The 115,603-nt window shown below is 35.1% G+C and overlaps 9 protein-coding genes and 1 long non-coding RNA gene across 11 annotated transcripts; 3 read left to right on the forward strand and 7 right to left on the reverse strand.

Annotated features, from left to right (window-relative positions):
• Nucleotides 1-5,366: 5,366 nt before the first annotated feature.
• LOC136814241 (PIH1 domain-containing protein 1-like) lies at nt 5,367-9,098 on the forward strand. The gene is made up of 5 exons (XM_067070757.1): nt 5,367-5,767; nt 6,074-6,334; nt 7,560-7,726; nt 7,873-8,016; nt 8,640-9,098. The coding sequence occupies exons 1-5, from the start codon at nt 5,425-5,427 to the stop codon at nt 8,676-8,678; spliced, it is 954 nt and encodes a 317-aa protein (XP_066926858.1). The 5' UTR covers nt 5,367-5,424; the 3' UTR covers nt 8,679-9,098.
• A 695-nt stretch (nt 9,099-9,793) lies between these two features.
• On the forward strand, nt 9,794-69,819 carry LOC136814243 (ATP-binding cassette sub-family C member 4-like). Of its 2 annotated transcripts, XM_067070759.1 has the most exons (32): nt 9,794-9,975; nt 10,667-10,771; nt 48,489-48,659; nt 49,128-49,238; nt 49,558-49,678; nt 50,537-50,746; nt 50,985-51,074; nt 51,515-51,678; nt 52,359-52,484; nt 53,000-53,252; nt 53,695-53,793; nt 53,986-54,033; nt 54,343-54,384; nt 55,261-55,452; nt 55,967-56,061; nt 56,208-56,294; nt 56,585-56,681; nt 57,163-57,283; nt 57,938-58,077; nt 58,489-58,653; nt 61,348-61,385; nt 61,885-62,126; nt 62,560-62,639; nt 63,416-63,566; nt 63,932-64,168; nt 64,869-64,969; nt 65,745-65,936; nt 66,279-66,434; nt 66,938-67,027; nt 67,633-67,805; nt 68,427-68,532; nt 68,877-69,819. In XM_067070759.1, the coding sequence occupies exons 3-32, from the start codon at nt 48,580-48,582 to the stop codon at nt 69,153-69,155; spliced, it is 4,086 nt and encodes a 1,361-aa protein (XP_066926860.1). In that variant the 5' UTR covers nt 9,794-9,975; nt 10,667-10,771; nt 48,489-48,579; the 3' UTR covers nt 69,156-69,819. The 2 variants fall into 2 exon arrangements, with proteins under 2 accessions (XP_066926860.1, XP_066926861.1); XM_067070760.1 differs by lacking the exons at nt 9,794-9,975; nt 10,667-10,771 and adding an exon at nt 45,831-45,943.
• On the reverse strand, nt 10,803-15,658 carry LOC136814244 (uncharacterized). The gene is made up of 6 exons (XM_067070761.1): nt 14,995-15,658; nt 14,289-14,508; nt 13,551-13,698; nt 12,053-12,105; nt 11,452-11,624; nt 10,803-10,953 (listed from the first exon to the last, which is right to left on the reverse strand). Exons 1-6 carry the CDS (start codon nt 15,605-15,607, stop codon nt 10,868-10,870), a joined length of 1,293 nt encoding a protein of 430 aa, XP_066926862.1. The 5' UTR covers nt 15,608-15,658; the 3' UTR covers nt 10,803-10,867.
• Nucleotides 15,785-24,928, reverse strand: LOC136814245 (PGA biosynthesis protein CapA-like). The gene is made up of 8 exons (XM_067070762.1): nt 24,734-24,928; nt 23,930-24,036; nt 23,350-23,554; nt 22,478-22,671; nt 21,677-21,841; nt 20,544-20,768; nt 17,491-17,603; nt 15,785-16,482 (listed from the first exon to the last, which is right to left on the reverse strand). Exons 1-8 carry the CDS (start codon nt 24,771-24,773, stop codon nt 16,302-16,304), a joined length of 1,230 nt encoding a protein of 409 aa, XP_066926863.1. The 5' UTR covers nt 24,774-24,928; the 3' UTR covers nt 15,785-16,301.
• Nucleotides 27,479-33,621, reverse strand: LOC136814242 (zinc metalloproteinase nas-4-like). Its single transcript, XM_067070758.1, has 6 exons — nt 33,462-33,621; nt 30,123-30,440; nt 29,608-29,716; nt 29,185-29,360; nt 28,489-28,559; nt 27,479-28,292 (listed from the first exon to the last, which is right to left on the reverse strand). The coding sequence occupies exons 1-6, from the start codon at nt 33,535-33,537 to the stop codon at nt 27,993-27,995; spliced, it is 1,050 nt and encodes a 349-aa protein (XP_066926859.1). The 5' UTR covers nt 33,538-33,621; the 3' UTR covers nt 27,479-27,992.
• Nucleotides 69,820-79,867: 10,048 nt separating the features above from the next.
• LOC136814183 (uncharacterized) lies at nt 79,868-80,968 on the reverse strand. Its single transcript, XR_010847605.1, has 3 exons — nt 80,780-80,968; nt 80,570-80,653; nt 79,868-80,003 (listed from the first exon to the last, which is right to left on the reverse strand). It is a non-coding gene; the product is annotated as an uncharacterized lncRNA (long non-coding RNA).
• An 812-nt stretch (nt 80,969-81,780) lies between these two features.
• On the reverse strand, nt 81,781-86,578 carry LOC136814246 (fez family zinc finger protein erm-like). The gene is made up of 2 exons (XM_067070763.1): nt 86,228-86,578; nt 81,781-83,862 (listed from the first exon to the last, which is right to left on the reverse strand). Exons 1-2 carry the CDS (start codon nt 86,340-86,342, stop codon nt 82,970-82,972), a joined length of 1,008 nt encoding a protein of 335 aa, XP_066926864.1. The 5' UTR covers nt 86,343-86,578; the 3' UTR covers nt 81,781-82,969.
• A 3,656-nt stretch (nt 86,579-90,234) lies between these two features.
• Nucleotides 90,235-91,895, reverse strand: LOC136814184 (uncharacterized). The gene is made up of 2 exons (XM_067070693.1): nt 91,044-91,895; nt 90,235-90,563 (listed from the first exon to the last, which is right to left on the reverse strand). The coding sequence occupies exons 1-2, from the start codon at nt 91,869-91,871 to the stop codon at nt 90,276-90,278; spliced, it is 1,116 nt and encodes a 371-aa protein (XP_066926794.1). The 5' UTR covers nt 91,872-91,895; the 3' UTR covers nt 90,235-90,275.
• A 250-nt stretch (nt 91,896-92,145) lies between these two features.
• On the reverse strand, nt 92,146-103,300 carry LOC136814247 (DNA topoisomerase 3-beta-1-like). The gene is made up of 9 exons (XM_067070764.1): nt 103,149-103,300; nt 102,896-103,011; nt 101,866-102,051; nt 101,341-101,550; nt 100,491-100,826; nt 99,961-100,023; nt 98,541-98,740; nt 96,963-97,068; nt 92,146-92,833 (listed from the first exon to the last, which is right to left on the reverse strand). Exons 2-9 carry the CDS (start codon nt 102,974-102,976, stop codon nt 92,579-92,581), a joined length of 1,437 nt encoding a protein of 478 aa, XP_066926865.1. The 5' UTR covers nt 102,977-103,011; nt 103,149-103,300; the 3' UTR covers nt 92,146-92,578.
• Nucleotides 103,301-103,996: 696 nt separating this feature from the next.
• LOC136814162 (uncharacterized) lies at nt 103,997-111,225 on the forward strand. Its single transcript, XM_067070676.1, has 6 exons — nt 103,997-104,588; nt 108,362-108,667; nt 108,764-109,195; nt 109,382-109,687; nt 109,848-110,030; nt 110,256-111,225. Exons 1-6 carry the CDS (start codon nt 104,138-104,140, stop codon nt 111,170-111,172), a joined length of 2,595 nt encoding a protein of 864 aa, XP_066926777.1. The 5' UTR covers nt 103,997-104,137; the 3' UTR covers nt 111,173-111,225.
• Nucleotides 111,226-115,603: the final 4,378 nt, after the last annotated feature.

The raw sequence follows: 115,603 nt of genomic DNA on the forward strand, positions 1-115,603 counted from the left end.
ATCCTAACTTAAAATTTGAGCTATCACTTTTTAAAACTTGACCAACTAGTTCTCTACTTATGACCTTTTAACTCAAAATTCACTTTTCGGAAAGTGTAAAAAACGTAAAAAGTTATAAATTAATGCATCATTAGAAAATCTCTTATAAAATGACTTATTACGAGTTTTAGGACATTAATAATTATTAAAAAACCTTTGAAGTAGTTTGTTTAAAAACACGACTAGTTTTTATCAAAATTGGCACTTTCAAGGAATTTCTCAAAACTGTATATCAAAAAACGGCTAAATACCTAATTGATACCCCTTTTTACCTGTTTTTTACACTTTCCGAAAAGTGAATTTTGAGTTTAAAAGCTCCTAACTAGGGAACTTGTGCGTCAAATTTAAAAAGTAATGGCTCGGATTTTAAGTTAGGATATCTACTTTCTAAATAATAAAACTCCAAGCACTTTGGGACATTTGTTCGGCCTCAAGACGCCGAGAAACGTCCGAACTTTTTCGTGGGTCACCCGGTAGATTTTGAGAGCAATTAGCTGGCTTGGCCACAAGTGTCACATTGATATTTTTGTATATTTCTGAAGTCTTTATGGTCATCTTTAACTTTCAATTAAAATTGCCATGTGACACTTAAGGCCACGCCCTAAAATGGTGGTTAAACATAGCTTTCGCTCAATTTTTGTATTTGCCAATGAGCTTTAAAGCCATGGCCCTAAGTTCACCACTGAAAACAAAACCATTTTTAGGTAGTGTTTTGGCCATATTACCCAATCCTAAAATCAAACCCATGTGTCTAATACCATTTTTCACAATTTCCTTGGAAAATCTTTTTAAGTCATCAAGACTTGCCAATTTTTCCCTTAGCAACGCATGTTTTTCCCTAGCAACCAGGCATCCAGCTTTATCAAAATTTTCCAAATGTTTCCTAGTGGTTTCCAGACCATGGTAAAGTCTTAGATTGCATATCAAAGTCTTGGACACAATTTTCACTGAATTTTAGGGCAAATTAGGGTCGCAGAGACAGAAATAGCACCCCAACAGGTAACGAGGAAGCAACTTTGGCTGATTCTTGTTGCAAAACCCTAAATCAAATCAAATTGATTCTAATGTTTTAACATTATTGCAGAGGAAATACTAAGAAGAAAATTAAGTGGGGGTACTTAGCATAGAAGTTGAAGTTTCTTTTTAACAGGTGAAAATGAGCTTTGGCAAGAAATTTCACCACTAAGAAAGCTAAGTCTCTTGTTTTTCTTTGTTTCAAATGCTAAAAATATTTGCAATGATCTTTGAAGGGAAGTCTCTTCTTGCATACCTTCATACATTTGTACTGTTTTATCATTATGGATACTACACAGACCTAGAAAAGAACTTTGAAGAAAGTTATGCTGCCTTACAGATGAACTCTAACTACAGTACTTTACAGAGGATCGTACAGAATTTCAGTGCAACATTGATTTTTTAGAACCATTTATGCTAGATTCCACCCAATTTCATTAGTTGAATTTTGACTTTTTGATATTAGTTTTGATCAAAATATTGAAATAATTTGACTTGAAATGATCATGCTTGATGAAACTCAATTAAAGTGGTTCTAAAAACTCAGTGTTGCACTGAAATTCTGCATCCTCTCCTCCTCTTAGAGTTCATCTGTAAGGCAGCATAACTTTCTTCAAAGTTCTTTTCTAGGTCTGTGTAGTATCCATAATGATAAAACAGTACAAAGGTATGAAGGTATGCAAGAAGAGACTTCCCTTCAAAGATCAATTGCAAATAATTTTTAGCATTTGAAAACAAAGAAAAACAAGAGACTTAGCTTTTCCTTAGTGGTGAAATTTCTCGTCAAAAGCCTCATTTAACCTGTTAAAAGAACCTTCAACTTCTATGCTAAGTACCCCCACTTAATTTTCTCTTAGTATTTCCTCTGCAATAATGTTAAAAACATTAGTTGATTTGATTTAGGGTTTTGCAACAAGCATCAGCCAAAGTTGCTTCCTCGTTACCTGTTGGGGTCTGCTATTTCTGTCTCTGCGACCCTAATTTGCCCTAAAATTCAGTGAAAATTGTGTCCAAGACTTTGATATTGCAATATAAGACATTTACCATGGTCAGGAACCACTTAGGAAACAGTTTGGAAAATTTTGATAAAGCTGGATGCGTGGTTGCTAGGGAAAAACAATGCGTTGCTAAGGAAAAAATTGGCTAAGTCTTGATGACTTAAAAAGATTTTCCAAGATAAATTGTGCAAAAATGGTATTAGAACACATGGGTTTGATTTTAGGATTGGGTAATATGGCCAAAACACTAACTAAAAATGGTTTGTTTCAGTGGTGGAACTTAGGGCCAGGGCTTTAAAAGCTCATTGAAAATACTAAAAATTGAGCGAAAAGCTATGTTTAACCGCCATTTTGGGTGGCCTTAAGTGTCACATGACAATTTTAATTGAAATTAAAGATGACCCTAAGACTTCAGAAATATACAAAAATATCAATGTGACACTTGTGGCCAAGCCAGCTAATTGCTCTCAAAATCTATTCAAAATTAGAAATGTTGTGATTTCAGGCAATGATTTCTAGCCATAGGGTCAAAAAAAATTTTTTTGGGCAAATTGGCCCAAATTTTGAAGGCCCATATCTTGGGAACGAAAAAAGATTTTTCAAAAACATTTTCACAGGATGTTATTTTCATGTATTTGAGCAAAATATCCAAAAATTGGCAAAATCTGAGGATATCACTTCCTCGACCTGTCTGATTCTTACAGAAAATGGCTCTTAATGCGTGTGTCAGTGTTCAATCGAAAAAAACTTTTATTACCAATGTCTAAACTTTTCTAATGAATTAGTAAACTTTTTTAAGATCTGTTCACAAGACAAATAAATTGTGTTCGCGTTGTTCGACCAACTGATAATTTTTTTTTAATTTTCCTATTATTTTGAGACAGTAAGTGGCAAAATTGTCAGAATTTTATCCGATGCCATCTTTTGCTTCACCCGCCATCTTTATTCAATTGCACGTTTCATTTTTTATGGAAGAATTCAATTTCAAAATATAACTGGGATAATATCCAACCCTTTCTTATAGGTTTGCAGGAACCTATTATTATCTCCCAAGTCATAAAAACAGAGATACTCAATAAAAATAATGAAAATAAGAAAATAAACTGAATAAAAAAAGAGGGGCTGTATAGTGAAATCCAAGGACTGCATTGATGGACTGTCTACGTATAGACACAGAAAACAGCAGGCTGTTCATTAATTTTCTATTTCTGATAGTGATAGGTTTGATTTCTGCCTGACTCATAGTTTGAAAATCTTTCCAAATTTTTTTTCCGCCAACTGACTGACCGACTCACCCCTAAACATTATGGAGTGTTCAAATTTTCAGACAACTCTGTAAGGGGGAGGGTTAAAGAAAACCTCAATTAATAGGGGTTTGGCTTTGGGGGTTAGGTTATAATAGGGGGGGTTTCAAACTTTTTAACCAAATAGATTTATTATTTAAAATTTTATCCCAGGGTTCACGACCTTGGTTTTTAAGGGGGGTCTGAGAATGAAATTAGTTATATGGGGGTTTGGCCTTTGGGGGATTTGATTATATAGGGGGGTTTTGAACCACTCAGGAAATTATGCTCATTTTTTTGCCTAAAAACGACTCAAACAATAGTTATTTGTGATTGTGGCCCTAGTCAAATAGTTCTAGAATAAACCTGGAAAACCAAGATGATTGAAAAATTATAAAGTTTGAAGATGAAAATTCACACAGAAAAATAAAACCTTAATAAGCAAAGAAATTGCCTTTTAAACAGATTTTTCCATGCAAAAATAGAAAAAACGTTTAGATATTTGAGTTCCTCAAACATTGTAGATTTTTTTAGTAAACTTGGCAAAAGAAAAAAAAATATTCAAAACCTTTAAATCAACCAAATTCAACAAAAAGGCAAAATTATGAAATTTTAATATTCTGTACATTTATCAGGAGCTTGAGTGATGAATTAATCAAATGAAAACATTGCATTGCATTTCATATAGTGCACGCACACCTAGACACATAACTTGCATTGAAATTTAAATCTTTCTATGAAATTTCCAATAACTTTCAATGGTTTCAAGATATTGGGGGCCTACCAGACTATAGTTTGGCCATTCTTTAACCAGGACCTTGAAAACCATGAAAACCTTGAAGCCATAGAATTTCTTGGCTGAACCTGGCTGATCTGGAAAGTGCTCAAAATCGCTTGCTTGGACACAAATTCTGAAAGAAATTGTTCAATTGTACATCTAGTATATGCACAAACTGTGTCCATTCTTTATTGTAGCTAGTCAACATAATTTAGTAACGAAGTAATAATTTCTAATCATACTGAATTTTTTTTTATAGTACTTATTACAGACAATGATACTGCGACAGTGTTTCAGCAAAGTAATTAAGTTACCATTGACAAATTTTGCCAAACCAAAAACAACAACTTTGTTGAGCCATCGTTTCATTTCTAATTTATCCCGGTTTGAAACGGGCCAGCATTTGTCAAAAATTGTTTCATTGTCCATTCAATCAAAGAAGAAAATTGAATGTCCAACTACAAAGTATTACAAAGATGTATCCATAATTGAGAAATTACCATTATTGAATTTCAATTTGCCCTGTATCATCCATAGTGGATTTGCTGTTGAAAAAGTGGAATGTCCTTCAGCCACTCAAAACGAAGCTGTACAATGCAAAAATGGTATATTGAAGATTCGTCGTAAGAAAATGAACAAGCATAAACTGAAAAAGAGAAGAAAACGTGATCGAGCTCAAATTCGAAAAGTGTTGATCGGTAGAGAAAGGAATAAACGAAAAGTTAGAGCTTACCGTAAAAATAAACTTATACAAAAGATTGAAGCCATCAAGGAAACACATCCTGGATCAGACTATGCTGAACGACCTTATGTTATCCATAGATTACAAAAGTGGTGATGATACTTTTTAAAATGGAATTTTATCTTAAATAAATAGATTTCGCATGAAAAAATCCGAATTTTTTATTATTGAAATGATTACATATTTTGTATTATATTCTTTGCTATTCATGTTAAAATCATCTCGATTTAGAAACATTTTGCTTTTTAATTCTCTCGTAAAAAGTCATAGTTGACTCGGGTTGACTTTCCCTTTATAGTGTACAATTTTAAACTGAGACATCGTTAATACAAATCTATTTTTGATACCAGTGACAGTGACACTCTGCAGATCCCTCGTTTTCTCTCTCCTACCATCTTAACACATCATAACAGAAGCAAGTGTTTGATTTTGTCAAAACTGATTCTAAAAGCTGCTCGAGCTGTAAAACAAATGACATGATTGAAATTATTACTCTATTTCAATTTTTTTAGCCATGAAACTTAATACACAAATACAAAGGGATATAACTAGCTGAAATAATACAATAACATGGCAGATTCTGAAGTATTATCTGGTGGTTTTGACGAAGGCTCCAAACTCTTCAAATCACTTCTGGTGGATACAAAAAGTGATCTTGATAAAGCATATGAGAGTTATCAGAAAGGACCTGAAGCAAATTTAGTTGCACCAAAACCTGGATGGTGTATCAAGACTTGGAAAACAGATGGAGAGAAGGTTTTCATGAACGTTTGTACCTCAGATATGGTGCTGAAACCCAAAGATTTGAGTGAAGATGAGGTCAGAAAGATAGTGGAATCTGAAGACCCAACAAAGTTTCGTATTCCAATGGGAATCGGTGAAGCACATAAAGAACATGAAAATTCTGGCAAAGGTTTGAGATTTGTTGTTGAAAGTCACTCATGATTTATATTTGATTTAGAACAATAGAAGGTTATTTTTTATCCTAAAAAAGAATTAATTCGATTTTAGAGAATTCATTCATTTTAAAAATTACCCAGCACTCATCAACATTAAAACCAGTTACTTCAGCTAATTACTTCTTCAACAAAAAAACTCTGAATCCAAACAGCTTGTAGATGACACTCATTCGTTTTAAGGAAGGCAATTAAATGTTTGACCTATAAATTACGACTCAGCTAGACTCAATTTAAGATGCGATCATTTTACTTCCTTGTAGAAGTCGATGTATACGACATTGTCATCCATCCTGAATTTTTCACCAAGTGCCAACAACAGTCTTTCTTCAAAGAATTCTTTATCATGCTCATCTTTGATGGACTGGAAGCAAAATACGAGTTGAACTTGAATCGGGAATACAAAATCTTGAAGAACAGGAAAGCCATGGGTACTTTACAAATGCAGACTGTCCGTAGTAAAAGTAAACCGGTTATCATGGAAATGGACCCAGTCATGGCTGAACTTGAACAAGAACAGTTAGGTATGTTTTGATGTTTTATGAACCATAAATTTCTGACGTGATGTACATTTTAGAGTTAGAAACGATCTATAAAGGAAAGAGGTCGAATCGTATTTATTTTACTTATAATATAAAGTGCTTTCAAACGTTCATTCTATTTGAAGTCAATTTTGCTAGGGAGTCTGCTCCTAAGGCCGGGGGTAACTGGAAATAATGATCTAAAGAGGAAAGAACCCAATTTTTGAAGTCATTTTAAACGAAAACGTTTGATATAAACAACGGTTAGAGCGTATAATTCTAAGTAAAAGTATACTGCAATAAGTCCCTTACTCCAAATACTGTACAAAATAATACAAGGGTACTTGGAAGTTTGAAATAATGCCAGTTCGCTTAAGGGTTGAAATGACAATATTTAGGTTAATTAGGGTTATTTAAAATATTCGATGAAAGAACGGGAAAATCTCGTCGATGGGCTAATCTAGGCTATAGAGAACTGTGTGGTGCATGGGGAATGGTCAGGAGACCAGTACAGTAGATTAACGTTTAGACGATATTACATTGGGGTAATTACTAAGCATAAATACTAGAAGAAAACTTTTGAAGAAAACTATAAAAAGTAGTGTCTTTTACATGAAAATGTATATGATTTGGCATGGCTTATAAGTAGGTCCTAGGTCCCCCCCTAAGAATTTAGGTGCCCCCTAGGATTTAGGTGGCCCCTATTGGAAAAATATTCTAGGTGGCCCCTAAAAGTTCAAAAATCGAAAAAAGCTAAAAATTGAAATCGTAGATATACTTTTAGAAAAACTTTCTTTTTTGTCAAGTGTAATTAAATACAACAGTTTTAAAAATAGCTACTTAAAGGCAAACAAAAGAAAATTCAGGTTAGGGTTAGGGTTAGGTTAGTTCATTATGTAAAAAATTAGGTCCCCCCTAGCTCAGTAGGTGGCCCCTGGCCAAAGACTATTTGTAGGTACCAGTTGCCCTGAGACCTTTTAACCCCCCACCTGCGAGCAGGGGGGTGAAGCCATGTTTGGTTTAAGCTTTTGTTTTTTTAATCGATATTAATCAGCTGAGAATCGTAAATTTCATTTAAGAATTTAGACACAGCTAGCCACCAAACAATAATATACCATGTCGAGGATTCTCCGGTATTGAATTATGTATGTTTGACCATTCAATGTAGATTCTCGAGATGACATTATAGTCAAAATTTTAACTTCTTTTCATTTGTTTTTTCCCAAAGATGAACAACGACAGAAGCAACAGATAATGAGTGAAGTGTCATCCACCAAATACACATCAACTCATCGAACACAACAAAAATATGTTGAACCAAAATTCACCATGATCAAAGAGCCTGATGAGGGTACACCAGAATTCCTGGTTTTTGAAATTTCACTTCCGAAACAGGTAATTCTTTCTCGATCCTAGTCTTTTTGTGATATGCAAATAGAGGTTTAATAAAAAAACTGGAAAAGGTGGCCACGTTGCATAACGGTTATATACGTAAGCAATTTTAAGTTCCTTGGTATCATAATAACATTTTAAAACTTTAGAATTCCTCAAAGAACGTTATACTAGACGTTGGTGAAGACTGTTTGATTCTCCACGCATCTGATGGTAACTACAAGATGGATTTGGACCTTCCATACAATGTGAACAACGATGAGACTGGTGCTCAATTCAACAAGAAAACCAAGGTATCTTAAAATTTTCTCATTCTATGTTTAAAATGAAAACCACAGAAATTACCATTCTGAGCTTTCGAATCTGGTCTTATACATATTGGCTATATGATAAACAATATTGGTTACATCCAACCAATATGGGAATTTCGATCTGGATTTTTCTGTTATCATTTGTATATTCTTTCCTAAAAGAAACACTTCTTGGAAGGATGTTTTGTTGAAAGCTGAGGTATAAAACATGCATCGAAGATGTTCCTATCAAAAGTTATGAAGGTTGAACGTTTTTTGATGACGTCATTTTAAGGGCTAAGTCGCGATATATGGTGTGTCTGAAACTGCCGTCCTTTTTCACGTCATTCTGAAAAGGACTGTCGTGCGTTTGAAAAAAGTGTTGACATACATTAAATATTTTCAGTTCATTACATTACACCCACCACTACCACTCTAAGCTACCCAAAAGGCCTAGAACGAAATTATAATAAATAATGGTTAAATTTCGTATTTGCTATTTTGTAAAATAATGAAATATGGAAAATGTCAAAGAAAGCCTTTGAACTTTTTAAGCCTGTTAAACAGTTTGAGTTTGACTTAACAAAACTCTATTTTATTCCGCTTTTGTATTTATTTGTTACTAGGTACTGACTGTCACACTACCAGTGTTGGTTAATTCTTGAAGACTTCAACGACTGGTTGATGTTATATCATTGTTGGTTGTTTTGGTGGATGAACAGAATCATCGCAATTCTTCAATCGAAGCAACGATTACGTTCCTCAAAGATTTTTCATGGTGGTTTTACTGTTTTGGAATTCGATTGATATATAATCTTCTTTCATGTCGGATAAAAAAGAGGGTATTTTTGAAAGTGACTCTATGAACATGGATTTTTCAACGCTCATTCGTTGATCTATTGTTTATTGTTGATTGATAACTTCCAGTGCTGGAAAGGAAAGTACAAGTGTTTTGTGGATATTAGGTAGTATAACCTATACGTTATTCTCGATTGTCAAATTTAAATATTTTCGTAACTGACTAAATCTCATACTGGTGTAACAAGACAACAACTGGCTTAAAATTACGCACTATCATAATTTTAAACGTTTTCTGTTTTTCTTATTGTTTTACTCGTTCCAAACTCCTTACTTTTTGAGGCAGAGCAATGACAATCCTAGTTTTTTCAAATCCTCATTTAGATTAACAAATATAAGAGTACTGATTGTTTGGTGCAGGTAAAGGTGTCATAGATAATCAATTTACATTTCAAATACTTAGACCTGGTTCCCTCTGACAACTAAATACAATTATTCCAATAAGAAACCTATTTTTATGGTCAAAACAACTTAGTTTTGCTTTCAAGGTAGCTGAGATATGATTTGGTTGTCATTTCAACACGAAGTTTTGTCTCGCTTTTCTTGTAATCTAGCTTGAGTATCCAGGCAATGAGAATTTTCTTCTGTACCGCCTAGTCTATCTAGACCTCAGGGTCCCATTCTTAGCTGCGCATAAAAAATAAGTTGACAAAATATTAAAGTTATTAGGCGGTAGTAACCCCCGGGGTACTAGGGTTGAGGGATGCTGAGTATGCACGTGTCGTAACTCCGAACCGTTACCCTTAGAGAGAATTTTCACAAAAATTTCTTCCATTTTCAAAAAAAATTCTCCAATTCTTTCAAAAGATTTTCTTACTTTCCCTCGGTAGTAGTATGTCTCTGGGTGCATCAAAAGATTTTATGTTTTGGTTTGTTTTTGATTCTTTTTGAGAAGACTTCTCAACAAAATCTTTCTTTTTTTAGAGTGAGAATATGAAAAATAATTTCTTAGAACTATTTGTCAACATTATATGTTGACATGGTAAGATGTTTTGGTATTCCAAGGCTCACGAACATACTAATCTTCGACTGAGGTTGGCCATGAAACCATTCAATCTTCCCGGCTTTTCGCAATAGTTTGTTATCGGGATCCATTCTCACAAGGTGAGTATAAATGTCCAACCCCTCTGCTAAAAGTGCCCCTTAACACTGAACCTTTGCGACTTATCTAATTTTAAAGTAATTTTTTTCACCACAAATATATTATGCAATATTGTCATAGTCGAGTTTTTAAAATGTGAATAAATATAATATTCTTATCTTTTACGTAATAATTGAAAATAAAATACAAGTTATCGATCCCAAAATAATTTGCAGGGGGGGGGGAAAATGGCCTGTAACTTTTGAATGCGAATCAGGGATTTGAAGAAGAAAGAAATCAACTTCATGGGGGGGTGATTATCCGCCGGACTTTCGAACTTTGGACCCTTACCGGGACTAAAAAGGAGAAAACAAAGGAAAATTTTGGGAACTTTACGACCCTTAGCGGGACTAATTTGACCAATTTTGACCAAATTTCGATCTTTCAGGGGGTAAAAAGTTGAAATTTTCCTATTTTTCCGACCCTTAGCGGGACTTTGGAAGTCCAAAAAAGGTAACCTTAAGGGCGGCACATACCGTACCCTCCATTTGCCTAAGTACCCCCCCCCCGGTTATCGATAAATAAAGAACTAACTTACAATTGCTACACGGTATTTCATGTTTTGGTGCAATCTTTTGGCAATGCAGTGTATTGTAGTTAAGAAATTTTTTTTAATTACACAATTGTTTTGAAATATTTTCTTGTCTTTTCAAGGGTGCTGGCTGTTCAACCATGGTGGATCAATTTTATCATTTCGTAAACATCATTCAAAGATGGAGCAACAATTAAAGAAAGAAACACCGAGACATACGTACACAGGTACATGAATTTTATGAATAGTTTTTCCAGATCGTTTTTAATTTTTACAGCTACAGCTATTAACAACTACTGTATGCGAAGGAACGTGTCCAGTCATTATTTTTCTTCATACGAAAGGTCATCAATAAATCCACTGAACGAGTCCCTGTTCGGATCTTCGTTAAAAATCATCTCAAAATCATCTGAAAATGAAAATAGAACTTATTTATTCCGAGATCATGCTCAATGGGCACTCTGTCAACATTTGGAATTAGATTTCTATCGAATTCAGGATCGTATCGAATACACGTTTTTTTTTATAAGGAACCTTAACTTTGCTCTGAGCCTGGAGTTCCTTATTTTTACAGAGAATTTCAGTCTCAAAGTTCCCTATCGAGTTCCTTACTACATAGGAAATTTTGAACTTTTTGCCCCTTGAAAGATCAAAATTTGGTCAAATTAGTCCCAATAAGGTACATTATTTTCAAATCCACTTATTCTCAGCCTGAGCAGTTCCTTAACAATTCCTTATTTTTGAACCATTTTCAGCCTCGAGTTCCTTATAAACGTGTTCCTTATAAAAAAAAAACGTGTAGTGGGAAGCCTCCTCTATCCGAAATCATCGTTCTCTAGAAACTTTGATAATTGCTCAAAAAATTAATAATCACTAACGTACAGAATCTTTGTAAACAAAACTTTACCTCCAACATTATTTGTGTAAAAGTTTGTTGTAAAACTTCGTGAACCTTGAATGCCTTCAATCGTTTGAACCTGACCATTATTAAGATAACATTTTATTTGATAGCTTTCCCATTGAAAAGGATCAAAATCAACTTCTGCAGTTCCAGACTTTTCAAACTGTTTAGTGCTCGTACTGAAATAAATGAAAATTTTTCGTTTCAATTATGTGGGCCTTATAAAAAACTTGTTTGACCTGAGGTTGTGGTGCTATTCAAACATGATAAGGGAGGTCGGGATTTAATTCCCGTGGTGCCGTGATTCACTTGACAAGTGGATATTCCTTCACCGGGTTAACACAGGCCATTTGAGTTACGAAAACTAATATCAAGTAGGACATGAGCGTGTGATGAAGTATGTCTGACATTGTATATGGAATATAATTTTTGCTGTTGTGAATTTTTTGAGGGTCAACGGTGTCCTAACCTGGATCAGGTAAATATTCTAGGATGGATCGTATTACCAATACGATCAATATCGGCAGGACTACATCAATCCTAACATTTTCAGTTTCCTGACACTAATTCTGACAAGATAAAAATAAAGCTGTTGTAAGCTACTTACATAACAAAAAACTTCAAGGAGTGTCCACCACCTAACTTGTCCTTCACCATTATCTTAGGAATAAAAATGGGAAAAAAAAAGTCAGTCTGTGATCCCAGCCGGAGGCGACCCGAAAGTTCCTTTTGCGATTGCTATCAACCCAAAGGTGAGGAGAGCGCCACTCTCTCCCGATACAAAATATTTGTCTTTTTTGAGTCTGCTAAATCACGTGCCTCACGTGCCCTAGTGCCTTAACTTTTTTACGCACCTTAACTTTTTTACGTGCCTCTAGTCCCCTAGTGCCGCAAGTGCCCTAACTTTTTCTCGTGCCCTAATTTTTTCACGTGTCCAATTTTTTTCGCGTGCTCTAAATTTTTCACATTTACTATTTTTTCAAGAAAAAATCCAAAATCCAAAATCACGTGAAAATTGGCAAAAATCACAAAAAATCACAGAAAAATCAAAAAAGTCTCGTGCAACTTTTCGGGAATGGTTTACCCCTTTTTCACGTGCCCTTAAATTTTCACGTGGCCTATTGTTTTTCCCGTGGCGTAAACAGGAGTTTAAAGTTTGTTCACGAAATTTTTCAAAAATATTCATTCAGTCAAAAGATGTTTATAGCCTGTTTTATTCTCTTTTTAGGGGTCAAGTAGAGGCAAACTTTGGATATCTTTTCATTGAATGAATATTTATGAAAATATGAAAATTTCTTTCACAGTGATGATGCTCTAAGATTGGAGTTTCATTCCTGTAAAAATGAAAATTAAAACTCAATTCTAAAAGAAGTTCATTTTTTTCTCCTTCATTTTCGTCTTCATTTTTGAAATTTTTCAAAACTATTTTTACTTCAAAATATTCCACTCATTAATATCTTTCCAACGTTATAAAATTTATTATGATTGAAGCAATCCTTAAAAGGTTATAGACAAAACAAAAAAGAGTGCACAATTGTTGTATTTTCGATAAACTTCCGAAAAACGTTTGATCAGCAACAATTAGTGCAATATTTTTAATCGATAATTGGTTTTTGGCTAATTTAGGGGTATCAGAAGTTTACTCGCTCTCGGGGTATACTTGTACACTTGTAGAGACGAATTTGTTATGTTTTTTCAATTCCCTTTTTTACGGTAGGGAAAAATCTTTGACATGTTAACATTAACATAACATTAACAACAAATAAAGCTTCGATCCCGAAATACCGATAAGAAAGACCTCTTATCGCTAAAAAAATTTAGGGGACGTGAAAATTTTAGGGGACGTGAAAATTTTAAGGCACTAGGGCACGTGAGGCACGTGATTTAGCAGACTCGTCCTTTTCCCCGCGCAAATAAATCTTCAATAATTTCCTCGAGACCAAAAGAACTGAGAATTGGATGAAATTTGATACGATGTTCCTTTTTGCCTTTTAGAATTTTTTTTTTTGACCTGGGAGACTGGTTTTGAATTCGGAAAATGAACAAGATTAGCTAAATCAATCAACGGATGAAATGATATATTGAGTAATGAAGATTCCGCCTACCTTAAAGCCTATATTTCCTGTATCTATAATTTTCCAATATTTGCTTGAATTCGCTTCATAATACGCTTCTGATTCTGATGCATTGATTCTGAACAATAATGAGAGTTTCAATTCTGTTTTGTTGTAGCAGTTTGTATGTGGTGAAAACCTACAAAAAAAAAGATTTTAAAATGTATATCAAGAAGGATTTTTGCAATTTAAGTAAGGTTTTCATCTGACTTTCAACGGGTTTTGGGTCTGGGGATAGCTCTGCACCAGAGTGTATCTCATGTTTATCGCTTTGAAGTACACTCTGTTCGGATTGTCTGTTTGACAAAAAAATTCCCATGCGGAGACCTCTGCGATGAAGTATGATTTATAAATAGCGACACTTTTCTTATCGTCTCCCGTCGTCATCATCTCAAAGTTTCATTTTTGCACTTGGTAGGTGTTTCTAGCATTTTAATTTTTGTTCTCGCAAATATAAACGCTCGTGAATCGCTGTGGTAAAAAAAAATAAAGAAATTTACTTTTGCGAAAAGGACCGAAATTTTCTAACCTCTTATAACCCCATAGAAACATCTGATACTGAACGAAATGTCTAAAGTTTTCTCGGTAGCACGTCGTGGCTTTATCAATAGAGACAAAGTTTGTAGACTTTACTATACTTTTAAGTATCTAAAAACAAGCTAAAATGACTTACAATGTGTAAAATATTTTCACACGAATAAATTTTGTTCGACACTAGATGGTACCTACTCTGTTAAACAGATATTGTAGTTTCCCAAATTCAATTTCTGGTCAATGATCATTTTCAAATTTTGATTCGATCTTTGAATAAACATCACATTGTTGCCACGGTCTGGATCATTGACAAATTCATAACTGGAATCCATAAAAGCAAAAATGTTTGGGTTGTTCACTTCATTTGCAAGTGGTCTCGTTGCAGAGTCAAAGCTGTATCTGAATACGTAGGTGTCTAGAAAAGAGTGTGAGTAGAGTAAGACTTGCAATTAGACTAGTCGCATTTGGTGGCCTAATATCAAGCCAGGTCAAAGTTGAGGGGTTTGGAATTGCTCTAAAGGCTTTAGATATAATCTGGCCCGACAACTAGTAAATTTCGAGCTTCTTGACTTTTTTTCTGCTTTTCTACAGAATTGATGTTGAAGATTTTCAATTTACAGGGAATAAAGCTCAAAAAATAGCAATCTCAGCTACAGTTGCCAAGTTCTATGATGGTGATAGTATATAATAACCCTTTTGGCAATTTTAATCAGGAATATCTTTTATTTATAGGATACTTATACTTATGCTATATATTATAGGAAGTACATTACTTTGAAACATAAAAAAATGGAGAGTACAAATTTCTAAGGATCTTCCAGGAAACAATACAGAGAAGTACTTATTTTTTGTTTTTCCGGAAAAAAGTTTTATTTGAAATTTACTTAGAATAGATTCTTACCTTGGTTGAAGTTTGAGTTAGTTGGTGTTGCCATTGATGTTTGTAACGCTGTTATCAAAGAAGGAGTTGGGATGATTTGTTGGCTCATTGTTTCGGAAGTTGTCTGGTGATTCATTGCTGAAGTAATCGATGCAATAGCTTGATTCAATACAGAGGTTGTTGGAGTCATCTGCAAATTTAAGTCAGTAGTTGTGGGAACAGTTTGTTGATAGCCGTTGGTAGATGTTGGAGTTATCTGATTATTTACCAGTGAAGAAATAGGAGGTTCTTGTTTATTTTCTGCACTGACTACAGTTTCTTCTTTACGAGGATCAATAATTTCCACATACCGCAATGGTGTATCGGTAACAGTACCTGACGGTTGGACAACTAAATGTGGTAAGGAATCTGTTGATTCTGCAACATTGTCCACACAGAGGCATTTTTTCTTATAATTTACAGCATGGAGATTGGTAATTTGGCATCTCAAAACGCACTGAGTTGGTGAAATCATCTCAAAGGTTTTCACTACGTTTTGCTCACTCACTGCAAAGATTTTCGTCTTGTAAAACCTTTCTGTTTGGATCAGTCCAATAAGAACCAAAATTAACAAAAATTTAAAACTATTATACATGGTTACGATGTAAAATCAATCTTCTCTCGTTAAGAATTATTCATTCGCCCTTCTAACTATCGTTGTCCTTAAAATTTAAGTAGATTTACGTTGTTAGTAGACAGTTTTGTGAATCTCAGCTTAAAAGAAAAAAAATGGGATGAACAGACGTCAATAAAATGTAACATTTATCCCGACTCTATTTTTATGATTCATTTTATTTTCCAATCATTTTCCAATTAAATATTTTGAATATCGTACCGGGATTATAAAAAGATTTGTAACACCTGAAAATCATAACATTATTTAGCATCAATACATTCTTATTAAAATTATATTTTAATCTAAATTCTCTTACGTGAACATTCACCTGCTAAACAATTTTTTCTCTCTTCTTTTCCCAGTTTGTACCAGTAATGCGCAATCAGAAATCAAGAGTCACTCTTTGGAAATAAATTGATTCAAATTATTTGACTGCTATACTCGTAAATTCGCTTAGACTGAATTTCCCGAGTCTTAAAAATCTCCACCCTCTACATGTTTTTATATAAGCATTACTTTATTTATCGGAGTTTTAAATTTTAATAAAACTGTCGTTAACTCTAGGCTCACGATTATTAGACTTAGAATAGCACTGAGTTTCTCTATAATAAAATAAAAGTTTTCTGTGAATGCTATTCTTGTTATTTGGACAAAATTACCATGAAAAGTTACATCAAGTCGATTCCAACTCTTTGTATATAGGTGACCCTGGTCTTGGAAAGTAACAGTTATTATCTGAAGGACCACAAACTTCTTGCCAATCATTTTCCTTCAATGCTTTTGGATATAAACAAAATGTTTTCCGGTCTACGTGTACACGAACTGGAAGGTAAAACGCTGTCTTGATTTCCGTTCTAAAGTGAAAGAAAACATAATAAGTATTGCCAATAAAATGTACCTAACCTGTGGATTAAACCAAAGTTTTTCAAAAGATTGTTAATTCATCGGAAGAATTGTCAGTCTTGATAGATTTTCTGTTCTCTACTTCAAGGATACAGCGGATTCAATTTGAGAAATGATTTATTTGTCCAGCGATAAATAAATACATGAATACTAGCCGTATGCGCAGCGTTGCACGCTGCCTTTCCCAACCCAGTGAATTACTATACATCTAAAAACTCTAACGGAAGAAAGATAGCTGCCAAATGATGATGCAATTCTCATTTTATGAAAGAATGCCTGAAAATTAAGTTCTTTGTTGATAACATTTTGGCAACTCATCTTTTTTGTCCTTGTGACTTTGAAAGACTTTCAATGTAACAAAAAGTTCTAAAGAGCATCTGAATAAGGATTCTTCAAAATGAAAAAGAAAACTCAATGTATGAAAAGAAGGTTGATTTTATTAACCCGTCCAGTTCCGAACTTCCTGTATAGAATATCAGACTTTGACATGCCAAAATTAGTCTAGTGGTAGAAAATCTGCTTTACTCTCGGGTACCTAATAGCCCCCCCCCCCCCCCCCTTATTAATTTTTCGAAAATTTTCCACCCAGGACATTCTTATTCCAATCCCCCCGCTTATTGATTTTTGGGAAAATGTTTTTGAAAGTTCCCTCTTTTGTCCTAATTCTGCTGTATTAGCCTCCTTTTCAAAAGCTTTCCACCCAGGACATTTTTATTCCAACCCCCCCCCCGGCTTATTAAGTTTTGAGATTTTTTCCAACCCCCCCCCCACTTATTCCAAACCCCCCGGCTATTAGGTACCCGAGAGTAGGTGAGAAAAGTTGATGGTTCAACGCCATGAAGAGGAGGCTTTGATGTAGAACTCTGTTAGATTTTCGAAAACTTTACACAAAAGTTGTAAACACACGAATTAGCGTATTAATATATAGATTTAAGACAAATCTAGTGATTTTAACTTACTTTGTAAATATAACTTTAAAAAGTTCAGTGAATCCTGCTGGACCACGTGATAACTTGGACTGTTTGATGGCTCGTGCGTGTATTGCTGCTTTGTTTGCTTTACCAGACAGACCCTGTAGTGGGAAAAAATGTTATATAGGTAGTTTATACCGTTCATTCATATGTTTCCTAGAACCACTTGAAAAATGAAAAAAGTTATGGCCTTTTTACGGCTATTAATTGGTGACGTTTGATTTCACGACCTAAAATCTTCGACGCATTTTGAGTCTTGAAAGTATGGAAAATTCTAAATTTATAAGGGAGAGAGCTTTAAGATAAAAGAGTTCAAAGCTTATAATTATTTGATTGTACTTTGCTCATAATCTGGTTCTGGGATGATAAGGAGCCTAATTATATGGTTGATTACATTTAGCTCAGATTTGTAAAGGACGAGCGGGGCGATAAATCCGTAATAGCCCCGCTTTTTTGTAATCGCCCTGATGTAAACAAAAATTTCTATTGGTTGAAAGGAAAGTATCGTACGATATTTTGATTGGTTAACAAAATATCGTACGAAATTTTTAAGCCAATCAAAATAAGAGTGTCAGTCGAATATTTTTTTATAGTTTCGAATGTTTTTATGTTTCGTTTTAAGATCAAGATTAAGTTTCGAAAAGAATAGCGATTGAGCGTTCTTCAATTCTTTTTTGACCATATAATTAACGCGGAATAACATGGTATTCTCGGGTGATTTTGGATTAATAACCCCAAAACTACGTTCGGGCTATTTTGAAATGTTTTCAATGAACCTCGGGGTTATTAATCCCAAATCACCCTCTAAACCATGTTATTACTAGTACTTATAGCCCTGCAATACAACTGTCAATCATTTTTAAGAAAACTGATTGGATGATTAATGTCACGTGGCCGGTCAATATTTCTCCATAGTGACCAATTATGAAATTGACATCATTAACATGTCAATCTATATTATAATACGCTTAAATCGGAACTCTCCCATTCTCGCATGAGGCTTTTTCGCTAGCGATTTTTAAATACACGGCAATTTTTTTCGCGCCTTTTTGATTGTATATTCAATTCTATTCGCCAAGTGCACTTCCATTCAAGAGAGCACATTTCTCCTTGATGGAGAAACACAACTGACTGTGCAATAGCACTATCAGCATAATTTATAGTTTTTAAAAAAAAAGTTTATGTCGGTTATGAAATAATTTTGATTCACATGGGAATACGTCGAAGATAAAATTTGAGTTTTCAAAAAGACATCATATTTATGATTACCCTTGAGATTAATAAAGCTCCGATGACATTTCCCTTCTATTTGATACTCTGATAAAAACATTTCAATTTAATGGACTTGACAATATGAGAAAAGTTGATGACTTATTCCCAATTCAATTATGAAATTTTTTAATCAATGTTTGCTATTTTTTGTTCTATTGAGATAGCAAAATGAAAACGCTTTTACTTACGCATTGAGTTTAATTGTTAAATAATTGTTGACTCTGTTAAAGGGACATTACAGTAGTAAAATGTAAACATTGCGCGAACCACGTGTCATTAAAAAGAACAATTAAAATCACGTGTCCAAAACAAACTTGTAAAACAATTGAACAATCAAAATTAGCCATATTTGGTTTGATTTTTTATTTTGACATGTGACATTTGTTTTGATTTTGTATCCGCTGCATACAGTTTGTTTACAAATTTCGCAAGTACTGTTATGTCCCTTTAAGAGGTATTGAAAAAAGGCACTTTTTATTCCACCGTAAAGCACTGTGGTCTTTGGAGTGATCGGTGTTGCCAAGTACCTCTAATACTGAATTTGAATTTCTATTTGTTTTTTATCTTCATCCTTGCGTGAGGAAAATAATAGTCTTTCCTCTCCCAAAACCCAAAAAAAAGCACGTTTAAAGTATGACCGATTTCTCGCGAGAAATTTTTAACTCAATTTTCACCAATATTTGCATGAGCATTATTTTTAGCGAGTCAAGAACATTATTGTTTGAATGTTTTCAACAAAAGAAATTATGACAAATTTATACAATTTAATAAGGAGAAGAAAAATCAAAATTCAACTAAAAATATTTTCACCATATTTTTTAATGTGCATTAATTTTAGTGTCCCCTTAAAAATTTTAAACATCAATTTTTACGAAAAAGGCCTAAATTTAAGAACATTTCTTCTTGCAAAATAAGTACATTTGTATACAAATCCCTACAAGTTTCTGAAAAATAGAAAAGCGAGCGAAGCGAGCGTATTAAAAGGAGTAAGAAGTCGTCTCGGACGACGCCGGGACGGCTAGTTACTTTTATTACTTTATTTTTGCAGGGCTATAAATGGATTATTAACCTCAGAAGCCTGTCTCTCTTGCAAAATATCGAAAAATCCATAAATAGTACCAAATTTCAGCCATTTATGACCATTTCGAGGTATGAAAGTTAATTCTACCGTGCTGTAATCAGTTTATTGCTTCAAATCTCATTTTCTCAATTTCTTGCCTTGAAAGCAAGAACATTACCTTCGTCAAATTTTTGTCGGGTGATTTCAAAGCGTTGTTTTCAATATTGCGGTTCAAAACACGCGTTCCCTCCAAACTGGCTGGTAATATAATTGTCAAAATATTTTGTTTTATTTCCTGCCTGCTAGTGACTAAGGCCCATTACTGATAACTATTCAACCTTTACTGAACTGTAGGCTCCTCTGTTTGTGAAAAGTGTACATTCTTTTAAATTCCTATATCGAATACTCTGAAATTAATGAAAGTATTATTTTGGTTTAATTTCCTCTACATCGTCTGCCTTTATTTTTTTTAGAAATATATTAACATGACTACTATGCGTTTGGCATCCTCTCAAAACAGTCTGTGGCTACTCACTGTTTTTGAATAATGCATGTGTCAATATAGTTAGTTATATTAATTTTAAATGTGTTTTTCAACTACAGCTTCATCCAAGATTGCCACGGCGACCTTTCGCTCACGCCTAATAACGGCTTTACATATATTTGCGATTTGTCGTCACATGCCGTCTGTAAAAAACATGATACTTACCCCCATAAAAGTGTAGTGTGGATGAAACACAAAATTTCCAAGACTGTAATGCACCAAGGTATCATTTATCCATTCGTGACCTTGCATTACGTGTGGATGGCTTCCAATGATTAAACCAACTCCCATCTTCTTAAGTTCTACCGCCATTTCTCTTTGTTCTTCGTTCGGTATAGCCATATACTCTTTACCCCAATGTAGAAAGGCAACAATGTGATCCACTTTAGGCTGAGGGGAGAAGAGCAACGAGATAATTTGTTTAAGTGTTACCCGCAACCATACTGTTGAAAAGTGGGAAGGTATTATCCATAGCAGTTCGGGAAATTGCATAGGTCCGCAACGTTGCGTAATTTCGCATATTTTGCGTTGTCATATTCCGCAGCACTGTGAAATTCCTCAGTTTTATCGCTGCATAATTTCGCAGCCATGGCGTATGGACCAAAACCGGCATCGGAGGGGTCCCAAAATAATGTGCATTTTGAAGAACAACCCAAAAGGAAACTTTTCACCCTAGCATTTTAATTTCCTACCTAGCGATTATTCACAATCATTCTTGGAAGAAATGCTACTTTGTTCAAATATGCCAGATTTTGCCTAATTTTGCTTCTATTTTCCATTGCAAAAAAAACGCAAAATTGTGGAATTTTGCAACGTTGCGGATCAATGCAATTTCCCGAACTGATAGATCGGTTATGAAGCCCAAAGGAATGGGAAGCTTTTAAGATTCATCAAACATAAAAAAAGTGAGAGCTTGATCGTGTTCTTTCTTAAGGATGAAAAGAGGTTATTTGTTAAACCTTTTCGGTGATTAGAAGGTTAGTTTAAAAGTTTATTTTTTAGAAGCATGATTTGGTCAAGCAGATCTTTATTAATACAGTTCAAACAAACGATCTCAACATCCTTAAAAACGTTGATTCTGGTCACTGGCCTGGGAAAACTTACCAAAGGGTGGCAATTTAGTTTGGCGGATGGCGGGAAAATTTAAATTTGGCATGAACTTAATTCCACCAAATTTTTTTCACGCCAAAATTGTTTTTGTGCTAGATCTAAGGTTTTCAATCTAATACAGTTCAAGGATTTTCTTTATCTGAAATTCCCTACCTTTTTTATGAAACCACTGTAGATTTGCTTATTACCTCTAGTTTATTAATATGTTCGATATCTGCACGAACAGTATAATTATCCAGTAGAGCTGCCCCAAAGCTGACACCTTCACGGTACTTCTTGCATTCACCATTGGTATCGCCACAGTACGCAAGAAACGCTATCCGAATCCCTTTCATGTCTTTGATTAGTGGCACCTGTTTAGTTAAAAGAAAAGGGGCAGGGCTCTATAATGAGGTTTCTTTAAGTGGATTTTCTCAGAAATGATTTATTTTTTGCGGGACTTATTTTCGGGAGCACACAAAATCAATATTTTGCAGGGATAAAATTTCGCAAATCAGCCTGTTTTTGACTTAAATTCTCCTATTATCTTAGCCCTCTTAGGCAAAAATGATGTTTCTGAATTTTACACAAGGATTATATTTCGCGAATTTGTCGAATCTGAAGAAATAAAATATAATACTCGCGTAAATTAATCTTCTTAAAGTACTAAGCATAATTGACAGGAAAAGAATGGTATATTGTGGAAACTTTCTTCAAACCTTTTCTACAGAAAATACTCCTCTGAATATAACTAATGAATAGTATATTTTCTGTACCCTGAGCAGCACGCTCTCCTTGTGAAAATGTCTTGAAGTTCTTCATTCTAGTTGTGAATGTAATTCATTTGGCAACGGCCCATGAAGATGTCATGGCTACCAATAGTTGTCGCCCTACTTTGATTTCTATATATTACCAGTTTACCTCTATTTATTTGACGGAAAATCAAGACAAAAATACCAAAAAATGCTAGAAATTTCCAACATGTTTCAGCCAGAGCCATTTTCAAGTACCTGTCTCTGGTATGGAGGTTCGGTTCCATTGGTCAAACCAATAACTTCGATCCCATTCCTCTGCAAAATCTCTTTTGTATTGAATGCTGCTTGACCACCATAATCTGTGATATGGTTGTTTGAGATTGTTGCTCCTTTAACACCAGCAGTTGTCAACGCGTTGATAGCTTCTTCCCATACCATGTTATGGATACCTTATTAAAATGTTATTGTAACTGTCATATTTTATTGTTAAGGCTAAAAGGTGCGATCACAGCGTGCGCACCTTTTAGCTTTAATCCTTTTTGCTTGGAAAAAGATTACGTCATAAAAATGTATCGCACGCTCAACACATTTCAACTTTTTTCAACCGTTACGTCAGAACGCGCCAATGGAATTGTTTCATTTTTCTTTTGACCAATAGTGTGGAAGCTTTGCTTGAAAAAGTGTGATTGCAGCGCGCGCAAGTGGAGACCGGCCTTTAAAGCCCTGTCATTAAATTCTATTGAGTTTTTTTATTTGTATACAGCTGGTGGATTTTTAAAAACTTGAAGGCATTTTCTACAAGTTATAATAACAGAGAGATCCTGAGGGATTTAGAGGTTGTTAGACCGCAGTGATTAGAACAGAAGAACCCTGGAGGTGGATTCGTTTCTTAAATCAATGATCGAAAATACTAATTTAATTTGGATGGATGGCGGGAAAATTTTAATTTGGTGGGAATCCGTCAAATTCTCAACCTGCCAGAATTTCTTCCCGTAAGGAATTTGTTTTGATGCTAGATCTAAGGTTACCAATCTAAAACAGTTCGAGGGCATCGGAAGTGCGGTTTTCTACTTTCTAAGTAGAAAGGACCAGGTACTGTGTCAGTGTTAAACAGAATTGGTAATTACCTTTGTTAGGGAATGCAGGATGTTCTGCCATTTCACGGTTAACGAATGGTGCTTCGACATTAACCAAATTATAATCAACACTTTGAAAATATTTTGTCAGATTCGATATCAATTCACTGTATGCACATGATGATGAATTGCCTTTTCTGATTGGTTTATCCATACTGATGTCTCCCGCAAATATGATTGACACTTCTTCGGCAGCCTGATGAGCAATTTGTTGAAATACATTTTTTAAAAACAAGTGACTACCCCTATGTCAGGCTCGCATTATACTTAGCATTCTATTGTTCTTAATCCATTAACTACCACGGTCCTTTTTTCTAAGTTTTCTATATATTTCTATATAGCCCATGCCCAATATACTTGAGGCATATTAGCACTTAAAGGGTTAAACAATAGAGTCATTTTTAAGGTACCAAAAACTGAGCCAGTATATGCTCATAAAAGCCATGCTTATAAAAAAGATGGGGTTTGATAACTTTTTTCGAAAGGAAAGTCCCTCCTAATTGCTGAATACATATACGACGTAAACGACGCTTTTTGAACGTTCATGACATTTGTGGTGACTGACTCTTACCTGATTCCCAACAACCGCTGTTCCATTTGTTTGATTTGTTCTGTTTTCTGTTTGCAATGTCACGTTGGTCGCTGGAAAGCTTGACAATGAACTGATCCAACAGACACCTAGCAAGATATTTTCAATCAAATGTAAACTCTTGAAAAATTATGTTTACAAGACTTTCAAACCCATAAAATCCTTGAAAATTGATGCAAAATGACCCTTGAAGCCTTGAAATGGGTCCTAAAATATGGGTGGCCACCATGATTGACAAATTTCGAGACATCGCCACTGAGTTAGTCCGGTAATAATATTTTTAGTACAGTTGAGTCTCCATAACTCGAACTTCTATAACTCGAACTTCTATAATTCAAATGTCTCCTTGACTCGAACAAGGTTGCTGGTCTCTTCAGTAAACAATGCCTTATAAATCGTTCACCATAACTTGAAATCTCCTTAAATAGAGCAAATTTATGTTCCCCGTGTGTTTTGGGACAAGCTGGAGTTTTTACAAGCTCTTATTTGATTTGGTTGGTCGTTAAGATGTTATAAAAGAATCTTATTACTTTTTCTAAAGAACGCGTCATCTCTATCACTTTAAATGACCAATTAGTGAAGTATCTTGTAAAAACTCCAGCTCATCCCTGTGTTTTCGAGTTATTGAGACTCCAACCACTATATATAAAAATTCAGCCTATTCCTCTTATATAGTGGTTTTGTGAAGATTAAATTTCTAATTTTGTGAATTTTCTCTTAACTTTTTCAGAACATTGTGTCTTCGAATCAAATGAAATTACGACCTGCTATAACGACCATTCTTACCTATAAACAGATAGAAGAGCACTATCTCATTTTTAGCCATGATGCATTTTTTGGTTTAGCTTTTCTTTGATGCAATATTCGGTGAATATTTTGATTAAGTCAGATTCCAATGAAAAAAACAATATAGTTGATGTACATAAACTAATTTTGCAAACCAGTACAGTATAGCTCGTCTAGAACTTTTCCAAATATTATGCTCAATTTTTTAAACAGAAAAAAAGTTTTCGGTTGATTATGTTTGCAAATTGAAAACAAAAAGAAAATGCATTATATATTCACAGTTTCATTGTGTGTATTGTATTTGTAATATCTGCGCCAATTTGTAACAGTTGCCTAGATTTGTATTACTTTTTGCGCCAATTTATAACACCTGCGCCAGTTTGTAATTTTCGAGCTGCGCAGAGATGTAATACTTCCCTGTGCAATTTTGTGATTTGGAATTTATTTTTTCTTCGCAGTCGCATTTCTAAAAAAAGACTAAGAAAAATTTTCTGATTAAGATGATACTAATGATAATGTAAAGCTTATGAGGATGGTTGTGATGAATGTGATAGAAGGGTTGATGGTTCTGGTAAAATAAAATTGGAGATGATGCTAATGCTTAAGATGAGCACATTTATTTCTAATAAGCATCAACTTTAAGAAACTTATCAATAACTTGATTTAACCCCTTAAGTGCCAATGTCGTATATATCAGACATTGGCTATGTAGGAGGGCGAAGCCCTCCTGTAATGCCTGGTTTGAGTTAAAAATCGTCATTTTTGGTCTGACTCGTAGTAATTGGATTGGGTTTCATGGTCAAGCATGCAAAAAAAAATCAAAAGTGAGTCTTTTCAGCGAGATTTTAAGCTAAAAATGCAAAAAAATGCAAAAATTTGACAAAAATCCACTTTTTTAAGACCTTATCGGAGTTTGCTACTTTTCTGAAAAAGTGATGCATTGTGGGATTGTTTCGAGTGTATTACAAAAGAAATCTCTTAGGAATTCCTCGAGGGAATTATATTGTAATACACTCGAAACGATCCCACGATGCATCGCTTTTTTAGAAAAATCAAAAACTCCGATAAGGTCTATTGAAGTTTTACAACTGGGTACCCGCACAGCGGGCATGACTGCTTTAATTTCCCTTAATGACCGTGGCACTTATAGGGTTAAGGAAAAATTTGCTTTTGGCGATTGCTTCTTTCAAAGCAATTAAGAAATTATGCGTAGGAGGAGTTAATCTATTATTTTTCTTATAACCACCAACTTTATAAGAAACCTATAAGCACCAAATTTATAAACTAAAAACTTAAAACTTAACCAGAGCAACGAAACTGAAATTTATAAAAGAAGCAGCCTTACAAGATGGATCTAAAACAATTAAACATATCCACAATTTACACCAAAGTTCATAAGAAAGTTTGTAATGAACTCGCCTTTATTCTATTATTTCACCGGTGTTTTAAGGAAGAAGATTAATCTTCACTAGCCGGTGAGAAGGATCACCTTAATTTCCCTTTATCTCCGCGAAATGTAGATCGGACCAATGAAGTATAAGCCCGAAGGGCTAGAAGTCAATCTCCTTGGTAGGATTTGGAGCGGCTCGCCTGGTTTTTACACAAATGACAGATTGAAACTAAAATTTACCGCTAAATTTCGAAAAAAATATTAATCGTAAACAAAGGAATTGCTAGATTCAATCTGTTGTCAAAAATGCAGCGCATTTTTTAAGGCTTCACTTTTTCTTGCCTGAGAAAAGGTTAGAGATTGAACTCTAGCCCTTCGGGCTTTAAACTCATTGGATCGGACCTTGCGGCCCTAGCAAAGTAAGCGAACTGTATTCTGATTTGAAAATTCAAACGGCTTGAAGAATGTTTCCAACTTTGAAGAAGACCACATATTTATAAAGTCTGAAGGGCTAGATAGAGTACTTTGGCTGAAAAGTATGTCGTGGTGTGGTTGGAATTCTAATTAGGTCACGTGACATTACAATCAGAAGGTTCGCGGATTTTCAAAAACAATATTTTTGCGATATTCACTTTTTTTTTCTTACAAAAGCTTGAAACACGCCATCTAGCCCTTCGGGTACCTCATCTGTGGGTAAACTAGACACATAAAATATCAAAAATTAGATTGTGAATACACTCTTCTCAAGATGCATAAATTTATTGTTGTCCTCGTTTTCAAACAGATTTCATTGCTATAAAATTACATATTCACAATGATAATTGTGTTGTTTACACCTCATGAGACATTTTGAATTTCAAGTACTTTTGCTTTAGAGTTGATGTTTGCCTTTTGGGAATTTAACTTGGTTTAAATGTATATTTTCATAGCAATGGAATCTGTTTGAAAACGAGGACAACAATAAATTTATGCATCTCGAGAAGAGTGTATTAGTCTACAGCTTGAACGTCCAGGAGGCTAACTTCTAGTAAGCATACAGACAACTAGTTTTCAATTTCTTTTTCATCCATAGTAATACACGAAATTAATCAAGAAAATAATTCTAAAAACCAAGTTAACGGGTACAAAAAAATATATGTGCAACTTTTCATTCATTAAAATTTTTACACCGAAGTTTGCGCCCTCAAACAAAATTTAAAATCTTAGGGTCTGATCGGTTTGATGTTTATTCAACATATAAATAATTTAACTGAAATATTTTCCACACGTCTTGTGGGTTCAGAAAAAAGTGATGCTGAAATTAGATACGAGAATCATCGTACTTCAAGTAATTCAACTAATTTTATTTATGTTTTGAAAATCTTTTCATCAAGAGCGACTCGGAAATTAACTTTATTTTTTAACAAATTAAAGAACTTGCCTGTGACCCATCCAAATATTTGAGTCTTAACAAATTAAAGACTTGGTAAGGTAGCGTATAGCTTATCGGCGATCCAAAAAGTATCTGCAATATGATTGGTTAAAAAGAGTACAATATATCTTGTATTTTACATGTACAAAATATAAATTGACGAATAGATGTTGTTGCATTGTGGTGGTAGCAGCAATCTAACGTCACTTTGCTACAAAAGTGCCCTGCGCTTTTTGGGTCACCGATAAACTAGTTGTGAGTACAATATGGAAATATTTCACTCGTTCCGGATATTCCTTATATTTCCTTAAATATTACACGGAAAAATCTCGGAACTCGCAAAATATTTTTCATATTGTACTCACAACTGTCCGATAAATATTACTTACTTAATATAAATTATTTTCGGACGCACTGTATTTCCCAAAAAAAAATAAAAAAATAACCAATTAAAACAATCAATAATAGCCACGTCTCATTTTCCGATCATAAAATCGGTCCCTGAATTTATTCAAAACATTTTCCAATCTTTTTTCCTTTTCCTTGTGTTCGTCTTTCACGCCAGAATAATCTTTAAACAAACCATTATAATTTGGTGTGTCAAGATATGCATGACATTGGTAAAATCGATTGATTCCTCTAACATCACCAACGCTGAATTTGATTCGTTGACCGAATTTTAACGATTCGTCACCTTTGGCTATCAAAGTATCTTTGCCGTTCATTGTAAACGCATCGTTTCGATAATGCATCAGACTCTAAAAAATTATAACAATATTGATATGTCTGTTAATTCAGATATTGAGATATGAGATGATGGTGTCTAATTTGATTTTATCGGACACACTGTATCCGGCTTATAGCATTATGACACACGTGCTGTTAAGCGTTTAACAACATGCAACTTTCAAATTGCATTATTTTTGATTTTATGAATAGATAGAACAAAATTACCGCAAAGTTGTAACCAACGTTTTCGTCTGAAACTTCAAATCCTGAATATTTGTTGAAATTCGACCATTCATCTAATAATTCAAAAATTATTGGAATAAACAGAATGTAATGATAACCCGGGGGGGGGGGGGTACTTAGGCAATTGGAGGGTACGGTGTGTGCCGCCCTTAAGGGTACCTTCTTTGGACTTCCTAAGTCCCATTAAGGGTCGGAAAAAAAGGAAAATTTCAACTTTTTATCCCCTGAAAGCTCGAAATTTGGTCAAATTTGGTCAAATTTGTCTCGCTAAGGGTCGGAAAATTTTCCTTTGTTTTCTCCTTTTTAGTCCCGGTAAGGGTCCAAAGTTCGAAAGTCGGGTGGCACCCCCCCCGTCAGCTTGCAAGTGACTTTTGACCCCACCCCCCCCCCCAGACAGCGAGTTTTACCCCCGGACAAGCATCAGCTGACCCCCGGACACCCGAAATTACCCCCAGACAGAGCAAAATTACCCCCTGGACAAGGCAAAATTTGACGAATGTTTACTACCCCCCGGACAATATATCCTCCACCCGGGGTGTACGACCATTTTCTGGAAGAGCCCATTATGAGGATTTTACTTTATATAAAAATTTGTCCGCTTTATCTGGGACAATTTGTACACGAAAAGCTCAACTATAATCTATAATCAAGAATGCAAGAATTGATAAAAAAATAAACCTTTTTCGATATTTTCCCAATTGACTTTCAAGTATTCATCACGATCAGGTCTAGAATGTTCATGTATAAAACCCAGGGCATGCATTGTCTCGTGGATGATTGTCCCCAGCACCATACAATCTTTACCAATGTGAATCTCTTGTTTACCACCAACTTTCCCTATATTTGATGAACAACTGAAAGAAAATTATAAAACGTGACTGAGGACCAATTTTTGGTCTTATCGTGCTTTTTGAACATACACTGATAGTTTCCAAATATTATCTTTTTTAAAGGGTTATTTTCCATATAAAAAACTATAATCTTTCAAATAGAATAAAGGGAAACCAAAAAATCTCTCAGGTCAACATTAAATGATAATTTTCTGACTCGAAACAATGACCAAGAAGATTTTTCTCTCTTGACAACAATATTTGAACTTACACATTTTCTTTTGACGTATAGTAAACATAGTCTGGTTCATTTGTCCTCAACTTAAACCTGATGCATGTCCTTGTTTCAAATTCATGAATTCCTTCCTTCAACAGCGGCACTAAACGGTAAAAACATATTCGTTAAAGTAAAGTAATTGGACGGCTTGTTTTGGAGTCAAGGAGAAATTGTTTTTGGACTTTTACCCTTTCTTGACTTTCTTTCTTCTTTATTTGCTTGAATTTCTCAAAAATATTTTGTTCGATAATTATCCCACTCGCGATTATCTTTCCAGCGGGAAAAAGAAACTTCGTCTCGAATCTACAGAGCGTCCCATAGAAAACTGCTCTTCAAATACAATAATTCCATACAATAAGATCAAATGGGAAACAAAGTATATTTGAAAGAGGACTTTAGCCTAAGAACTTAATGGTCAATGCTACGGTAGGAATCAAGGCAACCAGTACGTAAAGATACATCTATATGACGTCCAAGAAATGTGCAGTAACAACCAAGAGTCAACTTACCATTTACAAAATTAGCGTCGATTTCATAAACCAGAGTTTGATTGGGCCACTTAACATCACCAGTGACAACTGATTTCTTTGAGATTCCCAAGACAGCTTCTCTCAAACGGTTGTCCATAACCATATCCCCTTCAAATAACTGATCATTTTCAGGAATCTTGTTCAGCGCTTTATTCATATCCTCGTCGTTGATTGGTTGGTTGACTTGTTGATAATCATTGCTTTGTTTTTTATATTCTACCAGATCGTTGTACAGTCGGTTTAATCTTTCATCTCGTTGGTCTTGGTAATTCAACCTTTCGTCTGACTGTCTATTACCTACAAAATGAGAAAAAATTCAGTATGTCAAACATAGCAGGATGTTATGATTTTTGAGGGACTTCTCAAAGGCTTTTGGTTTCTACAAAAATATATTTAGTAGAACTAGGACTCGGGAAAACTTCAAGATATTTAGAGTGAATAGTTTGTTTATGGGGGGAGGGTCTTCAAATTCTCAGACAACCCCGGGGGGGGGGGGGGTTGAAAAAGTCTCAATTATTAGGTGGGGTTTGGCCATACCCCTATAGTTATATAGAGGGGGAGTTCAAAATGTTTACCAAATGAATTTATTATGTTCAGTATCATTCTCAGTCAAACATTTTATTCCAGGGTTCACGACCTCGGTTATTAAGGGGGGTCTGAGAAATTTATAAATATGGGGGCCTTTAGGGGGGGTTTGATTACATATAGGGGGTTTTGAACCGCCCAGAAAACTATAGAGTGAAAATAATGATCCTGAAGAATTCTTTTTCATCGTTCAACACAATAATGATCTTGAGGACATACTTTATAAATTAAAAACTTTTAAGAGAAATCGTGATGGTTGTAGATATTTTCTATTCAAAGAAAAATTAGATGAAAGGAAACTAATTTTCCTCATTTCATTTTCTTCCTATATGTCATTTGTGTTGGTCAGATTTTTTGGTAAGATAAAAAAGCGACCCGAAAGCGACCTCATTTTGTTTTGTTTTTTCGGGAACTTTTCTCTTTAGAAGAACAGATAATTATTCTGTGGAAAAGATTTTTTCTCTTTTTTTTTCAAAGAAATACTGTTCCAAGAAAGGCAGGGGTGTCATCATCCGTAAACGTTTTTTTATAAGATCATCCAAAATTTTTTAAGCCTTCGGATGGGAACTTGATGAACCTTTTGAGTTTCAAGTCTAAAAGTGTTCTTAACATGTTCTTATTGTGACCATTTTGTGAATATTTTTTGACCATTTTCCTAAGAAATAGGGTGTTTTTGAGTCCAAAATGTTCTTCCAGCGAAGCCTTATGTTTTTATGTAGTTTGTTCTTATAAAAAAACGTGTATTCATAGTAAACTAAGAGTCGACTTCTTGCTGAACTTTGCTTTTTGATAATTTGTGATGGAGCTGATTCCAGTGAAAATACACTCTCTTTTTTTATTCAGTAAAATAGACCTTTTCATAAATTACGTCACGAGCATCACTTGCCTCGTTTTGAAAGTATTGCCATGGTGACTCCCCCATGGTAATTGTTTGAATACGAGGCAAGTGATGTTCGTGACGTAATTTATGAAAAGGTTTATTTTGTTGAGGATAGGCTTGTCTTCTTTTTGAGCTTCAAAACGTTTGTATTCCAAGCGATTTTGAGAATATTGTTCTTATCAAATTGTTCTACTATCATCAACCGTTAATATTTTCTTTTTTGTTCATTGATGGTTCCCAATAAATCTAGACTGGAGTCGTTTATAATGCATGTAATACTAATAATAAACACAATGATACGGGATTTAGTTTGTATAAACGACTGGAAGAATCCGGTGTTCCAGCCTTATAGATACCGGGCCTAGCTACGCAGAAACTTGCGTAGCGAGAAAACAATTTATCAAGCAACAACAAACTCTCAAAATAAAATCAACTCAAATGAAACATTTTTAATACACAAATCCACACACATTTTATTTTCAAGAACTTTTTTTGAGCGGGAAAAAATTTTAATTGCGATATTGACACTTTTTTTTTTGTTTGGAGTTAGTGCACAAAGGTTTCTAGACGACTAAAATTTACTTTTTTGCTTTATTTCTAATATGTCTGAATTAGTCGTCTAGCTTGCTAGACTACAATAAATCTCACAAAACTCAAGAAAATAAGTCTAGGCTTGTTCCGTAAGTCTCTGACGTGTGATATTCTTGACGTGCTAATGGGAGTTCCTTTTTAGGACTAATTTTTCTATTTCAAGGTTTTTCCTCTTTTATTATTCATCTGAGAACTTTTCGACTTCTTTAATTTATTATTCCGATGTCACGAAAGTTTACACAATTCTAGACTGTGATTTGTAATTTCCAATTTTAACTATTAATTTTATTTGAACATTTATTTTTATGGCATATCTTTAGAAACGATTTATCCAGCTTAACCCTTATACTACAAAACAAAATCGATTATTCCATCAATCGAGCCTGGAATTTAAAATGAACTTTTCAAATTTTCCACGATACAGTTTTTTCAAATCCATTGTTACTACCTCTACTACTATACAGAAGCAGCCGGCGAAGAGATTTTTTAAGAAATATGTGTTCTTATCTTCTAGGAGCTATTTGTCTCCCTAAACCTATCACTACTTTATGGTTTGATGCGTTCTGAAATCTAGGAAAACAGTTTGCCAAGATAAACTGGTAAGATATTTTTTCTCCACGTAAGATATGTTCTGAAAATTTCTAGGGTTACCTAGACAACAAGAAGACGTTTGATGAAGTTGAGTATACCCCTGTCTCGTCAGAACACATCATTATTTCTAGCTGATTTTTCGAAATTCTGATCAGAACAGATCAAAATTTCTAGCTGAAATATGCTCTTAGAATCTTAGAACACATTGGAAAAAAAGGTCGCCTCGCCGGCTGCTTTCGATTATACGTAGCTAAGATAAAAAATGTAAAAAGAAATACAACGTTGGACTATAGAAGAATGTACAAGCTTTTGTTCGACACTACCCACAGTTTTGTGTGAAGGTTATTGTAAAGATTTAGCATGTGTAGGAAATCTTTTTAACGGCTACGCATCAAAGGCTCCCACGACACGACTTATACAAAATATTGCTGTTTTGATTGGAATGTATTTGTAATTCACTCTTTATGATTACGTGTATAGGATAAAATTTGCTTGGGATATCTATGAATGAATTGAGAACAAAATACAACCAAGTCTGTTTAACCTTATGGAACCACACCTGCAGCAAGGCCTTGAATACACTTTTCTTTGAAGGATACTTTGAGATTAAAAAGGTGTGTGAACAAATACTCATCGTTAATCTTGTTAAAAGGTAAAATATAATTTCATACCGTATAAATGCCATCCTTGACTTCGTGTGAGCATACACACCAAAAGACACGTTACCACACCAACATGTCGACACATAACACTTCGCTCTAGTGCAAGAGCTACTTTACTTTTTTCTTGCCTTTTGATCTATTTTATTGTCTAGAAATAAGAATCATTCAAATTTCTTGTTGTCGTCCTCCTTCAACCGTTAAAAAGCGATTCTCGCCTTAACTTTTCGTAATAAATATACACTCTTTTTGGCCTCATACAGAAACCTTAAGGGTGATTTTCACAAGCTCGAAAAAAAGAGTGCATATACCGTAGAATGGCCAAACTTTCTCACATTCCCGGCTAAACATTCCTGGGGTATTTCCTGGTACATTTCCGCTGCTTCCCCTCGCTAACCGACAAAAAGCATCTTTCTGCTGTAAAGTGGCGATATGAAAGTTTAGTCGGGAATGGGTTTAACAATCTTACAGTACTTATCAGAAACATAATACTGGTTCTATTTTAGTATAGTATGTTAAGGAATGCTACGTAGAATCCTTAAATTTCAATACATTAGCGAGTTTATGTATTTGCACTTTTGAGGACGGTAGAGTGACTGAAGCGATTTGGAAAAACCCGCAGTTTTGACCCGCAAAATCGAGGACGGTAAAAGTGCTGATTTACCGTCGTCCTCGGTTGGTCATGATCTATTTAAATTAGATCCTTACCGTCTCCGTCGCTGAAAAAAACACACATACATAAACTTGGTATTGTCAACCGTTGGACGGATAATTCCAAGTAGTATAATTTCCAAAAATAAGAAATTTAAACTAAAAACATAAAACGACGAAGAAAATAGCCATCCTTCAGGCTTCGCTATACGCTTTGTGTAGTACACGTTTTTTTATAAGAACATCCAAAATCTTTTAAGCCAAAAAATGTTCATAAAATGTTCTTAAAATATTCTCATTTTCACCATTTTGTGACCATTTTTCCCATTTTCTTAAGAAAACGGGTGTTTTTGAGTCCACAAAGCCTCAAAATGTTTTTGACATTTTGGCCATCGAAGCCTTATGTTCTTATATAGTTTGTTCTTATAAAAAAAAGCTTGCAATGTACTATATGAGAATATGATGAAACAACCGAACTTAGAATTACTAATTTTTAGGGCACTTTTGCCGATGAATTGCCAATTACCCCCTCCCCTCCCCAGTAAAGCTCAAGAAATGTCATATTTATATTAAGATATTACTTGTTAAATTTCGACTGGGTTAGGAACAATGATACGAACGTTCTAATAGCTTTCTTCAAATAAGAATATTCATACGAGGAAGTTAGATAATAACTTTTCAGATATCATCTAACGCATATGAACTAGGATACACTCCTGTCTCACAGCCCCGGTGGAACCTTTTTTCTCAGTGGTGATAGAAATTCCTTTGTTCCAAGGTTAAAAAATTCAGTGGCAATGGTTTTGAAGTATAAGGATGAAATAAAAGTTAATTACCAAGTGGGGCTGAAATTCTAAGATATTCTCCTACCGGGGACGAAATTTTTGTCAATATTTCCAGTGTGGATGGGCTCCCAGCGTGTCTGTGACACATGGATACTGTATTAAGATCCAAACACTCCAATTACCATTTTACATTTAACTTCGTTTTTACACGTTTGCAACTAATTTCCTGACCGAGTCAATTTTTTCTTTCTCATGTCAATATGGAATTCTTCCTGTATATGAAGGAATGTGGTAAAAGACAAGAAAAAGAAAAAGCTAGTACCCCTCTAAAACAATTTTGAAAAATATTTCATGATAATATTTTGGAAGGTAAAACATAATAAAATATAATTTTTCCTCTCTTCTACTAAGTTTAGACAATGTGATCCTTCTACTTTCTTAATCTTTCTGAGATGTGACGAGCAAGCAATATGCGACAAAGCTAACCTTGAAAAAGAATTCGTTGTTTTATTAAATATTTAACTCGTTGATTTTCTAAATATTCCTCTCTACCAAAACTACATAGCCGACAAGATGACGAGCTTTCTCTTCAATCATTTTTAAAACTGCCTTTTTAAACATCAACTCTCTCCCTCCATTTTTTTAAACAGATAACTACATGACATCTACTGTAATAAGAGAAAAAATCATAAGAAATTGTCCCTTTATCAAAAGTATACATCAGCTATTAATAAAAAATGCAAGCAACTTCGTTCCGTCTAATTAACTCGGCATTGTAAGAGGTAGTTAAATCTTATAGAACAGTTTAATAGCTTATTCTACTACGCTCTTTTCTATCTACATAATCAGTGATTAATGTCTCAACTTACTCTCTCGAGACCGGTCGTTTGTCAATGAAAAACATAATTTTCAAAACAAATTTTACATTACTATGTCGTTCTGTAATATACTCTCAACAAATCAGCGATGATTTTGTTATGTTTTTTCTATTTTCTTGAAATTTAAAAAAGGGAAAAAGGAAAATGTTGTTCCTTTTTCGATTTTCAATACAGGTTAAGTAACCAGATGGGGAAAAGCTGTACACGCGTGTAGAGTAAAGAATAAAGGTTAAAATTCAGTAAAATGAATCAAGTCAAAAAGGAAAACTTTTCAAAATTTAGTGATTCAAAATCCAGCTTGAAAACACACGTTTTTTATAAGATCATCCAAAATTTTTGAAGCCTTCGGATGTTCTTAACTTTTTTAGTTTTAAGTCTGAGATTGTTCTTAACATGTTCTTATTTTCACCATTTTTTGAGCATTTTTGTCAATTTTCTTTAACCCTTTAACTGCCGTTCGTATTTTTTAAGGTTCGACCTATTTGCCACCGGAAAAAAAGAAGGTTCGACCTATTTGCCAGATGTCGGCATATGCCGACATGGGCAAAAGGTAGCGATTTTGACTTAATTTTCAGAATAATATATCAAGTATCAGCCAAGGACTATAATTTTGAGTTGAACATTGTTGAATAGTTATTTTTCAACATAGAAAAGCTTTTAACTATTATCTTTTTTCATTTCAAACCATCTAATACAAAATCTTTGTAGAAGTGTTAAATTTTGCGGCAAAGAAATGGAAAGTGCCCATGTCGGCAAATCCCGACATCGGCAAAGAAATCGAAAATGCTCACGGCAGTTAAAGGGTTAAAAGTTGGGTGTTTTAGGGTCCCCAAAGCGTTAAAATGTTCTTAACATTTTAGCCATCGAAGTCCTATGTTCTTATATAGTTTGTTCTTATGAAAACGTGTACTGGTCTCGACTTTAAAATTTGTACGCGAAAATAACTGTAAAACTTCTGTGTGCTTTTATTTGAATATAAAATGCCATAATAAAGACTTGGTGATCAGATGGTCTTTTGATACATAAGCATGAATTGAAGCAAGGTAATAAAGTTCTCAAAATTTTCAACATTTTTTTCTTCTTTTTTTTTTAATTTATCTAAAACCATCTGACTAGCCCTTTTTTCAGTCTTTGACTTGACAATCTGAGACTTACTTACGAATAATACAAGTGAAAAACACACCAACGTTCACCCTCTCTAACGTAGTTTTACATAAAAAAAGGATTATGACGTCTCAGCGTAGGTGAAAATACAATTGTGAAAAATAGCTACAGTAGGTTTAAAGGGATTTCCTTATATCCTTATTAGTCATAAAGGGAAGCAAAAACGGTCAACTACGCTTTTTTCTCGAAATTATATTCTAGTGACTAATATGGAATCATATGGCATCATTTTTATTCTTCATCCGTTGAGATCTTCAATTCCTAGAAAAAGTTCAAATCCGTAAGAACCATTTTTTTCATCGGATGAGAAATTCTCCCCGCTTTCATCAGTTTTGTCTTTCTAAGAGTAGCTTTTTCAATAAATAAAAATCCCGGCTTGTGGTATATATCCCACATTCTACGACAACTTTTAGTACAAGTAATTAGTAAAAACATGGGATCCAAAACAAATAAAACAGCCGTTATGACGGCTGCAAAGTCCGGTAATTGTCATCTTTGAATAGCGAACCATCACCCAAACATCTTTTCGTGGTCAGCCTTTCTTAACATATCTGACATAAAATTTAAAAGTGTATATCATAGTAAGTGCGACCGCAAATGCAACCAAATCGAGAAATCAAACCGGAAAGATTGGGAAATCGAACCCGACTATCGCAATTAATCGAATTTGCGCACAATTTTACTAAAATGAAAACACTAATTTTAACTGTTATTTGAGACATTTACAGCATTTGAGTTTAAAACCCTGAATGGGTTGGAAGTGATCCTCCTATATTTGCTATGCATAAAACATTACGGTTCTGTTATAGTCACTTGAAGCTATCCTATGGAATTGATTGAAATTGTGTCAGGGGGGTAATAAAACTTTGTAGCCGCATTTTGTATCAGCACCAGGGGGGGGTACTAGGATTGGTGGACGAGGAGTATGTGCGGATAGGAACTCCAAAATCCGACCCTTAGAGAGACTGATTTCTGCCGAAAAGGTGACCCTTAAAGAGACTTTTTTGAATTATGTTCTTCCATATTAGAAAAAAGAATCTACCCTTAGAGAGACTCTTTTACAATTTTTCCTCTCGAAACCAAAATATTTCCTAAAAATTGTGAATTTTCCGACCCTTAGAGAGACTTTGACTACCCCCCCCGGGTATCAGCATGAAGGTAAATTTATTTAGCCGTATCTACCATTGTCATTCTCTTACCAATGACTCTATCAATGAATTCATTCAATCGTAGTATTCCACAATCTTTCGTAACTGAAATGCTTCAAAATATGTAAACATCCAGCCTAATAAATACAAACTTTTAAAAGGCGTTGAACTCTATTTTCAAGAAATATTTCCTTCCTCACTGATCTCTACTTCTTTCAGTAGGATGATAACCATCAACGCGCATATAACTTTAGGGAAGGAAGAGTAGAGGAACAAGCATAAGCGATGAGATTTGAGGTCGTATCATATGCTAATCAACTTGTTAGGCTCCATTCCTTTTCCTCTTTCCTCCCTTATTGGTTTATAGCACAAAAGCTAAAACTAGACAATATACGGTATAAGGTACGGCTTTAGTATACTAGAAGAAGGACATTTTATGAGCCAATATTTAATTATGAGAGTCTTTTATTTTCCTTTTTCGGTTGCTTTTCTTTCACATATTTTTCTTAGTCCCCTTTTTTACCCATTTCATATTGTGTTCAGTTTTTGTTCTTCCTAATAATTTGACTTTTTATAGCAAGTTAATCTTAATTTTGACTTCCAAACTTATTGATCAGAGAGTCTTTTGTGAACAATATGGGCTTTTGTGATAATATCATAGCTTAGAATAGAGAAAGTGGCCTTAATTACATTTTCAGTTTCACTTGGGATTGCTAATTTTTCCTACAATATGAGGGGGGGAAGGTCAATATTAATACAGCCTCTCGGGATGGGACAAATCGAATGATTTTCTCTGGTCTGAATCGCAGACCTCTATGAAACCCCAGGTAGTATAAGGAGCACGAATCCATTAGTGGATGGAGGCAGCCTAGATTTTCTCCAGTTTTTCCTAGAAAACCATCACATTTTTTCCTTCTGTCTTTTGAGTTAAATCAAACGGGGTGAATCAAAACCCTTTTTTCGCCTAACCAAGTTCTTACGTAACTATTTTTAAAGCAGCCCACGTCTTTATGGAATGAGAATGTGAAATACTCAATCTAAGGAGAGGGATTTTAACACCAATTCCTACAATAACCAAAAAACGAAACAAACGTTGCTTTCCTCATAAAAATGAAGGAAACATTTTTGACCCTTGGGAAGGTTAAGGAGCACTTCAGATTAAAGCTTCGCATTTAACACGCTTTTTTTATAAGAATAGTGTAAATCCATTTCATCATGGATATTCTTTACTTTTTTTGGGAAAATCATCGTGAAATATTCTTACATCATTCTTTGGTTAGGATCCTAATTCAGATTAGATTTAACATTTAGATGCTGATATTCTTAGCACTACAGTATGTGGCCCCCAAAACGTCGATCAAATCTAAAATTTCTCTCAAATCTAGAGGTAAAGAGGGTTAACAAAAGTTTTGTTGCATGAAAAACTTTAACATCTCTACTTTATTTCTTGGAAGTTCTTTTTCAAAATTTTCAATTTCAACAATATTTTTCAATCGCTTAAAGATAGGTAGCTTCTTTCTAATGGCCCCCAAAACGGAGGTCTGCAATTTTAGCGATTTCTCGAGATATCTTTAAGATATGAATACAAAACTTTGATCATAGCTCGGAAATGTGATTTAGAGGATTTTGGGCATAAATTTGTTTGATCAAATTTTTACAGTATACTTCTGGTTGTCAAAACGCTTTTGCTTTCGTTGAAGCCTGTGTCCTCAACACTATCGAAGGTATTTCCCAGGTTTGATTGAGCTGCGCTAAAGTTAGACTTTGTTATCTGAGTGTGGCTTTTCGGGCAGTGACAACACCATGTGCATCAAGAGAGCTAGAAGAAGGTTTCCGTTCACGTTTAGGAAGAATGTTTGATCCAAATTTGTTGAAAACGTTGAGAAACGATTTCATTGCCGATGCATTTTGATACGGCTTTATCGTGTGTAAGGGATTGCCAGAATGATTTGATGGAGAAGGGCGACGAATTTCACTGTTGTGGTTACTATTCAGTGATTAATACCAACTGGATTTGAACTTGAGAAGGCTTGACTGTTGTGAACGCTGTCTTGCTATCTTTCGCAATATAAAACCAAAAAAATTGATTAAGAAACCAATAAGGAGACGAGTAGGTTCAGAGTTTATGGAGTGGTCTCTGAAAGAATGTATTATTTGTGTGGAAAGCTTGTAATAAGTTAAATTCTTTGGCACGGAAAGTCATGTGACATCTTTTTCAACCAATAAGATTTAATAATTTCGAGGGAAAAACAAACAATATGGTTTAACTCACTAAAAGATTATATTTACTGAAAACACATAATTAATCTTTATAGTAAGTGTTCTGTTGTACCCCAGTTCTTACGTCATGCCGTGGCGAAGAATAAAATCTGGAAATCCAACCTGTCCAATGCCCTCAAATCTCAAACTTTTAAAAGTCTCGTTGAACCAATCTCATGTTTCCGAGATTAGACAATGACTAGGACCATGTTAAAGAGTCTTGATGGTTACACCAATCTTTTGAAAAGAGTGCAAAACCTTGACTGGTACAATCACCCAACTCTTCATGAAATCTATAACAAGTTTCTCAGAATATCATTTGTTTTAACCAGCAGGATGCTTTCTTTCTCAGGTCATTGCTTCCGTGCAAAACACCAATGTGTTTCAGATGTATTATAATTTGGTGCCCTGCCGGTCCTAGGCGCTCGAAAAAGCGCACATTCCTTGACATTCTGAAACAGCTTACAGGGCTAGAATTTGAAGAACGCGGTACTGCAATGGCTGATGCGCGAAGTCGCTCAGGAGTTGGCCGTTACGGTTGTTTGTGTCATGGAATGAGTACCTTCCTTCAATTTTGGCATTCATGTCACCGCCGATGGAAAACATGTGATGAAGAGGGACGTTTCCGATCGAATGGCTTAATATGCCGTAAAATTCCTCAACTTTATCCCCACTTTATCCCTTTCGTCCCCACGTATCGGTACATATAACATGTGCATTGAAAAACAAGAAGCAGTAATATTTTTTATTGATTTTGCTATAGTATTCGAATGGACTAGTCTCAGAAATCACAAAATATAAACATTATCTCCCAGTCGCTTTAGGCAAAAGGTAATAGTTTGTGTCTAAATAGGCTACCGTGAGTATTGTAGTGGGGGGCGTACGGTATTTCGGTATTGCGGAAATCAACTCTTTTTTCTTCGGAATTTCGGAAATCGGGCAAAATCTCTTCGGTATTTCGGAATGCTGAAATTGTTTCGGTATCGGAAATCCATGAATTTTTGCTTCGGAATTTCGGTATTATAAAGCTTTCATCCCCCTTTTTCGGAACTCATACATGAAAAATCAAATTTGATGAAAAATTAGTCAAAACGAGGAAAAATACTCCAAAAAATCGGTATCGGAATTGCAAGTATTTTTTTACGGAATTTCGGAAATTTTAGCAAAATTATTCGGTATTTCGGAAATCGCAAACCCCGTACGCCCCTCCCATTGTAGTGTACTCTTAGGTTCCAAATAAACGCCCCCCCCCCCGCTTGTTAACTTTTCAAAATCTTCCAACCCCTCTGACCTTATTAGGACCCCTCCCCCCGTTTATTAATTTTTAAGAATATTTTCAGCTGTCAAAGAGAAGGCCGCTTTGTTTGCTCTAATTAGCCTGATTTTAGCCTATATTCGCCCTATTTTTGGGTTTTCAGAAGTACAATTTCCAACCCCCTCTCCGGCAATTAGGTCCCCCCCGCCGTTTATTTGGAACCTAAGAGTGTGAAGATACACTGTGACGACAAACAGCAGTTTTATTCAGCGCACATTCATCGAGTACAAAAGTAACCATGACAATGACAATACCCAGTATCTTAAATGAAGTCGAAGCAATCACTTCACAACTACCAAACGTTGAAAAAGTTTCTATGAAAGAGTTTGATTTCAGAACCTCAGAACATAACATACAGATCTTTTAATGATTAGGAATCAAATAATAAAGATAATATTTTGTCACTGATTGTAGAATTCAGAGAAAGTGATGCTCGCGGTATAAACAACCAGGACAAATCATCACACTCCCCAAGGAATTTCATTAGATAAGCTGGAAGTGGGCATCCATTTGTCCTGCTCCATTAAAGTGTCCGGTAGAAACTAAAAGATAAAACAAAACAAAAGACGTCAACAAAGACAGCGAGATATCAACTCAAAAAAACTCAAAAAAGCCATAGTTGAATTTCACCACGGATTGCTTCTTCGAAATAAAATTCCTTCCACTTTATAAAAGTTTTTTTTGGGGTAAAATATTTTCAGATGCATTTCTATAGCCCAGTTTTAACTTTTTTTCCCTTGTGCGCCCTACAGTGCCTTAATAATTGTAAAGTGAATATTCATGGGCTCTTGAAACAAAAGGATTTTCCATTTATTTTAAATTGTTACATATAGAGCAGCCTAATCGAGGGAATAATAAATCTCATGCCAAGACAAAATCTTCTCCTCAAAATAAAACAGTGATTTTTCAAATCATTTTTCATTCCTCTTCACTCCCTTGTTAAAATGGAAAATATAACCTAATGTTCTTTCAACGTCCATCATTACGTTATGTGGACGTTATGAATGCTAGTCCGACATTGTTTTGACGTTTTGTGTCGGAATATCCGGCAGTGACGGAAGGGAAATATCAATACGGTTTAGATTCATCTAAATGAATTTTTTTGTATTAGCTTCTATAGTTGTCTGATATTTCCAGACCGCCCTATTCATCTTTTCTCATATAGGTATATTGAAATTGAAATAAATTGATAAAGAAATAGTATCGAAATATAACTTTAGAAACACACACCTAAAAGAACACAAGGAGCTGATTCTATAGCATTATCTTAGTCGAGCCTCCTTTCTATAATAACGAAAGAAACTGACCTAAAATAAGACAACAAAATGAAATAAAATAGAAATTGCGGGACTAAATTGGATTAGAGAAAATAAAGAAAGCACTCTCACTTTTGAAGTTTCATCGCACAACAATATTTTTCGAGAGATTTTTTCAAAGATTTAGCTTGACACTGCAGTATAATCTTTATTTTCTTTTTAAGGTCCTAAGGAGCATCCTCTTCCGCCTTCGGATGCAGATGCTATGCAATAATACATGCAATTCCCCTTTAATCAAAAAAACACTTCAGATTAATACACCTTTTCGACCGTAGACGCCAATTGCCGCGCGGGCATTTTTTTGTCCGTCTTATCCCACTAAAACCGTCCCAGTCCTTTTTTCGGACCTACAGACAATAGAAAAATGTGTCAAAAAAGGATTGGATCGAGTTTAGTTACCGTGAAAAGCACAGGTCGAAATCATATATCGACGCATAGTTCAACTGCATAAAGGAGTTCAAAGTTCCTTATAAACATGGTATTTACTCCAAACTCTACCCGGGGGCTAAAACCCTAACCAGGGGTTAACTCCCATCCCCAATCCTAGCCCTAACCCTACCTGACCCTACCTGAAACAACCCTTTAATCTAACCGGGAAATTTGACTCTACTACCAATTCAATCCAAAACATAGGTCAAACATCGCGCGGGTAGGCGGGGCAAAAATTCGGCGGTTGGTTTAGTCTGTTTAGCCTGGACTTGTCAATTTATTGCGCGCACAGGCCCCGACAAAGACAAAATCTTTTCGATCAGTTGCTTTTTAAAGGTTCACTCTGCTGCGCGCTGGACCAATGATCATTTGGATACTTAATTTCAGTAACTCCCTACGGGTTATAGAAAATACAGACTTCTGCCCCCAAAATGCTAAATCTTTGGAAAATGTTCCGATAAGGGTCCCAAGAGCCCAAAAGTATTTTTTTCATTATTTGACCTGAAGTATTGAAATTTATTATTTTCTAGAATATTGCTTATTTTCTAAAGAATATCGATCGAATATTATCTTATAAATAACATTTAAAACAAATTATTTGTAATTGGTCCAGCGCGCAGCAGAATGGACCTTTAAAAAGCAACTGATCGAAAAGATTTTGTCTTTGTCGGGGCCTGTGCGCGCAATAATTAACAAGTCCAGGCTAAACAGACTAAGCCAACCGCCGAATTTTTGCCCCGCCTACCCGCGCGAGGTTTGACCTATGTTTTGGATTGAATTGGTTGTAGAGTCAAATTTCCCGGTTAGATTAAAGGGTTGTCTCAGGTAGGGTCAGTTAGGGTTAGGGCTAGGGTTGGGGATATGGGAGTTAACTCCTGGTTAGGGTTTTAGCCCCCGGGTAGAGTTTGGAGTAAATACCATGTTTATAAGCAACTTTGAACTCCTTGATGCAGTTGTGACTCGATGGCCGAGTGGTTAAGGCGCTGGGCGTTCGAATCATAGATCCTTTGTATGGTGTGTTCGAATCCCATCAGCGTCAAAAGTTTCGAAATTTCGGAAAATGCATCAAAAACCTTCAAAACTTATCAATACAAAGAAAGTGTCAAAGAATAGAAGCTCAGAGTGGAGGATGGGAAAGGAAATTTCTTTGCGTCACTTAAGGAACCCGGTACGAACGACATTCGGTTATTTCCACGTCAGCTGGACCTTCATGCCGCTCCGGCTTCTTGTTTATATTAACAAAGAAATTTGGTTGAGGAATTTATTGTCAGAAAATTGATAAAATGTCTTCAGGGACATGTCGAAATACATATGGTAAAAAGACAAAGAGAAGTAATAAAAGTTTTAGAATTTCTATAGCACTATACTCTGCAGGTAAAACTAATTTTTTCTGACCTTATTTTTTTTGGCTACCCTGTATTTTCAAAAATTGCTGTGTCATTGCCTTCAGGAAATTTGAACTTTTTAACGAATTAAGTTCGCTCTCCACCGTTCGGCTATGGGCTAAAACTTTTAAGTATCCAATTAATCAAATTGAAGAAAAAATGGTTTACTTCAGCAAAAATGCCGAGCTTATCAGTCAATCAGTTTGCAAAATCTAAATCGTAATTTATCTTGACTAATTTATCTTGTGATAGTTTATTATTGCTTTATTCTTGCCCCATTTTAAAATGATACGATTATTTTTCATATTTCCATGGTGATCTTTATAGAATTTTGCATCAGCAAAGCCAATGAAATTAAAAAAACTTTCAAATTTAAATTTCAATTTTAGTTTCACTAGCTAAATCAGCTAAGAATTTACCGTGAGTATTATAACCGATATCAACCTGTGATAACAGATCGATTCAGAAAAAAACAAAATCACCCAGGGTTATCGGCATCGACCTATTTGGTCAAATTAGGTTAGTATAATTCACAAAATTTTCCTTTTTTTTCTCCTTTTTAGTCCCTCTAAGGGTCCCAGGGTCAAAAGTCGGGCGTCGCACCCCCAGAATACCTCCTCCCCCGGGGCAGGTTCGGATACAGAGGGAGGCTATAACCAATGGAGGAGAGTGAACTTTATTATCGTATTACCTTATATGGAAACTAATTACTCTCCATGAATAAGATAGCCTACCTCCTGTATCCGACCCTGCGGGGGAATCGATATGAAAAATAAACAAGGCTGGTACGTCTTAAAGCCACTTATTCCTTACCTAAGTTGAGTGGTTCACGTGGATTTTACGCAAGACCGTCCCATTCACGTCCTCGTTAGAAATGCGACAGTAATCTTAAAGCAAAAATGTCTTTTCCCTTAGAAAGTTTGAGGAGTCAATTCAGTCTAGCTTTGAAGAAGTTAAAACAAAAACCCGGTATTGACCAGTCACGTGACATCGAGTAACCAATCGGATTTCTTATAAATGTAAACAATTTGTGTTTTTTTGGATGCCATAGATCAAAGGAACCTATGAATTTATGATCGGAACCCCTCCAAAAAGGAAGTCTTGGTTAATGATTTTGAGGGATATGTACAGGGTCAAATCACATGTTGCAGATGATAATTACACGTGAGTTCTATCTTCGTTATGTAATTTTGAAGCAAAAAGATGTTTCTTTTTTTTGTAAATTATGTAATCTACATGAGAGCATTCTTTTGTAATATGCAAATCACATCATATATTTATAATTGTTAATAGCTTTGACCTACGTACAAATGAAATGTTATTAAGCCTCATTGGATCAACTTTTTCCTATTTGATAAAATGGGGATGTCAAATTGATCTGAGCTGGTGTTGACTTATTTTTTCAATCGGATCATTTTAATTGTTGGACATTGAGTGATAGATATGAGATTCATAGATACTGTATGAATCTTTAATTTTTCTCAAGCAAGAAAAAGTGAAGTCTTAAGATTTGCACGGGTTGTACGTAGCTCTTTCTTTTTTATGCTGCAAATATTTCGAAACCTGGTGACATGTTTCCATTTCAATCTGGCGTTTGTGTGAAAACCAAGCGGGTCACGTGGCTTCAGTTTCCATCCAAGAGATTCGGGTCTAGCCGCTTCAGGGCTTTGAAGTCAACACCACTTGATATCTAGCATAGACTGCTAAATATCCAAGCAAATTATTTTCTTATTCTGATATTCTGCTATTTACAGCTTGGTCTACTTAGACGCTTGTAAACCCAAGGCCGACAATTTTCTTTGCTTCGTGCAATATTTGATTTGATTGGAAGTGGACATGCGCTACATTCTGATATTCGAATGCAAATTGCTTTAGCGGAGACCAGGTGCGGTAATGAATACAAACCGAAAAACTTCTTCGCGTGCAATGGATTTCGGACAAACGTGGTTTTGATTTCAATTTCTTTGCATAACTTTTCTTTAAACGATTTGATGCAATTAGCAATTCATTGTTTGTAGATTTAATAAGCGATAATTAACTACTCTTGATCGCAGAGATTACTTTTTTTTTGCATGCATTCACGTGATTATCGGTTTATAATAAGATAAAAATATTCAGTTGGACTAAAATGAATTGACTTGAAGGTCGTGGTACGGAACAAATTTTCTCTGTTGTTCTTTTTTAGTTATTTTTACGTCAGTATCGGTAAATTTTGGTCGGGGTATAAGGACACGCCTGTTTGATTACAAAAAACTATTAAAAAGAAGGGTACACGTTTCTTCTATTAAAACCCAGTTTACAAGAACATTTAGGCTGAAATTCGTCGAAAAATTAAGAACATTGTAAGAACATGCCCAGTTTGGAAAAAAATGACAAGAAACTACAAATTTTTCCTCTTTTCAAGCAGTTTTAACCGAACTTAAGGGATGGATTTTCTAAAATCGAGAGTCAAACATTGTCCAAATTTTACCAATTTTAAGTGATCTTTATTCTCAACTTCAGTTGAGCTACAATCTGACAATGTCTGTCTGTGTGTGTGTCTGTCTGTCTGTCACAAAAACTTTAGGGCAGCCTGGAGACTTCAAAAATGCTTGGATTTGGCTGAAATTTGGCACACTTGTTCCTTGGGTGAATATCTGGGGGTGTTTTTTTCATTTTCTGAAAATTTTGATTTTTGGGGCCTGGGGACGAGTTTTTCGCCAAAACGAGGCTAAAACTTTGGGCCAGCCTGGAGACTTCAAAAATGGTCGGATTTGGCTGAAATTTGGCACACTTGTTCCTTAGGTGAATATCTGGGGGAATTTTTTTCATTTTTTGAAAATTTTGATTTTTGGGGCCTGGTGACGATTTTTTCTCCAAAACGAGGCTAAAACTTTGTGGCAGCCTGGAGACTTCAAAAATAGTCGGATTTGGCTGAAATTTTGCACACTTGTTCCTTGGGTGAATATCTGGGGGTCTACAATTGGGCCTATGAATAATTTGAAGCCACTGAAGTTGAGCCCAGTGCGTTGTGCACGTTCGACTATTTTGCATGATATTGTCGATTTAGAGTAGTCTGAAAAATTAAGAACGCATTTAAGAACATTTTAGGCTGAACATTTCTAAAAAACTAAGCACATCCAGGGTCAGCCGAATTTTAGGTGTTCTAATAAAAAAAACGTGTATGCTAAGGAAGCGTAATGATTTAAATGAATGAATATTTCGATGATTCCGTCAGCTAGTAGTCTGAATCGCAGACCTCTACAAAACCGCAGGTAGTATAGAAAGAAGCACGGATTCGTTAGTGGATGCGAGCAGCCTAGTCAGCTAGGGGATGGGTTTTATTTAACCTCCCGAGTGAAAGATACCAATAATGTTTTAAACAATTCACCAAACAAATAGGTTATAACGGTGTTCTTGTCTTGAGTTTCCCGAGTAAAAGTTTACTTACTTTACACAGTATACAATGATACTAAAAGCTCAAGATATTTACAAAGTAATCTCAGCTATTACAAAATAGTCTATTGTCAGTTGACTTTGACATGCTGATTTTCTTAAATTCATCGTCTTTAAAGATAAGTATATAGATTAGACGATTATGTGATGATAAAATCATTAATGAAATTGAGCATACGTTATTACATAAGTTCTACCGGCATTTAAATTCTCCTACACAATATTAAGATCTCATACATTTTTCCGTTATCAAAGTTATATTTATTTTTAACAGATACTGTCAGGAGCTGATATTAAGATAATAAACAGAAGAGGTAGTTTTTAAAGGCAACCTCACGTACGTCAGCTCAAGTCCAAACTTGAAAATGGAGACTTTGAAGAATCCCAAACGTTGTGACAAAAGACGCTTCGAAAATGCAAATTTCTTGGAAAGACAATTTTTCACGTAAGTATAATGTTTTATCTGGTCAGGAGGTCTTTGTAAAAATCATTGTTTGTCCGGATTTTATTGTTTTTTTCTTCCAAATTCGCTCGTTCAACTTCTAATTTGTATAATAATATGGAGAACGGTTAAGACAAGATGGATCGGAGACGTATTGTGAAAGTTTTGGCCTCAAATATTACCTAGCCTCTTATAAATATAAGTTTCGAGGTAAAACTGTCCCCACCTATACAATCATATTTTCTATTTATAAGGGCTGTTAGTAACTATAACTGTCTAGGGGGTAGGGGTCCTTTTTTCTGATTTATTTTCAACGATTTTGTTGCACCGAATTTATGATTGATCATCCCTATTTTCGAAATAAAACTTTACCCAATCAGTAAAACTTCAGAAATCACCGTTTCCTTGATTAAAAATTACTTCGTAGGCTTCGCGATGCATTTTTCTTTAAAAATATTTTCCATTTTTTAGTTACATCTCACCTACATTCCGTGAGGGCAACAAGAGAGTTTTGGAACCACAAGATATTGCGGGAATCGAAGAAAATCACAAGTCTGCAGTTGTTGTAGAAAGACTTAGAAGGTTTTTATTATTAATTTTCAATTGATGTAGGGCCTTGTCAAATTCTTGATTCTTCTTCTTTTCCATACTTTATAAGTCTTCTCTAGAAATATGCTGGTTCTTCTAGCTTGATCCTCCCCTTGATTGTATTTATCTTCGATTGACCATTAGCCAGTGTCTATCAAAAAGAGAACTAACTTTATTGGTGAGATCTCGGCATCAATGATGACGTCATCGGTTTTAGATGAAATGCAAAAAAAGACCCCATACATTGTTTACTTTATAGGAAGATTTATTTCAAGACAAGTTCTTTATTAAATTTGTTTCTTTATTCTTTCAGCATTTGGTCTATAGAAAAGCAACGTAGCAAAGAAGCTGGAAAGAAACCAAGTTTCTTTCGTGTAATGTTATTGTATGCTTTTCCAACAATGGTCAGAGCTGGCTTGTTCGCATTTGCACAGGTCAGTACAATACACCCGCCCCTTCTCACAGACCCGGTGGGATTTTATCAGTCAGTGGGGGTAAAAAACGGACCAAAACTCGATGGGAATTGATATTTCTATGTTTTTTATGGCTGGGGATTCGAATTCCATTGTTTTCTAGCCAGAAAATTCAGTGGGGATGGAAAAATAGCACAATATTTTGCAGTGCGGAATTGCTTATCTGGTTCTTTTCAGCGGGGACAAAAATTGGAGTATAATTTTCCATTGGTACGATATTTTGGCCAATTTTTCCAGCGGGAAGAGTTCCCAGTGAGTCTGTGTGAAGGGGGTGTTACAAATGAAAGGAAATGATTTAATTCGGCTATTTTGACAGTCAGGCCATACCATCGTGCTCCATGTATTGATTATATAACGACGCGGAAAGTTAATCACTACGGATAAAAACGTTGAGGGAGAAATGGACCTATTAACGTTTGAATTTAAAGATATTTCTCCACTTTCTTTTCGAAATTTTATTATTAAAAGGGGTCACACGAGTGACTGTAATCGTGTAATGACTTTAATTTGGGGACAATAGAAATATACCCTAGACCAGCAGTGGTAATCTTAGCTCATCTTTTTGATTGGTAATCTTCTCAATTTTTCTCACCTATGATTTGTCTACAACGCCAACTTTCTCATTGATGATAAAATGTTCATCCACGATTTCTAATCTCCAACATTGATAGCATCGACCTTGATTGCCCAAAATCCACGCCTATGTACGTTCAAATAACGTTATTTGGACATTATGAATATCATATGGACGTTGTTTTGATGTTGTGTGCTGTGTCTGGGTTGATTCAAATTAATATTCTGTTGTTATTCCGCTTTCAGATATGTCTCAGAATATTGCAACCTTTTTTACTGAAGCAAGTTATCGACTCAATATCAGACAAGAGTAAACAGGAAGATGCTGTATACTGGGGATTGGGTCTAGTTGCAACACTTTTAATCACACCTAATTTGCATCCGCACGTGTTTCTAGTTCAAGAGCTGCTTGGTACTGATATCAAAAGTGCTGGATTGACATTAATCTTTAAGAAGGTAAACAATGTCTTTGAAGGTCTTACTTAGGTTTTTTAAAAGACATTTACGTATAAGAGATTTGACGAAAAGATTTTTCGTGAAAGCAGATATCTAGATAAAGTAGTACAAAAGGAAATTTGTTTTTTCACAAAAATAACAGCAAGACCCAATAACTTTTCGCCAATTAGATAACTCTTAAGGTCAGAAAATGGTTCGAATTCTAGTATTATATAATTCGTTTTCTTTAAACTTTTAGGCATTGAGAGTGCACCAAGGAGGTATTAGCAAAATCACTACTGGAAAATTAGTTACCCTTGTATCGACAGATGCTCAAAAATTGCAAGAGGTAATCCTAAGTACTTTCCTTAATTGACACCAAATGCATCGCTATCCACAAAATACTTTTAAGGGCTACTTAGAATACACAATATATTGGTGAACAATATTCGGCAATATGGTTTGCGGACCATAATGTACAGAGTAAATAACATGTGCTCTATTTCCTTTCTATAAGCATTCCCCCTATATTGTTGGAATATTGCAAATCGGGCTGACAATATATTACGATACGGACACCTTTTCAATATAATAGAGCACTCAAAAATATAACGTCAATATATTGCCTGACAATATATTGTGTAGTGTATGTAGCTCTATTGTGTAGTGTATGTAGCCCTTAAGATCCAAACCATTCAATTATATTTTTTAATAACTATATTTGATATTCGCATCAATCTGGCTAGATTTTATACTTAATCGCCCTATATTTTCTAATCTACTATCCAGGGTCTTTACCTATTCCACAGCTTGTGGGTGGGTCCACTGGTCATTATTGCAACCACCGCAATCCTGTGGCAAGCATTGGGACCATCTTGTCTTGCAGGAATCAGCATTTTGATACTGATGATCCCTTTGCAAAGTTTTTTTGGAAAAACGTTCGCTAAACTCAGGTAAGCTAGATTTGCAAGACAATAATTTTTTTACTAACTATCCAATGGTTTTTTTTATTAAGTACGAGTATAAAAGTTTGGACAACAAAAATTAGTTGTAGCAACATAAAAGATATCCCCCATTGTCCTATTCTTTTTGGGCTGTTGTGTTTGCTCATGTCAGTAAAAGAAACGATTCTGAGGTTATCCCATTATTTAAGATACTTTAAATGCTAAAGTCTGTCTCAAAGGTATGTTGGCAGTTTACATTTTTGACAATTTCTCATCACAAATTTATAATAAAGAAGAAAGTTAAACGGCGTTGGAAAGATATTTCGAAGGAGAGTAACATAAAACGTTGAAATAAGTTGAAATATTCTCCTCTGGAATACCTTTCCAACGATGTATTATCAAACTATAGCATAAATAGCTGTCGATGAAGGCATACTTTAAAGAATTCAAGGATACTCTGCCTATCTTTTGTATTTCTTTTTATTTTCTGCAGTAGCGTAGACAGGGGTGAAGGGACAGTTGCATATGACATCAGATTGAAACGACAAAGTAATTATGCTTTATTATACCACGAATAGGTAAGTGCTTTGTCGTAAAAATCTGCCCTCCTACGCAAATTGTTCTTCACCCCTGTCTACGCTACTCTTCTCCTGTCGAGAGAATCCACTCGCTTTATCTTTCCTTCATAGATCAAAGACAGTGGGAAAAACAGACCAACGTGTGAACACAATGAATGAGATCATCTCATCCATGCAAGTCACCAAAATGTACACGTGGGAAAATTCCTTCGCTAAGATGATCAGCGATATTCGAAAGTAAGTCACATCATTTTTTTCTCCCTCGTTTTGCATATGATATAACGTACCTTTGACGTTGTTTAACTAAGAAACATAAAAAATAAGGAAGTTATCTCTAACCTAGGATCTAGTTTAGTCTAAGGCAAACAAAAGTATGATTTGTTGCTTTCATTTGTTACATGCCAACATATGCATTCCAAACACCTTTTCGACCGTAGCCGCCAATTGCCGCACGGGCATTTTTTTGTCCGCTTTATCCCACTAAAACCGTCTCAGTCCTTTTTTCGCACCTATAAACAAAATAAAAATGTGTCAAAAACGGATTGGATTGAGTTTATGGGGATAATTAAATAATTAAATAGCACGCGCCTGACCGCGCGACTACGGTCGAAAAGGTGTATTACATACAAAGTGTTTTTCTTTCCCCTACCAATCTAGCTCAAGACGTAGATGCTCGAATGTTACATGAACGTTTTTCTGACGTTGAGTACCAACTACATAATCTAATTCGCGAATTTTATCTCCCTTTTTAGAAAAGAAACCAACTGTGTTATGAGGTCTGCAATGCTGAAAGCTTTCAATATGGCATTCTCAATGTCCAGTAATTACATCGTCTTGTTTGCAACATTTTCAACGTATTACTTTCATGGATCAGGTCACGTGACCCTGGGACTGTTATTTCAAGCAATGTCTTTATTCTTTTTGGTTCGAACGGAATCATTGCTTTTGTTTCCGATCGGTTTTCAATTGTTGATGGAATCGAAAATCGGATGTCAGAGAATCGCGGTAATTATTGATCATTCATTCATTCATTCATTGATCATTCGAAAATTTACTATTAACAAGGAATTAGAATTTCTTACTTGACTTTTTCATATGGTTTTTCTATGACGAAAATTTGTACAACAGAATAGAATTTTTGCAACAGAACCACCCCATTTAACAAATTTTCCCGTAATAATTCTAAAATTCTATCTTATAATACACCCCTGTATCACGAAATTTCAGCCCCACTTGTAAATTGACTTTAGTGTCATCCCCATTCGAAATTCAAGGGATAACATTTCACTCCAAAACCATCCCCCACTGGATTTTTCGATTTATCCCCATTGAGATTTCGATAGAAGTTTTAATCCCTACTATGGGTATAATTCACACCAGGGCTGTGAGACAAGGATGTATTAATAACTCATTGCATTGTCTTAACGATTTGTTTTTTTTTCATCAGCAATTTTTATTGACGGAAGAGATGGAAGAAAAATCTGAAGTCAAAAAAACTTCGGAACCAAAAATGGATTTTGATAATGTCACAGCCTCATGGACGGAGGTAAGTAAATGATTCTAGTTCACTTTAAAGTTTTTTGGAAAAGAATATACTCTGTTATATTAATAACATTTTATCAAAGTTTTTGGAAATTGGGGAGTTTTCAGCCTTATGCTATTAAAAGAGTACTGAGATTCGAGGTGAGTTCCATGCTTGTTATTTAAACGTTGGTAAAAATATTTCTTTTGTTTTTAGGAAAGTGAAGAAATTCTCAAAAGTGTTTCCTTCAGTGTTAATGAAAAGGTAATCGAGCCCAAATGTTATATTTAGGTGTATACGTATTTTCATCTTCCAAGAAAGGTATGGGGGTGTTCAAAGAGGAAGAATGGTTTATCTAAAATCCGGGATCGGGGTTAGAAGTTACGTGACGGCTTCTTCCCCTGCAACCACTTTTCAAAGAGGATATTTTTAATTAAAAACTGTACTCGATCATAGTCCCAAATTAAGACCTTTGAATTCCACATTGAAGTTTGCCCAGAATAAGACGTTTTAACTTTGAGAAACAATACATTGTTAATTCATTTACTAGTATCGATTTTAATTTCTTGACAGAATAAATTGATGATGTTGGTTGGTCCAGTAGGCTCAGGAAAGGTAAGGGTTTTACCTTGATATGTCCAATGTTAAGCCTCAGGTTATTGACGTACTTTCTGCCTAATTTCCAAGAATTGAAACCCACTTGTCCGGGGGGGCCTCCATTTCTAAACGATGACATGTGCCGTCAAAAAATGGCTTTCAAAATCGAGCCCTTACAGTGCAGCCCTTGAGCAACGAAAAGGTACACTTACAGTGTATTTTATCGAACGTTTCTGACCCTTACAGGGTAGTTTTATTTCTTATATTTTCGCTGAAGCCACCTGAAAATGAGCCTGAGATGTCGGCATAATGTTCAAAACATTTCAAAATAGGTATAAGTCAAAACTATAACATACATCCCATTTTTACTGTCAGACTTACAATTCAGCAGTCCCAAAATACGCCCTTACAGTATATCCGGATAAAGGAAGACCTTGTAGTGCACTCTATCAAAAGTTCACCCTTACAGTGCATCTCGAGGGTCTTGAAAAACCTACCCTTAAGGGCGGACCATAGTGTCCCCCCGCCACTTGCCACTTTGTTGACTTTTGCGGAGGCATTTTTCTTGATTTTCTTAATTTTCTTTCACTGGAAATGATGAAAAATTGCACAAAAATTAGGTCATGCCTTTAGACACCAAATTTGCTAAAGCTTCGGGCTTTTGGTTCTTTCATGTGATTCTCTAGAGCTATTTTTTGTATCACTTTAGGACGTATTTTGTGTTAAAATCCAATACATAAAAATACAGCCTCTGGAACATGAAAAATCAAACTTATCTACGAAGTTCACGATTTGACCTAAGAGTAATATATCCTGAAAAGGAGCTTTAGATGCTGGCACGTCCAACAGTTCAGCAGTTCTGATCTCAACGTTCGTTAATTCAATTTCTTATAGTCTTCAATACTAAATGCAGCTTTGAGAGAAATGTCGATCAAGAAAGGTTCCATTAACACACAAGGAAAAGTTGTTTACACATCACAACAATCGTGGATATTCTCTTCGACCATCCGTCAGAATATCATCTTTGGAAATGAATTTGATGTTGAAAGATATAAACGTGTCATCGACGCATGCGCTTTGAAAACGGTATCTTCAATATTTTTAATTTACTCAAAATCTCTGTCTGATTCCTATAATTCTTTGTCAGGGATCGATTTTGAAACTAATAACAACTCTGAATAGTCGGCTTTTTAAAATGCAGAGATAATTGGTCAAAATGTGGCGTACAGTGAGGTAAACAATTGTTCCCTACAAGGTTTCTTTATCAAAATTTTGTGTAAAATTTAATTGGAAATTTTCTTTTTTCTTCACTACACAGACCCATTGAAATCTTTATCCCAAAAGTATTTGTCTCTATTAATTATAACTATTTTGAAGCTCTTAAGGGCTACCATGTGAGTCACAGAGATCGATACGTTGGAGTCTCTATAACTCGAACCTTTATAACTCGAATGTCTCTTTGACTCGAAAAAGTTTGCTGTGTTTTTTTTCAGTTGACAATGCCTTACAAATTTGTCTCTATTATTAGAAGAAATTTATGTTCCGAGTGTGTGTTCGAATTATGGAGACTCCATTGTGTATCAATGTTTTTACTTTTTAGGATTTGAAATTATTTGAGAAAGGTGATTTGACGTTGGTCGGTGAAAGAGGTGTATCGTTAAGCGGTGGTCAAAAAGCACGAATCGGATTAGCGAGGTTAAAACAAGAAGTTTTCATTCCTCTATTCTCGACAACCTCATAAAATATTAGAAATATTTCTCTACGAGAGCTCTTGTTGGACTTTTAAACTAAGGATTGGGATATAATGCGAGTTTGATGATATTAATTTTATTTCTTTTTAGAGCTGTTTATCAGGATGCGGATATTTATTTATTGGACGATCCTTTATCTGCTGTTGACACCAAAGTTGCCAGACACATCTTTGAAAAGTAAAGTTGTAATGTACTTGACCATGCTCATAGTTATTCTCTCTAATTATGCAACCCTCATTATGCAAATGTCTCTTTAATTCGAGCTAAAACGGTATATTTAGTACACTCATGTAAAAACAATCGGCGTAATTCGAAATCGAAAATTTCCCAGTATAGATTTCAAGGTATATTCTCACTGGGAAGAAACTTTCTATCGATTTCCAAGTGGGTTAGGGACCCACCGAATCTGTCACGCAAGGGATGTAAAATTTCAAATAAGTTTTAACCCATCTTCTATATGTTTTTAGATGCATCAATGGATTGCTGAAGAATAAATTGAAAGTTCTTGTGACCCATCAGATTCAATATCTCCAACATGCGTCCAGTATCTATACCATGAAAGAGGTAACTTCAAGCTCTTCATTTTAATTGTTTGACTTATTCAATGATTCCTCTATTCTTACAAATTCTCAATTTTGTCTTGGCGAGTTTTGCAGGTTTTTGATTTTTGAAAAGCCTTATAAAGATAAGTAATTAAGTAAGTCTGTGACCGCAGTCGGAGGCGACCCGAAGGCTCCTCTTTAGCTATACTTCTCTACCCGAAGGTAGGGGAGGGCGCCTCTCTGGATTTCTCCACTTACCCTTGATCCTTCTCTTAATTGCTGAGTATCAAGTACCATTTTGAGAATCTTTGGTATGACCTGGCTTGGAGTTGAACCCACAACCTTGCGAACCGTAGCCGGATGCTCTACCACTGCACTACGATCACTGGAAGATGGAACAAATATAAACATGTGGATTGGAAATAACCCTTTATCTAGTGTTTCTCATTTCTTTTGAAAGAGCGAAATACCAAAGATTGTTGTTTACAATCAAATCTTTTTAGGGAAACGCAGTAAAAATTTCATTGGAGGAAATCTTAGAACTGGGTATTGACATTGGACAAGATGAAGATGGCGTTGCTGAAGATCAAGATGAACTAGGAAAACATGAAAGAGAACATGAAGGTACTTTATTGCTAATTGTTTTTAAGAATCTTCAAATAACGAAAGGGAAAATTGAAGTATAAAACCTGTTAAATAAAATAATAAAATTTACTTAAAACCTCTGTCTCTAGGGACCCAGGGAACATCTGAACAGCTGAATTTGATAAAAATTCATTAAGGGAGAATATTACAGAGCCCCCCCCCCAGCGGTTTGCGTGATGGCGTGATTGGGAATTTTTTCTTGCGTGATGGCGTGATCAAAATTTTGGCGTGATGCGTGATAGGACAAAAATTTGAGGCGTGATGCATGATTTGGGCTATTTTTCGCTATTTTTTGCGTGATGACAAATTTTAGCGATTTTCGTGATGCGTGACGGAGAAAATCTTTTTGCGTGATGGCGTGATTAGGGGTGCCTCTGGGGGGGCCTCATTACAGTCTCTGTAACATAAAAACGTAAAGAGAGCGCAAAATTTCTCAATTCATTAAAACTTGAACTGAACTGTGATGACTATTCGATCTATAGAGGTTTGCGTTATTCTGTTATTTATGATGAACTTGGGAATTTATTCCATCAGTATTTTCTAAAAGGACATCAGGAAGTGGCTTTAATAAATTTTGATGCAAGACTTTCCTCAGAATCTATTCCCCTTTTTTTCTATCCACCCACCTGACAGATCACCACAAGGAGAATCTTCATTTAGAAGTTTTAGACGAAGATTTGGAAGACATGGCTACATTAGCATGTTCAACGAGTTTCGAAAGAAGTTCCATCCGGTACCGGTTATCTAGATCAAACTCAAGGAAATCTATCAATGTACGTTCAATAAAAATATTTTCAGTAAGAAATAAAATACACAATGTTCGAAGCCCTTTGAATTAAAAAAATTAAGTCTGACCACTATTTAAAGGTTGTCAAAACTTAGGGTAGTTCATCCTCATATTGATCACAAATTTAGGCCGATAACAATTAGGCAGATAAAAACCAAGAAAAATCGTCCCTCCTTTTCCCCATGGCTTATCGATTACCGCAAAATAGTATGAATATAGGTCGAAATAAGGGGCATGTAATTTGAATTCTTCTATAAATGGGTTAAAGACCCACCGAATCTGTCACAACGGAGGTCGTTATAAGGTCCCGTTAAGACCCCTAACAAATGGGAGTGATTGATCCCCTCAAGAGTCTCTTCTGTGGTCATTCGATAATAATTTTTCGGTCAATTTTCAGAGTATGGTTTTCGCTGAAGAAGAATTAGACAATGAAGCGAATTCAAAAGAAGAAAAACAAACAAAGCAAGGAGCGGTGAAAGCAGATATTTATTACCAGTATTACAAAGACGGCCTTGGATTGTTCGTCACCCTATGTCTCTTCCTTGGAATAGTGTTCGTACAGGTCAGTATACTTAACCTCCTTTGCTAAAAGAAATAAACCAGCCGAGGCTGGAAGGTCAGCCAATAGAGCTTAGCTAGATAGCTTTAATAAGTGGGTTAACAGATGTAAGAGATGTACTGAAAATGTTGAATAATGTACAAAATGTGAAACATTTGATAACTTGATTTAAAATTATTTAAAACAAGCCTGAGAGCTCCTCCAACCCCCCCCCCTCCCCACGAGAAGCTCAAAGTATACTTCTCTTTAGCATTGTAGCACTGTTTCTATGACATCAAACAATTAAGCTATAGTTCATTACTACAAAATAAAAGAGAAACATAGTGTAATTAAACTTTTTGTTAATTTCATTCCAGTCAGTTATGATACATTTTTTCTGTTGGGTGTAGACAATATCCAGATCTGACCAAAGTGTTATACTAGAAATAAATAAGAAAATTGCCAAAACGTCAGCAGTCTGCGTAAATAAATTTTGTAGTTTAGTACCGTCAAGTTACACAACATGCACACAACCATCTTGAAGACTTTGCTGGTCGCAAATGATAATCGAAAGCAAAACTTAAAATTCATAACTAGTTCATTTTTCCCCCGTTTTGCTTTAAACTCGCTTTTGATTGGTCTATGAATTTGGGCCATTTATTTACCGCCTTGGCGGAATAAACACACGACCATAATAAATAAATTCAACAGGGCAGCGGTGTAGCAATTAATTTCAACTGGGAGTCCTCTCTTCTGTACCAAGCACTGGCAGTGTTTTTTAAACTTTAAAACAATGTTAAATGAAGACCAGCTTGATCTGTTTGTTATGGCTGTGCAAGTTGTGACGAGAGTGTGCATGTTGTGTAACTTGACGGCAGCCCGCTTTCTGCAAGTCTGATAAGAGATATCTATAAACTGTTATCGCCATTCATTCCATTCCATCATTCAGTCAAAACGTGCGCCAAGGTTAGAAAATGTTAGAAAAACACAATCTGCGTCCGGAACTGCGTGAAAAATAGTTTGATCAATTTCAACAAGAACTGTATATATTAATATTAATATAAATGATCAAATTCCAAAGACCATTTGTCATAATTTTGCAACTCTAATAATAGGAGATATGATGTCATCATTTGGTTCCCGTCATCTGACCGAACCCTGATTTACGGTCAGCAGGTAGAGTTGGAGGGTCGGAAAGCTTTTCCGCTGCTTTGCTGGATTTCCACTCTGTGTTTACAAGTTTTCAAATCGAAGTAGAGAGCCGCATGCTTATGGAGAGTAAACCGAGCGAAAACACCAGTTTATCCACGGTTTCTCAATTTTAAAATTTGGATCAGTCCACACGGATTCCCTATCAACAAGATGTAGCTGCTTCTTAACAGAAAAATATTTTCGACCGACCGACCGAACGACTCCCACTTTTTAAAGTGGAAATGACGGGAACCAAACAATTTTTTGCGATTCGCCTTTATATCATTTATCACAAACACGTCCAAGTCCAAAACGATTGCATCCAGTCTTTATCAAATTTATACAGTAGCTGTAATTTTGTAAACTTTATCAAATTCCAATAACATTATAACACCATCAATCCCCCTAGAGGCAAACAAGAAAAATATGTTTTTATTGCAAAAACTATCAAAAAGCAGCAGTAGAAAGTATCAGAAAATTCAACATAAACAAAAACTTGAGCAAACGGCTTTAAACCTTCAAAAGATGTAGAAAAAGAATCCCCTTGATGAAAATCATGTGTTTGATTTGCCGAGTTAAAAAAATAAATGACAGAAATTGAAGCTTGCAACAGATTTACACTGGAAATACTTTGATACAACACTGACTTATCACATCTGACTTTATCGCTTGAGCCGCCATCTTGAAACACTATGATCTGTAAAAACAACGCACGCTAAAAGTACCCAAAAAGTTAACCCGATCGGAAGAAAGTTTAGAAATCAAAGTGAGATCGGAAAATCGGATTTTTTTTTGTCGTCTTATGGAAGAAGAAGAACCGAATTTTACCTATTTGAATGCTCAGCTTAGGCTGACCAAAAAAACCTAGCCCCTTTTTAACTACTACTTTGTACCAGAGTGTATATCACGTTTATCGCTTCGTAGTACACTCTATGCGCATTGTCTGTTTGATAAAAAAGATTCCCATAAATAGCAACACTTCTCTCGTCGTCTCCTTCTCTCACCAACACTCCATCGCAGCGGTCGGTTTGAATAATCTCAAATGAGAAAAAACAATGACAACAGACCCTCTACGACATTGAATTTTGAAATTTGCCGTAGATACTGGGTTTGTCTACAGACAACTTCTTTTATCACAACCTTGAATATTTTCTTATCACTTTTCGAAAAAGTCCTGATCATTGGAATATTCGGAAATTCATTTTTTTGTTTCGAGCTAATGTTCTTTAAAATCTCTTTTTAGATTCTGAATTATAAGTAGACCAAAATATAAGGCGCAGATTATTTCTTTTGCCAGATTTTATTCACTGTCCGATTACTTCACGAAGAACCGAGATCATTTGGTTATTCGGGTTTCATTTATACGACTCTTGGCTAATTTTTTGAAAAACTTTCTTTACTAGATTCTGATTCACAAGGTTCAGATTTGTCCTTTCAACCTCGTGAAAAAATAGGTGTATCAAAGAGTCTTGGGATTGGGTGATTATGTTATCTTTTATGGTTAAAATATTTGTTTCTTTTCTTCAGGTCTTATTCACCATGACAGATTACTTCATGGCATCTTGGTAAACCATGATTCTTTTTTTATTGTATTGAATTGATTTATAAGGGATCACTCTTTGAGTTTCAAATTAAGTATCGTAAATATAATCTGGTAACGATTTATCGTTCTTTTTAAAGGGATAATCAAATGGTTCGAGATATTTAGATTGCAGAAACCTTATGTGGTCGTTAGTAAAAACTAAAATTATTTTTGTGTAACGATTTTCCAAAATCGAGATATCAAATTCTGAAATTTTTGAAAATGGGTTCTTACACGGTTCTTACGTTGAAATTCTATTGTTTTCATTCTAAAAGCCGAAAGCTTGTAACTTAAGTATCTCGACTTTGTAAAATAGTTAGGCAAAAATATTTTGATATTGCATGCCCAATATTACAAACCCTCTCATTATTCCTTTCAATAGCGTAAGTAGATCAACTTGTAACAAATCTCTTACACCATGAAATGACCCCAACTGTTTGAATACTTCATCACTGAGATTGTGAAAACATATATACTTCCAGGGCAAGATCTGAAGAGCAGCGTGCAAGAAACGAACCAATCACTGACAGTTTTATCTTCACTGATAACCCAACCAATAATATCTACACCTTTGCCGTCCTTGCATTTCTAACGCTAATATGCAACTATCTGAGAACAGCTGGTTATTTCATATCTTTGGTCAAGTGCAGTCGAGTAGCTCACAATTCAATGTTTGATGCTGTTTTGAAATCACCAATCTATTTCTTTGATACGAACCCCGTCGGTTAGTATTTTGTCCTAGATTTACAAAAATTTCATAAATTCAGTCTCCAGCTTTTTCTATTTTCCACTTATTTCCATTTATTTAAATTTGTAATCATCTCAGAAATTAGCTCTTTAAAATGTAGGAACTTTAGGAAAATGTAGAGAATTTTATGAAAGATTTTCAAATTTGGTCACGTTTGTTCATATACAAGTTTTAACATGAATGTCAGAAAAAATTGTATAACTTCTTAGTATGCGATTTTTATCAAACCATTTCTCTTAATCGTTCAACTGTTATCATTCTGATGAATACGAACGGTATGTACGATTTTTGACCGTTATAGCGGATTATTTTGACTCCTGATTTCAGAGTGAAATAATAAAATCGTGTTTTCTGACAAAGGAGATCAGACATTTGGTTTTTATGCTTTTTATCTTCTTCTTTGTTTCAGGCCAGATTTTGAATCGATTCTCAAGAGACATTTTCCAGATGGATGATGAATTACCATGGAAATCTTTTGACGCTATCAACGTAAGGATATTTCTCATAATGATAATTGCGACCATGGTCACCATTTTGTCGAAATTTCATTAGAATTGTTCAAAATTGGCGTATCTAGAGGGATTTTATCAATCCTGTAATTTGCCAAAATTAATTCTTCCCAAATGAAATATCTTCTGCGCTTTTAACAAAATAAGTGGCCTTAATTGAAAGATTTAATTTTCAAAGTTAGCCAGGTCAAAGTCAGCTAAGGATTAGGGAGTACATTAATCTGCCATGTTAGGAAGGACGAGGGGTAAATCACTTGAAAAAAGGTGTACGATACTTTTTGAATTTTCATTTGACTTTTTGATTTTTTTTTACTTTTTTTTGACTTTTTTCAAACTTCCATTTTGACTTTTTCCCGACAAAAACGCCAACCGCCTTCGGGCGCCTAAGATTTTCCGCTCAAATCTGTCCAAGAACGCCAACCGCCCATAAATTTTGCTCCACCCATCCGCCCTTCATGAAACTTTTTGACTTTTTCAAGACTTTTTTTTAACTTTTAATTACTTTTTGACTTTTTTCTAAGAATTTTTGACTTTTTTCTAAGAATTTTTGACTTTTTTCTAAGAATTTTTGACTTTTTCTTTGACATTTTGTAGAGGTGTACGATAATTTTTCGAGTGATTTGACCCTCGAGGAAGGAAAACATTTCTCATACTTCATTCAGGTCATGAACGATATAATCTTCAGTGGAATCTATAACGGGATTCTTTAAGTTTATAATATCGACTTATTATCTGAAATTTCATTTCGATTCGCAGAATGGAGTTTTGATGACAACCCTGGTCGCTGTCAACATCGTAAGCATGCCGTACTTGTTGATTATCGTCGTCCCATTGGCTGTTATTTTCTACAAATTTCGTGAATATTACATGAAAACATCAAGACAGATTCGTCGGCTCGAAGCTTCATGTAAGAATTTTTCTATTTTTGCGTTTTATGTTTTTTTTTTCTTGAAATTCCTCGATTGAGAACAAGTCCATCCACAGATCTTTGGGGTGATGTGGGGGGTGGTAACCCACATGTATCATAAGAAACTATAATCTATAAGTCGTATAACCAGTCTAACCCAAGAAGTTGAATAAAGTTTTTGTATCATCTTCGCTAAAAGTACCTACCGACTACTGAAATAAAGTCAGTAACATTCCAGGCTCATGCAAGCAAAATAGTGACACTATCAATTCGACCATACTTGCCTTTGCTTTATCGTGAAGAATACAGTTTTACGTAATTAATGAATAGCGTTAAATAACTGAAATGTAAACATTATGTTATAGCTCGTAGCCCATTGTACACTCATATCTCAGCCACATTCAGTGAGTTAACAACAATCAGAGCGTTCGACAAGCAAGATAAAATCATGGAAGAGTTTTTCACGTGTCAAGATTACCAAGCCTCTGCATGGATAGTGTTCGTCAGAGCCTCTCGTTGGTTCTGTTATCGTTTAGACATGATGGCAGCCATTTTTGGAGTGGTTGCCGTTTTGGCCACGACCATAGCTGTTCGATACACTGGTAAGCCTAGGTTTTAATTAATATAAAGTATATATGTATTCAGCAGATACTAGAAGAGAATCTCTTACATATAGAGGATCTCAAGCCACTTATTTTCCACTTAAAGTGCACGAACCACGTGGTTTTGAAAATGTGGCACGAAAATAAAAAGGGGGGTTTGCAGGGGTTCGAAATACCGTTTTCCCGTCAAAACTTTTGCTGAATCCCGGAATCCCGAAAATTGAAAAAATAATAACACCGTCACACCGGCTTGTACAGGGCAAAAATGTACTTAAATACCGTCACCGTATGATTTTAAAATACCGTTTTCCCGTCTCTTTTTTCGTCAAATCCCGTAATACCGTACTAAAAAAGGGCCAATTCCGTCACACCGTAAAAGTACAAACCCCCCCCCCTAAAAACAATAAAACCGCTGGATTCAATCCGAAATGCAGTGCAAATCCTAAAGCATCGATTGTTTTATAAAGATATTATGTTTTATCATACAGAAGGGAGCATACAGAAGGGAGGTGCGCCTCTTATGCTGACAAAGCAGAATTAACAAAATAGTGTTTATGAATTTGTTCGGTGCGGGAGAGGGTTTTTTCTTTTTATCCAAAAATGCTGTGAAGTAGACACGTTAAATGATAACCTCTAATTACAGTGTGTCGTTATAGTAACCATGCATTCTATTTTTCCATTTTTTCTATATTGTTCAAAGACGTTGATCCTGGGCTTGCTGGTATTAGCCTGTCATACGTCATGATTCTTCCTGGACTTTTCCAGTGGGCCATCAGACAAAGTACTGAAGTCAGCAACCTCGTAAGATGTTTACCATTTAAGTGCCACGGTCCTTTTTTTTCTAAGTTTTTTATGTTCAAACTTTAAAGGCTTGTATCTTCGGATCTAGAAGCTCCAAAACTTTTCTGAGAATATAGCCTGGAGATTGTACCATAGTTGTACCATTATTCAAGGCTGAAAATTACATTCTCGCCCGGAACTTAAAATTCTGCAAGAGCTAAAATGCCGCCAACATATTCTGACCATGATTGTAATTGATACCTAGCTGCTTTCTTCCCAATAACTGAAAAAGTGTTCAAGGTGAGTTGGGAACTTCAGGAAAAGGATGGTAGCCTCCTTCACCTCCAGGTTGATAGCCATCGATAGCTAACGGTCATCCATACCGATGCTGTTGCAAAATACTTACTCTTGTCTCCCGAATAGACGTCCCTCCCGCTAATTGTTAAGAGAAAAAAATCCATCCCCCCCGCTCTTATCAAGACCCCCCTGCTAATTAAATTCGAATAATTCAATATTTTATCACAGTGTAGATGGACCTTAAACTTGTTAAGATTGTCCTTTTTGTTAGTATTGGTTCTTATTTTACGTGCTCATTTGCTAAAATCTCTTTTTTGTTGTTGAAATTGATACCAGTTGAAAAAAATTCTGTCTTCAAATTACCCCCCCCCCCCACTCTTATTCCATCCCCCCTGCTTATTAGAATTTAGAAAATTTTCCTACCCCCTGTTTATTCGGCGCCTCCCCCCCCCGTCTATTCGGGAGACAAGAGTACTTAGATATTTAACTCTTATTCCAGATGGTTGCTGTGGAACGCGTTCGAGAATATTCACAACTAGAAGCTGAAGAAGATGTAGGTGACAATGAAAAGATTCCAAAAGGATGGCCTTCACGTGCATCCATCACTGCTTCGAAAGCGTCTTTCCAATATCACCATACTCTTCCAGCTGTCTTGAAACAAGTCAATTTCGAAATTAAAGAAGGCGAAAAGGTTGGCAAGTTGTTTCTTTAAATTGGTTCGGTTTGCATTGAAACCGTTTATATTGTTTCTTTACTCTCAAGTAATCATTTTGATACTTTCTGCAGAATTTGAAAGAGCAAGGTGATTTAAATTAAATGTCGACTGATATGTTAACACACCTTCACGCGAATTCCTCCACGTTGGTTTTGGAAGTACTAGATGACATCCCTGTGTCACAAACCCGCTGTGGGGAAAGGTTTCACCGAGGCTGTGAGACAGGGGTGTTAGATGACTTTATGCCTTAATTGTTTATCTTTTGAATTAATAATTTTATTCTAATCTAACCTCAAAAAGTCCGTTATTTTTTCATAGATTGGTATTGTGGGTCGGACAGGTGCTGGAAAAAGTTCGCTATTGAACATGTTATTCCGAATGGGAAAGAATAATGGCGCCATCAAAATTGACGGTTACGATATTCAAAATTTGAAGCTTCAAACATTACGTAATGCCATTTCTGTCATCCCTCAGGTAAAAGATTTTTTTTATTATTTTCTTAGATAGCTGTCCTTACAGCTGTTGATTGGTAGGGGTTGTACTGCTAAGTATTTTAAACTAAGGTGATAAGATAAACGGATTTTCTCCACGGAGATTAACTTTTACAAAATTGCCTTCGCTTGCTGTCTAATTATACTGACGTGGTTTCTACACGAATAGTGTTTGAAAGTTACAACGATGCTTTAGGTCTACACGGCATTGCAGAATTACACCAAACTATACCAAAAATTGCATTTGTTACTACTTGAAAAAATTTCTTGCTGGGCCAGATAGATTTGATAAAAAAAGTGAAAACTAAAATTTTAGTATTATTCATTATTTGACGTTTCAGTGTCTTCTTTGCACCATATGATCACAAAAATTCAAAACGAATTTCAATTTACAACATAAAATTAAAAAATTACTACCAGGTAATTACAAGTTGTTAAATTTCACAAAGGAACACATACATCTTAAAGGAGATTATTACTCTTTAGGATCCTGTTTTATTCACTGGAACACTTCGAAAGAATTTGGATCCGTTCCGATCGTACAGAGATGAAGAAATATGGCAAGCTTTGGAAGAGGTATGTTGTCATAATGGTAGCGTTCTTTTAAAGTTCACATAACGTCCTTAATGCTCATCCATCGTAAGATTTGTGCTTGAATCAATATATTTCATACTGCCTTCGCGGATGTCTCCAATTGAAGATTTGTTGATTTGATAATTCAAATACAGTCATTTAACTAATATTATTAGCTTACAGGTGATATAAACAGGTTTATATATACATAAAATAATTTCCCGGGGGTACTAGATTTGCAAGATGAAAAAAGTTCAAAAATCAACCCTGAGAGAGTCTGGATTTCGAAAACTTGACCCATTTTCTGACAAATGTATCCGCTTCATGTAGATTTACAACGCCATGATCCACTTGGCATTCTATCATTTACTTTCAAACTTTTAGCTAGCAAAAGTACAAATAGAAAAAGATAGAGAACTTTTTATAAACATTAAGTATTTATCATTTTTCGGAATCAACGGAGTTTTTTGAGCCGCCATGACAGTTGCGGACAAAGCCTGTATATCTATTGTTTTCTGAAACAATGAAAAGACAATACTTCACACTCCACCGTTTCATTCGGTGTTAATCAAGAGTCTCCTATAATAATTCCATGATTTCACTTTTAGGTTCAAATGAAGAAGAAAGTGAGTGAAATGGAAGGGAAATTGGAAACGCCCATCATTGAATCAGGTTCCAACCTCAGTGTTGGTGAACGCCAATTGTTATGTTTAGCGCGTGCGCTGTTGAAGAGGAACAAGATCTTGGTCATTGATGAAGCAACCGCGAACGTAGATTATAAGTAAGCTTTCTTCTTTACTGTAATCGATTGAAGCCCCGTCCGATGCCTCTCTTCGCGCGATCGTACAAATGTTGTTCTGGGTACGATAACAAAAGTAACCAAAGTTTGCTCCTCCAATGATAAAGTAGGGTCTCGTCCCAAGCAATAGCGTAGACAGGAGGGGCGCAAAATTTGTGTGAGAGAGCAGATTTTTATGACACTGTAATTATCTATTCATAATGTAAAAAGATAATTACTGTGTGTCATAAAATCTGTTCTCCTACACAAATTTTGCGCTCTCTTCGCTACGCTACTGCGTCGTACTCGAAAAATCAAACCTCCGAAAACATTTATAACATTTAAGCTCTCTGAGGGAGCATACTTTCCCATTTAAAGGGACATTACAGTAGTAAAATATAAACATTGCGCGAACCACGTGCCATTAAAGAGAACAATTAAAATCACGTGTCCAAAACAAACTTGCAAAACAATTGAACAATCAAAATTAGCCATATTTGGTTTGATTTTTTATTTTGACATGTGACATTTGTTTTGATTTTGTATCCGCTGCATACAGTTTGTTAACAAATTTCGCAAGTACTGTTATGTCCCTTTAATGAGTATAACCTTTTTACTTTTCAGAACTGACAATCAAATTCAAAGTACAATCAGGAAGACTTTCATCTCGTGTACAGTTCTAACTGTTGCTCATCGTTTGAATACCATCATGGATTGTGATCGAATTATGGTAAGTATATTATTTGGAACATTTCTGGTAAACTTTGTCCTGGTAAGGGAACGTGGTCTTTGTAGTTAACTGGAGTAAACTTGAGAAAGGCAAACCTTTAGAGGCGTTTTTTGGCACGGCAATCATTGAAATATTTAGGGACAAGCTGGAGTTTTTACAAGCTCTCGTTTGATTTGGTTAGTCGTTAACCTTTAATAAAACAATTTTGTTACTTTTTCTAAAGAACGCGACGTCTCTACTACTTTAAATGACCAATTAGTAAAGTAGCTTGTAAAAACTCCAGCTCATCCCAATATTTATCGTTGTAATTGTAATACGAAATAACTACATTTTATTTTATATAGGTTTTAGATGCTGGGAACATTGTTGAATTCGATTTACCATACAAACTCCTACAAATACCAAACGGACATTTCAATCAACTAGTACAACAAAATAGCGACGAAGAAGTTTCACGATTAACGGAGGTTGCCAAAACATCTGCTATAGAGAGAAATATGGATCTTGATCAAATCGACAAAGAAATGGCCAGTCAAATACCAGTATTGAACATTCCAACCATCATGTATGATGATGCAGATGATATCGGAATGATCAATACAACCTTCCAAGACAATGAATAGAAATTATGAACCTAATTAAACAGGAACACTTTCACTTGTTAGGATTGTTGAGGCCAACTATCTTATTTTTGTGGATTACTTAGTTGACTTTGTGCTATAAAGTTCCTTCGATACAAATCCCTTGAAGACTACAACTGCAACAGCCGTTGCCAGAAATGCAAACCATTTAACAATTTTTTTGTGGTTAGGATGGGAACGGAAATTCTTTTTAGTTTGATCTTTGTTTGTAAATATTTTTTTATTCAAGAAGAAATTTTGTTTGTTTTAAGGGTAGATTTTGTTAGAAAACACCGGATTCGAGCAAAACACGAGAAAACTCCAGCCCAGGTCAAAATCTAGTCTAAAAAAAACCCGCAGGTATTTTAGTCTATGACGAGGAGAACGATCTGTTAGTGGATGCCATCAGCCTCGTCGAAATCTTGAAGATTGGGAAGTGGTTACTTTGCATTGGTTTGAGATTTTTGGCTAAGTTTGTTCAGCTGAATAAAGATTCGGTCGATGAATTCCACGTATATATAGAGTTTTCTAAGTTTTGGTTTGAGTTCAAAAAGGGTGTGTGTTGGGCGTCCCTTTAATCGACTTGTTCGAGTTGTTACCCATTCATAAGTCATTGTATATAGGTTTCTTTGTTTAATAATATTTTTAAACCGCTTTCTTATTTAAATTTAGTTTGATTCCGTTCCTTTCATGTTACACTATCACAGGTATCTTTTTATTGACCAAGATAGCGTTTTAAAGCGAAGATAGCCAACAAAATTCACAAAAGTCTGCATCGTTTTTAGTGATTGACTTCTGAAGCCTTCTACCAAAAAATCCATATCAAAACAAATTAGAAAAGCATGCGGTAGCATGATCTGGAAATAAATGTAAAGATATGATACCACGGACGAAAATACTTGTATGTAAGAGACTTTTTAAATCTGTGTAAGGCAAAAATTCGGAAGCGGTAAAGCCCCTTTTTGCGATTTTAGGGCTTTTGATTGTTAAGGGAGTGTTTGGATTGTTATGGGTAAGTACGCATGTTTTTTTTAACACTCAGGGGTCAAATTCCGGTATTTTCGTTTTTTTTTATAGGAAAAACGACGTAATCTTGACGCATATCAAAAATAAGTTAAAGATGAAAATTCGATGTAATGAAATATTATTTTCGCGGCCTTAAATTGAGTTGTTTTACTAATAATAAACAAGAGCCACAAAGATGTGGTTAAATATTTCCTCCAATAGCTCAGAGCATAGATTGTAGTCGCAGTCGAACCCCACAGATTATCCTAAAGCCCCAACTTAGTAACTTAGATTTATTAAAGCCTTTATATTAAGCAATATCCAATGCAAAACAAAATATAACCATATTCCTGCTAAAAATTGTCGTTATTTCATAGACATGTTCACAGATGTCTAAAAGTCTAAAAACTTGTTAAAAAATTTCATGCAAATGATAACAATTTCAACACAAAAATAAATGTATTTTATTCAACTAATATTGGTTTTTACCTTCATTAAGGAAATAAAATCTCAGATTTACAAGTTGATATTATTCTAAGACTCATCTGAGTAAGAAAGTGCCAAAATATCTAGACTGTCTACTAAGGGACTAATATGGAAATATTGCAATATGAATTTGGGAGATATCGAAATATGTTGTTGTACACGTTAGTTTCATATGAAAAACTTCCTTGTCATCAATATTTTAAACCACCATATTATACCATTCACAAATAAAAAGTTACTTAAAAATGGATCTCCTTCTTTACAGATTTAGATTTCCAGTGCATAACATCTGTTACATTAGTATTCATGTGATAATATACCAAATTGTCAACCTTGAAATTGTCACATTTAGTTACAGTATTGCTAAATGTTTACAACACTTTCCAGCAAACTTTTTTATGAAATTTGTGTCTTGATAAACTAAACTCCATGACATTTGTATCATTGATCATTAAATCACATCTTGGAACAATAGAGTTCCTTGGTTCAATTATTGCAAGAATGTTTATCTTTGTTCATATTCTCATTATGTGCAACATTATCATTACATCATTGCCAGCAAGTTACATTGTATTGTCAGCTTTAGAGGTCGTCAAACTTTGTTGAATTTGTAATCCTGGCACCTGAATGTGAAAGGAAAGAAAAATTCAAAATTTCATAATGGGAAATAATATCTTTACAGTAATCAATGCCAAATGTGTGGTCATTCGCTGAAATCTCCCAAAAAAAAAGACTTTAAAAGGGTGAGACTCTGCTTGATGGTTTGAGCTATGTTTGCCATGCATATATACTGAGCCATTAAAGAAGTTTACGGGAACATACAAAAAGGACCACAGGGTACGTTCAATAAGGTACACTGGGAACATACAATAAGGTTCACGGGGAACATACAATAAGGTTCACGGGGAACGTACAATAAGGTTCACGGGGAACGTACAATAAGGTTCACAGGGAACGTACTATAAGGTTCACAGGGAACGTACAATAAGGTACAAGGGGAACGTACAATAAGGTACAAGGAGAACGTACAATAAGGTACACTGGAACGTACAATAATAAGGTACACTGGGAACGTACAATAATAAGGTACACTGGAAACGTACAATAAGGTACACTGGGAACATACAATAAGGTTCACGGGGAACATAAAATAAGGTTCACGGGGAACATACAATAAGGTTCACAGGGAACGTACAATAAGGTACAAGGGGAACGTACAATAAGGTACACTGGAACGTACAATAATAAGGTACACTGGGAACGTACAATAATAAGGTACACTGGGAACGTACAATAAGGTACACTGGGAACATACAATAAGGTTCACGGGGAACATAAAATAAGGTTCACGGGGAGCGTGCAATAAGGTACCGTGTGAAAGGGTAACTTGCATCATTGGAGGCTAACATGCATAGCACTCAAATGAAAGACTTGTCTGGTCATTAAAATACAAAGTTAAATCAAAACAAAAATGGTAGAGTAGAGCTTCCAGCGGAGCTGCATAGTTGTATTCTAATGACCAGACAGGTCATTCATTTGAGGGCTATGCATGTTAGCCTCCACTGATGCAAGTTACCCTTTCTCACGGTACAAGGGGAACGTACAATAAGGTACAAGGGGAACATACAATAAGGTTCACGGGAAACGTACCATAAGGTACAAGGGGCATGTACAATAAAGTACACAGGGAACCTACTAGTCCAGTGGCTTATCACAATAATACTTCAGTTTGTGAAAAAAGCATGAAACTTGGCACAGACATGCACAATTGTATTCTGAACAAAGAAATTGACAGAGACACGTCTGAAAACCACGTGACTGCTGACGTCAGCATTTTTTTGCTGACGTCATGAAAATTTTTTGAAGGTATCCAAACCATCAAGTATTATATACCATTGGAAAGGAAATTCAATTTTGAACAACTTTTTTGCTTACAGTTTTTACTGAAAACGAAGTCAATAAAAGTTAGAAGCCTCTGAAGTTGACTTGTGACGTCATCAAAAATTTTCAAAAAATTTATAGTTACAAACCACCAAGTATTATATACCGTTGGAAAGGAAATTTCATTCTGAACAACTTTTTTGCTTACGATTTTTCATAAAAATGATGTCAATAATAGTTAAAGAAGACTTGTGACGTCTTCAAAAATTTTTAGTATATATTTACAGTATATAAAGTTGGAAAGGATAATTCATGCTGAATACATTTTTGCTGACATTTTATTATGAAAACCATTCAATAAAAACTAGACGTCAAAGTGAACGCTTGTGACATTTCAAAAATAGTCAGTATCGTTCTACCAATTAAAATATTTAGGCTAAGAAATCTTAACTTTTCGCCATTATTTTTCCTTCAAAACTGAAACAACGGATGGAAACCTAATACTAATAGGCTAATCACTAACACTCTATACTCTAACCACCGTATTAAAAATCCTCTGACGCAATTGAAAATAAAGAGATAGAAAATAATTCCAGGCTAGGTAACAAAATGGCTTACGTTAAAAGTTATTTCACGATCATAAAATATCTTCAGCTGGTTGGAGTAGCAATTGGAGGTGGTTGATGTCTTAGCTGGAGCGTTCATATTCACAAATGCAGGCCCATCGATAACTTTCAAGTAGAGTTGAGGTGCCTACGTGTCTGGTTCGCCAACATATTTCTTGAGATAAGTTTCAAAATCGGACTTGGCAGTGCATTTTCCTCAGTCTGCCATATTCTGAGATGGCAAGAGGGTACCCATGATTCTCGTGCAAAAAGAAGTTTTGAAGATCTCCTTTTCATGACTGGCAAGCGATAAAGAGACGAGAAAAAAGTATTCTGTCTGCAGTTAAGCTTTGAATTCTTTCTTTGGATTTAGCTCACATAGACAGATTGGACTGCTTGAAAATGAGGAGCTTGTTCTTTGGAATCACGTCATACAGGGACTTCTTCCCTTCTCACTTTGGAGTCGATCTTTGATGAAGGTTTGAAATTGATTTTTACCAGTCTTCTCGGTCTTCTTTACTTGGTTTGTAGCCTCTGACGGTAGAATACTTTTGGATGAGATTTGAACGAGGTTTGTTTCCTTTTCTATGAACGGACTACCTATTTTTCCAACGACAACTACAAGTGAATTGACATCCTTACGAAACTGCCTCTCGAATGCTGGAGTATCTTCATGATGTTTCAAATCAGTTTCATCTTCATCCGACGCGATACAATCACTTCCGCGCATCTCAGCGATGATGGGGTTGCTGACTGACCATCTAAGTAGGGCTTTGGGGTTGTCAAGCAAACCAACTGTGCCTTCAAGAATTTTGACAAGCTTGTTGTTTTGTTCATGGGCCTGATCTATTCCGATGTTTCAAAACGGTCGGTTACTACGTTAGATGGTGAAGTATCTCTTTTCGAATTTGCTTCGTGTCGAGTTGTCAAGTTTTTCCAAATCATTGATGAAGACTGGAAGCCAACGGGAATAATGCGCATGATCCATTGAAAACATCCATTGACATATACGTTTCAGAATGTTTAGGAATGAAGTGAAGTCCGCATCGCGTAGGCTAATCGAATAACAGAACTTGCATATCGATTAGGCCAAACCAAAAACGAATGTTAGCATTTTCTGACAAGCAAGATGCTTTCCAACTTTCAAAATCAGAAGTTGTAGTTTGTTGATCAAATGTCTTTCTTGCAAGTGCCACCCAAGCAGGCAGCAGGTGATATTTGATGTGCGTACCGCGTTCTTTTCACTTTAGATCCGGATAGGAAACTTTCGATACGACCTGGTGTGGACACGTTTGCCTTTTTCAGTGCTTCTACCCACCCTGAGCTCTCAATCCAGTTGTACCCATGTAGATCATTTCAGAGCAGAGGACCCATCATTCAGATGACATCATTGTATCTGTCGTTGTACATTCACTGCACCTGCACCATGCGTAAACTGGTCGATCCATCGTGATAATAACCTTTTGACCAGGGATTAGAGAGTAAGTGATACTTTGGAAAATTTAGATGCAATGACAAACCATGGCTGTCGAGTTGATTGATTTGTCTATTCGTGTATTAGAGCGCTGGTCATGTGGATGTGCTGGATATTGTTGTTCCATAAAAATATGTTGATTTTGGATCATTGTCCATGGTGTCGATGTCAGAACACTTATCAGATGAATAATATTGATTTATCAGTCTTAAGTTGAATTATAATGGTAAAAGTTATACATCAATATCAAAGTCGCCTATTTTAGATTCAAGATAACTTAGATAAAACCAGTTCTCAAGTTAAATTGTTGGGTTACCGAAACGTTTGTATAATTATATTGAGATATACAAAGCAAAGCGTGGTTTAACGAACAACGAGACGCTGCTTTTACATACACAAATTAATTCACAAATGATCGTTTAACAAACGCTAAGGCATCCCAGAATCTGATACAATTTACCCTCGATAATATTCTGCTCTTCAATTTTCATTTTTTTGTTTTGATTGTTAAGGCCATTTAAGCACTTCAAAATAGAACTTTTTCTTTTTACGTTCATTCTGTTTATTGTAGAGACTATTGCATGACTTATGTTGACATGCTTTCTTTTGAGATCAATGCTTTCGATATTACGAGGCAAACTATTGTTCTTTTAAAATTAAGGTTGAAAGTAAAGTAAATTTTTCTTCTGTCGAACCCTATCAAAGCAGAGAGATGTATAAATAGCTATAGGAACGCAATTCAAAAGCATTCAAACTACTGTCCGCCCATCTAGAGTGATGATTATATCAAAAATCTATTTTTAGATTCAGCGCGCTGCGCTATTTCAGAAACATCCAAATCGACTTTTGGCTCTACTAACTCAAATTGGCTCATTTTGATATCTTTATACTTCTATATTATTTTTCTACTATTTCAAAAGCTAAATGATAGCAGAAATAAAAGTTAACGCTAAAGAATTTATACCTAGCTGCTAGCAAGATTACATTCTAATACTATAATACTTCACGTGTGCAAATTGGTTCCTTCCAAACAACAACAAACACTTTTTGAGGCAATGCAATGTCTTTTAATCTGTTCTGTTCTACAGCAATGCAATGTTTTTCTAACATTTTAGCAACAAAGCAAAGTAAAGATGCATTTAAAAAGCATCCTCTTTCGTCTTTAGACGTCTATCAGTTTTGTAGCCTAAATTTTTGCGATTTCAACCATGTTACAAAACACACCCAATAGCTTTTATTGGCTTTATTTTCATGAAAAACTGTAAGCAAAAAAGTTGTTCAAGATGAAATTTCCTTTCTAACGGTATATAATACTTGGTGGTTTGTAACTATAAATTTTTTGAAAATTTTTGATGACGTCACAAGTCAACTTCAGAGGCTTCTAACTTTTATTGACTTCGTTTTCAGCAAAGACTGTAAACAAAAAAATTGTTCAAAATTGAATTTCCTTTCCAATGGTGTATAATACTTGATGGTTTGTATACTTTCATAAAATTTTCATGACGTCAGCAAAAAAGTGCTGACGTCAGCAGTCACGTGGTTTTCAGACGTGTCTCTGTCAATTTCTTTGTTCCGAATACAATTGTGCATGTCTGTGCCAAGTTTCATGCTTTTTTCACAAACTGAAGTATTGTTCTAATATTTTGGTCTAACAGACTAAACTATACAGGGAACGTACAATAAGGTATACCGTGAGAATGGGTAACTTGCATCAGTGGAGGCTAACATGCATAGCCCTCAAATGAATGACCTGACTGGTCATTAAAATAAACTATATTTAGCTCTGCCACAGATCTGTAAAGCCTGAAGTGCTAGATTTGCGGCTTTTATCGAAAAGTGAAGCCTAGGTTTAGGAGGTTTGGAAGGATTTCCTACCAAAGTCACGTGACTAAAATATGCAATTTCACCGGTTTGAGAGATGTGAAATAGCGTTTGCTGCCTACTTTTTTTGATCTCGCGCTTCGAAAAGAATTAAAATGCTAGATCCTATCCATCGGCACGAAATTTAAAAAGTCAAATTTTTGCTTCACTTTTTTTTGCTGGAGAAAGCTTAAAGTCGCCTATCTAGCCCTTCGGGCTTTACAGATATCTGTGAGCTCTGCTCGCGGCTCTACTCTACCATTTTTGTTTTGATTTATATAACTTTGTATTTTAATGACCAGACGGGTCATTCATTTGAGGGCTATGCATGTTAGCCTCCACTGATGCAAGTTACCCAATCTCACGGTATACACGGGGAACATACAATAAGGTACATGATTGGGGTACGTACAATGATGTATACGGGGAACGGCACAATAAGATACACTGGAACGTACAATAAGGTACACGGGGAGCGTACAAAAAGGTACCCAGGAACACACAAAAAGGACCAACGGAGAGCGTACAAAAGGTACCCTGAAAGCATTCAAAAAGGACCATGGGTAGTGTACAAAAAGGACCACACAAAACGTACCAAAGGATCCCAGAAAGCGCACAAAAGATACAAGGGAGGGGAGCATACAAAAAGGTAAACAGGGAGTAAAAGCATCTATTATGATATATTTTCTTTTTAGCATCTGGCATCAAGGCTAAAAATGGGGCATTGAGAAGAGTACAAGCTTTTCCAAGTTTTGACCATTAATATCTAGACAATATATATCTACATGATGGAAATCAGAAAGAAATTTATGCTCTTCTCAAGTCAAGATAGGAATGGTTTGGATTTCCACGTGTTTCAGCTTCTTTCTCCACACTTCTTCTTCTCCTTATGGGAAAGACAATAAATTCAGCACACATGAGAGAAATTCAGGCAGTCCTCTGAGCTTTACACACAATCATTTGTTTTATGAAAAGCTGGTAAAAATAAACCCCTGCCATATTTTGATTAGCCTGTTAGACGAAAATCGCTTTTTTATCGCGATTTAACGTCTGTTACTTTTTGCCGTGGAATCGAATGTTCTTGGACGGGAAAGTCCGTCCAAGATTTTCTCTTCGGCGTGGTGCATTTTGCCGTGACTTTGGGCAAGCTGCACTCCATCGCTTGTGCCTTTTCCTGATTTTTAAGAAGTCATTGCATTGCTTCGAGCGGTAAAGTTCAAATAGATTTTCGAACTTTCGAATTTTGGGATTCGAATATTGAAAATTGTTTGAGAGAATTTTTTTTGTTTTGAAAAGTGATGGAACTTTTTTGAAAAGAAACGAATCGAATAAAGAAGCAGTATAAGCTGAATCTGTGGAAGGAGGAGAAAGAAGATGGAAATTTTATTATTGCATCAACAACAGCAGAGTTGTTGGGTTATTTCCATAACAGGATTGAAGAATCTCAGAGATTAACTGTAAACATGGTGAATGAAAATTATCAAATCATTTCTTAGAATTGGATCCTAGCTAATAATAGATGATGATCGAATACGAATTTGGTTTGGACTTTTGGTATGCTTTGGGATGGCAACGGATATCTTTTGGTTATGGCTTGAAACCTGGAAGAATTTATCCTCACTTATTCCAGTGGAAAGAAGAACTGTTTGTTTGTTATTGTTTTTATTGGCTGTTGTATGTGGTCTCTGATCGCTTGTTTGAAAATTTTCCAGGAATAAAATGGTGGAAAGTTAATTGACATATGATTGAAAGTAAAGTGAAACGTGATTGTATTCGATTCTGAAGAATTTAATGAATGTTGCTGGGCATGGAAATGACTTTCTGCAGCTCTCTCTCTCTCTGCACCAGTGACATTGACAGATCTTGAAAATTGTCAAAAATATATACTATTTTTTATGATTTTGCTGTAAATTTATGCGCTGCAGTTGATACACAATGACAAAATGTTTCTAAATTTTTATGTGAAGAGTTTTGTCCTGTATAATCAGTTCAGAGTTAAGGCTGCTAACTCATTTTGAATTCCTGAGCTCTTTAGATTAAAAACTTTCAAATTTCTCAAATTTCTCAAACTAGAATTAGATAGCCAGTAAAAATTGGAGGTTTTGCTTTGAATTGTGGAAGGAATCTCCTTAAATTTTGTTATTTTATCTAACTTTTCTTTATATTTACATTAAGATTTTGCATTCTTATTTACAGCTTTAGAACTTAGTCTTAGTACTATATAATGATGTAACAAAGATATTTTTCTATCAAGGTACCTCTGAATCTTAAAATTAAACGAGATCGACTTTTTTTCCATCAAATACTAGTCTTGGAATCCTCATTATTTTACATCCTGTTTCAAAGACTGGGTGTTGTTCAGAGTTTTCTATGATTTAAGTTGTTTTTCTGCAAGGAAGAAAACCTTTTGAAAAATAGGGATTACCTTTCTAAATTAGGAGGCTGTTGACTATACAATTAAAATTGGAGCTGCTTGAAGACTTTTGAAACTTTTTCTGCTTCTTTCGTTATAAAGGGGTGTATTATACCAAAATAATTTCAAACAATCAATTTTAGCTCATCAAAACTGCATTCTGATCCCGAGGATTCTTTTGTTTTGATTTTATGCACCGAACTCTAAAATTAAGACTAGATTTGACATCGACGCATAACCTCTCCATGAAGAAATCCTATTCGATTGTCCATTCCAGTCTTCATTTTAGAGTTCCGTGTTTTCCCGCCTTTTTCCACTCCGCACGGTATCGACGTCACCCTCCATCGTAGTGCGATAACTTTCGACAAACGCTTCAAAGTGTAACTGACCATAAAACAAAGAAAAAATTTGGTTTGTGGGAAGGCACTGGCTATATTTTGATAGAAGGATACTATTTTTTTCCCCGCTAAATCTTCGCGACGATTTTTAGTCACGTGACTGAAGAGCCTAGTCATAATGTGCAGCACGAATAAAGAAAACATTAACATCGAAAATGGAAGAAAAGACGGAAAAAGGCCGTTTTAACAAATATTCCCCTATAGTAGGGAAATATTTAATTAGAAATTGCTTGAGCTTGCTTGAGTAATTTGAGATGTTCCTATTTTTCTTGATTTTGAGTCTCATTTTTCTTACAGAAGTTAAAGGTTTTGTTTTTAAATAAGAGTGGTATCGTTTGCTTACTCGTCAATTTTAATTTACAAGCTTTTCACATTGGATTGACACAGAGGTGGAGCAAGATGATCAGAAAGAGGGAAAGAAAAACATTTTTTGTTAATATCAGCATAATATAACAATAGGCAGACAATGTCCTGATATGAAATATGTGTCTGATATGAAACGGAAACACTTATGTGAAAATAAAACCTTTAATATATAAAATAAGGTTATAAGAAATGTTTTGAAAAATTATTTGCCGCTTCTTCGCCTTCTTCTTCGTCTTCGACGTCTTCTACTCCTCAGTATGTTCAAAGCAAGATACGCATCTTTCTTTTCATTTCCATTGTTCGCTTCTTCTAATTCTGCAACATATTCATCGTCAGCAGCTAATTCGTCATGCTCCTCTAAGCCTAAGATAAATCGTCGAGAAGGTTTAAGATGTACCGATGTACGCTTTCTTTTGAGAACAAAAGGTTTTCGCGTGGTCTGGCTGTTTTGATTGATTATTTTAGATTTTCTAGGACAAGCCCGGGGGTACTTGATTCAAAAACGACCGTAAGCGTGTGGCTACACTCTTTTATTTGAATTAGGCCTATGGGATCCGATCCGATCTAGGGCGAAAATCGACCCTTACGATGCATTTTCTTGAAAATTCTCTACCATTCTAAAGCAAAATGTGGTCAGATTTTCTAAATTTTACACGTATAGAGTACATTTTTTTCACATTTTTACTCAGTTCGACTCTTACAGTGCACTTTGGGAATCTTGGAAAAAGGACCCTTAAGGGCCGCACGTACGGTATGTCATTTGCCTTTAGCCTTGGTCTGATGATGATGATGATGATGCGCTTTAGTAATTTCTAAGTAATTTCTATCCAATCTTTTTAATTTGTTTTTAGGTTCTTCAGGTTTCAGTCTCATGCTCCTTTGATTTTTTCATTTAACATCTTTTTTTCTTACTATTGAAAGAGACTTACTTTCGATTACTTTATCAGCATTAACATCTCGAACCAGATTCTCATACTTTTCATTCGAAAGTGAATATCCATCTTGCTTTTTACCTGGAAATAAACAATAAACAAAGTGTTTTGTTTTTACAAAGATCAAAAGGTGTAAAGACAAAATAATACCATATGCATCATTATAAAAATTTATCAATTTGTTGCTTTATTTTGAAATATTCTTACCTAACACGGCAAAGCTTGCCAGACAAAGGCAAAGAGCCAACAGAATTGGCTTGAAGCTATCCAACTATTTTCTGAGATGAGTGTATACTGTATACTTCAATGTCTCCTTTATATAGAAGACTAGTTTTCTGTTGGATTTGGTTAATTAAGAAAAAATCTATTCATTTGGACGTCAATGAGGCGACAATAAATTGCTATTATTATCAAATGTAAGCGAAAGATTTTACAAACAATAGACTTCACTGATGTATCTTTCGATACGAAAATCTTCCTCTTTTAGGTGAAAAGGCAATCACCGGTACAAAACGATTCTTTGATAAACAAATGATTTTTTTTAAACTTGGAAAAAAATCCAAATTTTGGATTTCAACTTGAAAATATCTTCCTCTTTGCATGCTTACTACATGGACTTTACTGAATGACCATCGAAAAACTTTTTGAACATTTTGGAGTTCTTAGCGTAGCGGCTTGACCAAGACTGGTACGCGGCAAAGCAAGCGAAATCTTTTGGTTACTTTTTACCAAACCATTATTTGTGAAGTGTAATAAGAGAAGGAGGGAGGAACTGATGCTGTGAAGAACTGAGGAAAACATTTCAACGTCCTAGAGATTTAAGACTTCCAAAAGCTCGAAATTGGAATGTTCCATTAAAAAACTATACAGGGGGGGGGGTGGACGAACCTTTTCAAGTAAAAAAAACTATTGAAAATGTGTTTGCAAAAGTACTCTTGGAAAGATTCTTTTCATACATTAAAGCGAGGGTGAACGAACTGAAATCAGTCTTTTACCCCCTGGAAATTTTGGAATAACTTTTTACCCCCTTGAAAAAATGGAAAAAGACCCCCTAGAAATTTTTCTCGGATTACACTCTGGAAATGTTCGTCCACCCCCTGTATGGATATAAAATGGAATGGCCCTTTGTTCCAATAAGGCTGAGAATATAGTCTAGAAGCCCCTTAACCCCCTCCAAAATCAAAATTTCCGATGGGAATTTATAAATATCATGTGTCTCTCATGTGTGTATATTTCGTTTTTACATTTCTTGATCAAAATAAATAATTGCAAAAAATTAGTGCTGTATTATCACAAATAAATATATACATCAATAAAATAATCCTTACTGCCATATAAGGTAAATAGTGTACAAATAAATATTTTTTTAGCTAGAATTAAACGCTACAATGGTTGGGCCTAAACATTTTCATGCCTTTACACTTTTACAATTCTATTTGGAGGGGAAGTACGATCAATCCTGTAAATTGCTTAAATTGTTTAATCTAAAATATTTTTTGAAAAGTATGCTTCATGATTCCAATTAATCATCCGTTTAAGAACAGCAAACAATCGTAATAGTGGAATGACTCAAAGCAAAAATGAGCTTGACTTCGATATGTAGATACGCAAAGCAATCTCAATTTACTTTAAGACGAAGATATAAAGTCTCTCCCCAGTCTCTATACGGTTCCGCTCTGGTAATTTCTTTCGGTCAATCTCACAAAACTTCTTCCCTTGAAGATAAAGTAAACCAATTTCCATTAAAAGTAGAAATTAAAAAAATTGTAAATACCTAGAAAATTATTTATTTACAAATGCGTTGTTAAAGATTTTCATTTTTTATAAATACTTAAATTCTTTTGCATCAAAAAGTTATAAAAATTGTTGAATTCCATAGACATGAAAACCAAAAAATACATTTGATGAATTTCAAATGCCAAATATTTTTTGAAATTCAATTTATGACGAGATCAAGATCGATTTTAAACTTATAGAGTGCTACTCCTTTGAAATGTTTCATCCAAGGCCAGCCTTGGTAATTTCCGGTGATAGTATATGAAGGTATGGTCGATCTCGATCATTGGAGCAAACATCGTTGAAATCTTTATTTGGATGTTATTTGATGAATTTCAGTCCTGGTATTGGGTGTCGTAAAAAATTGCCTACTCTCTTTTCCGTAAATCGACTCATCCAGTCAAGTTCAGGTCTAATCTGCTCATCAATCAAAAAATAAGTAGGCTGGGGGACGAGGTTGGATATCGGTCCAATAAATCATATGGGAAATACATACCATCTTCTGTGAAATATAAATGGCAACGTCCATCAAATGTTCATATAAACGTTTGATTAACATTCATCCCAACGTTGTTTGCCAGAGCTGAGTTGGGATCCGACAGTACATTTAAAAGTCCATCATTATCTGCTATTACTATGTGATTGTAAATGAAATTTCAAATTGGAAAGTTTACTAAACTGCTTACCACACTCGGTGCAATTATGTGGTTTCTCACCCGTGTGAACTAACATGTGATTCCTCAAATTACCTTTCTGATGGAATCCTTTATTGCAGATTTTACAAATAAAGTCTTTCTGATTACTGTGAATTTTCATGTGAGTTTTAAGTGTGGATGATCTATTGAAAGCCTTATCGCAGAATTCGCACTTATGTGGTTTTTCAGCTGTGTGGATGATTTTGTGTCGGCAAAGCGTGCTTGATAGGCGAAATCCTTTGCCACACACACTACAAACAAATGGTCTGTTTTTGGTGTGGTCAGGCATCCTCAAATGTATAGTAAGTGTGTACTTGGTTTTAAAGACTTTATGACATTGTTGGCATTGGTATTTGGGTGGGTATAGCGAGTTTGATGGATCTTCTAAAGAGTTTAATGAATGTTCTGATTCCGTTGGACTTGGTAGATTAAGAAGTTGTTGTTGCGTCCATTTATCAAAATCAGTGTTTGTTACTTCATTACTTGCCAAGCTTGTTATATTATCAGGGACTTTATTTTTACTGCCACTTTCTTGAAGTTTCAAAAGTTGTGCTGCCGCAAGAAGTGTTTCTAAATTGCCTGATTCTTGTAATGTGTTTGGATCGTCGACCACGTGTTGTTGTTGCTGTTGAACTGTATCCAGTGAATTGAGATGTGGATGATGGTGATGATGATGGTGATGATGGGTCATGACTTGATGTGTTTGGTGTTGATGGTGTTGATGGTGGTTGTGTTCAGGAGGGCGTAATGGCCAATTTGAGTTTAGGGAGTATAGATGATCAGTCATGTAGATATCATTCGGTATGGTGCTGAACAAATCTAAAACGAAAATGAAAATGACATTTTTTAAAGCTATACGTTCAAAGCTATAAATTCAAAAATTTGAAAGCCTTCGAATGTTCTAAACACTAAAAATATTCTTGAAATTTTCTCAATTTTACCAGTTTCCTAAGAAATTGGGTGTTTTAAAGTCCATAAATAAAGCCTTTTAAATATTCTTAACTTGTTCTTAATATTTTGGTAAAAGTTTGTTCTTATGAAAAAAGGTGTAATGCTTTTTCTTAACCGTTTGTGTCTGAAGAAAAGATTACGTCATAAAAAAGTTTCGCGCGAACAAAAAGGAAGTTCAACTTCTTTTAAACGTGACGTCAATTTTGACCAATTGAATTGCTTCTTTTTTCAATCAACCAATGACGTTTCAAATACCGTGAAAAGTTTCGCGCGCTTCGCGCGAAAGTGGACACCGGCCTTAAGAGCTCAAGAAAAAGCAATGTTGTTTGGGCTGCTGTATCCTATATCTTAGAGACAGGGGTATAACTTTCGATCGAGACAGAGTTGTTTGAGAAAGTGAAACTGAAACGATACGAGTGCAACAGAAATATTAACTCCTCGCTAATCGTTGAACCCCATTTCCAAAAATCATTGCTTGTTGAATACCTTGAGAATATATTTCCAATTTTTCATTAAATTATTTCTGATTTTCATTTTCTTTGAGTGTACTTTCTTAAAACGATATATCTTTCTGTTATAAGATATAAGAAGCGAGATTTCTTCTATCATTTTCGTTTATTTTTAATATTTTGATATTTTTCATTTCAAAATTTTTTGAAATTATACAAGAAGTTATATTCTATTGTGTCATTTGAAAAATATATTTTGAAACAATAGAGAGAATATTGATAATTAATTTTCAAGGTTAAGAAAAAGGGGGTTACAGCTATAACTAATATGTTGAAGGCTGGTAGGTAATTTATAATTTATAAACGAAAGAATCTTTTTCTTATTTTATTTTTATACATCTGACTTCAAGCCCCCTACTGGGTAAGATGAATAAACTTTTTCAAAATACTCCACGATGGAGATTCTTGAATGAGGTTTTCAAAATTTTCAGGGACTGATTGATCATTTTTCTCTTGTCCAACATGAAAAAAAACTTAACATTGACACTTATTGAAAAATATAGATTACATTACATATTTTCTTAAAATATTCATAAAGCCGCATTGAGAAATGCTGAATTCAAATTTATTCAATTTTTAATGAAAACGGTTTTCTTGATTCTGTGTTAACTTTTTCCCATTAGAACTCTCAATGTATCAAAAAGTTCTTCTAATAACTTTAAACAAAAAGATTAAGGGAGTTTTTTCATACTGAGCATGTTTGTATAAACTCCCTCTGTTCTTCATGATAGTTTTATCCGATGTTCTAAATTCAACGAACATGGTTCTCTGTCAGCTTTACAAAAACAATTTTCTAAACTTAGGACTGTGTTAAATGAAGTGCCCTATTCTGAGAGTTGTTTATTCGTTTCTAAGGTTACTCGGGAGTTGGGTTGTTATTTTGTGCTGACTGTTGTCATGTTCTGGGTTTTTAATCTCAAAAGGAACAGTCAGCTTGACCTAAATAAACGATTGATGAAATTTTGCCCTTAAAAAGTTTTAGACCATATATACAGTATTCAAGTTTTTAATTATCTTAAACAACACTGTTTTTTTTGTTAGACTTTTTTGCAAATCTTTCAAACCTTTTGCCAAATTGGCTGCCCTTATGAAAAAAGGCATCTAAGTGTTTAAAATTCAATTGCTCATCTATTTAGGCTTATTGATCCTTATTGATATGGCCGAAGTGTAATCTACCACGCCCTACAACAAACTTTTCAATCTCTAAAGTTAAAAGACCTATTTAAGAAAGATTCAAAGGAAAGATCAAAATAATTCATTGTGACTGCTCTGGTAACTTTGCTGCCAAAAGATACAATGTTACCATAATTTACGGTGAAAATCCGGAGGGGGTTACTTAGGCAAAATATCAGTATGTGCGAGGCATAAGACTCCCTATAGAAATCTCCCACAGGGGTACGAAAACCATATAGCAATCGAGTTTCTGTCAAGGTCACAAAATTTTGAAATTATAAAAAATCGACAAAGAAAACACGGCGTCTAAATACTCGTAATTCATTGGACCAAAGTTTTAAAATCTTGGCTCAAAATTTAAAAATAGGTCTCAGGGTGTTAAAAAACGTAAACCCTTAAACTATCAAAGTTATGGAATTCTAAAACCATCGATGACAGAAATCATCGAACGATTTAAACTAAAAAGATCTCATTTCTAAAGAATATGAAAATGAAAAAGCCAAAAATCAAGTTCTTTGAAAAAAAATGCATAAAATGATTTTAAAACTTACTATTGGCATCAGTTGCTGCCATTGACTGCTGTTGCATCATGGGGTTTGATGTTGCATCAAAATTACCCGTCAGTCCTTGTGGTGGTTGATTAGAATTCAACATTTGAGAATACATTGCTCAATATTTGCTAGCCTCTCTCACTCTCAAGTCTTTGATGATCACACCCGATAAGGCTGATGAAATAAGCCAACAAAAAAATTGCGATAACCACTATTTTCTTGTGATGAATCGGGTCTACTTACTTTTACCTTTCCAACAAAGGCTAAAAGTACTGCGACACCCAATTTTGAAGTCGACTTGTCGACTGATCAAAAGACAAGATGAGAGTGAACTTTTTCCATTTCTGTGCTGCTCCTTTGACAGTTGTTTTTAACATCTATAAATTTTTTCCTTCATTCATCTATCTAACACCCTTCCCCAGAGTTCTCTCATTATTTTTTATCGCTTATTCTTTCTACCATTTTTTTTTTCACTCACATTATAAATTTATATTTTTTTCAAAAAAAATATTCAAGAAGGAAAATATGAAGACTTGGATATATTCATAAAACGAACCAATCAAAATGTCGGATTTCAATTTTGAATTTTACATAAATTATGCAGTGAGTCTTTCTTTGTTGTTTTTTTTTCGTCTTTTGTGTTTTAAAGGAAAATATGAAATCCCCTGTCTTTTCCCTATGTAAGATATCTATTTCCACCTGCCTCTCATAGGATTTGGGAAAAAAGTTGTTTTGAAGTATAACCTTTTTCTGAAGTCTTTACTTTCACTTTTGTGTGTTGCTTCTAGTCTAATTTAAACTATTTTTATCACGGTTGCTCATTTTTCAAAAACTGATCATATTTTTATCCACCCACTATCTTATTTCAGGTTTTCATATCTTTGGTTTATGACGTCAATTGTACTGGAAACCCTACTGAGTCCAAAACATGATTTTAAAATAAGACCTCCAAAAATTCTGAAAATTAAGATAGGAAAAGATACCGAAAAAGGATTTTATTGAATGCAGATTTTATTGAATATGCATTTAAATTTTATTGAATACATCAAATATTAGAGGAATACAGTACCACGCATTGACGTTTATGCTGTTTTTCTGAAGGTCTCATAGAATAAGTTGGATAAAATATATATGGCCTATATGGTATAAGATAGGAAGAAATTTGAAGAAATTCAATGAGGATATTGAAAACTCTTTTTTATTTTAACTTTTTTATTCAAAATTTTTATTTTCAATGTAGACTGTTCTTTTTTTCAAAGTTTTTTTGAATCAGGAACGAACGACTTTAAAATTTCATTTCCAATCTCTCCACCTGACAATAAAGAAGTCTGGGGACGAAACTGTATAAAATGAAACAAACATTATTTCTAAATAATTCATTTTCTTTTCTAAAGATGTAATATATTTTGTGATATTTTAAGAATGTTTTATCAGAAAATGAACAGCCGACATTGTGCCCCATGAAGAAATTATATGATGATGTATATGGAAATCCATAAATCGACACTTTTTGAAGTTTCACAGTGACTTGAATTAAACTTTTGATAGACTATCGAGAGGGCGCAAAGAAAGTGCTCTTTTTATAAACACTGACTGTTATTTTTATGATTCCCTGCTCATGTTCATGACCTCGAAACCTTCCTCTCTGCCCTCTCTACAACCTAATTTCACTAGTGATATAGTTTTAAGCGAAATGAACTTGGTAGAAGCGTTCTGAAAATTCAGTCGAGATAGCTATTGGCTGAAAATCAACCCTTACGGTGCATATTCTTGAAAAGTTTTGACCTTTTTGAGGCAAAAAATGGTCAAATTTTCCAAATTTTACACCCTTAGAGTGTACTTTTTCTCATCTTTGCTTAATTCGAGCCTTACAGTGCACTTTGGGAAACTTTTAAAAAGAACCCGGGCCGCACGATAGGTCGTTTAACTTGAGTGCCTCAACTCCGATAAAATTCAAATCTATCTTGACACTGAATTCTTATTCTTAACACCCCCTTCTCGCAGACCTGGTAATAATCCTTACTTCAGCCGATGGGGGGGACAACGGACTGGAACTCGATTGGGATTGATTTTTGTTATGGCTGGGGATTTGAATTCCCTTCGTTTCGCGTCAAAAAAATCAGCGGGATGGAAAAGAAATCACAATATTTTGAAGTGAGGATTTGCTTATTTGATTATTTTCAGCGGGGACAAAAATTGGAGTAGAATTTTCCACAGGGGACAATATTATGGTCAAATTTTCCAGAGGGAGGGGGTCCCACCGGGTCTGTGAGAAGAGGTGTGTTATTCTCAATACCCCTGTGTCAGTAGCCCGTGGTGGAAAGAAGTGAATTATATTCCAGAGGGGAGAATATGTGATGCAGAGTAGCGAAGAATATAATAGGCACACAAATCGAACTAATTCATTTCACAATAAGATTAGAACTGGAATAGGATGCCAAAATGCCAAAATGCCAAAAAGTTATTAAAATTGGATTTTTCAAGAATAATAATATAATATTCAATTGAACAATATTCAACTGGGGAAGAGTGTCATGCAGAATAAAATGCGAGGAATATGCCACTGAAGCACACATATTGCACCCAGTTCATTCAACAATAATTCTAGTAGCAGGGCCCGCGCCACGATTTTGAAAGTGAGGGGGCCAACAAAAATATAGTGACTAAGGAGGCGCAACCATGGTTTGCGCCGACGGGCCGGAAAATTTTCGATTTTGACCTGTCTTATTTGGCTAAAACAGCTTCCTTTTTGTTCTGATTTTCTGAAAGAAAACTGTTAAGTTTGTTTTTTTAAAACAAAATAGTATAATTAGACTTATTTAAGTGTCCATCTGTCCCCTCTTAGAAAGGTTCTAACGTTTTTATTGGCACGCGCACAGAAAAGAAAAAGATTATTAGGTGAAGAGAAATTTTTTATTTTGCTTTGCAAAAAAGTGGAGGGGCCATGGCCCCCCGGCCCCCCCGGTGGCGCGGGCCCTGAGTAGCATCTTGTGAATAAAAAGTAAAAGCGATTGGGATTGAGCTATATAACAACAAACACGTTAGCCTATTAACCCCTTATTGCTTCTTGCCGGGGGTATACCAGGCTGTGCATTATTAGTCAAATTATAAATTTGATATTCTGTATTCCAGACTTCAACAGGCTTTTATAGGGGTTTCATAAGTTTTCCATCTCTAGAATAATTTTTTTCAAAGAGCCATATACAGAGCATGGTGTTTTCATAAAAAGTTATCAAGAGTAGTCAATTTAGTCAGAATTAGATATTGGAAGTTTAAATAGAAAATATCATCACTGTATTTCTATCATTTTATTACAAAATTTATTTTCAGCTGAAAACATGACAGTTATCTTATTAACGAATTCATTTTATTAAACCGCTTATTGACAACGTATAATGAATATTTTAAAAGTTGTCGGTTAAAACTATTCAATTTCCAATCTATAAAAAAATCATCATAATTTATAAAATTTTCTAAAATATATATTTAGCAACTCGATGATTGCGACTAAGATCTCAATAAGGCAACATTTTCTTCTTCTTTGTAAATCAAACCTTCATTGCAAAATATTATAAATGTTATTTTCATTATAATGACCCATAGATCTGGTACTTATGTACCTGATGAAATACTCAACCCTTGCCGACCGATCCTATATGTGGACTCGTTTTTTAAAAATTTTGCCAAAAATTATCTTGATTGGACTCGTGGAGGTGAAAAAAGGTACTCAAAGCTAAGCTATATTACACCCTGGCCCACAGTCCCAGTGAAATCTTTTCTCACAGCGGGGATAAAATTTTTTATTGAAATCCGGATTGGGGTAGAAAGTCCATTGTTCAAAGCTTGAATGGGGATGAAATCAAGATCAATTTTCCAATGGGTCAGAAATTGTAGGGTATTTTTCCCACCGGGACGAAAGTTCTCACCGCGTCTGTGGTGTTATACTAGAATTTGGGTTCGTTTAAGAAACTTGATAAAAGATGTACACACAAATTCTATAATTTAATGTTGGTATATTTGCTAGAAACTAAAATCATTTAAAATGAATTTAGGGCGTTTTGCTTATATTACTACCTACACTAACATGTGTTGTGTGTTTGTTCATGGGCATAATACAAGCTTGAAATGATGTGTTTTTATTAGGAATAGCTGCTTGAGGGACTTTAGGTCGTAAACAATTAATAAGCTGAGAAGGGGGTGTTCCGCCTCGGATTTCGCTAGCGTCGTTTGGGGGTGGTCGGTTACTTCCCATACGCGGTCCGTAGGCTTTCGGTGAAGTGTAAATACGTAATGCTTCCGTTGACTCGTTTCCAGTCTTGATTCGAATGTCGCGCGTCTATAAAATCAAAAATATACGAAAATGATAAAGTAGTGACTGATTATTGACTTCTAGGCTACTTTCTCACCAATATAGCAAACGTTTTGCCCAGGAAGTTACATAGACAATTTGGAGGGAAAAGATATTTTCAAACCCTTTTTCAGCCCCTTCACGGTTGTCTAAATGGTGAAAGTAGAAAACCCCAAAATTTTCCCCTATAAAGTCTTGGTTCTAAGAAGCTACTTTAATGAGATTAATTTTCACGGGGATTAAATTTCGCGAATTTCGCGGATTCGGTTTTCATCCGCGAAAACAAGCACAAAATCATGAAAATATTATGTTATAATAAAGTCATCCGCGTAATTAAGTCCCTGGGAAATCTTAAAATTTCAAGGAAGAGCTCACACGAAATTTAACCCCCGCCAAAATTAATCATATGAAAGTAAGTAAAAGTTTTGGCTAAAAAGCTACATACAAATTGAACCATAATACGCATACCTTTGTCTTAGTGCACGATTTATGTTTACAAGATGCGAAACTTTGTATACTTTTCAAGGGTCCTGTCGGAGTTCTATTTGGAATCTTTGCTGCAGCCGATTTCCATAATTTTCCTGTAGACGTTGAAGTTTTACGGCATAACCGATCTTTACTAGAACATTTACGATTTCGGTACAACGTTGTTTCATCAGCAGACGAGTTTCGACTTAGACTCTCCATAGCTGCCAGAATATTATGTCTTTTAACGGTGTCTGAAGTTTCTACATAGTAGACACCTGATGAAGAAGGAGTGCCGCCGGAACATTGACACTGTTTTAAAATTCCGTCGCTATCACATTTTTTACAGTTTCCTCCAGAATGGTTTGGGATTGAAGTATTTGAAATCCCATTCCGATAATCGAGTATTGTTGAAAAAGTAACGACTTCTCGATAGTGAGTTATATGTTCTTTTGATTCTTCAAAATGACAGAATTGGAATTTCTCATCTGCTGTTGATGAACTTGAATTCAATTTACCGCCTCTGAATCTAGGTGTACGCTTATTGGTTAAATTTGAATCACGTGTCTTGGACACACGCTTTTGGTCCTTTCCATCCTGATTATTTGGTTTTGAAAGTTTCTCATTTTCGGAGCCTTCCCATGGGCTCAACACCTGGTAGTCTTCCTCTGCTGCAGCCTTCTGTCTTTTCTTTACACTTTGATTAATACTTTCTATGTGAGGAACTGAAAATTCTGGATGTGCCGAAATACCCTTTTCCTCGTTCTGGCTGATAAGTAAAAGGGTTTGTATAGCTTGATCCTCTTTGTACAATTTCTCAAAAGTGAACATCTTCAGACTAAACTTGAAATCGAATTAAAATAAAGCAAAATGATAGAAACTTGAACCTTTGGCACTTTATTGTTGAAAATTATTTGACGTCAATTTAAGCTTTAACGTTTATATACCGCGTGATATGATTTCATTTTCATAATTTTTTCTAAATTCACGCCTTCACACCTGATTTAATTTACCCGAGCCACTCCCCAGTCACTATATTTATCCCTTTAAAAAAATTCTTCCTTTACGGAAGGTAAAACTAGGGTAAAAGGAATATCGTCGGAAATTTATGCGAGAAGCATTTTAAAGCAGTTCTTTGAAATTAAGAGGAAAAACTCATGTTGCATAAAAATACAATTTATAAATAACACAACGATTTAGTCTAGAAAAAAAAACAAATTCCTACAGTGCCGTTGTAAATTGAAATTTCAAACCTTTTTTTCAAAGTATTGTTTTCTCTGCTTTCAAATCGAACTGTTTCTCAACTTTAGCTTGAACACAACGCATTGTATTGCTATTGGTTCGTTGAAGGCTATTTTCAAGATTTCTCTTTAACCTGTCATTTTCAAGATAAATTAGATCAATCAGATCTAACCGATAACCGAATCCTCAAAATATGAAATTTCTGTCGAAAATAGCTGAAAGAGTTAGAAAATATCGAAACCCAAACATATTTCTTCTGTTTTTTAATTACAAAAGTATTTTTTGCTGCAATTGAATCAAAATTTAATGAAATCTGCTAAATTTGTATTTTTATTCGGGTGTGACTGGACATAGTCATCATTTTGACGTCCACCACCGCCTCTTCTGCCTTTTCCTCCACGCCCACTACCACGACCACCTCGATTCGAGCCACGCCCTCCTCCTCGTGAACCTCCCCTGCTACCAGAATGTCGACCATCAGGGGCAACGAATTTGACCAGGTTTGCCATAGCAGTGTCACAAGCCATACATCCAGATAAGGCGGCTTTGTCCTATATCGAGAAAAAGATCATTTTCTTTGAGAGCAAACTTTATAGGGAGAGTCAGATGCATTGAGTTTGAAGCCCGAAGGGCTAGAGTAGAATCTCTAACCTTTCCCAGCCAAGAAAAAGTGAAGCCACTTATTTCCCAACCAAAACACGCATAGAACGCGCCGTAATCATGACGACGGATTGTATCTAGCGGTCCCTTTGTTTTGGAGCACTACATTTTTTGAAATCTAACGATAGATTTTAGTTTCAATCCGGCATTTGTGTAAAAGCCACGCACGGACGTTCTGGATGAGAAATAAGTGGCTTCATTTCCTACCCAGGAGTCTCGAGTCTAGCCCTTCGGGGCTAATGGTCAGATGGCTTGAGATCTTTAACTTGCGGAGCTTTGATGGTCCCACCCTTTTGTCTAATTATTCAACAAGTTACAAGAGACTCAAGCTGCAGTTTTTTTACTTTTAACTAGAAAACAATATAAGAGAAACCGTATTACGTTTCTATGAGAATCCATTATTTTAAATATATCGAGTTATTCGTCTATACAAATATTGCAGACCAAAGAAATCATCTCATTATATCCTTTCAAAGATTTCCGTAGAAATCACAGTAAAGTCCATTCACTTTGAAGAGCAAAAAACAGTATGTATGTATGTATGTATGTATGTATGTATGTATGTATGTATGTATGTATGTATGTATGTATGTATGTATGTATGTAATAGTTTATTTCAAGTTGACGAACAGGTAGCAACAAAGGCTAATAAAAGTCAACGCTACTTTACAATTTGTAAGGTGATTACAAAAAGCCGACACCGTCAATATAGGTGCGGCAGTTTCTACACGGGCATGATGTAGGCCTCCATTGCTTAATCTTTTCCTTAAAAATACTAAGATCGACTATATCTCTATACTCATCCGGAATTAATTCCCAAACTTTTCGCCCTAAAAATGAAAGTGACTCTGAACCGTGAAAAACAGAGTTTATTTCTCTTGATCTGAAGTAAGGCGTTTTGCGATTTACTTTGATATTTTCATCATGTTTGAAAATTTCTTTAGTTAGATCTGATATGTTATTTTTACATTTGAAAAGTTCTATTGCTAACAACTGAAGATTTTTATGGTGGAATTTGATGGCACCGTCTTTCTCTAAAAGCTGCTCAAAAGTAGATGTATGATCAGAATACACTATCCTCAAACATCTTTCGTGGAGGTGATTTATTTTTTGATCTAGCCTGCGAACATGAAACATCCAGACAAGCGAACAATAATTGAATTGACTTCGAAAGAAGGCATTCATGAGCCTTTGCTTTTTCTTTTGATTCATGTACGGTGCTACCCTCGCAAGTGCACTGATTTTCTGGCTAGCTTTCTTATAAATCGTGTTAATGTGTGGCTCAAAAGTCAGACAGTTGTCAAAAGTTAATCCTAGGATCTTGCCTGAGTTGCTGTTAAAGATGCGTTCATTCTGTAGAGTAATGAAGATTTCTTTGCTGGTATTGTTAGCTATCAACTCAGACTTGTCTGCATTTCCTTTCATTTGATTTTGGGTTATCCATTCAAAGATGATAGCAGCTCCATTCGAGAGCTCCCCACCAACCTGTTCCCAAGAATCAGCTATCACAAAAGGTGTTGTATCGTCTGCATATGTAATTCAGTACATTTCTATTTTCAAGAAAGTAGAACAAATCTCTCATGTAGATGTTAAATAGTAGCGGCCCTAGAATGGATCCTTGGGGAACACCTACTTTAACATTATGCCAGGTACTGTAATGGTCGCCAATTTTCGTTCTTTGCTTTCTATCTGATAGATAGGCTGCTATGAGACCTAAGGCACTCCTTGAAAATCCGTATGCTTCAAGTTTAGCAATCAATAGTTCGTGCGAGATGCAGTCGAAAGCTTTTGATAAGTCAATGAGTAGCGCTGCAAACTTTTTTTTTCTGTCTTAGCTTTCTTCCAAATTTCAGTCATGACTAAAAGTGGAGTTTGTGTACTCATTCTTTTCTATATCCAAATTGTCTATTGCTCAAAATGTTGTTAAAGTAGGTTGAGACTTGGGTATGTATGATTTTTTCATAAATTTTTGACAGAACTGGGAGAATACTCACCGGTCTGAAGTTGCCCTTGTCATTCTTTGAACCTTTTCTCTTATACACAGGTGTTATATCAGCAAGTTTCAATTCTTTTGGAAAAGAGTTTGACTCGAATGACGCATTTATTTCTGAGCACAAAAACTCGGAAAACATATCACAATTATCCTTTATGATTTTCACTGGAATATCTGAGCTTGGCTGTGATTTTCCTTGAACTAAGTCCTGATAATTTTCCCTACTTCCTCTTTCGTGTTGGTATAAAAGAAAAATTATTTAGATTTTTTTACTCAGTGTTTCTTGATTTCAGTGACACTTGGGTGTTGTCTATATTTCTGAATACAAATTTCAGTATGATTATTTGTTTCGTCAAATGCAACATAGGGAGGCTCAGGCAAGTCTAGTTTTGATATTATTTGGCCATAATAGTCATTGAATATTTGAGCTATCTGTTTCTCGTCATTTATGATCTTTTCTTTATCCACTAAGGTATAAATCTTATTGTTTGAACCTTTATTTGAAAACAATGGTTGTACAGTTTTCCAAAACTTTTTGTTATCAGTTATGTTGGAATCTTTGAGGTTGGCAAAGTAGTCTTTCTTAGTCCTCCTCAATAGCGATAAGCAAAAAATTTTTTGTCTGTTGTATTTTGTTTTGTTTTCTTGTGTTTTATTCTTATAGTACAGGTTCTTGAGTTTGGATCTTATCATGATGGCTTTTCTCATATCTCTATTTATAAAAGGCATATTATTACCTCTAACCGTTTTATATTTAAATGGAGCTTGTTTGTCTAGTTCTTCTATGATACATTTTATTTTTGATCCAAATTCACTGTTATCACTATTGATGATCAGATCTAGTTTCATGCGAAAAGTATCACTGTTGAATGTCCTGTAAGATCGGTATCTGATTGTTTTCGGTGGCAATTTCTTAAAGTTTTCATTTAGGATTATCAGAGTCATCTTGTGAAAGTCCGATATTCCAGTGGTAATAGTGTAAGCAGTTTTCTGAAAATGATTTGGCTTATTTGTAAGCATATGGTCAATGCAAGTTGGCCTATCAGGATTTTTAAAACAGGTTGGTGAGTTAATCATAGCTTTGAGATTCAACCCCTCACAAAAATCAACCAAAGGCTGATTCTCAATTTCGTAATTCAAGTCTCCTACAACCAGAATGTTGTTATAATCGATATCTATCGCATCTATGCTAATTTGCAGCTTTTTTAGGTGCTCGTTGATGTTATTTAAATGTGGGTTATAGGAGCAACATACCAGCCATTTTTGTTTATTAATTGTTACCTTAACAAACATGCCTTCATACGTATTTTCAGATCTTATTAACTTAGATGGTAATCCAATTCTTACATAAAGCAAAAGGCCACCACCTCCATCGTTTTTAGGTCTATCCAAACGATGCGGTTCCTCAAAACCTTCTATTTCAAACTGATTAGTTGTGAAATTATCGTTCAATTTGGTTTCAGAAACCAAAAGTATATCTAGATTTCCTGATACTATAGCTGATAAATTTTCAATTTTATTCCTTATTGAGTTGAGATTTAGTTGACCAATAAGTATTTTTTTACAGTTTTGCTTACGAAGATCTTTAAGTTTTTCAAGTTCAAGCTCTCTATTAAGCATTGGAGAATCTACATCATACCTGTGCATGTTGTCTTCTTGCTGCTCCTGTCCGACTCGCTGTTCCTGCCCGTCTCGTTGTTCCTGTCCGTCTTGTTGTTCATGTCTCATGTTTGGTTTTGGTATTTTGATCGTTTCAATTAGGGTATCAACAAAGGCTCTGTCAGTGATTTCTGTTTGTTCAGGCGTGTTTTCAGTTACTCCATGAATGATGATGTTTTTCGATCGATTAGTCTACTTTTGGCAAAACTTTGCTTTTTGATAATTTTTCATTTTTCATAATTTTTCCAGTGAAGTAGAACGTTAACTACTAAACATCAAAGCTTTTAAACCAATGCTTTTCCTGAGAGAAGGGGTCAAAAACCAATTATCCAAGAAGGTCAAAAAACAACTTTACAGAAATTCCTAACCTTGTAAGATACGTCCAATATCTTCCTTCCACATTTACAAACTTCATCTTTCACCTTGACCGATTGAGCCCCTTTGCAGAGTGAATAACGGTCTGAACACTTCGGACTGAAACAAATGAATAAAATAAAATCAACTACAGTAATCAAAAATTTGCCTCTCAAGTAGGAGTGCGCTATACAGGGTGATTTTTCAAAAAATGTCAAACTAAATTTTTTTGAGGTCTAAATTATAAGTGTAGACAGAATCAAATAGAATTTTTGAACAGAAATGAAGAAAAAAAATGTGGGAAGCCTTTTTGTAGACTAAGGTTTGTGCCCTCAAATCAATCTTTTTCCATCTACCCAACTACCCAAATTATGTTGGAAATGAGACACTGGCAGTGATTGAATTCCGCTCAAATTTGGCACATTCACTTCTCAGGGACAGAAATATAGTATATCAGTATATCAAAACATTTATTCGAGAAATATAATTTTGGACATTTTGGGCGTAGCCCAAAGGCTTTACGCAGGCAAAAAAGAGGAAGGCTTGACTATAAAGGCGAGAACTGCCGACAATTTGCTCTATGTGATAAAAACACTTTCCTTAATTTAGCACTACCTCAGTGAAGTTCAGAAGACGTAAAAAGGGATCTGAAAGCGGAAAATTGAAACTTTTACATGAATTTCGACTCTGAAAAGCTTCAAAACTGTTCTTGGATCAAGAATACCAATTTCTAGAGGGAATTTCAATTGAATTACACGATTTATGAATGAGCCCTAGCCCGTCTATATTTCCCCTTTTTTTTACGGACACCGAAACAATTATTTACTAGATATGCCATACGGAGCTAAAGAAAATTTAGTTTGACATGATTTGACGAAAAAAATGAAAATGACCCTGTATAGCCCACTCCTATTTCAAGTGCCGAAAACTTTTTTCTCAGCTATTTTTAGACGATCCTCAACACAAGATCACTAAAACGGGAATAGTTTAGGAGACGTGATAAATTTGAAAATGGGAGTTTAGCCCGGGGCGGAGTAAACAGTGGCAGAAGTGTTTACAGTGTGTGTTCTAAACCCTACCGCCACTATTTTTTCCGCCCTGACTCTGCGCATATAAATTTTCCCCGCGCTTATTGATCCTCTAACAGACGATAGGATTGTCTAAGTTATTTTGCAAATGATTTGACAAGTTCAAACTTAACCGTCACATCTCTTCTAGAAAGAGGAGCATGAAGGGGTGGTAACATCAGTCGGATTTGGAGGAAACGGAGTAGCGCTGGCGGATATCTCAAACGGAAACATCTTACCAGTCCCTCTACAAGCTCAACACGCCGTTTAAAATTTGATAAGTATAGGATACAAGCATAATGTAAAAACTCCAAACCTTAAAAAACGTAAATTATTCGGATAGTGTACCTTAAGGGAAGAAATTTTGGCGGAAAGAAATTTAACTTTATAGGTGTCATTCGCCAAAACTAATCATCGCCAAATTTAGAAATTTTATTAAATCGCTAAAATAAATTCCGCCGAATTGCACCAAAATTAGCGAATGGCCTCATTCGCCAAAATTTCTTCTCTTAAGGTAATTCAAACCTGTTGCACGATAAAATCCATTTTGGTGCATTGAACGGCTCTAATATCAAGCGGCCGTCCTCACAAGCGGTGCACGGGCCAACACCCAGTTGTAGAGCTGAATGTTTGCAGGTTGGATGAAGGCATTGATTGCAGCCTAGATTCTTCTCCATCTTTTCAAGGGTTGGATTTGTATAGCAGTTTGGACAAAAACTGTACGTCTAAAAAAAACAAATTTCGATTTAGTAGTAATTAGTAACACAATTCACCTATCAACCCTTTCGCCAAAGGCTGTGTGAAAAAGGATTTGATTCCAGTTTACCAGGGGTTACTGACATCAAACGTCAGAAGTCATTGCATTGACACACTGGTCAGATATACTGATGTTTGACGTTGTTTGGTAAACTCGAATCCATATCCTCTTGATAACCATGATAGTGTTGATAGATGCATGGAGAGGTCATGAATGGCTGAAATTCGGCACATTGGTCCCTTTGATCTCATTGATCAATGGTCGATTGTTTTAATGGCGTCACTTTTCAGTACAAAACCTGTGTAATATGTTTTTAAAAGGTTTTGATAAGAAATCCTTCCATCTAAAGAGCCCGGAAAATAGTATAAAGATAAAAACTCACCGATGAAGCAAATTTTTTCAAAGAGTTTCTTAATCACTATATTAAGACGCATTAAAGTATTAAATGAAGAAACACGTAGTGGTTGCGTTTAGACCAGCCTGGCATTTGTAATTGCTTGCAGTATTCTTTTGAATTCTATTGTTCCGCGCAATTGTTCGGTTTGTCAAATGCCTAATGATGCCAGCGTGTTGACATTTCGTTGGCATTTGAAATGCCATTTTGAGCAAAGGAATCCCCTTTTCTGGCATATCAAATCAAACAAAGGAACCAAAACAAAGAGAAGAAATGACATTTTTGATTTTTTAAAGTATTTGCACGTTTTTTATTCAGTTCTTTCTATAGATTGTAAGATTTGCAAGATTTGCCATAGCCTAGCCCTACGGCAAAAAGTTTCAGTCTTAATGACTGCAGTTTTTGAGAAATTCCATGCTTTTCATTGTTTGATCTGTCAAAGTTGAACTTGAGGGAATCACCTTTTCAGTAATGACCTAAAAAGACGATTCCTTAAATGCCATGACAGAAAATACAATGGAAAAGCTATTAAAATCGAATCCCTCATGAGCAAATGCCAAATTACAAATGCCAGTTGGTCTAAACGCAGCCAGTGTTGAGACATCCTTTTTTAACGGGATGAGCTGGAGTTTTTACCAGATACTTCACTAATTGGTTATTTGAAGTGATAGAGATGACGCGTTCTTTAGAAAAAGTAATAAGGTTCTTTTATTACATCTTAACGACCAACCAAATCAAATGAGAGCTTAAATCAAAACTTAAATCATTAGGTTGAGGAAAATAATTTGAAATACCTTTGAAGCACCATGACGACTCCAAAGTAGAATCTCAAAATCATCCAATGGACATTTTAATTCCTGCAAGCAATATTGAACAACAAACTATTAGTTTCTACATTAAAAGCCATCAGAGCTAAACTTGATTCTGGCACTTGTTTGTTTATCATCGAGCACTATTCAGTATGATTTCATGGCAACAATTTAATTTCAGCTATCAAAAACTATAAAATTTCTTAACTGCGCAAAAGAGTTTTTCGTCTAAAATAGGTTACGTTTTCTCTTGCCTGGCAGAGTTAACAGCTTCACAACTAGTCTCCAATGAAAAGAGTAAAGCTGACATTTTGGGAATATATACTAAAATCATTGACATGATGTAATGAGAATAAGCTTCATCAGTCTCTCCCCGTTCCTACACTCAATGTTGATATTTACAACCGAATTTCCAATCCAACATTGAGTGGTGAATATAATGTTGAAAATAGATTTGATTACTAGTCACATTTTCTCCTTTCTTATAATTTATGTCCGTTGTTGTCAAAACATACCTGGTATAGCTTGATCATTCCATTCTGAGGTACAGAATACGTCTCATTGCAAGTCGAACAATGGAGTCTTGCTGGTTTAGCTTCCACTAGTTTCATATAACGGCGACATTTGCCACATTTGGAGAACGGTTTCCCAGTCTCAGAGAGCTTGGTGAATGAACACTCGAACAGATCATCCATATTTTGTATATTCTTGGAGAAAAATTCGAATTTGTCTTCAAAAATATCAACATAAAAACTTAGCACATCTTCAAAACACGCGCGTCCTTGAGCGATCAGATTCAATTGTTTCTCCACCGAAGAGCGGATTGTTGGGAAGACAAGTTGCTCGTCTATCTGTAAAGTAAAAAAAATACTAAACTAGGGCGTTCTGCTCTTACCGATCGATCAGGGTTGTGGGCAATGAGATTGGAATAATGAACCCTGCATAAGGGTGACATGAAGTGAATGGAGGAACTCTGTGCAACGGCACATCCACACACGTATTTTTTGCCTAACTCGAGGAAAGTTTTCCAACAATAACTTCTGTTCCAAGTTTACATTTCATTGTGAATATTTGCTACGTTGAAAAATCACATTATATCCATGCGTGACTACAATGTAGTCTCCATAACTCGAAACTCGAATATCTCCTCAATTCGAACAAGTTTGGTCGTCCCTTCAGTTAACAAATCCTTGTAAACGAGTCTCTATAATTCGAAATTCCCATAACTCGAGCAACTTTGCATTCCCCGGGCGAGTTATGGAGACGCCATTGTATAAGTTTCAAAACCTCTCATCAAAACGTCCAAAAATAGTTTCCCATAATAAAATGTCAGATTTCAAAATCATGAATTAGAATTATCCAAACCTTTTGATACCCATGTACCAAAACGATGCCCAGGGGATTGGGAACTAAGCGACGTCCGTTAGTTACAGTGACGTAATTCCGTTGGCAGATATTATTGATGTGAGTTGGGATTGAAGCATCCGTTCCGATGCCATGTTTTTCCATCAATGTGATGAGTTCAGCTTCACTAAGATATTCAGGTGCTGTGGTGTGTCTCTCTTGAAGTAAGATCTAAAATTGATGTTTTTATTGAAAATATTGATTACCCTAAACAACACCCTTAAGTTAGAGGTAGATAGCCTTGAAATGCAGGGGCTTTTTACATAGTCGATTGTTTTCAAAGGGTTTAAGGCAAAGATGCTCAGTTATTTATGAACTGAACAATAAATGAAGTGGCCAGGGATCCAAACCGGATACGAGTTTTGTTCGGGGTCCTGTCAAATATCACTCCCCCTTCTCTTGTTAAAATGAATGTATCCTCCATTCTAAAAATCACATAAGAATTGACAAGAATTTAGTAGACCTGACTGACATCAAGCCACTGACCTGCTCGATTTCGAGTATTTGATTCTTTTCCACTTTCGGTATCCGTTCGTTCAGGTCTTCAGTTTGGTTTGTATCGAGAATCTCCGTGAACCCAGGGTCGATTATCGTTCTTCCTTCACAAGAAAAGGATTCCGTACCAAGTTGGAAAAGGACAGAACAAAGGAGATATTTGCAATCATGAGACACCTATTGAAGTGAGAGAGAAGGACAGTAAGATGTCATGTGGATCAAGGAAAAAAGAGGGCAAATACTTTCGTAGGACCGCCCAAGTAGACCTTTTCAACCGTTGCCACTAATTGCCGTGCGGACATTTTTTTTGTCTGCTTTATCCCACTAAAACCGTCCCAGTCCTTTTTTCGCACCTATAGACAATAGAAAAATGTGTCAAAAAAGGACTGGATCGAGTTTAGGGGGATAGTTAAATAATTAAGTGGTACACACCTGGCTGCACGACTACGGTCGAAAAGGTGTATTGTGGAAAACTGTTAAACCAAGTCGTAAACCTATCATAAACGGGTGCCTAGTTACAAATCTGAACATCTGTTCTGTTCTTTTTAATCTAAAAACATAACTCTTAAACGGTTGACACCGTTGAGTTTCAAGCCCGAAAGGCTAGAGGCGAGACTCCTGGATTGGAAATGAAACCATTATTTTCCATCCAGAACGCCCGCGGGTAGTTTTTACACAAACGCCGGATTGAAACTAAAATCTATCGCTAGCTTTAAAAAAATTTAGTCCTCCAAAACAAAGGAACCGCTAGATACAATCAGTCGTCATGATTACGGCGCGTTCTATGCGCGTTTTGGGTGGGAAATAAATTTCTCTTGCCTGAGAAGGGTTAAAGTTTTGCTTCTGATCTTTTGGGCTTGAAACTCAACGGTTGAAATTTCAGTTTATCATCCTTTTAAATTTACAAAGGGCATCATTTTTATTAACGTGTTTGTATCTATGATAAAGTTGAAAATGCAGAACACGAAAGCCCTCTTAATCTCCTCACTCTTACATAAAAAACATCAAAATATAGACTTACTGTAGCAATGAAATGACGAACGATATAACTATAAATTCTCCATGTGTCTCCGCCCAAATCACCTTCTGAAGCCACCCTCATGGGCGTAATAGGAGGATGGTCTCCACAGTCTTGGCCTATAAACAAAAGTTTAAACCCCGTAGTTACAAATACTTTAATGTGGAAATAAATTCCGACTCAAGTCGAAGTCACGTGCGTTAAAATGGAAACACGAAGGGTCAAAAAAGACAATTTTATTTAAACGAATACTGACCTTTTCTTGGTTTTTGTATGCCGCCCTTCTCATTAAGAAGCTTGTTAATGTAACCGCCCCATACGCCACTGGCTTTTTGTTTGACAACTTGTTCTTTTAAATTGTAATTGTCATGGTATTGGTTGGTCTCTGTACGTGGATAACTGATGTAACCCTGGGAAAAGATAATTGGAAATGCTACTAATAATATTTATCAGTTAAGCTTATCCAGATATCAGGTCAACTTGCCGGTTTTTAGTCTTTAGTTTTGTAGTATACAGTACGAGCATTTTCTACACTGAGCCTTGAATAGCTGAATTGACCTTATCGGAATTTTTGATTTTTCTAAAAAAGTGATACATTATGGGATTGTTTGTATTACCATAGAATTCCCTCGAGGAATTCCTAAGAGATTTCTATTGTACCTTAAGGGAAGAAATTTTCGCGAGAAGAAATTTTCGCGGAATTTAATTTCGCGAATCAGAGTTTCAAAATGGCAAATTTCGCGGAATTTAATTTCGCGAATGAGCCGATTTTAAAAGTTTCACGGAATTTAATTTCGCGATTGAGAAGAATTTATCAACTTAGATTAACTTTTAAGCATCACGGAGTTGTTTATATTTGATAAAAAATACACGTTATACTATTAAAAATCAATTGTGTCCATCTTTTTTGGTAATACCTGGTCAAAAACAACAAAATAAAAGAAGAAGAAAAAAATCGAATTTCGCGGAATTTAATTTCGCGATTTAACAATTTTGGTGTGTTTCGCGGAATTTAATTTCGCGAATTACGCCCAAATTCGCGAAATTAAATTCCGCGAAAATTTCTTCCGCGAAAATTTCTTCTCGCGAAAATTTCTTCCCTTAAGCCATTCGATTGTTTTTTATTCCCTCCGCGAATTTTTGTAAAAACTTGTGTGACCTATAAATGATCGAATTTTCTCTTCTCACACCACGCATCTTTATACAAGTGATAAGCTTGTATTGTGTGTTTGTGTTAAAATTAAAATGTCAGACAGTAGTGAAACTTCAAGTGATGAGCGAACCACTCTTCGTCAAAATGTTGCTGCCAAAAAGAATGCAAATAAAAAATTCAAACCGAATAAATCATTTAGAGAAGTTGCTCTACAGAGGGCTTTGAAAACTTATGTCATTTCAAACATTGTGGATAGTTATAATGTTCTTGCGATAAGAGTGCTGTGGAAGGAGGAGAATTATTCGGATATGTTTACAAGAAGGCAAGATTTGGAGAATATATTCAAGGATATTGTTCCAGTTAAAGTGTTGATAAGCTGTGTTACCGCAATGGAGAAGGGTGAAGAGTTAGATACGGGACTAAGTTTTTGGATGGCATTTGATTGGCCAGATATCACAGCAAACAAGTTCGAGAACATGCTATGCAAAAAGGTTATGGAGTCTGGTGTTAAAATCGATTCGTGCAAGGGAGTCAAACCAAGAGGTATAACTCTTAGATAATTCAATCTTTATTTCACTGAATTATTCTGATAACTTAATTTTTATTACAACTTTTGGTTGATTTGTTACAACTTGATACAGCTTGATACGCTTTGTTACTGCTTGTTACATACTTTTTACACGGAAAGTCGAATTTTGAGACAGGGGTGACAGCATTTTTTTCAAGTTTTGGACATCTAAATTTTGTTACAACTTTTGTTCGAATTGTTACAACTTGTTACAGCTTGATACGCTTTGTTACTGCTTGTTACATACTTTTTACACAGAAGGTCGAATTATGAGACAGTAGTAACAGCATTTTTTACAAATTTTGAACATCTAAATTTTGTTACAATTTTTGGTCGATTTGTTACAACTTGATACAGCTTAATACGCTTTGTTACTGCTTGTTACATACTTTTTACACGGAAGGTGGAATTTTGAGACAGGGGTGACAGCATTTTTTACAAATTTTGAACATCTAAATTTTGTTACAATTTTTGGTCGATTTGTTACAACTTGATACAGCTTAATACGCTTTGTTACTGCTTGTTACATACTTTTTACATGGAAAGTCGAATTTTGAGACAGGGATTACAGCTTTTTTTACAAATTTTGAACATCTAAATTTTGTTACAATTTTTGGTCGATTTGTTACAACTTGATACAGCTTAATACGCTTTGTTACTGCTTGTTACATACTTTTTACACGGAAGGTCGAATTTTGAAACAGGGGTGACAGCATTTTTTACAAATTTTGAACATCTAAATTTTGTTACAACTTTTTGTCGATTTGTTACAACTTGTTACAGCTTGATACCCTTTGTTACTGCTTGTTACATACTTTTTACACGGAAAGTCGAATTTTGAGACAGGGGTGACAGCATTTTTTACAAATTTTGAACATCTAAATTTTGTTACAATTTTTGGTCGATTTGTTACAACTTGATACAGCTTGATACGCTTTGTTACTGCTTGTTACATACTTTTTACACGGAAAGTCGAATTTTGAGACAGGGGTGACAGCATTTTTTACACATTTTGAACATCTAAATTTTGTTACAATTTTTGGTCGATTTGTTACAACTTGATACAGCTTAATACGCTTTGTTACTGCTTGTTACATACTTTTTACACGGAAGGTCGAATTTTGAAACAGGGGTGACAGCATTTTTTACAAATTTTGAACATCTAAATTTTGTTACAATTTTTGGTCGATTTGTTACAACTTGTTACAGCTTGATACGCTTTGTTACTGCTTGTTACATACTTTTTACACGGAAAGTCGAATTTTGAGACAGGGGTGACAGCATTTTTTACAAATTTTGAACATCTAAATTTTGTTACAATTTTTGGTCGATTTGTTACAACTTGATACAGCTTGATACGCTTTGTTACTGCTTGTTACATACTTTTTACACGGAAAGTCGAATTTTGAGACAGGGGTGACAGCATTTTTTACACATTTTGAACATCTAAATTTTGTTACAATTTTTGGTCGATTTGTTACAACTTGATACAGCTTAATACGCTTTGTTACTGCTTGTTACATACTTTTTACACGGAAGGTCGAATTTTGAAACAGGGGTGACAGCATTTTTTACAAATTTTGAACATCTAAATTTTGTTACAACTTTTTGTCGATTTGTTACAACTTGTTACAGCTTGATACGCTTTGTTACTGCTTGTTACATACTTTTTACACGGAAGGTCGAATTTTGAGACAGGGGTGACAGCATTTTTTACAAATTTTGAACATCTAAATTTTGTTACAATTTTTGGTCGATTTGTTACAACTTGTTACAGCTTGATACGCTTTGTTACTGCTTGTTACATACTTTTTACACGGAAAGTCGAATTTTGAGACAGGGGTGACAGCATTTTTTTCAAGTTTTGAACATCTAATTTTTGTTACAACTTTTGTTCGAATTGTTACAACTTGTTACAGCTTGATACGCTTTGTTACTGCTTGTTACATACTTTTTACACGGAAAGTCGAATTTTGAGACAGGGGTGACAGCATTTTTTTCAAGTTTTGAACATCTAATTTTTGTTACAACTTTTGTTCGAATTGTTACAACTTGTTACAGCTTGATACGCTTTGTTACTGCTTGTTACATACTTTTTACACGGAAGGTCGAATTTTGAGACAGGGGTGACAGCATTTTTTACAAATTTTGAACATCTAAATTTTGTTACAATTTTTGGTCGATTTGTTACAACTTGTTACAGCTTGATACGCTTTGTTACTGCTTGTTACATACTTTTTACACGGAAAGTCGAATTTTGAGACAGGGGTGACAGCATTTTTTTCAAGTTTTGAACATCTAATTTTTGTTACAACTTTTGTTCGAATTGTTACAACTTGTTACAGCTTGATACGCTTTGTTACTGCTTGTTACATACTTTTTACACGGAAAGTCGAATTTTGAGACAGGGGTGACAGCATTTTTTCAAGTTTTGAACATCTAATTTTTGTTACAACTTTTGTTCGAATTGTTACAACTTGTTACAGCTTGATACGCTTTGTTACTGCTTGTTACATACTTTTTACACGGAAGGTCGAATTTTGAGACAGGGGTGACAGCATTTTTTTCAAGTTTTGAACATCTAATTTTTGTTACAACTTTTGTTCGAATTGTTACAACTTGTTACAGCTTGATACGCTTTGTTACTGCTTGTTACATACTTTTTACACGGAAGGTCGAATTTTGAGACAGGGGTGACAGCATTTTTTACAAATTTTGAACATCTAAATTTTGTTACAATTTTTGGTCGATTTGTTACAACTTGTTACAGCTTGATACGCTTTGTTACTGCTTGTTACATACTTTTTACACGGAAAGTCGAATTTTGAGACAGGGGTGACAGCATTTTTTTCAAGTTTTGAACATCTAATTTTTGTTACAACTTTTGTTCGATTTGTTACAACTTGTTACAGCTTGATACGCTTTGTTACTGCTTGTTACATACCTTTTACACGGAAGGTCGAATTTTGAGACAGGGGTGACAGCATTTTTTACAAATTTTGAACATCTAAATTTTGTTACAATTTTTGGTCGATTTGTTACAACTTGTTACAGCTTGATACGCTTTGTTACTGCTTGTTACATACTTTTTACACGGAAAGTCGAATTTTGAGACAGGGGTGACAGCATTTTTTTCAAGTTTTGGACATCTAATTTTTGTTACAACTTTTGTTCGAATTGTTACAACTTGTTACAGCTTGTTACAGCTTGATACGCTTTGTTACTGCTTGTTACATACTTTTTACACGGAAAGTCGAATTTTGAGACAGGGGTGACAGCATTTTTTACAAATTTTGAACATCTAAATTTTGTTACAATTTTTGGTCGATTTGTTACAACTTGATACAGCTTGATACGCTTTGTTACTGCTTGTTACATACTTTTTACACGGAAGGTCGAATTTTGAGACAGGGGTGACAGCATTTTTTACAAATTTTGAACATCTAAATTTTGTTACAATTTTTGGTCGATTTGTTACAACTTGATACAGCTTAATACGCTTTGTTACTGCTTGTTACATACTTTTTACACGGAAGGTCGAATTTTGAGACAGGGGTGACAGCATTTTTTACAAATTTTGAACATCTAAATTTTGTTACAATTTTTGGTCGATTTGTTACAACTTGTTACAGCTTGATACGCTTTGTTACTGCTTGTTACATACTTTTTACACGGAAAGTCGAATTTTGAGACAGGGGTGACAGCATTTTTTACACATTTTGATGCTTTTATTCTTTTTATTTCATAGGTGCATCGATCGGTCAAATTGAAAATCTAGCCGCATCCCAATTGTACATTACCCTGAAGGACCATAAATTAGCTGAGCCTCTCAAAAAGATTGTTTTGAATAAAATGCGCCTAGCAAGAGCCGAAGCCATCAACCGGGGCGAGGATGAAGACAGCATTGAGATTCCTGTTGACGAGTCTGTAAAGCCTGTGAACATATATGTATCGTCAACAATTGCCAAAAATGTCCACGACAAATTATCGACAGAACTACCACGTCTAAGACAGTTTAACCTGGACTTCGAACTTGACATGAGAAACTCTTCAAGTAAGTAATTTTAAATTACATCATTGCAACTATCTCAAGTTGATTATCATAGGAGGAAAGTAAGTTTTTACATCAAATTTTTGACTTCTATTTTAGACAAGGCTCCGAAAGAAGTTGCAAAGCCTAGAAGCAGACTGAACCAAGCCATTGACGTAGTTGCTAGAGTTATGAAAGACGAAAAATGTGAACTGTTCAAAGGATATATCTATCGACATGTTCCAGAATCGACCAAAACCTATTACCACTATAAACCTGTCGAGGATTATGTCATGAGGATCCTTAAAAATTCATCAGTTGCGGATTCCTTATCTGGTCAAACATGGGACGTGATACGGCACTTGGAGAAACCTTCTTGTCGAATAGTGAAACAGATGAAAATGGACTACAACTACATCGAAATTAACGATGGCTTCTTTTTTAACATAGAAAAGAAGTGTTTCGAGCAGAATCCAGCCCTGACCGGCTCCCCTAGAGCCTTTGTAATTTATAACCACAAAAAGCGTCCAAATCCAACACCATTTATGGAGGGTAAGCTTGTTTTTTTTTTCAGTTTTGTATCCTATCGACAGCTCAATAAAACACTGATTTGAACTCTCCTGTAATGATTTATTGGTAGTCGTGTTATATTGCCTCAGCTTCCTATTAGAACAAATAAAAATATCTTGCTTGATGGACACATTTTCATACTTTATATTACTACTTTATTCCATTCAGGTATTATGAACAGCTTTCCCAATCCCATCATCAGAAAACAGTTTCTGCAGAAATATTATCAATTGCTGATGCACAAAAAGTTTCCCAAGAAGGAGAAAAAGCTAATGCTGGTTGGCGACTCGGATTCAGGCAAAACTAGCTGGTTTTGTCCATTCGAAGGCATAATTCCATCGACCTTTATCAGCTATATCGTACCAGATGGACGTTTTTCTGCGTCAACTATCAAAAGCAACACCCAAATCGTTTGCATGGACGAGTGGAGTCCCGAATCACTGTCTTGCGAAGATGCAAAAAGACTTTTGCAAGGTAAAACCAAAATAAGATTCCATACACTAGAATAAATAACCTAGTCGATCGTATAAACTTGGAAATGCAATTTTAAAAGTAAAAGAACAGAAAACAACTTGAACTATATTGCAGTTATTAAAAAGATGATTAAAGTTGATTAATTTTCTGATCGTTTTAGGTGGTCGCATCACAGTGCAAAAGAAACACAAGGGAGTAGAGAGTTTCCACTATAATTCTGGATTCTTTATTACAACAAATGAAAATCCTGATTTTGGCCCTGGTAGAGACGGTAAAGCAATCAAAAAACGTATCTGTGAATTTGACACAATCGAGCTTCCGAAAGTGGATACATCTATGAGCAGTAAGTAAATTCATTGTCAACTATCAAACCTGCCTGATAGAATAAAAAAACTTCATCTTACCCAACAACGAGTCGAGGTGTATTTTATGCCCTGAGAGATTATCGTTTCAGAAAATAGCTGAGGAAAATGTGTATATATTGATCAATATCATGATTTTATTTGTCAGTAAAAAATTACACTACTATTCGAAATATTCGAAATACATTTCTTTAAATTACTTTTAGATTGGCTACGCAAAAACTGCATGGAAGTTTTCCATTGGGTTGCGCTACAGCTCAAAGACGTACCGATATTCTCTTGTCCGATCAGAGAAAAAACAAAAGATGGTGCCTGCTACAACGACTTCGATAATGAAAATCCTTTTTCATCTGACGATTCAGACGCTTTAGAATTTTCATTCACTCAGCCAACTGCTGCCGAAGAAGTTGCAAATGCCCAGCCAGGTCCTAGTCGGCCATCATCATCATCATCTAGAAGTAAAACCTTTGAAGATGTGTTAGATGAAACATATTACATGTTGGAGAACTTTGATCGTTATGCTTCGAATCCAGATTATCAATACAGAGAAAAAGTTTACAAGTTGCTAAAAGAGTATCGAGAGGTGAGAGTTCCGATGCCGGATGAAATATTGAAGAAATATCGTCAGCGCTATGAATCTGATTGGCAAGGAGCAGACACCGTATACGATATGTTCTTATTAGGGAAGCAAAAAGAACGAAGCTGGTTCCCATATGAAATTTTTGAAGCGGAGTATCCTGACTACCAATCAATCATCGGCGCAATTATCGATGAACGCTCGACCGACAGGGCTTCAACTACAGACGAAGATAACGAACAACAGAAAAAGACAGCACCAAAATTCCAGACACAAACTCGTAAACTTTCTAAGAAAAAGAAGCGAGCTGTCACAGACCTTGATACTAGCTCAGATGATGATAACGTTGCGTCGAAATCCACTCAAGGTGCTCCGGAGAAGAAAAAGAAAACAAGTGATGTTTGTGCCCCGATCAAGATCGAAATCCAATCTTCCCTTTCTGACACAAACTCAGATTCATCAAATCAAACGAAGGGGTCCAAACGAACTATGAAGAGATACATACCGAAAAACATTGTTGACGAAGTCGTAATCATCAGTGATTGAAGTTAAATTTTACTAAAATTTTAAAAACGAAAAATAATTCATTGAAATTTTAAGATGTTATGTCTTCCATTCCTCAAACTCGTCTTTATTTGAAATTACCAAATTAAATTGAACATTAAAATTAAGATAAAGAACCTTTTTTTAAATGGCTATTTTCGAACCTTTCTTATGAAAATTTGTAACAAGATGTATCAAGGTGTAACAAGCTGTAACAACATGTAACAAATAGACCAAAACTTGTAACAAGACTATTTTCGAGATTTTCCTATGAAAACCTGTAACAAGGTGTATCAAGGTGTAACAAGCTGTAACAACATGTAACAAATAGACCAAAACTTGTAACAAGGCTATTTTCGACCTTTTCCTATGAAAACCTGTAACAAGGTGTATCAAGGTGTAACAAGCTGTGACAACATGTAACAAATAGACCAAAACTTGTAACAAGGCTATTTTCGACCTTTTCCTATGAAAACCTGTAACAAGGTGTATCAAGGTGTAACAAGCTGTAACAACATGTAACAAATAGACCAAAACTTGTAACAAGGCTATTTTCGAACTTTTCCTATGAAAACCTGTAACAAGGTGTATCAAGGTGTAACAAGCTGTAACAACATGTAACAAATAGACCAAAACTTGTAACAAGGCTTTTTTCGAACTTTTCCTATGAAAACCTGTAACAAGGTGTATCAAGGTGTAACAAGCTGTAACAACATGTAACAAATAGACCAAAACTTGTAACAAGGCTATTTTCGAACTTTTCCTATGAAAACCTGTAACAAGGTGTATCAAAGTGTAACAAGCTGTAACAACATGTAACAAATAGACCAAAACTTGTAACAAGGCTATTTTCGAACTTTTCCTATGAAAACCTGTAACAAGGTGTATCAAGGTGTAACAAGCTGTAACAACATGTAACAAATAGACCAAAACTTGTAACAAGGCTATTTTCGAACTTTTCCTATGAAAACCTGTAACAAGGTGTATCAAGGTGTAACAAGCTGTAACAACATGTAACAAATAGACCAAAACTTGTAACAAGGCTATTTTCGAACTTTTCCTATGAAAAATTGTAACAAGGTGTATCAAGGTGTAACAAGCTGTAACAAGCTGTAACAACATGTAACAAATAGACCAAAACTTGTAACAAGGCTTTTTTCGAACTTTTCCTATGAAAACCTGTAACAAAGTGTATCAAGGTGTAACAAGCTGTAACAACATGTAACAAATAGACCAAAACTTGTAACAAGACTATTTTCGAGCTTTTCCTATGAAAACCTGTAACAAGGTGTATCAAGGTGTAACAAGCTGTAACAACATGTAACAAATAGACCAATACTTGTAACAAGGCTATTTTCGAACTTTTCCTATGAAAACTTGTAACAAGGTGTATCAAGGTGTAACAAGCTGTAACAACATGTAACAAATAGACCAAAACTTGTAACAAGGCTTTTTTCGAACTTTTCCTATGAAAACCTGTAACAAGGTGTATCAAGGTGTAACAAGCTGTAACAACATGTAACAAATAGACCAATACTTGTAACAAGGCTATTTTCGAACTTTTCCTATGAAAACTTGTAACAAGGTGTATCAAGGTGTAACAAGCTGTAACAACATGTAACAAATAGACCAATACTTGTAACAAGGCTATTTTCGAACTTTTCCTATGAAAACTTGTAACAAGGTGTATCAAGGTGTAACAAGCTGTAACAACATGTAACAAATAGACCAAAACTTGTAACAAGACTTTTTTCGAACTTTTCCTATGAAAACCTGTAACAAAGTGTATCAAGGTGTAACAAGCTGTAACAACATGTAACAAATAGACCAAAACTTGTAACAAGGCTTTTTTTGAGCTTTTCCTATGAAAACCTGTAACAAGGTGTATCAAGGTGTAACAAGCTGTCACAACATGTAACAAATAGACCAAAACTTGTAACAAGGCTATTTTCGAACTTTGTCTATGAAAACCTGTAACAAGGTGTATCAAAGTGTAACAAGCTGTAACAACATGTAACAAATAGACCAAAACTTGTAACAAGGCTTTTTTCGAACTTTTCCTATGAAAACCTGTAACAAGGTGTATCAAAGTGTAACAAGCTGTGACAACATGTAACAAATAGACCAAAACTTGTAACAAGGATATTTTCGAACTTTTCCTATGAAAACCTGTAACAACGTGTATCAAGGTGTAACAAGCTGTAACAACATGTAACAAATAGACCAAAACTTGTAACAAGGATATTTTCGAACTTTTCCTATGAAAACCTGTAACAACGTGTATCAAGGTGTAACAAGCTGTAACAACATGTAACAAATAGACCAAAACTTGTAACAAGGCTTTTTTTGAGCATTTCCTATGAAAACTTGTAACAAGGTGTATCAAGGTGTATCAATGTGTAACAGCATGTAACAAATCGACCAAAACTTGTAACAAAATTTAGATGTTCAAAATATGTAAAAAATGCTGTCACTACTGTCTCAAAATTCGACTTTCCGTGTAAAAAGTATGTAACAAGCAGTAACAAAGCGTATCAAGCTGTAACAAGTTGTAACAAATCGACCAAAAATTGTAACAAAATTTAGATGTTCAAAATTTGTAAAAAATGCTGTAACCTCTGTCTCAAAATTCGACTTTCCGTGTAAAAAGTATGTAACAAGCAGTAACAAAGCGTATCAAGCTGTAACAAGTTGTAACAAATCGACCAAAAGTTGTAACAAAATTTAGATGTTCAAAATTTGTAAAAAATGCTGTAATCTCTGTCTCAAAATTCGACTTTCCGTGTAAAAAGTATGTAACAAGCAGTAACAAAGCGTATCAAGCTGTAACAAGCTGTAACAAATCGACCAAAAATTGTAACAAAATTTAGATGTTCAAAATTTGTAAAAAATGCTGTAATCTCTGTCTCAAAATTCGACTTTCCGTGTAAAAAGTATGTAACAAGCAGTAACAAAGCGTATCAAGCTGTAACAAGCTGTAACAAATCGACCAAAAATTGTAACAAAATTTAGATGTTCAAAATTTGTAAAAAATGCTGTCACCCCTGTCTCAAAATTCGACCTTCCGTGTAAAAAGTATGTAACAAGCAGTAACAAGGCGTATCAAGCTGTAACAAGTTGTAACAAATCGACCAAAAATTGTAACAAAATTTACATGTTCAAAATTTGTAAAAAATGCTGTCACTACTGTCTCAAAATTCGACTTTCCGTGTAAAAAGTATGTAACAAGCAGTAACAAGGCGTATCAAGCTGTAACAAGTTGTAACAAATCGACCAAAACTTGTAACAAGGCTTTTCAAGCAATCGCAATCGAACTTATAAAAATACAGTTCATCCAATAAAATTATGTAACTAAAGGTATTAGTATGTATCAATGTGTAAAAAAGATCGACCAATAGTTGTAAGAAGATTTGAATGCTTGATAAAATTTATTTAAACACGATAGTTTTATCATAAATTTTCAAAGTTTAATCAAATTGAGCATATATTAATATAAATCTCTTAGAAACAAGTTTATTTTGATTGATAATTCTTCACAAAATCGTCTACAATTTCATCATCTTTGATTTGTATTAAGTTCTCATTATCATTGTTGCTTTTCACTATCTTGAGACAATTTTTTGGTTCAGATTTGGTATCTTTTTCAGTCTGAGAGCTCTCCGATTTACTATCTCATCGCCCGAGCATAAGCACATCCCCTCTCTTTTTGAACGTTTTTAAAAATGGTTTCTTCGGTTTCTTTTCCTTCTTTTTTTGGCCTAATTGAAAGCTTCAAAGTCAAAGTCAGAATCGCCGAGGAGGACATTAGGGCGATTCAAAGTAAAGTCTTTTTGCGGCGCGGTATAGTTATTGATAGGTTTTTTGACATTTTTCATTTGGCTTAAAAAAAGAAAATGAATGTGATGAAGAAATATAAAATTTTGCATAACTATAGAGACACATAGATAATTCATTAAAAAATATTCAACTATTTTGATAAAAAAAGTGTTCCTGAAACAAGCACTGTCAGCTCTGACTCTTAAAGAGTCTCTTGTTCTTGTTGAATGAAACTTCACAGAAGTGTCTTTCAAAATAAGAGCCCAGGACTTTGGTCCGTATTTCTGGATGCCTTGCTTTACGTAACGATCTTCTTCACTAGTAAACTTTACATTTTTCGTTGTTCTCTTGGTGGCCTGTTGTGTAGCAATTTCTCTCTTGAAAGTGATATCTCATTAGGCATCTCAGTCGTTTTTACTTTAGAGGTGGTAGTCCCGGTTATAGTATTATCAGTATGCCGAACTTTTGTAACTGCCAAGTCGGTCGATTCATTCAGCGATTCGTTCATTGTTGATACGGTCGTCGTTTGTTGGTTGGAACGGGTCGTCGTTCGTTGGTTGGAACGGGGTCGTCGTTCATTGGTTGTACGTTTCGGAGCTGGAAGATGTGCTTTGGTCA

This window comes from Clytia hemisphaerica, unplaced genomic scaffold (assembly GCF_902728285.1).
Source record: "Clytia hemisphaerica strain Z4C2 unplaced genomic scaffold, Clytia hemisphaerica genome assembly, whole genome shotgun sequence".
Classification (NCBI taxonomy): domain Eukaryota; kingdom Metazoa; phylum Cnidaria; class Hydrozoa; order Leptothecata; family Clytiidae; genus Clytia; species Clytia hemisphaerica.

Excerpts from the sequence above, each read along its gene's own strand:
- LOC136814246 (XM_067070763.1), bottom strand. The coding sequence starts at position 86,342 with ATGTATTCTCAAATGTTGAATTCTAATCAACCACCACAAGGACTGACG. Across the intron at positions 83,863-86,227 it reads GGCAGCAACTGATGCCAATA|ATTTGTTCAGCACCATACCG; the intron begins GTAAGTTTTAAA and ends TTTTCGTTTTAG.
- LOC136814242 (XM_067070758.1), bottom strand. The coding sequence starts at position 33,537 with ATGTGTCGACATGTTGGTGTGGTAACGTGTCTTTTGGTGTGTATGCTC. Across the intron at positions 29,717-30,122 it reads CGACGCTAATTTTGTAAATG|TGCCGCTGTTGAAGGAAGGA; the intron begins GTAAGTTGACTC and ends TTTACCGTTTAG. Across the intron at positions 28,293-28,488 it reads ACGTTGGTTACAACTTTGCG|AGTCTGATGCATTATCGAAA; the intron begins GTAATTTTGTTC and ends ATAATTTTTTAG.
- LOC136814247 (XM_067070764.1), bottom strand. The coding sequence starts at position 102,976 with ATGAGGGTGGCTTCAGAAGGTGATTTGGGCGGAGACACATGGAGAATT. Across the intron at positions 101,551-101,865 it reads AAATACTCGAAATCGAGCAG|ATCTTACTTCAAGAGAGACA; the intron begins GTCAGTGGCTTG and ends CATCAATTTTAG. Across the intron at positions 98,741-99,960 it reads GTCGTCATGGTGCTTCAAAG|ACGTACAGTTTTTGTCCAAA; the intron begins GTATTTCAAATT and ends TGTTTTTTTTAG.
- LOC136814241 (XM_067070757.1), top strand. The coding sequence starts at position 5,425 with ATGGCAGATTCTGAAGTATTATCTGGTGGTTTTGACGAAGGCTCCAAA. Across the intron at positions 5,768-6,073 it reads ACATGAAAATTCTGGCAAAG|AAGTCGATGTATACGACATT; the intron begins GTTTGAGATTTG and ends ACTTCCTTGTAG. Across the intron at positions 6,335-7,559 it reads ACTTGAACAAGAACAGTTAG|ATGAACAACGACAGAAGCAA; the intron begins GTATGTTTTGAT and ends TTTTTCCCAAAG.
- LOC136814245 (XM_067070762.1), bottom strand. The coding sequence starts at position 24,773 with ATGGCTAAAAATGAGATAGTGCTCTTCTATCTGTTTATAG. Across the intron at positions 23,555-23,929 it reads CAGCGGTTGTTGGGAATCAG|GCTGCCGAAGAAGTGTCAAT; the intron begins GTAAGAGTCAGT and ends ATTGCTCATCAG. Across the intron at positions 16,483-17,490 it reads TTTAAAGTTATATTTACAAA|AACGGAAATCAAGACAGCGT; the intron begins GTAAGTTAAAAT and ends CTTTCACTTTAG.
- LOC136814243 (XM_067070759.1), top strand. The coding sequence starts at position 48,580 with ATGGAGACTTTGAAGAATCCCAAACGTTGTGACAAAAGACGCTTCGAA. Across the intron at positions 54,034-54,342 it reads CCTTCAGTGTTAATGAAAAG|AATAAATTGATGATGTTGGT; the intron begins GTAATCGAGCCC and ends ATTTCTTGACAG. Across the intron at positions 58,078-58,488 it reads ACTCAAGGAAATCTATCAAT|AGTATGGTTTTCGCTGAAGA; the intron begins GTACGTTCAATA and ends GTCAATTTTCAG.
- LOC136814244 (XM_067070761.1), bottom strand. The coding sequence starts at position 15,607 with ATGTATAATAGTTTTAAATTTTTGTTAATTTTGGTTCTTATTGGACTG. Across the intron at positions 13,699-14,288 it reads TACAATATCTGTTTAACAGA|GTTTTCACCACATACAAACT; the intron begins GTAGGTACCATC and ends TTTTTTTTGTAG. Across the intron at positions 11,625-12,052 it reads TCCTTGAAGTTTTTTGTTAT|TACGAGCACTAAACAGTTTG; the intron begins GTAAGTAGCTTA and ends CATTTATTTCAG.
- LOC136814184 (XM_067070693.1), bottom strand. The coding sequence starts at position 91,871 with ATGTTCACTTTTGAGAAATTGTACAAAGAGGATCAAGCTATACAAACC. Across the intron at positions 90,564-91,043 it reads AATCGTGCACTAAGACAAAG|ACGCGCGACATTCGAATCAA; the intron begins GTATGCGTATTA and ends TTGATTTTATAG.
- LOC136814162 (XM_067070676.1), top strand. The coding sequence starts at position 104,138 with ATGTCAGACAGTAGTGAAACTTCAAGTGATGAGCGAACCACTCTTCGT. Across the intron at positions 104,589-108,361 it reads CAAGGGAGTCAAACCAAGAG|GTGCATCGATCGGTCAAATT; the intron begins GTATAACTCTTA and ends TTTATTTCATAG. Across the intron at positions 109,688-109,847 it reads TGCAAAAAGACTTTTGCAAG|GTGGTCGCATCACAGTGCAA; the intron begins GTAAAACCAAAA and ends TGATCGTTTTAG.